Source organism: Furipterus horrens, unplaced genomic scaffold (genome assembly GCF_987537825.1).
Source record: "Furipterus horrens unplaced genomic scaffold, mFurHor1.1.pri manual_scaffold_3, whole genome shotgun sequence".
Classification (NCBI taxonomy): Eukaryota; Metazoa; Chordata; class Mammalia; order Chiroptera; family Furipteridae; genus Furipterus; species Furipterus horrens.
Genome location: NW_028327173.1, coordinates 200,486,506 through 200,630,684, shown reverse-complemented (window position 1 = coordinate 200,630,684; position 144,179 = coordinate 200,486,506). Strand labels below are relative to the sequence as shown.

Genomic DNA, 144,179 nt, shown 5'->3' with positions numbered 1-144,179 from the left:
TTCATTTCAATTTTCAACATTTGATTTGGAGACAGCTTTTAATATATGTATGTCATATGGACTAAAATGGACTGAAGGGATCATGGTATTTGATAGAGTCAATTTCTTGGTTCCTACCAAATCCAGAGTCACCATTGATCACCAGGTCTGCCCAGAGTCACCGAGTGGTACAGGTAATTTCTAAGTGCATACTCACTCTGAGAGTGAGTCCTGACACTGTTTTTGAAAAGACGTACTTTTAAAATCTATTGTTTTGACTCTTGATGGCTTTTACAGTCTGACAGGGAGGCAACTTGTCTGTAAATCACAGTGATAAAAAATGAAGTCTCTGTATGCTCCCTAGAGGAGCCAATTCTTGGAGTAGTTTATTAAGATGTTACTTTTAGGAGGGCCTTAATTCTTCATGCTCAGAGCTCAGTGACACTGGGTCATGTTTGTTCAGCCTGATCTCAGCCGCTTTGGAAGTTAAAGCTTTGGGTCCACATGGAAAGGGCACTGGCTGGGTGGATAATTCTTTCAAACTAAAATACACTGATTGATCATGAATTCGACTCTCAATACTCCCACATACCGTGTTTCCCCGAAAATAAGATAGTGTCTTATATAAATTTTTGCTCCTGAAGATGCGCTAGGTCTTATTTTCAGGAGATGTCTTATTTTTCCATGAACAAGAATTCCCATTTATTGTTGAACAAAAAAATCAACATTTATTAATATACTGTAATCATGTCATCACAAACATCAGCATAACCAGCCAAACTCTGAATTCCATCAAGAATTTTGGGGGAGCTGTAGCAATGACTGCAACTAGGTCTTATTTTCAGGGGAGGCCTTATATTTCTAAGCTTGAAAAAAATTGCACTAGGTCTTATTTTCGGGGGATACGTTATTTTCAGGGAAACAGGGTAGTAGTTGAGTGATATTGAGCAAGATTTGAACCTCTCTAATTTTCGAGTCCCTTTTCTGTAAAATGAGGATACTAATAGTACTTTCTTTTTAGGATTGTTGTATGAGTTAAATAATGTAATGTGAGGTTCTTAGCTTTGTTTCTGGCAAACAACAAGTCCTTGGAAAATATTAGCTGTTATAATGATCACGGATAATAATGGGGGAGGGAAAATTTATCAAAGTCAGTATCTTAGCTCAAAAGTTGGTAGAACGACCCTGTTTTCTTACCATAATTATATATATTAAAAATATTTTGGGATAGTGTAGAACCTTAACTTGGAAGGCTTCGGTGGATTATTCTGTAATATAACAACATAGAACATAAGAAAAGGTCAGATTTTAATTTTCTAAGAATGATTCCACTACTGGCATCACTAACTGATCAAGTATAACTTCTCTAAGTGTAGAATATGACAAGAATTTTTTAAACACATACACCTCTGTCTTTTAGGCACTCATTAGGAAATAGTCATTTTCATATATTTATGATATTTATTTTTCTCCAGACATTTCTCCTTACGGTGGATGTCTCCCTCCCACGTTCGGTGACTGACACTCAGCCCCTGCATTTGTTTTGGTTCAGGAAGAATCCCACGCCTTATTCTCGCTATTTTGGATTATGACTCATGTCTTGTTCCTTAAAATTACTGTCTCAGGGTTAGATTTCCTGCACACTTTGCTTGTTTGGGATGAGTGGTCATCTTTTTTCAGTTCCATATTTTAATACCCTGAAAACTATAAATCCTCCAGATGTGCAGTCTCATCTAGAGAAATTCCAGCAATGATGAGAAGACTGTGGTCTGGAGGGAAGAGGAAAGAGCAAGCTTTTTTGAGTCACCCAGATCTGGTTTCTGACCGTGTTCAGACTGTGGTCACGGGCAAGTCCCTTTTCCTCTCTGAATCTATTTCTTCACCTAAAAAATGGGAAGATACTACATTCCTACATACACGTGAAGCACTCAAAAGACTCCTCTGTTTATAATGCAAACTCAATATATGTTGTCTCTTATTCTTTGGATTGTAATTATGCCCCTGATTATTGTAATCTAGTAAGGCCTTCGAGAGAACATTGTGCTACAGCAATGCATGCAAAACAGCTAGCAGAATACCAGCTACCGAACACACTGGTTTATCACATGTTTCCTCATTCCACAGCTGGTTACATGGTTCTGATGGGTCAGTGGGCAGGACAGGCAGTGGAAGCAGGAAGGTTAGATGCCCGAGATATTTGTGTGAAAATAAATGGTGTTCCAAAGAAGGGCAAAGGTGCTCAAGTACCAACTTCAGGCTGAATTCTCCGTTAAGCACAGGGAGCAGTGTCTAGGGTGCCTGAGACATTCAGGGGCCCACAAAACCATCTTACAATCTTTTGAGATAAGAACAAAAATGATTATAATCATAATAAACATATAACGATGAGTCCATTCTGCATTACAGTCGTTATACAACAGTGTCATAAAGTTTAATTTCTAATATTATTTAATGGAGGAAAGGGGTCCCAAAGGCAAAAGTGCCCAGGCTCACAGAAGTTGTCATGCAGCCCTGAGCCACGTTGCTGACTTTACAACCTGTGACATTCACCTGTTGTGAATTAGGTCTCCACCTTTCTTCTCTCAGCCTCCGGCTCCTACCTGGGCCCTGGCTCTCCTATCCTTCCTGGGTTGACCTGGTGGAAGGCCACTATATCCACTGATAGTTGGGGGACTATGGTCCAGAAAGGTCTTATCAGAGGATCTTGACAAGGCCAAATGTAATACAGTTTTTCATGATTTTCACCAAGATATTGATTCAGCATTTGAGCATATCGGTTTGTTTCTGTTTCTGTTCAGAGTGCACGAAGTCTACACATAAAGATACCATCTTCCTGGAGCTGTTGAGAAAGAGAAGACCCAGTCTAACATTGCTAACACAGCACAGTATCTGGAAATAAGAAGTGCTGGATGTTTAATGAAGCAATTAACAACTGCCATAAATGAGTAGATGGGTGAAGTCACTGGGAAAATAAAAGGGGGCCCTGGGAAATGATTCCTTCCCTTCTGAGGATACTACAAGGAGCAAAAAGAGCTTATCAGAAAACCTTTGAACTTCCAGACTCCTTTCCCAGCATTGTAGCCTTTGTTCTAAGTAGAGGTCTAATTTGCTTTAGATTCACAAGAATCTCAACATTTTTGAGCAGGTGAAGTCTCTCTGAAGCCCTCAGTATATGGGGGTTGCAGGCAGAGTTCAAAACAAGGACTTTGTCTTCCAAGGCTTTTCTGTTTGGAAACTATCTTCAGTCAATACATAATAAAGCCCCTGTTTGTAGGAGATGGGACTAAAATCATGCACGCCCCCACCCCGCTTGATGGCTACAGAACAAATATTCTATCTGATGAGAGATTGTGCAGGTGGAGTTTACCATATTAAGTCATTAATCCATTCATTATCCTCTTACGTTCCCTTGAAGCACCAAATGCTGGTGATGTCAATGTGAATAAAACCCCATCCCTGCCTGCTTTGCCGACACCATTCTTCGTAGTCTGATGTCTTACATGTTTACTTGTTCACTGTCTCTGCCTCCCGCTTCCCCTTGCCCCAATAAGATTGCAGTTTCCATGAGATGATAGACTTTGTTCCTTAGTTCACTGCTCTGAATTTAGTGCCTAGAACAGGGAATGGCATTGCTAGAGAAATATTTGTTGCATGATTTCACTGAATGAATGAAATTATTTTATAATAATTCTTAATCCTGAACAAACTGCTAAGATAAAAAGTCCATGACATCCATTTAAAGCAGTTTTTATTACTATTTCCCAAGAATTTAATTTTTGAAAGCGTTTTAAAAGACATGATAAAATTAACATGGAAACACCAACACTTTAATAAAAACTTGATGTAAGTATATAACAGGGCACTACCATGCTCTACATAAACCTCTTCCAAGGTGTTCACTTTGAGGAGTCTGAACTTCACCTGAACTAACAATTGCCTTTCATGACTTCTAAATATAGCATTCGCCAACTCAATAGTGCAATTCACATTTTAGTTGTTTAAAATAGGTTTTCCTTTGCACAGACTAGATGCTTTCCCAGGAAAGATTAACCTGTTTGCAATAACCTCTGCCCATATTCAAACCCTGGTTGACCTGCACTAACCTTTAAAAAGAAAACAGACTTTGGTTCTGAACCAAATCAAACAACTCTCCAGGCATGAGCCGTATGGGCTTTGTAAAATAACCTGATAGATGGAATTCAGCCTTGAGAAGAGCAGGTATAGAAAGTTACTATGTGGAATGATTGCTTCGTGATGCCTAGAATTCCACAAAGTCATTTCTTTGGGTTTCTAAGAGCCTCTTAACCTTCTGTGTTTGCCTTTTAAATTTAGGAGAACTAAAGTATTCTAAGCTGTTATTTGCTAGCCATATGCCTTAAAGAACCAGGCAAAATTATGAAATAGTGAAATATGGAGACGTTTGAGAACAGGGAGTTGGAGCGACCATGAACTATAGATGCCTCTGCTGCCCAATAGCTAGCCAATAACAACTTTCTGCCTTCTCTTTAGAAGGATAACCAGGCAGCTGGGGAGAGAGGGCAGGATGGGGGTGACTGAAGCTAAGCCTGAACAGCAGTTTACAGAAAATGAACAAAGCCTCCACAGTTCATGTCAAAGAGTGGGAACAATGTACTGATGGAAATTATGTAAGAGGGATAACTCAAGCTCCCTTAAGCTGTATCTTCGTGCTGTCCTTGGCTCAGGTCCATTGTTGCCCTGTGAGAGTTGGACCCAACATTGTTAGAGCAATTACTTTTTCTAAAGAAGCTGAAATCCTAATTTGTATGGGCAATGTCTTGGTGGTGGTGATAATGATTTAGCTCAGGTAGTCAGAAAGGCCTGTTTGATAAGGTGACATCTGAATATAATCTGGAAAAAAAGTGAGAGAGTGAGCCACAGATAACAGGAGGTAGTTTTCCAGGAAGAGAAAAGAAGTGCCGTAAGAATGTGCCTGAGAGTCTGCAAGTGGTCGTTGTGTCTGGAGTGGAATAACTGTGGGGAATAATGAGTGGAGGCAAGGGCAGAGAGGCAGTGAGAGGGGCAAGGCGTGGAGAACAGCTGGGCCTGGGGCAAGGGGTGGAGTATGGCTGGGTCTGGGTCAGGGCTTGTGTGAGACTATCATGAGAGGAATATCGGGAGCCACTGGAGGGCTTTGATTGCAAGAGCAGCATAAGCCAAACTGGGGTTTAAAGGGATTATTCTAGCTGCTGCTGTGGGGAGAATAATTTGCAAAGGAGCAAGAGGAGAAGTAGGAGAAATAATCAGAAGGCATATTGGTTTGGATAAAGTTCAACAGTGCCAGTAAGAGTGGCTTTAAATAGAAGTTGGTTGCTCTCTCACTCATAAGTCCACAGGTCTGAACCTAGAGGTCCATAGAAGCTCTATTGGCCAAGTTCTGAGGGGCTCAAACACTTGCCAAGTCATTGCTCTAAGGTCTCACCTGGAGTGTAAATGCAGATATTAAAGAGTAAATATAACAGTGCCTCCTTGTGGACTAAGAAGTCATCTGTGGATGGAAGCAAAGTGAGGAAAGATAAATAGGAAGCTACAAAGGATACCTTGCAGCTATCCCTTAAAGGAGGTGCCAAGAAGTTGCACAGACATTTCTGTTTAAATCCCCTTGGTTTAGAAACAGAAATTTGGGATTTGTCCACATAGGTACGGTGTTAAAAGCTATGGAATAACAAAATTCTAGAGAAGAAATAGCTAGGAAAGCATAAACATAAGATACTAAGTCAGTCCAACATTTAGAGGTTGGGTAGGTGAAGGAATGCAGTAAGGAAGGCAAATAACCAAGGGAGGGGGTTCCCTGGTAGCCAAGAGAATATGTATTTCAAAAAGGGATGTTATCCTGTATCAAGTTCTGGTGGAGTAAGATGGCAATTGATACTGGCCATTGGGTCTGGCAATGTGAAGCTCATTGATGATCCTGATATGAGCTGTTTCAATGAGATTGTGAGGGAGAAAGCCAGCTCGAAGTGGTTTCAAGGGAGAATAAAATTAGGGAAGGGAAGAGGGTGAGTGCAGCTTTTTTCTGGAGCAGACCCGACAAAGAAATGAGGCAGTAGTTGAAGGTGGGCATGGAGTCAAGATTTTTATTTTTAAGATGAGCTGTATTGTAGCATGTTTTGTGTTTTGATGGAAAAGATCCAGTGTGGAGGGGGAATTTGATGGTGCAGGAGAAAGAAGGGAATTGGCATAAGATGCTTCAGAGGATGAGAGGAAATGGTGCCCAGTGCACATATGGTTGATTTGGCTTTAGAAAGGAGCACAGACAAGTCACCCAGGAGGGAAGGCAAAATTACACGGGAACAGATGCAGGTAGGCAGTAGATGTGGTGGGGGGAGCTAATGAAAATAAACCCCTGATTGCTTCTGTTTCCTTATTGAAATGGAATTCAAACTCATCAGCTAAGAGTGAGGAGGAAGGAGAGGGAAATGGAGATTTGTAGAGAGAAAAGAAAATATGAAATAACTCTGTAAGAAATTAGATGAATGCATGAACTATGAGAATGTGATGAGATTTCTGGACAGCACTTTGGACCTGTTTTAATTCAGGAGTCATGAATTTAGTTTGTGAGTGTGAAAGTAGGTTGAGAGTTGAATGTCAAGTTGGGGATTGATGGAGAGGGGGCGGGGCGGGGGTGGGGGAGAAAAGACATTAAGAGTGCATTTATTCAAGGGAGGAATAAGAAATAAGAAAAGACCATGCAATCTAATTTGCTCATAAAGGGATGGTGGTGAGAGACCGTGTCTGGATACAATGGATCAACTATAGCCTTTCTTGGAAAAGTTAGCAAATTGTGCAAAAATAGACATCGCTAATTTTTAACATGATGTATTCAAGTATGCTAAAATGCAGTTAAAATAAAATCCAAATTTCAGTGGTTTAAAACACAAAAGCCACAATGATAGGATTCGAGTTGAAGACGGCTCTCTTCCACACGGCCATTTAAGGACCCAGGTTGATGGTGGCCTGGCCAACTTCAACATGTGCATCTGAGGGTCATCCAAAACCTTGCCACTTTAGTCAGCCTGTCGTGCAAAAAGGCATAGAGGGAGAGCGTGAGAGGCTTTTATGGGCCATGCTTGGAAGTGGCAGGCATTGCTTCAATTCTTTTCCATTATAGAGAACTTAGTCATTTTTCTGCAGGGGAAGCTGAGAAACAAAATCTAGCTTTGTGCCCAGAAAGAAGAGGAGAGTAGCTTTTGGTAGACACATGGCACCCTCTCAAGATTAGCTCCTTTGGCCGGCATCATCATCCCCTTCATAAGACATACGTACTCCTTAGGGGAGAAAACCCAAAATACTCTTCAGTTATGGCATTTATCTCAAAGTCTAGGATCTCCAGAAGATGCTCAGACTTCTCCTTCAGGTCCAGGTTCTGGAAGGTCCAGTACCCTTTAAAGTAAAAGACAAGTCACCAGTGCTCCATCTTCCCACACAATATACAAACATGGACAGGATAACCACAGTAAAAACTCTGCATGCTGTCCTGGCTCCATAGCAACAATGGAACCCTACTAGGTAGGTATTGTAAAGACCTCCAACCCCTAGAATATAGTGTCTTGTTAGACTCTGGGTCTTTCCTCTGCAAGGAATTTTCTTGTCCATTGTTCTTTGTGGCCCTAATAGGCTCTGCCCACCTGGAGAACATTCTTGTCCATTCTCCTCATGGCTACATATAGGTGGATATTGCAGAGTATGTTATTAGGAGTGCTACACCTTTCATGGCCCACTTTCTGCTGGTGTATGAGAATAATTTTACAGACACAAGCATGTGGTTTCTGAGCAATAGTTTGCTCAAACACTTGATAGACTTCTGACCTACTTGTTTCCAGCCAGTTTCATGTAAGTAGTAAATGAACCCCCAATTCTTTTCAAGACCTGTCCTTAAGCTTGATTTTCTTGCTCAGCCCATCCCCCTTGCTCTCAAGAAATCCAGACTTGGGTGGCAAAACAACATCCTTGATAATATCTTTGCCACTGGGGTGTGTCTCCTTTTGTTTCTCCCTATTTTTGACCTACAAATTATACCTTCCAGCATTTGAGTACAGAAAAACCATCAGTTTTTTCAGCCCTAAGTAGCCCTGAATTTTAAAAGTCTTTATTCAATTTCACTTCAATTGGGAAACTAGTCAATTCTTGCCTGAGTTCATCTTTCTTGTAATAACTTTGCTAAAACCAGTAGATAGCAGACAACATGTGCTAATATTCTTGGTCTTTCCAACTCTTTTTGCTGCAACTATAGACTTAATAGGCACTTGGTCTGCCTTCCAAGTTATCATAGATGATAATTTTATTGTTTTTTTCCCCCATGGATAGCATGGGACTCTAGCTTTTCAACCATTGATATCCATTCTCTTCCTTCCTTCAGTCTAAATGCTAAGCTAAGTACCACTAATTTCCATATTGATTAGGGAAGATGGTAAACAAGTAGACCTTTAAAATTCAGTGGTGTAAATAAAAATGTGTCCCTCTCTCATGGAGGAAGTTTAGGTCAGCAGCAGTGACATAGTTTCTTATGGATTCAAGTGTGATGATGAGTCTGCCATTTTTTCACATGTGGCTGCCACAGTTTTCTTATGGTCAGATGCTCAGTCGATTAGAAAGAAGAAATGGCACAGGTAGCATGAGTGGGAGGTGGTAATGAGCTTGGCCTGGTGTGGAACATACTATTTCTGATCACATTCCATTGGTGAGAATTAGTCACATAAAACTAAGTGAAACAGGGAAATGAATTTCAGTCATGGGTCCAAGAAAAAGGAAATGATGGACTTTGGTGGCCAGCTTGTGGTTCCTATTAATCACCAAGTAAGGGGTGAGGAAAAATAAGGGGACTAATTCTTTCCATAGGAAGACTTAATATCTTTGAAGTGTCACCATGGCACCGGGAGAATGAGAGGAAGTTATGAGAATTATGTAAGGAGCCAAGTGCTAAATAAGACTTTTCTGGGGATTGATGACTAGAATTGGTTATAACAAGTGTCTGATAAAGATAAAAATTAATTCACTTTGTTCTGATTTGCAGCAATGGAAATACGTAGATGGGGAAATACGCCTTTTGAAGGTGGATTTATTTTTATTTTTAGAAGTTGGGATTTCCTTTTTTAATTTCACTCATATGTGGAATCTAATGAACAAATTGAACAAGCAAAACGGAGGCAGACTCATAGATAGAGAGCAGATAACAGCTAAGGCTGGGGCAGTTAGGGGGCGGAGGGACTGAGCCAAAAGGAAAAAGGACTCACGGACACGGACAGCAGGGTGGTGATTGCTGGGGGGAGGGGTGTATGGAAGAGGACTAAATAGTAATGGGGAAAAATACAGTAAAAATTAAATTTAAAAAGAAAAGGAAAACAAGATGGGTTTTGAGAAACAAGGGGAAGCTCTTTTATAGGAGAAAATAGTGTACCACACATCTCAATTTACATTTCAGAATAAAGTGATAACACCATGCTTATGACATGAATTAAGTAAGGTCTGCCTTAATCTGAGTATGCTTTTGAAGAGCCAAAGAAATAATTTTTCCCTAACTATACGAGGTCTGTCCAGAAAGTATCCAGCCACATACTATGAAAAAGAGCTATTTATTGAAGAAGATACAAGATACAAGAAACATTGTACACAGGACAATGATGCCCCAGTCCCCTTCAAAGTAGGCACCTTGGGACCTCACACAATTCTCCCGATTGCCATCAGCTGCCCCGCCATATTTTCCTGAATTTCATCGATGGTCTGAAATCTCTTCCTTTTCAAAGGTGATTTTAGTTTTGGGAAAAGCCAGAAGTCTCAGGGAGCCAAATCTGGGTTTTAGAGGGGCTGAGTCACCTGGGTGATATGATGTTTCACCAAGAAACTGCACCAGATGTGATACATGAGCTGGGTGTGTTGTCGTGATGAAGCTGCCAGTCACCAGGTGCCCGCCGCTGCAGCCTTCTGAATCATCCAAATAGTTTCTGTGGAGGAATGTTCAAGCTTAACTCAAAATTTGATGCAGATTCATTGATCTACTTGTTCAGTCTCATATAACTGATTCAGATGGTGCTATCCCCCATGTGGTTCTGTTTATATTAAACACCTGAGACTTTGGGAAATACACTAACAATCATGATTCCTTTGCTTCTCTGAGGTCAGATTACACCCTGAGAGGGGACATGAGAGTTTTCCTGAAAAGAAATGGATGTTCCCAGTGTCATTGATTCTGGGGCAAGGATAAGTGATTAGGCTTTATTCTGGGAATGGGGCAGACTTCCTCCTTTACAAACGAAAAAGGGTGGGAAGAGGAAATGTTAAAGAGGCTTAGATATTTGGCAGTGTGAGATTTGAATTAGGTTTTTTCCCTGGAACCCTGCAGGAGCTAGATGGGAAATCAAAGTTTAGACTTTGACTGTAATTCCCCCAAAGTAACCAGTTTTGGTAGCACTTATTCAAGTTTTGAATGGTAGTAAGCGACACAATCTAAAGCTTTACTAAAGGGCATAAAAGAAGATTTAGGTAAGGTGGAAACAGATGCTCACTTCCTGGGTGAAGTCATAAATATGTAAGGTTTCCCAAAATGTATCTGTAAAATTCAATGCAATGCCATTTAACATCTCAACAGGGTTTCCTCACAGAACTTGATAAATTGATTCTAAAAGTCCAATGAAGTGTTGTCATTTTACTGTTCACGGTGTTGATCTTCTTTTTCTTAAATAAGTCCCTTTAACATTTCATATAATAATGGCTTGGTGATGATGAACTCCTTTAGCTTTACCTTGTCTGGGAAGCACTTTATCTGCCCTTCCATTCTAAATGATAGCTTTGCTGGGTAGAGTAATCTTGGTTGTTGGTCCTTGCTTTTCATCACATTGAATACTTCTTGCCAATCCCTTCTTGTCTGCAAAGTGTCTTTTGAGAAATCATTTGATAGTCTTACAGGCATCCCTTTGTAGGCAACTCCCTGTTTCTCTCTTGCTGCTTTTAGGATTCTCTCTTCATCATTCACCTTTGACATTTTAATCATGATGTGTCTTGGTGTGGTCCCCTCTGGGTCCATCTCGCCCAGGACTCTCCATGCTTCCTGGATTCGTATGTCTATTTCCTTCACAAAGTTTGGGAAGTTTTCCTCCATTATTTTTTCACATAAGTTTTCAATTTCTTGCTCTTCCTTTTCTCCTTCTGGTACCCCCATGGTTCGGATATTGGCACATTTAAGTTGTCCCAGAGGTTCCCAAGCCTCTCCTCATTTTTTTCAATTCTTGTTTCCTCATTCTGTACTGGTTAACTGTTTTTTCTTCCTTACATTCCAAATCATTGATTTGAACCCAGGCTTTCTTCCCTTCACCATTGGTTTTGTGTGGATTTTCCTTCATTTCACTTAGCATAGGCTTTACTTCTTCTCTTATGCATTTGCTGTACTCAAGCATATCTGTCAAGCCTGTGAGCATCTTTATCACCAGTATTTTGAACTCTGCGTCTGTTAGGTTGGCTATCTCCTCGTCACTTAGTTCTCTAGTTCTCCCACTGGAACCTTGATCCGTTCCCCCTTTTGGGCCATATGTCTCTGTCTCCTCATCTTGACAGGCTCCTGTGTTTGTTTGCCACTGTTTCTTAGGTAGGGCTGTCACTCCTGTTATGTTGTAAGGGGTGGAGCCTTAGGGATTCATCAGTACAGTGCGATCTGTTTCACCACATTGTGGTGCTGTTTGTGGGGGAGGGGTCTGAGAGGGAACAATGCTGCTTGCTGAGCACTAGCTCCTTTTTCAGGCACTTTGCCCACTTCTGTATGGGACCGATGCCCCTCTAGCTGTTGCCCTGGCTGTTGTTCCCAGAGTGAGTGGGTCTGTGGATGTTCTGGGACCATGGGGGCCCTTCAAACAAGTGGATTCTGCTGAGTGACTGGCAGTTTCTGCCTCCGTCCCAACCCCCATTGGTTTGCACAGTCAGAAGCAATGAGGCTTGATTTTCCCCAGCGCTGGGACCATGAGCTGTGAGGTCTGGTAAGGAGCTGGGAGCACTCCCCAGGTGTCCCTCCCGACTTTTTAAAACACGTACCTCTGCTTTCCGCCAGCCTGCCACTACCGCTGCTCCCACCACCGTCTTGGATCCTCTCCGTCTTGGCTCCACCCCTTTTTACCTGTCTGGATGAGTATTTCTTCTTTATACCTTTGTTTGTTGGACTTTCATGCAGTTTGATTTTCTGAAACTTCTGGTTGTTTCTAGTTTCGAGATAGTTGTAATCCTTCCTAGTTGTGGAGGGAGATGCGGCGTGTCTGTCTAGGCCTCCATCTTGGCCAGAAGTCTCAGAAAATATAAAAATTTAAGTTGAATTACCACACATACTGCTCATCAGAATAAACTTCAGACAGTGTGCTAGGTATTAAATAGAGACTCCTCAGCCTAAGGAAGTGACATACTCTTGACCTACGTGTTAATTTATAATTGGTGACATGAAGAAGTGAGGCAAAGAGACGGAAGGACCAGCATTGGCCCCGGTGCAGAAAGCAGCAAAGCTTGGCAGGTTGGCCAAGGGATGGGGGGAAGAAGCCAGAGCTGAGATTTGTTATAATATTAGGATTATTTCAGACCATGAAGCTCTTGTGGGTTATGTTACAAGTTTTAGAATCTATCCTGAGAGCAGTAGAAACGAAGAGACTCTCCAGTGAAACAATTCCTGAGCAGACTTTTAAAAAGATGCCTTTAACTGCTGTGTGAAAACTGTGTAAGAGAGGGGAGGAGTGCACATGGGAAGGTCATGCTGGAGGTTATATCAGCTGTGCCAGGGCTAGAATTAGGGAGGTGGCTCTGGTGTTAAGAGACATTTTAGAAGGATCTTCCTAAAATGGCAAAAGGTCACATGAGCAAAACAGTATTGTGTTACAGTTTCCCCCATTGTTTCATGCAGGAAGGCTAAAGCCCTAAGTGAAATGAACCTCTCCAAAATTTCTAAGGCCAACGAAAATGGCCTGCTTCTTTATGTTTAGAGCTAAAGGCTCAAGGAAGGAGAGAGGCCTCATGTTTGGGTGGAAGAGAAGCGAGATGAAGGAGAGAAGGTTGAATCACTTGGGAGAACTTTGTTCAAATTACAGTTGACCCCTGAACAACACAAAGGTTAGGGGAGCCAACCTCCCTCACCCATGCAGTTGAGTGTTCATGTATAACTTCTGACTCCCCCAGGAACTTAACTATTGAGGTCCTGACTGGTATGGCTCAGTGGACTGAGCACCGACCTGCACACCAAAGGGTCGCTGGTTCAAGTCCCATTCAGAACACATGCTTGGATTGCAGGCCAGGTTTCCAGTTGTGGGTGTTCAAGAGGCAACCACGCATTAATGTTTCCCTCCTTCCCTCTCTTTCTCCCTCCCTTCTCCTCTCTCTAAAAATAAATAAATAAAATTAATAAAATGGAAAAAAAAAAAAAAAAAAACCAAAAACTTAACTACTGAATATAATTATCTCTTGGTATCTGTATTGTAAACAACATTTTCTAACTGCAGTTGGTTGAATCCATGGATGCAAAACTTGGGACCAACTGTACATTTAGTGAAAAAGATCCACATGTAAGTGAACCCATGCAGTTTAAACCTGTGATGACCAAGAGTCAACTGTATACACATTCTGGCCACTCCAACCTTCTGATTCAGACATCAGAAATTTTATCAGGGAGCAAAGTTAGGTGAATTATTGAAAATTTAATATGAAAACATATGAAAATCCAATAATCTTGTTGTCTTACTACTTCTAAGAAAAGTCCTGATGAACATTTTGGAGGGATGAGACAAAGAGTGTTGCACTTATAATGACTAAGCTCTTCACAATCCCCCCAAAATAACTGGCTCTATTGTGAGATCTCCCTGAGGAAGTCAGGGGCAGAGGGAAAGAAGGTGGTGAACTTTAAGCTGGAGACAGCTGCAATGGTGGTAGAGAGGAATGTGTGGCAGGGGGGAGCCCAGCCCTGGCCACCATGGCTAAGTGCAGGAGCATAGTGGGTGGACAGTCAAGAGCAGGACCAGAGAGAACTGGACAGCAACCTCAGGTAGAGACTCAGGGCCTGGACCTCTCACCATTCTGCCAGCATCGTGTGGCCTTCAATGGAATAAGGGAAGGAGCCCAAGTGACTGAAGCTTTCTCAAACTAAGTATCTGCTATCCCTATCCTCTCACCCAGAAGGAATCAAGCTTTAAAAATTTCAGAGCCTTTTTTTAAAGAAGGGATCTTTCCTAAGAAGGGCCCTTTTGCAGTTCTGAGTTCGCCAAGGTTTTCTGTAGAAACTTTGGAGTGGCTTACATTTACTGTCATGCAGTTATCCAGGTACACCTAGATTTAATCTGGAAGAGATTTACAGGATCATTTAACCCTCAGTTCACAGATGAGACTATTGGGCATCTGGCCAAGGTCACACAGCAAGAGTGCAGAATTCCTGGAATTGGAATTCAGGTCTCCTGCCTCTCCCCCGCCCCCCACCCATATCCATCACACACCTTTCACTTCAGGTAAGGGTCACTTGACCTGGAAGCACAATCTATTTCTAACTACCCACTGTTAAATGTTAACTGCTTCTTCCTTTGCATCCAATTTACGGAGACACATCATGAATGCACAATAGGAGAAATCCAGCAGGATGAATTCTGTACTTATGGGCTTCCTACTGTTCTCACATATATCACTCCAACTCTCAAAGGGAATTTGAGCTTCAAGGAGTCAGTGACAGAAACTGTGCAGAGCCGTTACATCATGTATGAATGCTGGGGGATAAACACCCACGGAATACACGACGCTTCTGGCTTGTTTTGAAAAAAGGCTGGTTGCTAGAAAAAGATATTAAAAGGGCAAACAACTTAGTTTTATTTATTTTTTATTTAAAAAGAAGACAAATTTAAACTGTATTAATGTGTGCTTATATATTTGTGTCTGTGGTCATTTGTTGGTCATGTGCTACCAGTCATTTGTACATAGGTCTGTACTATAGGAGTTCTCCCTTATCCACAGGGCCTAAGTTCTAAGACCCCCAGTGGATCCCTGGAACTGTGGATAGTACTGAACACTATATACCCCATGTTTTTTTGCTCTACATGCATACATACCTATGATAAGGTTTCATTTATAAATTAGGCACAGTAAGAGATTAACAACAACTAATAAAATAGAAAAATTATAGGGGTTCTGTTTGGCATATGAGAATTACCAGCATCACTGACCTTGTGCTTTGGGGCCATTATTTAGTAAAATACATGTTACTCGAACACAAGGACGGCAATACCACAAAGTCTGATAACTGAGAAAACTACTAAGTGACTGAGGGGTGTGCAGTGTGTACAGTGTGAAGACACTGGACAAAGGAATGATTCACATCTTGGGTGGAACGAAGCGGGAAAGCTTAAGATTTCAACATGGTACTCAGACTAGTGCAAAATTTAAAAGGTATGAAATGTTTATTTCTGAAATTTTTCATTCATTATTTTTGGCCCACAGTTGACTGAGTGTATGGAAACCTTGGAAAGTGAGATCACGGATGAGAACGATTACTGTAGTGTTTCCCAAAATGGCTCAGGGAATCTGGGTCTTTGTGATAGTCCATGAGAACATGCAGAGATCTGCATCTCTGTCCCCCTCTTGGAGTGTCACCATGCCTGTTCAGCATATTAAAACCTTTGGAAGTCCTTCCATTTAACCCATTTGCCAAACCTCTTTCACCATGGAACCCTGTTAATTTTTTCAGTTAACATTCTTAGGACTCATGTTCCACAAGATGCCCTTTGGGAAGTGCTCGTTCATGGTTACTCTCCAGGAGCTTAATACTGGGGTGAGAGGAGCACTTTCGGTCACAATTTTTCTCTGTGGAGCCTCATAAACGTAGCTCTGACTGTGATCCCGTCCCAAGGTGACCTCCTGACTTCAGCAGATTCTTTTGTTACAACGTGACAGTAAATTTCAACCTTTTCCAACTCCTGAATGTCTAAATTACTCCCGGGGAGTATTAGCTATCACCACAGTTGAGACCCAGACCTCAGCAAAATCAGACCTGAACTTCTTCTATCTCCTGCTTTCCTAATGACCACGTCACCTGGGCAGAAATCTTAGCGCTCACTCCGTGTCAACAAGGTGTCCTCCCTCCACGCACTGGGAGTCCAGACCCTGGAAGGTTTGGAGGCTCACAGAAGGCTGCTTTTCTCTTTTCCCTTTCCCCTCCCTCTTCTTTGCTCTTGTCTCCAGTCTCTCAAAGGCCACCTAATTCTTTTCCTTGTCACATGCATGTGATTTGGGAAGCTATTTGTTTTGAGCATGCTCTTGGAAGGACTTGCCCTTTACCCCAAGCATCAAATACTTACCAAAGTATTCCTACTAAACTAGTGGAATGTTCCTCCAAGGAGAATTCTGATTACATTTTCCCATATCATTGTTATCAAAACTATATACATACGAAGATGCCAGTATTACTGTTCGCTCAGTGAATACAAGTTCCCCTCCCCCTGCCTCTCTCTGTTGGTCTAAGTGGCGTAATCAACTGCAGATTTACATTGCAACCACCAGAGGAGCTTTTAAAATACAGATATGTGGGCTCTACTTTTAGAGACTGATTTAAATGGTGGAGTCCATGCATTAATCTTTTAAGCACCGAGGCAGTTCATTTGTACACATCAGTGTAGTTTTACTGGTTTACAACATGGACTCAATGAAAGTAAAAAATACTCTCAGTTACTAAGTCATCAGAAAGAAGAAATGTTGAAATATTTGATAGTGAACTAATGTACCTGATCACCCATAACGCACATTTGGTTACCTACCTGTTCACCCACAGCTCTTCAGATGCAGCTTTCCTTCAAGATGCTCAAAAAGTATGACAACATAGTAATGTGTCCCCACTCCTGCCCACTGAATTACAGGCTTGTGGGAATGGGAAAGCAAATCTAGAACACTTACACACTCTTTCTTTACAGCTGTCATTAGTATGATGTTACAGTGAAAACTTCCCAGGCTGGGATGAATATTCAATTAGTGCCTATGAACCCAATGCAGGACACCAGGAACTACCACTAGTAACATAGTTTGGAAATCCTATTCTGATGGTTTGATATCTAGGGCCATTCCTGATACCAACCATTTTAACCTGAGCTCCCTTGGAAGTATAGCTTAAAGCAAAGGCTTGAGCATAATCCCAGAGATCAGGAGTGAAAGAGAAAGTAGAGTGGATGGAAGGAGAGACAATATGAGCATTTGTAGTAATCAGGTTGCCACTAAGTGTGACTGATGATTCAATTTTGTGGGTCCATCCCTGAGAAAACAGCAACCACATCTCAGCACTATCCATTGGTCAAGGAGGAGGTAGGAGATGACCCAGCAGGAAATTCTGTGTGGATGACTGGTCTACAGTCTGGAAGCAACAGGATTGGAAAAGCAGGGACAAGAAAGTCTGGGGAAGAAGTAGGTAGACTGACCTACAGAAGACAGCATAAGTCTGTAGCTATGGTTGCCCACCGGAGAACATCCGTGGAAGGGGGGTCCCTCAACAACCAGTGGGAAAGGATGACTCATCCTGTGCACATCAGCCAGTCTTCCTCTGTGCTGGACAAGAGGCCCAAGAACAGAGTAATCATGCAGCAGAGACAGAGGCTTGCGTGGGATGTCTGATCCAGCTAACGCTACTCTTGAATGTCCAACCTGCCATCACCAGAGACCAAGGAGATCAGCCAGCCTTTCTGCAGCAGGTTGATTATAATAGACATCTTCTACTCTGTGGGGAACAGAAGATTGTCCTTACAGAAATTGGTACTTAACTGAATATGGGTTTGAAATAACTATGACCCAACAAAGGCAAGGCGAATAAAGACTCAGACCCTTCAGAGATAAAAGTCAATGTCACTCCAACAGGACACCAACCTAGACCAGTGTCCTCTTGAACACTGAGACAAGAGTAATCTTCCTAAAGCATAAATCTGATCATGTCATTCACCTGCTCAAATCTTTTAATGGTTACTTATTGACCTTGATATACAAGTCCAAATTATTTATCTTAGCTAGGAGAGTCTGAAATTTATCTTCTGCTTTCCATCTTTCATTTTTTGCCACTTCCTCCCTCAGCGTCAGCTCCAACAGCACTGAACTACTTTTATTTCCTTAAAGTGAAATCAGGCCTTGGTATGTGTTGCCTCTCAACTGGAAACACCCTCCCCCACTTGACTAATGCCTACTCAGCCTTTTGATCTCAGAGGAGCCAGTGAGTGCTGTTGGATGTTTTCCCGGACCCTCCAAGACTGAGCTAGTGGTGGTTGCACACACCCACCCTTCTTACTCAATTCTTACTGTAACACACACTATAGCGTAACACTCACTATTGCTTGTCCCTATTAGATCATAAGCTTCCCAATACTCCTAGCATCTAGCGAAAATGAGGCACTTGACAAAATTCATTGAAAGAATTAATAAAGAATGTGCCTTTCTTTTCTTCCTATTAAATTGTTCACTGTTACTTACAATATTTTTAAAAGATGAGTACACATTTTTTTTTCTCATACACTTCTCCTATATACTGAAGAAGTGAAATGAAATGGAATATGAATGGCATGAAACTGATTGGGAACTTTACCAGGGGCAAAGTGGTTTTTTTTTGTTATTGTTTGTTTCTAATCAATGGGATTAAACCTTATAGTCATCACTTAGGAAAGACTGATTGGATTCTATATATATATATATAGATTTTCAACCATTTAGCATTCTCTTATATTTTTATATTTAAAGAAATCCTGTGTTAAATTTTTTATCACAATAGCATATTGCAGAGCTGAACACACTGCCTCTTGACTGTTCATCTCACTGATGGCCTTGAGTTTTATGTGTCATTAGAATAGTTAGAAGTTAGACTTCATAGTGACTGGCAGAGAACAGCAATTTGATACTGCTGTTCCCTGCCTGGCTGTTCACATGGGGTCCCCAGTGAAGTGTCTACATAATATCTTCAATGTGTACATGTGTAGCTCCTGAAACCAGAGCAGCCCAACTCCCTCTGCATCTTTATCCAAGTAAGACTGTTTCTTAATGGAAATCAGTCAGACTACACTGTAAGGGGGACAGAAATAAAAGCTGCTAGAACACGGAAATGACAGCCTTCATAGATTGGTGGCTGTGGTCGCAGGCTTTGGACTCAGACATTTTCATTTCTTGCTCTGGTTTTAGCCTCTCTAAGCTTCAGTCTTTTCAGACAATCCCATTGACTTCAAAAGGTTGTTGCTGCAATTAGTAAAATACTGGATGTAGTGTTCTCAACACATAGTTCACCCTTGAAGTACTCATGGCAGCTATCTCTGATAAGCTCCCAAGGAACTGGGACAATACGAGAATCTGATCCAAAGAGTCTTGAGAAGCCAAGTGTTCAGAGAGGGCTGGGGGTAAGGAAGAGGAAGGAGATGTGAGGGGCTGAGGGGATGGTGGGTATTTCGGGTACACTTAAAAAAATTTTTTTTATCAGGCCATAGCTTCCAATCTGGAGTTTAGAAATCTAGGCAACCATCCTAGGCATCCGCAGTGCAGAACTAAATTGTGACAAGCCTCGTTGTATTATGGAAAACTGCAGGGGAGAGAGAGCAGGGAGACCCATAGTTAATGCAGTGCTTTTAAAGGACGTTCATGACTCCCTGGGACACACGGGGATGCTCTGTGCTTCTGCCGACTCGTAAACACACAGGAAGCACGGTGTCTCACTTGCCAGGGAGAAAACTTGATTAATTTTTTTTTTAGCAATAAGCAGAATCACAGAAAATCATTTCCTTAATGCAAGCCTGGAGTAAACTGGAGGTTAATTTATCATCAACTCATTTAAACTCAGACATAGCTAAAAATACTGTTGTCACATATGGAATGAGTCCAATGGGCCTTGGAACTTTTTCTGATAAAAAATTATTAAAAATTCTTACCCATAAATAAAGCGTCTTAATATATTTCTCATGCTCACATATGAAGGCTGACATGATCAATACAAAGGCAGTGTTTTATCACTCTTAAACACTTTTATATTCAATATTGCATTTGTACTGTATAAAAGATAGCATTACAAAGGCAGGGGAAATAGCTTTATATTAAAGATGAGAAAAATCATCCTCTAAAAGGTTATCTGATTTGTTCAAGGTCATACGGCTAGTAAACAAGTAACAAAAACTAGGACAAATCATATGACCCGAAGCCAAGAAGCCCCAAGAGACTGCACTGAAACTGTTGTCATGGACGCTCACAATGCCATGTGTCTCCACGGGCTTTCATTACAGATATTTAGCAGGCACTGTTGCAGTGTGGGGATTTTGACAAGGGCATATGACCAGACATCTCATGGATATTTTCCTGATTTGACCCACGACTAGAGAGTAACTATAACTGAGAAATTGAACATTTGTCTATTCCTCCTCTGGACACACTCTTCGACCTTCTCCATCTGGCTGAAGGCCCTAGAGGCTGACTTTATGAATCACAGTGATTGGATTCCTCACCTCTGGCCTCCCTGTGGTTCACCCAGGAGGAAGGCCCTACAGAAAATGGAGATCCATTTTTAGTTTTTTTGAGGAAATTCCATACTGCTTTCCACAGTGGCTGCACCAGTCTGCATTCCCACCAACAGTGCAAAAGTGTTCCCCTTTCTCCACATCTTCGCCAGCACTTGTTGTTTATTGATTTATTGATGATGGCCATTCTGACAGGTGTGAGATGGTATCTCATTCTGATTTTTATTTACATTTCTTTGATAATTAGTGACGTTGAGCATCTTTTCATATGTCTACTGGCCATCTGTATGTCCTCTTTAAAGAAGTGTCTGTTTAGGTCCTTTGCTCATTTTTTAATTGTTTTTTTTTTTTTTTTTTGGTGTTGAGTTTTGTAAGCACTTTATACATTTTGTATATTAACCTTTTATCAGATGCATCAGTGAATTTTGACCCAGCAATACAATTTCTGGGAATATATCCAAAAGAACCCAAAACACTAATTTGAAAGAACATAAGCACCCCTCTGTTCACTGCAGCATTATTTATAATCCCCAAGATAAGGAAGCAGCCCAAGTGCCCATCAGTAGATGGGTGGATAAAACAACTATGGGACATTGACACAGTGGAATTCTACTTGGCCGTAAAAAAGAAGAAACTTTTACCCTTTGCAACAGCATGGACGGACCTGGAGAACATTATGCTAAGTGAAATCAGCCAGTCAGAGAAAGACAAATACCATGTGATTTCCCTCATATGTGGAGTCTAATGAACAAACTGAACTGAAAAGCAAAACAGAGAGAGACTCATAGATAAAGAGCAGGCTGACAGCTAGTGGGGGGCAGTTGGGGGGTGGAGGGGTAGAGCAAAAAGGAAAAAGGACTCATGGACGTGGGCAACAGTGTGCGGATTGCTGGGGGGAGGGGGTATAAGAGGACTACATGGTAATGGAAAAAATACAATAAAGATTAAATTAAGAAAAAGAAAATTGGAGAGAGGGAAGTGAGGAAGTTTTGAGAGTTTTTCTTTCCCCAGCTCCTATTTTGAGGCTAGATCTAAAGGTCACAGCTTTAGTCCAGCTGCCCTCTCCAGACAGTCCTTTGTGACTCAAGGTCTGGGAACCACTCCATCCTCTTACCTCTCAGACTGGGGGTGTCAGGGAGCTCAGATGTTGCTACCTCCAGGTACTGCACCGTCCCTGTGGTGCCCCTACAAAGGCTTTTGCCTTTGTAAATATCTCTTTATTAAACCCTCCTCATTTTGTCTGAATTAGAGTGAGCTTTCTATTGCCTGCCACTATTCTTCTTGACATTCCTTTCCAGAATGAACATGTGGAAGGTGTCTATTTTCTATGCAAAGAAGTCTGATTTGTTCCTTTATGTAAAAGTAAGTAAACTAACATCGCTTTCAGTTAAGAGAAACACAAGGTGCGTGTCTGGTGTCACAGGCCTGGAAGGATGCAATCGGAGCAATAGGCTCTTTCCCTCCTTTGGTCACAACGTTCTGATGGTCCTTTGAGAAGCCACCTTCTCTCCCTTCAGTCTCAGGGCCAGGGCGTGATGTCCCCACCCTCCAGGGGCAAGCGTGCTCTGTGCCAGAACTGAGGCTGCACATCTCTGACCACAGCGGCTAGTTTAAAGTGGGGGAACAAGGGCAAGTGAAGCAGAATTACGACTTCTACCAGAAATATCAGCAAAGAAACCCCCCCTCTCCTACTGGGTTTTCTAAGTGGTGGAAGCTAAGCCTGGAGATGCTGGTAGCTGTCTTTGACATGCTAGCACAAATAAATAAATAAATAAATAAATAAATAAATAAATAAATAAATAACAATAAAAATAGCAAAGCCAAAATAACAAAAGGCGCAATAGGAAGATGGTGAAAACGTCTTCCTGGCAACAGGAGTTGAGCACTGAAATTCAGCGGTACCTGAGTTTTTCCCTCTGACAGTTTGATTAATCACTTGCATTTGGATGAGTCTGCAGCAAAAGAAAAACTCCTGATCCGGGAAACTTAAAACTTATTTCAGCCTCTGTCATTTAGAAGTTCGCGTGACCTTTGGTAAACTATTTTCCCTCTCTGGGCTTGGATTCCTTATCTATTACAGGAGGACTGTTTACTAGATGTTCTTCAAATGCCTTTCTAGAGCTGAATATGGAGACGGACACACAGTGGGCAACCTTCCTTCTCCACTAGAACTACGGGGACAGTGATGCCGTAGCGTGCACTCAGGGTGTGTTCCCAGCACACCGAGGATAGCCCTGCCCTCTTTCCAATAGAGGTCGCTGCAGAGAAAAGCTGTACCCCATCCTTATTCACCCCACTGACATTCCTAGGAGACCTCATCAAATCTTCCCCATTTCAACTCAATCAGCCAAGTATAGAGATATCAGTCATGATGTCTCTCTTCCAATCTAATCAGGACATCAAATGACCAAATAAATATTGAATGCCTACTATAAGTGAAATGTGGTGTTAGGCATCATGATTATTAACATTCTATCTTTATGGTTGTCCTCCTTGAAAGACTGATTGCATCTGATCAAATAAGTGCCTGAGAAACAAGTGAGTTTTGAGGAAGGGCCATTTTTGAAGAGTATTTAATCCACCCATTCTTTTAGCAGCCAGTGTTTTTGGCTCGCGCACAGCAGCTCTGTTTTCTGCTTTTGTTTTCCTGTAGGTGAAACTTCAGCTTAAATAAACAATGCTTATGGAGAATGAATGTAACAGCATAACCCTGTATAATTTGTCAAATATTTGTTGAGTTATGAGGTCCCATGTTTACCTACTATGTTAGCACGTGGGAAAGAAACTATTATCAGCTTGCCCTGTAAATCCCATTCCCACTCATGGTGAGAAAAATACCTTAAGTTTTTCATGTGAAAGGTATGTCAATCTCTGCTGGCTTAAACAGTCTTCTCTTATTTATTTATTTATTTAAGATTCTTTCAGTATCATTTGAATACTCAGTCAGATTCAAGATTCATAAGTTCTCTTGGGACAGATGTCTTAGATATGAACAAGATGGCTCCTGGGTGGAAAGGAGACTTCGTTCTCCTGTCTACATGCTGGTCTTGGTACAGTCCTCTGAGGAGGAGTTTCGTTTGCTGGAGTGTGTGTCCCTATGGAGTTAGGGTTTGTCACCCTCCTGGTGTGGATGTATTTGCCAATGCAGAAGCTCTCCAAACCTTATACTTTGGGAATTTTATGAAGACTTCCTCAGGTAGGCATGATCAGCCATCACTAACTATTTCCAGCCCCTTTCCCCTCTTTGGAGGATGGTGGGTGGGGCTGACAATTCTAATCTAATCATGGATTGTTCTAGAATTCTAGTGCTCCATCCAAAAGCCACCCAGGACCCCACCCAGTTATCTCATTAAAACTATTTTCCCTCTCTGGGCTTGGATTCCTGACCTATTACAGGAGGATTTTTCACTAGCTGTTCTTCAAATGCCATTCACCCAGGAAATTACATATAAGAGTTTCAGGAATTCTATGTCAGGGACAGAGTAACAGACCAAATATTAGACCAAGAGATGCCCCTAGTGCTCTTATCCCTTAGGAAGTAACAAGGGTTTTAGGATTTCTGTGTCAGAAATGGGAACGAAGACCAGATACATATTTCTTATTATAACTGACAATATCACAGGGGCCCCACACTCTGTTTTTTAAGCCTTCCAAGTGATTCTGTTGCATGTGAGAGTATGAGAATCACTGCTCTAGACTGAAAAGGTGACACTCAGCCCCTTGACCCAGGGCTGAGCAGCCTTGGCGTTACCTGGGAATTTGTGAGAAATGCGGTATGTCTGCATCCCCCTCAGATCTATTGAATAAGAATCTTTTAAACTAAAATTCTTATTAACATAAAAGTTCAAGAACCATTGCACTAGTGATTGGACCTATAGTCAACCTGGCCTATAGGCCACAGGTAGATAGGATTATTTTAAAGCCAGGAATGTTGTCTTCTCTCTATTCTGCCACGTCACCTCCAGTCAAAGCCTGGACATCTGAGAGACAATGATCACACTATGACTCAACCGTGCATGCATAAATGTAGCTTTATTTTCTGTTCCTGGTCCGTTCTTTCCCCTGAGTCACCCACCTGCTGGATCACAGGGTACAAAAATATTATCACTCATGAGTTAAAAATATCTCCATTTCTTTCTGCTTAAACTGCCCCATTGGGTTAGCTCAGCTTCTTTGGGGTATTAAATGCTTGGTCTTTCAGATATACTTCACCTACCATAGCTCCTCCCATGATGGCTCAGGGGCGGGAGAGGCTTACACGGCTTCGTGGTTGTAAGAGAGAGGCACGGTTAAGCTGCTTACATGGCATTCCTGTACAAATTAGATAAGGATGTGTCTTCCTGAAGACATTGTCCTTCCAGGGTTGGATAATTGCCACGCTGATTTGTTAGAACACTTAGCTGCCATGTACTCTAGAATTGCCATGAGATATGAACAAATCTATGTCATCTGTGAAGTGAATGGTGCCCTGTAGACATGGATGTTGTGTACAGTGTTCATCCTGCACAATTGTATTTCAGTCTCGATTTTTGTACCATATTAATGTGCATCAAGATGAACATTGGGTTTCTCCCAAAGGCTTGCAGCTGCTTACAGGAAAAGCAAATTACAAGCATTGACTATTCTCCCCCATCCATGCTGGAAGTTTCGACTGCTCCTTACTCCATGAGGTTCAACACCTGTCCCTCATGCTTTCATTCCTTGCCTGCTCTCCACAGTCCACTGGAGTCAGGAGGTCAGACTTTTCCATCCTCTTGCATAGCAGGAACATTGTTTACATCATAACTGCTTCTTCCCTTCCCTTGGGTTACAGAAAACTCCAAATTTAAGTCATCTAGGCCTCATTCTTCATAAAAAATGGGAGCCTAAGGGTTTTTAAGAATAGTTTTCTTTCTCCATACTGCCTGGCTTTTGAGACTCTGCTCATTAGTGACTCACAGTTAATAATGGCTTCCATTTTCTAGCTAAAATTCACTCTTTTCCTGAAGCATGAAAACACATGGCTTTAGTAGATGGGCCCCTTGGGGAGGCAGTATTTTCTAGATTTGAAAATATACCAGCAAAGCTCTCACAAAAATTGCGCATTACTTTACTTTTCTCTTGTAGGACCTGATGGAAGGTTGTAAAAAGAAGCCCAGGGATGCCAACGTTTTGAATTTTTCCTAACAATTCCCTGATGTGAGAGCCTTGGTAGGCATTTTCTGAGTCCCCGAATGTAGCAGGAAACATAACAAGGGCTGCTAACTTCACCTCTCCATCACCTATTCAACAATCTAGACTCTGCAACTTACATTACCCTCACTTCCGTGTTCTACATTCCATTAGGACCCTTTGGGGTTCAAGAAAAGAAAAAATCCTGACCCATTTGAAGAGCAAGAGGTTTATTTGGTCCGTGTAACTTCAATGTGTGAGGGCTGATCATGTCAATGGATCCGGCTGCAATGCTCTTTGATTCCAAAAACTGTCTTTCCTTCTCTGTGTTGGCTGTTTCATAATCACACAATGGCCACAGAGATTCCAGGCACCTCATCTGCACAGCGCATCATACAGGGCAAAAGAAAGAGCTTTTGTCCTAGCATTCTAAGCAGCTCAGGTCACATGCTCGCCACTGAACCAATTAGGAGACTGGACTGCTTTGACTGGCTTAACGTAGGTACATGCTCCACTCCTGAAGCTGGGAACCACATAGATTTTGAAGGGAATGTCTGCCTGATGCACAGGAGCCTGGGTCATTAGCTGGCCTCTACTCAGTCTTATCAGTGAGCCATGTATCCCCAAGACAGTCAGGGAGGCAGCCAAGAACCACTGAGGTTCAAAGAACCATTGAAAGGTTAGATAATGTCTCTCTCTCTGGTGATCATTAGAGGTTGGCAATGAAAAGCCCTGATTTTGGTGTGAACCTCACAGAGGAAAACCACCCAGTAACACCTGAGATGGAATTTCCTGTAGCTTGGTGGTATGTGAGCTGGGAGTCAAAATAAAGTTGACTTAAAGAAAAAAGGCAGAAATATATTTTTTTGTAGCACTGAATCAGTGAACAGAGAGATTCATGCCATTATATAGTCTGCAATAAAATAAAGGAAAGAACATCCTTAAAAATTTCCCGTGCATAAAGAATGATAGATAGAAATCGATATGACAATTTCTCTTTTTACCAATTTAAGATGAATAAATGCTCATTGTTAATATCTGTTTCTGTTTCACTTTGATCCATGGAAAAAATATGAATAACCTTTCTTAAAAGGAAACTCTTTCTTAACCTTAATTTCCCAGATAATCTTAAAATTTTTCAACTGGAAAGACAAATAGTTTCAAGGGTTTCAAAAACTGACCTCTAGGTTTAGGACAAAGTATAAATTTGTATCATCCTTTGTTCATTCCCTTAATTATTATTTATTCACTAAACAATTCTAATTACCATGGAGAACAGCCTTAACAATATTCCTTTTAAGGGTCAGAACAAGATTTATAGAGCAAGAAAGAGAATCTTTGCTTGTACCAGACCCTGCTTTGGCTTGGTGGTCCTTTCATCTGGAGAGGACTGGACAAGTCCTGAAAATGCACTAGGTCTTCCTGTCCCATAGTCCCTTTGAACACAGTGTATCACACTCTTCTTGGGTGAACTGCCAGAGAGGCAATGAAGGCATTACCCTGAAGATTCAAAGCAGCAAGTGTCATTTTCTTGAGGGGGTGAATGTCATGAGAGAGAATATTTCTCATGTTATATATATTTTAAAAAAACGAATAAAGTCTACTAGAGTCATGAATCATTATGTGCACACTTCTAAGGGTGAACAGTACATCTCTCTGTGGCATTTCTTAGTCTACTATTGCAATCCTTTCATGTGCTTCATTAAACTGCCAAAAGAATTGGGGTTTCCAAATTAATCCATTTGCCCTCGAACCAAGACCAGAAATATGAATGGGATTCTTTCAGAAGGATGTTCACAAATTCAATCAAATATCCAAGGAAGATCAATAAATGCTGGGACTGAAGTTAATATTTTTCATGACATTGGCAAGCCAATTCATCATAGGGAAAGATTTCTTGATTGTATTTCATTTCCTACATAACAAAATTTATATTTTTGTTCTAAAGCTTGCACTGAAGAACGATGAGAAGACTGCCATAGCTCATTCCTTTATATGGCTTGCTTTTTGAATACCAAATTGCAACATTATTTGAGGAATCATAACCTAGTTTTTTAAATGTGTAAAAAAATCTACTGATGCTTAATAAAGGGTTTAATACAATTACAGGCAGAAGGAACACACGATGGGCCATTATATGTTTCGTAATGTGCAAGTGCTGTTAAGTTAGAACATGGTTGCATTATTGTTCTTTGGAGAAGAACAGACTTAAACAATTCAAAATACGAGAGGTAATTTTTAGTGCTGAGATATAATAATAATAAATTCGAAATTAAAAATCATACAATTATTGAATTACATCTTGACTTTTATATATAGTTATCTCATCATAGTAGACAAAATTGCAAACAGCTTGTAGCTCAAATGTTTTATGTTTCTATTTATGTGAAAGGTAACTAAATAAAGGAGAAGTTACCAACGTTATATCCACAATCGTGCAGAAATTACACAACTTAGCCTATGTTCTCTTATATGTGGACTGACTTTAACAGGCTGAAAAAAATACTGAAATGACAGATGGAGTTTAAACCAAGTAAAATTATCTGATGATTGCAAAGCTTTCCAGAGAGCAGAGAAATAAGTGATGCAAACTGAATTTCAGTATTTCTCCTCATTCACTTCCAAGTCACAGGAAGTGAATTTATTTCTAAATTGTTTCTAGAAAAATATCATTCTAAACTACTCTCGTCTTGGGGAGTGGCAATTGGCCACGAACTTCGAAGTTCCAAATAGAACACGATCGCCACCTACTGGCCACAAACTGGGTCGCCGTGTGATTTTTCTTGGCCAGCAACAAATGATGTAGTAAGAAAAGGATCTTTGGAGGAGAGAAATCTGAACTCCGCAATCATTTCCCCCTCGGCCAGGTTTGACTGGATTTTGTCTTCGTCAGCTTAGTCCTTCAAATAAGGGAGACTCAGCTAATACCGCTAACAACACAAACTTAGACACGCTGTGCTCCATCTTTAAGCTGCATGAAATGCTAAAGAATAAAAAAATATATTATGGTCAACACATTTTTTTACTTGACTTGAATCAGATGTTTATCCTATGAAGAAAATAAAAGAAGACATTCCTGCTTTCTTTTAAATTGACCTTCTGTTATTTCCCCTCGAAGACATCTTCCCAGTAGGTGTAAATAAAACATCTCAGTCAGAACTGGATTTTTCTGGAATAGTACAGGACTGAAAACAATGTAGAGAGACGTTTTCTTTTTGGCCGGGGGAAGGAGGAGGGGGGAAAGGTAGGGAAGGAGGATCTTAACAATGTCCCCCTGGCTGCTGAGTTCGTAAGCTAGAAAATGGAAACCTGCACATGGTGCATTATTTCAGAAGTTAAGGAAGTAAGGTGTGTTCTGCCAGTTGGTGTTAGATACCTTACAAAACAGTGCAAGCAAGTGCCAAAGGAGACCAGGGCCGTTTTGCTTGTTTCTGTGAGATGGGGCAGGCTGTTTGTGTGTACGACCATGAATAGCATTTGTGTGTGGGTGTGCCTGTTGGAGGAGCAGACAAAGCATTCTGTTATCACAAAGACCTTCCTGGGACAGGGCGTTACAATAGCTGTTGTGTTTCCATAGCAACCTGTGCATGGGTTTAGCCAGAAAAAGATCAGGGGCTCTATGCATAAATGACAGAATGGTTGATGGTGACTGGCAATACAAGCCCAGGGCAAGATAAAAGTGTTGTAAAAAGAGATGCCTATATGCGATGTATCACAAATTATAAAGTTGGTACATCTGTTTAAAAGTAAACAAAGTTCACAAAGTCAACAGAGGCAATTGGTAAATAATTGTTTATTTTATTATGACATTAAAGAATAGAAATATAAGGTTGTTTGGATGTATTTCAAGTTCTTCCTTACTGATGAAGCTTCCCCAGATGAGATAGGGAAAATGGAAGTTTTAAATACATATACTCAGTCCCTTCACTGGCCTGTCCAGAGATGTAATTTAGCTTATTAAGTTAAAAATAACATTCTTAATAAGAAAATAAAAAGTCAAAAGTTTAAACAAATTAAAAGTGGATATTTAGCTATTGCATATGATAATATCCTGAGCGTGTCTCCTCGGAATTAAGAACTCCTATGAGAAGGCGTATTGAAGATGTTCTACAGAACCAGGAACAATAAAAGCCTTTAAGGTACCTTACTGGGTGTATTTAACCACCTGGAGGAAGTGACCATGACAGCGCCTCCTACCAGCCCACATTACTACTGACAGCGTTCCTCCAGGGGCTTTTCTAGGTCTTGGGGAGCTGTCTCCTATTCCTGATAAAGATGAGAACAATAACAACGAACATTGAGAAATCTCACCAAAATTTACCAAGTGTTTTCACATCTACTTGTTACAAGCAAGCGTTAGTATTGTGTCTGCATTTATAGAGACAGCCTGAGGGAGGGTACAGAGTGTTTTGAGGCCAAACATCTTGTATGTGAGTGGGTCCGTAGTGTTCCAATCTAGTTCTTCTGACAACAAAGTCACAGGTAATGAAAGCTACGAGGTCTTCTTCCTTCCTGAGGGACTTTCAGTTCAACGGAGAACTTGAATCAAGAGCCTAACCAGCCTTTCCAAACTCAAGGGTTAACTTTCCAATATTGGAATATAGCTAATGTTGGATCATGTGTCAAGGTTTGGCCCTAAATCATCTTAGCGTTCTCCCAACACAGACTGGCCTTGCTCTGATAGGAAGGTTTGGGCAGCTTGGTTTATTTTGGAACTTTTCTCACAACACCCTAACTCAATGGTTTTGCTGGTAATCATTGCGTTGAACATCCTCATTAAAGGTGCCACACATATGTATTTGCTATCTCTTCATATAGCCAACTGAGATAAATCTTAATCATATCTCTGTCACAATTTAATTACTGTCCATATGATTTATCCTGTTCCAAGAGGTACTCATTAATGAAACAACTCTTTTCTTCCCCCTCTTCCTGACCAAAATTCAATGACTATCCTGAAAAACTCTTCATGCATGTGTCTTTAGCCTGCCTAAAAAAAGAAATGGTAGAAATGTTAAGAAAGTAAATAAGTAAACAAAGGGGGCAAAGCCACTCTGGAGGGAAGGTGGGATTCTTGGGAAGTTTTGTGATCTTCGACAAGATACAAGACTTTTACAAGTATTCAACTTGCAATTATCAATAATTAATCAAACAGCCTAAATTATTTCAGTTACTCCTCATTTTAACAGTTTATCTTCAGTTTTTCAGCATATGTGTTTCTCTGAAAACTTTATAACCAGAAAAATGCAAAGAACACAGAATGCACATACGGCCTCAAAGCAAGGTGTTCGTTATGTACATGCCATCATGGAAAACATGCCGGGAGAGGTAATCAGTTTGTACACTCACTGAGTTTTCGGCGTGTGTCTAGCACTTCCTTATTGAAAGGAAATGAGTCTTTCTTATTATCTGGCTTTTTGTTTTCCAATGTGAGGGTAGTAAATGCAATCACAACATTTGCTGTCTGATCCTTTTTTGGCAGGGGGGCAGGGGAGTTGAAGAAACAGACAGGATAAAGGAGAAAAGAAGAGCAGGATAAAAATATTTAAAAGTACATTGCTTAGGGAAAATGTTTACCTAATACCTACTTTAAAAAAGGCAGAGTAATTTCTACAGTGAGAATTCGGAAGTATATTATATCAAGATTCTCTAAATATTCTAAGTCCCAAAAGAAGTCTCTGAATGTAACATTTAATATAATAAATGTCTTTTGGGTCTAGAATGTTTTTTTGTCTTAACATTAAAATTCTGATAATTTCAACTATTATGTACTTAACTGTGAATATTTAAAAGCTCAAAAATAAAGTAAAAACATGATTTAAGAGAAAGTAAAGAAGGTCTTCGAGTGGCTGAAAGAGCTTCCGCAACGCCCACGTGCTTTATAACATGGAAAAGACCTTCACATGGCCACACTGAGCCCATTTACTTTTCCTTTATATAGAAGTGACGAGGTTTCCGAACTGATGTCACTTTCACAAGGCTTCAGGAGACCATTTCTTTTGCAACCCCAGTACCAAACACAGACAGCACATAGAGTGGGCTGAACAAATATTTAGTAATGAGTAGGGAGATCTGAAGCAGTATTTTGTAGTTGGGGTTGTTGGAGGCAAGTACATGCAGTCGGAAGAAGTTATAGCTGACAGCCTGAAATCTACAGAAAGAGTGAGAAAAATCATAAAAACCAGACATAAAGCTCACCAAATTAAAGGCACACGGTCCTGTATATTTTACTAACTTCTAAGGGATTATAGCACAGATACAAAAATAAATGCCATCAACAATGATGATCCCGAGTCATTAGGAAAATATTGAAGTTTGTTTAATGTTCATTTAATAAAACTTAGGAGAGTGTACAGGGTACTTTTAAAATATTTCTGCCAGAGAGAGGATATTAAAATATTCACTCAGTTGGAAAACTTAGTTCCCTCCCATGTTAGGTGTCCTTTTCAAAATATAATCTTGATGATATAATATTGTGTACCTTAAAATAGATTCCTTGGTTCTATTCCAGGGTGTCTAACTCCATGACATCTTTTGTAGACATAGAAAGTACTTGTGATTTATTAAGCTTCCCAGTACAGAACTTGACTATATTCCACATATCGGATCTTCCTGTTTCAGTTACAAAACAGTACAGGATTGGATCAGCAACACAATTTAAACTTGTTAATGCAACCGTGATTCTATATATTTTATAAGTCTGCTTGCCATCCTTGTAGTCAAACGTAGGCTCTAAAATGCTGCGAAGGAACAACATCACATGAAAGGGGGTGAAACACAAGACAAAAGTCACTGTGATACTGATCAGTAATTTTATGATTCTTTTCTTTTCACTGTTCTCTGTGGCTTGATTGTGTTGCACTGCTTGGTAAACTTTCTGGTTGCAAATCATCATAATGACCAAAGGTATTGCAAAGCCTGTACATGTCCTAAACAAGTTGAACTTAATTTGCCATTTCTCTAAAGGATATTTGTCATAGCATAGAGTAAAATTAGACTTCTTGGCATTACAATATTCTGTAGATGTTTCCTCTTCCCACAGAATGATGGCATTGAAGATAGTTTCCACTGCCCAGATGAAAAGGCTGACCACGATCGCAAACCTCCTTGTTCTTAGGAAAAAAAACTTCAAAGGATAGACAACTGCGAAGCACCGATCAACAGCGATGCAGGTGAGGAAGGCCGTGCTGCTGTAGAAGTTCATGTACATGAAGAACGCGCATGCCTTGCACAAGAGACCAGAGAAATTCCAGTTGTCATTATTCCAAGTATAATCAATCCACAGAGGGAGAGTGAGTGTGTACAGCAGATCTGACAGCGATAAACTGAAGAGATAAATTCCTAATTCATTTCCTTTCTTCGCTTGCAGAAAAGACACACAGAGCGATCCAATATTGGCCGGAACGCTGACTATCACCACAACGATGTAGACTATTGGAAACAAATAGTGATCGAGGTCGTGCTGTTCATCAATACACGTGCTGTTCATTTTTTTCTTTTTAACGTGGCAGTTACATTCGTTCTTAGAAGCTAAACAGCAAAGTCAGTCTTGCCTTGTTTAGTTTGTTCTTAACATCTAATTCTCTCTAAATTTCTTCAACTTTTCTTTGCTTCCAAAAGTTCTGACTAACGCATCAATGCTTTTGAAAACATGGATGTAGATCACTTTTTGCACAGGTGTCTATGTGCAAAGTCAGAATCTAGGCACCTCCTACTTAGCTAGAGTGGCCAGTTGATTTTGATGAGCAGATGTCCATGCGTTTATCATCACAGAATGCTGATGGAGAAGCCTCCGGGATCTATCTTTCAGAGAGTGTTGTCCCCAGTTTGTTTTCCATTGCGAAACTCAGGAGATGGGTGCAAATATGAATACTTACGGCTTTAATCTTCATGGAGATTGACATCTCTTTTTAAAATGCCTATGTTTCTGTAATAAAAGATGAACTAGAATAGTTTAGATGTTTAAAAGATATATCATGATTTTGAAACAATCTTCTTTTATTTCATTTATTAGAGATACCAAAAATGCATTAAATTACAATAAAGGTGTTTATAAAGGAAAGATGATCTAATTGACTTCAGTAAATTAAATCAAGCTGAGATCTTTTATCTACTTCAAATAAGAATTATCCAAGGAACGTTATCTAAGAACACAAAACTAAAGTTGAAATGTCATTTTAAGGGTTAAAAAAAAAGATGGCAAATTCATTGATTTATCTGTAATTAGTAAATGCTTTCAGTGCATGATAAACTATGACTGTATAATTTCAAAAAAATTTAATGCATTTTTAGGCCCTTTCAAAATCAGCTTATTAGCCAAGAAAATATTGTCACAAGGAATTTGATAAAGTATTTTAGACTATTGCAGCTTCCTGAACCTTCATACAGAATTAGACAACATTGCTGCTTCTGTTTTCCCTGTGCTTCCTTTGTGGATTAACTTATTTTATCTTTCTGATACTCTTGTGAAATAGGGGGCAGAATGTTCTTTGTTCTGGTTAAAATCTTGTGATTGTCAGTTTCATACTTTATACCTGACTGTTTATTAGGTTAGTTAAGTTTTTTAAAGATAAAAGTTTGAAGTTACAGGTTCATATAGGAATAGAGAAGCCATCCTTTTCTCCATACTGGGGTAGAGAAATACTTCTATCTTCCTTTGCTAGTGAGGCCCTTTGGTGCTTCAGATGATTTATCTAACGTGGGTATTCACAGAAAGCTTTGTAGAGTCACTGGGCAGGAGAAGGAAGATTTACCTTCTTTCTGTGTGCTGTGGGGCCTGTATAACACCAAAACCACCACCTTCCAAGTGTCACTGAGCCCCAAGCACAAGAGATCTGTCACCACAAGGATTCTGATAGTAGAGTAACTAATATCCAGAGTACATATTATAAATATGTCACTCTTAAAACAAAATGGAGAACTGAAATCTTCTACTTTTACTGCACCTAAAAATATGACTAGAATGTGAAAAACAACCCTTTAAATCAAAATGTGTACCTTCCAGAGAGGAAAAAAAATTGCGACGGAAAAAAGGAAGTGGGAGCTGAGCTCAGGGAGGTAAGTGAGCAGTAAATCTCTGCGTATCTGGGAGGCTGATGTGGATCTGGAGGAACCAGAGCCTGTGAATGCAGAAAAACTAGGAACAGAACATGGCTCCATGCAGGTAAGAAGTCGTCGGCAGCCGTCCGTCTCGAGAGACGATGGTGTAGCTTCTTAAGAGTCTATCTGCACCGCCGAGAATGGCTGTGCAGTCCGACTCGGGAGTGACACGGTATCTGTCTCCTCCCGTGTTGAATCGACATCTTGCGATGACGCTGGAGTGTCCTCTCCAGTGAAGCTGAAGCTACAGAGCCTCGGCAGGGTGATATGGAGGGTCTGCTGTTGCCCAAGAAGTGGTCTTGGGCCATCCCACATATGTTGGGATCCAGGAGCCTCTGCTTTCAAGTAAACAACCTTTATAGATATTTGCAGACAGGTGGCCTAGTTTCCTGTCTCAGTTTTGGTTGTATGAGGGGCTGTAATTTATAAAAAAAAAGAAAAATCCTTGAGTATTCATGGCCTCTAGCTGGTCCTCAGTTGAGAATGTGTACAGGGTCTGAGTCTACACTATTCAAACTTCAGGTGAATAATAAATTAATCCTGGATCTCCGTTAGTCATTGGGGAAATACCAACTAAAACCACAGTGAGTTACAACTACATACTCACCAGAATAAATAAAATGAAAAAGACAGAAAATACCAAGTGTTGGTGAGGATATAAGGCACTGGAACATTTATATATCGTTGGTTGGGAAACTGGCACTTGTGTGTACCCTATCATTCAGCAACTCCACTTCTAGGTGTGCGCTCAACAGAAATACATGCATGTGATTGATTATTGAGAGATGTGGTGGAATTAGAATGTTCACAGCAGTACTATTTGAATGTCCCCCAACTTGAATAGTCTTTAGCAGTATAATAGATAACTTGCTGTATACCAACACAATTGAAATCTGTACATCCATGAAAATGAACAAATGATTGCTACATGCAGTAACATGGTTGAAGTTCAGAAACATCATGCAGAGTGATAGAAAAAGGCAGGCATGAAAGAGTATATAATGTCTGATTAAAAACCAGATAAAGTTAATCTGTGCTGCCAGAAGTCAGCATGGTGGTCCGTTTACTGAGGGCTAGATGTTCTGGGAACTACAGTACGTGGCATGCATACTTGTAATTTATGTTTCAGTAGAACTCTGTGCTATGTTCTATAATCCTGTATTACAAATAAAGAACTGAGCCACACATTAAGCAGCTGACCCCAAATGATATATCTAATCATGGGTAGAGCCAGCCACAAGCCTAGATTGTAATGCTAGAGCCTCTTAACTCTTAATTATTTTGTCTTTTGCCTTTTGTACAAAAATGCCTTAGAAATCTGAGGTATTTTTTCCAAAAATGCAGACTGGCTTTGTTGAGAAGGAAGAGACTATTTTCTATTTTTCCATTGAAATAGTAGCATCAAAAGAGTAGCATAAGTCCTCTAGTTATAACAGTTCTAATCAAAGAAAGTGACTTAGGAATAATCATTTCTACAAATCACATATAAAGTAATCCCACATTTTCTAGAAGACATCACTTTTATGTTCTTTATAAGACTACATAGGCTACAAATAAACTTGTAAAAATCACTACCTCACATCATGTCCTCACACTCAGTGAGAATGTGTTGTTATGTTTCTATATATCTGTCACCATGTTTTCTTTGAAAGGTTAAAAGTGTTTCCTTTCAACAAGTTATAATGGATAATGTAACAAATTTACTTAAACAAGCTTTTATTTTTCTCATACTAGCAAATATCCTGTTACCACACTAAGAGAAAACAATCTCCCAGTTCTCAGAGTCATGAGGCTGAATTTTAAAGTCTATTGTCTAGTTTAGAAATCCTCTGTGAACTGTTTTAAAGTTGACATTATGTTGCACTATCCATAATATGGTAATGGAAAAAATGTAAAGACCTATTGGAAGATCTATCAATTAATCATTTATCTGTTACAAGGGGGAAGAACCATTGTGCATTTCTCTTCCTTCTCAACAAAGCTGATCTGGATTATTGCAGACAACCATGTAAAGTGTCATATTAAACACTTGAGAGGGAGAGCAAGAGAGAGAGAAAGAGAGAGAGAGAGGTAAGCCACTGTGTGTGAAGTTCAGCAAAAACAAGAATGAAGAGTACCCAGAACCACAAAAACTTTAGAGAGAAAATTGATAGACATATAACACAGAAGAAGTGTGACCGACAGCTGTCTAGAACTGATGAAGGACATTGAATCCTCCAACTTACGAAGCCCACGAAGTCCCAACTAGGATTAAAAACAAACAAACGAAGATGGAAATCTACACTTAGACACATTGCACTCAAGCTGCAGGTCAACAAAAAAAACAAAGAAAAAGAGCCAGAAAGAAAAGATGGACTAGCTACAAAGGATGAAACTTAGACTGCTGAAGAACTTCTCCATGGCAATAATAATAGAAACCAGAAGACAGCAGACTGATATTTCCAAATTGCTAAGAAAATATGTCCTCCTAGATTTGTGTACTGAACAGAACTAAATTTCAAACACAGAGCAAAATAGAGAGATGTGTTTGGATAAACTATCATCAAGAAGATTTACCGCCCCCCCCCCAAATCCTTATTAAAGAAAGACTGTAAGCCAAGAAGGAAAATGACAGTAGACATAGTCTGGGATGTATGAAGGACTGAAGATGCTGTGGAGGACGGCACTCTGATGACTGCGCCACGTCACATCCCTTTCCAGGCCCCAGTGTCCAGGAGAACACCTGAGCCGCGCAAACATCCTAGGGCTGAGAGAGTTGGGGGATGGATGGTCCAGGGGGCCCCCTTCCTCCTTTATCCATGGCACTCAATAAATGCCATCTTTTCCCTCTAAAGAAAATATAAGATGAATAAAATGGAAAGAATGATTTTAGGAGGACTTCAAATGTTCTCAAAGAAAGAAATTTCTTTCTATGTGAAAACATTTCTCGTCTTGATGGAAACAACCACAAGACTGAATAGTGTGATGAAGCAGATACGGGGTGTCTTCTCTGTCGGGCAGCAGGGCCCGTGGCTGTGGAGGCCGACGGGTACCTGTGTGGGCGCCTCTGGAAACTGAAATGCTCCCAGCAGTCCTCGGGGGATTTGTGACCATGTGTGTTTCTTCACTTCCCTAAGTTTCCATTGTCACGGGTGTAAGAGAGTAGCCACTTCACAGAGTTGTGAGAATTAAATGACATAGCACATGAAGCAAAGTACCTAGCACGTGGTAAGCCTTTACTATACATTAGCTAATACTATTGTTTTAACGACAACACCAGTGGTCCAGAGGTGTCCAATGTGCTGTCCCTTACATTTCTTAAAAGGAGGTCATCTTTGGCCATCTACCCAGAGAAGAACAGAGAAGTCAGAGGCCCTCAGAGTGTAAGATGTACAGTAACAGTTCACGTATGATACGAGCTCTCCATATAGTAGTTGTTAAATTAACTTGTGTGAATCTGATATTTTAACGGAATACATAATTCTTATTATTTATACACCTTTTCAGATATTACTTTGATTAATCAAACTTGTAGAAAAACTGTTTTTAGAATCAGTACCAAGAAATGTGGATAAGTTTTTGATTTTTGTTTTGATGGCTACAAATTGCCAAAAGAAGATTATCCATAGGGTATTAAAATATATCTGCTCTTAACTGGCTCCTAAAATAGTACAAATTGTTGATGATAATGATTAAAAGATAAATATTTCCCCACATTGTTATAGAAAACATTTGCCTTCATTTATTATTTTAATAGCTACTTGCTGAGACTCTACTATGTGCCAGACACATTAATAATGAAAATATTATTTCCAAATTTCACATTATTTCTGATGGCATAAAGAGTATCACTAGAGCATTGTACTGATGAAGAAATGTTACCAACTAGCTCTACAGCCAGGGGCTTTCTTGGCTCTCAAGCTATTTTTCTTGTAATTCAGTTTGCCAATATACTGCTTCCTGAAGAGGAAACAGAGCATAAAGATTCTTCTTTTGTGTATGGATAGTTTTACCTAACTATTTGTAAGTGCCAATTTTGACATTGTTTTACTGCCGCTCAAAGTAGAGGAAACCATGTGTCTCGTCCTTGTTTCTTTCTCAAAAAGCTCTTCAATGCCACATCTATACAACCTAAACTAGGCAAAATGTTGCAAACGCCACTGACAATCATGCAAAAGTTCATTATTTACTTAAAAACTTCATCTTATTTAAAAATGTTATACTTACCCATGTTTCTTGGGGTGATGATTTTGTCAAATGAGGAGCTGGATAAATCTGCTTGCATCAGGAAGAGAAACCCACAATGTTGAGAAGACAGGAAATTGCACTTATATTTCACCACAAACCAATGAGGAAGCAGCACCTTAACAAGAAGGATGTACCTTGTCCAATTTTGAACAAAAAAGTCTCCTAAACACCTTAAAAGATGTTTTAGCTGTTATTTACTATAGTACGATTTTTATAACTCACTTTTCTCTTTGCATCTTAATTAAAATTGTATACCAATATTATATGGGAATTATTTAATAGAATATGTTAGAATTCCATTATTCATTGATTCATGAATTCATTTGTTCTGTCGACAAATATATCCATTATACACTGAGGGCACAGTGCTGGGAGATATTTAGGACCTGGGCCTAGCCCGTAGGAGCTTATGGCCTAGTGAAAGAGAAAGGCACGTGCCATAAACACCATGATGGCAAAAGTACATACGTGCTCCAAGATAGGTACAAAAGCATAGGATGAGTCATTGGATGTGTGAGATAGGAGAGGCTGTTGTAGATGGCTTCAGGGTGATCAACATCCTTGGGAAAAAACCAGCAGAGGAGGGGTGGGGACTTGGTGTATACTGAGCATGTGTCATCACTTAATGGCAACGTCAGCCAGGCTAACAGAGGTAAGGGAACCAACCTGGTAGCCTTCTGTTCTTTCAAGGATTAGCTATACAGTATTGTATTGTAGAACAATTTTCTCCTTTGGTTCTTGGACTAGAAGACAATGACCACTAAAACTACGATAAAACTAGTCGAACTGTTTTAGAAAAACCAACAACTTTATGAAACTTGAAAATTTATTTGAGAAAGACATGGATTATTATAATGAAAACTCATGTAGTACTTGAACAGGTTGACGGTGGCTGCCAAATCTGTAAGTGGTTTAATATGAAAAGAAATTAGCTCTTAGAACTTTTCAGATGTAAAAACATCAGACAGCACTTTTGAACTTTGCTATTGTAAACTTTTATTACAAACAAAGGGGAGCATATTACTTAATAAAGACTGAATTAATTTGAGATGGAAATAGTTAAAAAAACTGAATCAGGACAATTTGAATCTAGTATTATAAAAAAATATAAGAGGTTGTTTTTGGTACTTTTTAAAAATTATCTCCAGAGATAGAAAAGATGTCTTGTGATACAACAATGACTTTTAATCTTGTGGTTACTCATGATATGACAGGAATGTAAAGATTTTCTAGTCTTCCTCTGTAGGTCTTTCATTGATAATAATGAAAGTAATAACTTATAATGCATAAAGGACATGAGATTTTGTGAAGTAATTGAGCATGTAGTAATGTAAAAATTCATAATACTTTATATTTTTACTGAAATGAAAAATTTAAGTGTAATGTAAAAAATTAATAATAAAACCCTTAAGCCTTCACAAAAATAAAAATAAAAGGTTAATTTTCCCACCCCAATTCCCATTTTTGCTAGGTTTTACAGTTATCTGTTGCAGCTATTCATGGGTATTTCATGACTCAATATCTCCTGTTTTACCTAAATAGACTATACTTCTGCTGTTAGGAAAAGGGTATTTTTTCATATCAAATATTTATGTGTTTTGCTCTTCAAAAAAACAAAAAGGGATGTAGTTTAAAAAACAGAAGAGACACAAACTTTCACTTTCACTCGAATAGGAGAAAAACTGTGGCTGACCTGTGCTGAAACATTGCCAATTCTACACAGTAACATGTTGAATAACTTTCAATAAATTTGCTTTTCACTTAGTGCAGAATATTTGGCGATCCTGTATTTTCAACCACAGGGCTATCTAATGAAGAGCTGGAAATTTGAGAGCTGTTGAGTCTCTGTAACATTTTAAATACCAAGGTAAGAAAAAGCCAGTTAGTAATTATTCAAAACACTGTCTTCAGGGGGTTTGCATTTCTGGGGTGCCAGTTATCTGGTCTTCTGAGGCCACATAACAGGCCAGTGGCAAGGCATTTGGGCCACTGCTGTGAAAAAGGGGAAGGAATGTGGTTCTGCCCACTTCCAACTTCTCCAGGCGGCTGACGGTGCAACATCTGAATCTGCTGACAAAAGGTCCTTGGTGAGCTTGCAACTTCACTAGTTAAAGCAGCATTTATTGCTTCCTAGAAGGAATTCTTGGGAGAAAAGTAGTGTGGAGGGAGACATTCCTAGGTTTTGAGTTTCAAAAGATTTAGGCAACTCAGGAGACAACATGCTTGTGAGAATCTCTCTTGAGATAAGGCAAAGCTTCCTGCTCCCAAGCACAGAAAACAGTTTGTCCACGTGGAGGAAATGGGGTTTAGGGTTGAGAGACAGTCGTCATGAGAGCTCAGACGCAGTGGTCTGAGATGGGGACTTTGCATCCTGACTGCCTGCATCTGCTCCCCAGCAAGCCCTAAAGAGGGGTGTTGGGTGACAGTTACCCCAGTGAGTTGCATGGTCTGGGGAGGAGAGTGGATCTGGGCCTCATGTCCAGGGTGAAGTCTAGATGGGTGGCAAGACTCAAGAATAGGGTGTGAGAGGCCTGAAGCAGCCTCGCATGTCCCTGTGCCCGGCACAGCACTGGTGGGGTAGAATGACGTCTGGAAGGCCCTTGAAGGGCACAGAGAAGTGATGGCAGGCCTCAGCCCACTTGGTGGGTGCTTCCAGTGGTTCTGTGTGTCACTGAAGCAGCCTTGCAGCTGCTGATGAGGGACGACCCAAGTGAGCCCCGCAGGGGCTAACTACTGAAAGCCAGAATGAGGGCCTCTCAGGCCAGCATCGATAGATAGCAGCCTTGGGAACCAAGGTTTGAGCGATGGCCTTCTGGCCTTGGCAACATGCAGACTTCCTGGATCTTAGATGGTGGTACGGGCTGAATGACGTGCCCTTACCCCTCTGCCAAAATTCGTGTTTAAGCCCTAACCCCCACTGCCTCATAATGTTTGAAGGTAGGGCATTTAAAGGGATGATTATGTTAAAATGGACCTGCTAGCATGGGCTGTAATCCAATATGACTGGTGTCCTTATAAGAAGAGATTTGGACACACCCAGAGACACAGGGATTGAACAGCTCATAGGAACGTAGGAAAGACCACGTGAGGATGCAGAGGCAGGCAGCTGTCTGATACCCAAAAAGACAGAAGAAAGCACACTGACACCTTGATCTTGAACTTCCCAGCCTCCAGAACTGTGAGAAAACACATTTCTGTTGTTTAGGTCACCCAGCCAGTGGTGTTTTCTCATGACAGCCCAAGAACACTAATACAGGTGGAACCCAGAGGAAAGAGAGGTGGGACCCTGAATTGACTGTGATTAAGTTTCTACCACCTTGGCAGAATGGGGGATTGAAACAGAATTTTAGTTGAGTTACAGAAAGATTAAGAATGTTCTATCACTCACATCTGCGGTTATGTCCTGAGATTGGGGTCCACAGGGTTAAGAACACATATTTGATCCAAGGTGTGTAATTCAGCCGATATTTGCTAAGCCTCTGTCTAGGACTATTGAGCAAAACCGTTTTTCTCATTTCTTGTCAGGGGCCTAAAAGGTGACTACTAGAGAATCTTTCTTTTGGGTCTTGAAAGTTTTGTCTTCAGGCTCCCTTTTGAAAGACGCCAATCTTCCCAATCTTCCTGGGAGGGGTAAACTATTAAGTTGTCAGCTAAAACCTTCGCTGCCTGCTACGTCATGGCAGAGCTCCCCAGGACCCACCTGCATCAGTTTTCCAAGTGTGGTTCTTGGAGCAGCAACATTAACGTAGCCTGGGAAGGCGTGAGAACTGCAGTTCTCGGTCTCACCGGGGGCGCAGGGAGTCAGAAGCTCTGGGGTTGGAGTCCAGAAAACGTGTGTTGTAACAAGCCCTGCAAGTGATTCTGATGCCCCCAAGTTTGAGAATGACTGGCGTACAGGGTGGGTGCCTGGGTGAGAGACGGTGAGGGTTGGGGGAGAACAGAACCTCTGAAAAGGGAGGTGGGAGGAAACAGCTTGTGTTCAAGTTCTTGTCTGTTTTGGGTACTTGAACCCTGTTATCCTTTTATCAGTCATTAAATTCCCTTATGCATCATTATACCATCAGTTCATCTGGCTCTACTTTTTTTTTTTTTAATGATCTAATACAGCCTCTCATTTCAGACTTGTAAATGTCTTTGACTTCAAGGTTAAGTTAGAACGTGCTTAAACATAGTAATAGTTAAAATGGAGATATGTTATCAAACTAAAGACTACACTCTTTAATGTCCTAAACACCTTTGTAGAAAATATAATATTTATTTCTTGAGGTCCATAAATTATATAAATATCTTTAATGTTTTTATTATTCCCACTTATTAAAATAACAACCAAATGTTAAGAAGCCTATTAACTCCCAATAGCTTCCTCTGATGTGTTGTGGGTGTGCAGACTGCTGATTAGCTTAATTTTTGAGGTCGGGATAATAAGTATAAGTTCTTGTGAAAGTGTCTGTTCTATCAAGTTTGCGTCTGGTGGGGATAGCCAGCTGATAGTTTAAGATTTAAGATCTAAAAAGTGCTTCATGAATTCAGGTTAAACCAAGGCATACACTGATATTTATGGTGGTTTAATCCAAAGGATAGGACAGAGGAGAAATACAGATGCTTGGCCAAAAGTGAGTGAGCTGGGGCAGAGTGAGAGGGAACCGACAGGAGGGATGATCTGGAGCCGGCGTGACTGGCGTGGGTTTCTGTGGCATCAGGTGTCTGGGGAAGGTTCTGTTACCCAGAACTGTGGGAACATCAAAACCCAGGGAATGAACAGAGCAGAGATTTTCATGAAAATCCAAGAGTGATAGGAATACCTAACATTTGGTAAAAAATAATGGTAGTCTTTATTACGTGCTTTTAAAGAGGGTGCTAAAATATCGTTGCAAATGCACAGTAATTTAGTAACTCTTTATAGTATTTTATAATACCCATTTCTTTCAATAAGTTCAATATTAGTTACCGCAATGTTTAATGCTACATCATGTAAGTGGTTTGCTAAAATGCATCATGGGTATGCGTGGTGATTGTAAAATATGTTCACAAATTCTTTGACACGTTTTCTTTCAAAAGGTGAAGCCCAATTTCCCTTGCTTTGAGTGTGGGCTAGACTTAGTGCCTCGGTCCTAGTGAATAGAACAAAGCAGAAGCGGGGGTGTGCTATTTTGGAGAAAGGTCAGAAAAATGCCACGACATCCTCCTCTCTCGCTCTCTTTGATTTCTTTGTCTGCTGGAAGCCAACCACCAAATCATGAGAAAAGGCCCACACGTGATCACTTGTATAACTGCCATTTCCGTTTTTCTCACATCTTGAGCAAAGCTGAGTGCTATGTGGCTAGCAGCCCAAGGATTTCTTTTTCAGCTTGTATTTCCTGCTTTTTCATTAGAAATTTCATTGTCTAATGGTTTCCTGAGCACCGAATATAAACCCGAAACAAGAGATATTTTCTCTAGTAAAGAATGACTTTGGTGTATGAACTAATAGGAGTTGGTGATTTGTCCTGGAGGCAAGGGTACTTTTTCTGTTAAATGTTTTATTTTCCCTTCAGATTTTACACACTGCACGAACACTTGTGGCGTGCCTTCCAAGCACAAGGTGCAAGGATGCTCTGTAGGTTCACTAACGCTGGGGACAGTTTCCACTTCTTAATTTCATGTACATGGTATCTTCCTCTATTATCACCATGGTACTTCCCATCTAGCGACATCATTATACATATGCTATAAGCATATTATAAAAATAAAATCCCAGGGTTGGTCGGAAACTTAGCATTCGCTTGATTTATCATCCTTGGCTTTTCATCTACTGGTGCTCCAGCTCATGCTTAACATACTGTGTTAGAACAGATGGATGGAGTGGGTCCTGGGAAGATAAATCTATGGACGTTGGATAGTTACTGCCTTGTATCACAGCATGGGGGCAGTAGGGAAGGCAGAGAGTTCAGATATGTGTGGCACCGAGAAAACAAGAAATAGAAGAAAGGAGGTGGTCCAAATATAGGGGACCACATAACGTATCACCTAAGGATGGTAAGTTTATAATTATGTCGGGACAACACACACGGCTGGCACTGTCCTTGGGAACGGATTCGACCTACAGTAATGGAAGAAGACAGAGCAAGTACCGCTGGTCTCTCTGCAGCCCCGCAGACTCTTCAGTTTGCTCCACTCCCCAGGAAATCAGAAACCTCAGAACAATGCTGGATGTGGCGTAAATCCCAGGACAACTCACGACTTCCCTACCCAATTTAGGGTTATCTGCCTGGAACCATTTCAACTGGCAGTGGAAGGTCGTTTACGAATCTAAAAGCTAAATATACGTAGTTGCCAGAATGGAGAGCCTTGTCCCCTAACGGTTTCCAAGCGCGTAACACGTGCAGCTAAAACTGACCGAGCGCCAGTTACCTTGTATTTAATCATGTCCCCACGCACCTGCTTTTCCCAGTTCATCTTACATGAGAGCAAACAGGTTCAGAAAGCTACCTGGCTCGACCCAGGTGCCGGCTGAACTGGCGCCGGGTTAGGGGCTGCAAGCCCGTGCTCAGGCCACTTTCTGGCACTGACACCGACCAGCACGTGGTAAATGCGCCCTGAAATTGATGGTGGAGGACACGGTGGGGCCTTCCCTACCTAGTTGGCTTGTCAGGCCTTGGACATCCACGTCCCTTTCGCTAAAGCGCTCTAACGAGGGGAGGGGGGCGGAGAAGCAGCGAAATGAGCACACGTGAAGGCATGTGCCAGACCCCGACAAGGGCGCGGCCGCAAAAGGCTCGCGCTGCCCTCACACGGCGGCACCGCGGCACCAGCGGCTACCTGCTGCCCGCACCCAAGATGGCGGCGGCGGCGTCAGCGGCCTCTCGCCCTTTTCCATCATGGCGGCGGCCGGACCCGCCTCCCTGGGCGCCCGAGTCATGTGACCCACACAATGGCTGAGAGCCTACTCCAGGCTTCCCGGCAACGGCGGGTGAAAGTCATGACGGCCGCCGCGGGTTCGGCGGGCGGGACCGCCGTCCCTTTGCTGCTGTGCGCGCTGCTGGCGCCCGGCGGCGCGTACGTGCTCGACGACTCCGACGGGCTGGGCCGGGAGTTCGATGGCATCGGCGCCGTCAGCGGCGGCGGCGTGAGTGGAGGGGGGTGGGGTGCGCGGGGGGCGCGGGGGGCGCGGGGGGCGCGGGGGTCCGCCCCCGTCTCGTCCGGTCCTGTCCCCGTCCCGCCCCAGAAATCCCGCCTCGTGGCCCCGCTCCGGGCGGGCGCCCCTGGTTCGGCGGTACGTGCGCGCCCGCTGCGGGGCTGGGAAGCCCACTTGCTAGTTTAGGATGAACCGATAGACGTAGGTTTAACAGAGAAGCATCCCGAGGTCCACAGGGTGACAGGTGTGGACGGTGACAAGGCTGGGGCCTGAAATTTCCCCCTGGGCACTGGTGTTCTCCATGGAGGGGGCGCTGCGGGAGGGGCGTTGCAGAAACCTCGGGGGCCGGGGAGCCTCTCTCCGGCGAAGAGATGCCCCGGGGAGATTCTTCGGCTGTACCTTTTCCCTCTCAGGGAGGTGGGTCGCGGAGTCAGGAGCGGAGCGCTGGACCGTTAGTACAGGGCGCACCTGGGCACCTTCAGCGGGGCCAGTGCAGAAGGGTTAAAAAGATTTTATTTTGTTTTTCTATTGCAATTTGCATTCATCACTGTTTTGTATTAGTTTCAGCGGGTAGATATTCATATAGGTTACAAAGTGTTCCCTCCGATCATTCAGGTGCCCACCCGGCACCATACAGAGCTATGACAATGGTGTTGGCTATATTCCCTCTGCTTTACCTTACATCCCAAGGCTCTTTTGCAGCTATCAATTAGTGTGTCTTAATCCTATCATCCTTGTTTACCCTGCTCCGCAACACCCGGCTGCTGTGGCAACCATCATTCTGTTCTCTGTGTTTTCTGTATCTTTTAAGTCTCAATAGGTTTTTCCTGGAGGCAGGACAGGCGCCTCAAGGTCTCTTTAGTAAGGCAAGAGGCCTGGAACTATATGTTTTTTTTTTTTTTTAATGGCAGGCTATACTAGTATCAACTATAGTCTAGGATTGTTTATTGCTGGGGGGCTGTGTTGCCTACGGATGGGCAAGGCCCACTGGGGGTGACTTGCCCACTAAAAGTTTCAGTACCTCTGTAGATCATTTTTGTGCGTGAGGAGGGGGAAACATTCGTTCAACGGCAAAGACAGGGGCCAGCCACCATTAGGGTGCCTAAGAATCACCTGGGGTGCTTGTTGAACTGCAGATCCTGGCCACCCTCCAGCCCCCGTTCGGATTATAGTCTGGAGCGGGGCCTAAGAATCTGCATTTTAGCAAACACACCATTTGATTCTCATACAAAGTATTTTTTTTTTTTTTTTTTTTTTTTTTTTTTTTTATTTTTATTTTTATTTTTTTTTTTTTTTTTTAAGATTTAATGTGTTTTATTGATTAAAATATTACATTTGTGCCACTTTCCCTTCCCTCTGCTCCCCTCCACCCGGTGGCCCCCTCCCTCCAGTTGTCCCCCCCTTTTAGATTATGTCCATTAGTTGTGCTTACAGTTCCTCCCAACCTCTCTCCGTCTATTCCATTCCCTCCTACCATGATCTCCAATTCCTATATCATCTCCCTCCCTCTCCCCACTCCCCCTCCCTGTTGACCTCCCCCCACTATATTTCCCTTACCCACAGTTCCTTTTCCACTCTCGTTGCCTGTTTCGTTTGCCTTTGTTTCATCTCCCTAGCTTCTGTTTTTTAAACCAGTCCCTTTAACTTCTCATATAACAGTGGTTTGGATCTAATGAACTCTTTCAGTTTTATTTTGTCCTGGAAACACTTTCTCTGTCCTTCTATTCTGAATGACAATTTCGCTGGATAGAGTATTCGTGGTTGTAGGTTTTGGATTTTCATTACTTTGAATATTTCTTGCCAGTTCCTTCTTGTCTGTAGGGTTTCCCTTGAGAAGTCAGCTGATAGTCTAATTGGGACCCCTTTGTACATAATTCTTTTCTTCTCTCTTGCTGCTTTTAAGATTCTCTCTTTATCTTTAATTTTTGACATTTTGATTATAATGTGTCTTGGAGTGGTTCTCCCTGGGTCCAGTCTCTTGGGAACTCTCCTTGCTTCTTGGACCTGCAAGTCTATTCCCTTCCCCAAGTCTGGGAAGTTCTCCTTTATTATATTTTCACTCAATTTTTCAAGTTCTAGTTCATCTTCCTCATTCTCTGGCAAACCAATGATTCTTATGTTGGGCCTTTTATAGCTGTCCCAGAGGTTTCTGATCCTCTCATTGTTGCTTCCCATTTCCTCTCGCTGCATTGGTTGACTGCTAGTTTCTTCTCCATATTCCAGTTTGTTGAAATGGACTCTGGATTCCTCACCATCTGTCTCATATGTGTTTTTGTTCCTTTCGTTATGAAAGTTTTTCGCTTCTTTCATATCTTTTTCCTGCTCTTTTGTGAATTCTGTAAGCCACCTGATAACAATGGCCCAGAACTGAGCCTCTGACAGGTTTCTTATCTGTTCATCTGTCAGGTTCTCTATCTGCTGTCTGGTGAGTTGTGTTACCGGTATTTCTAAAGTTGCCTGCCTCATTTTGACAGATGCGTTTTGTTTTCCTGGGCTGGCTGTCGGGAGCAGGGGGCAGTGCCTGCGTACGCGTCACAAATCAGCGACAGGCAGGCGCGCGACCTATTTCGCAGCCCTGTGGTGCTTTCTGTGGGGGCGGGGGTCCAAGATGGATTCACACAGTTATTCAGCTAGGTGACCGGGATCCGTCCTCCCGCCCCCCTGGGCCTCACTGTTCAAGGCGATGCTGCGGCTGCTCCCCAGAGCCGGAGTCGCGCAGGAGTCGCGCAGGCCAGGGGCTTGATTGGAGTCGCGCACGCCAGAGGCTTGAATGCCTCCAGGATTTTTCGCCGCCCCGCCCCGCCGCTCCGCAAGCAGCTTTGCCTTCTTTAACTCTTACCTGCCCAAATGGCACCGCTGGTTTATAACTTCATATGTTGGGCTTCCGTGTAGCTTTATTTTCTGGAATTTCTAGTTATCCTTTGTTTTGAAGTAGTTGTATTCCACTATAGTTGTGGAGGGAGACCTAGCGTGTCCGTCTAAGCCTCCATCTTGGCCGGAAGTCTCATCATACAAAGTATTGAGTGACATTTTCTTTTTTTTTCTGATTCAGGGATCTCTCGAGTAAGGGATGAATTTTTTAAAATAGACTTAATTTTAGAACTGTTCCAGGTATACAGAAAAGTTGGCAAGCCAACACAGAATTCTCATGTACCCTGCAGCAGTTTTTCCTGTTACCAGCTCCCCACTTTAGGATGGTGCATTTGTCACGTACAACGTTGATAACATTAATGAGAGTTTGTATTTCCCTTCATATTGCCTTAGTTGTTACCAGATGTTCTTTTTTCTGTTCCAGGACCCCATCCAGGACACCAGTTACATTTAATTGGCCTGTCTCCTAAGTCCTCTTTTGGCTGGGACGAGGTAGCGTTATTTACGCGAGGGAGACAGGGGGGCCACTCCAGCTTCGTGCAGAATTGTGTGGGCACAGCGACCTTTTCCTCAGCTGTCAGCTGGCCTCCGCCCGGGAGAATGTGCTTCAGTAGCATGGTTGTTCTTGGCTTCAAACTAAATTTACTTGATTTTTGTCCCATGCTAGTTGTAACTGTTGTCTTTGTTTTATTCTTGGTAACCCTTAGGCCCGTAGGGTTTATGGTGGCGCACACGTGAGTGAGAGGGATTTTTTTTTTTTTTTGTACCCCAGATCACAGCTAAAGCTAATTTTATTTGAAAATATGAATGCTGAACTCTTGAATGGGTTGTTCTTTGGGTTGAGGCAGGTGGAATTTGCATCCTCAAATGCAATTCAGAGCTAACTTGCTGGGCGGATGTTTTACGCTGGTCTCAGCCTACAGATAACCAGTGTAGTGGCAGGACTGGTTCTTACTGCGATTGCAGTGCACTCAGCTTTAACCATCAGGAAACTTGGTGAGGGGGAGGGAAGGTTTATTACTCACAAGTCCTGGAAAACGGAAGTCGACTGCCCCGTATCTCATTGAACACTTGAGACCACTTGAGTTTGCAGGTGAGGAAAGGAGAGAGAGGGGGGATGGGCCTGGGGTGCCTGCTTTTATTGGGTTGAAGGTGGGGGCCTAGTGTTTTGCAGACTCCCTCTGTGGGTGAATTTAAACTTAAAAGCCCCATCCCAACCTGGCTTTTTATCTAGTTGTGTGGCTGGCAGTGTGTTTATCTGAGATAGCCATCTTTGAAATACATGCTTCTTTGAAGTGGTGCCACTGTAATCAAAGCTTAAGTCAGGCACTTGCATCACAAAAAAAGAAGAAACCAACTATCAGGCTTGCTATGTGATTCATTCTTGTTGCTGAGGCATCAGTCAATGATGAAGATATTAACTGCCTGGGTAACTAACCTAATATGCTAAAAGTCACGGGTAGGGCCCATTGCAACCTAAAAAGCACGCATCTAAATAGGATTATAGTAGCACTCCTATAATAATTATACAGGTAATGGTTTGAAATCCAGTCCATAGTCATTCGTCCCATGCTTGAAGGGTCCTGCCACCAAACCAGGCCAGTGATCTAGGGGCCCTAGGAATCTGTTCACTGGTTTTGGTGATGTTGTGAAATGTTTTAACATTTTGGGCCATCAAGTGTAAGTAGGTTTGAACCTGTCCTGAGTTGGTAGATTGCCCCATATCTCCTCAAACCAGTCTCTTAGTCCCGAGAGTAGGTCAGTTCAGTGTAAGGGTTGTGTCCCTTTTCAGGGGGTGGTGATGCAGATGGGCTCCCAAAGGTAGGCCTACACGGTGTAAGTATTTGTGATATTAAATCAAGTGTTTAAACTTGCTGAAAATGGCAGTCTTTGGTTATGTTTAACTTGGTTTAAAATTATTGCAATGAGAAGAATTGTTTCATAACCCAGGGTAGGCGGATCTTGTCTGTTTTGATAGTGTCCCTGTGTGTAGGGCATTATTCATCTTAGAAGCTCAAATACGGATTAAGTGAAAATAGTTGCAACACGTTATTTGCACATCATTTTTCAATTTCTTTTTGGAGTCCCTGGTACCTAGCACAGGTCGTGACAGTGTTTGGAATGTTCTTGTTTACTCTTCATATCCGATAAGGGAAGGCAGTGTGGTGTAGTAGTTAAAATGTAGACTTAAGAGCCAGTTGCCGGGGGTCTGTTCTGGGCCCTGCCACTCACTGTGGAGCCTTGGGAAGGTTACCTAACCTCTCTGTGTCTCAGTTTCTTTCCTGGGGACACAGTGATACCTGCCTGGTAGGAACGTTATGAGGAAATATGTGCAGTACCTGTGATGGTGTCAGGTACATGACTAATTTTAGTTAATACAATCCTATTTCATAGGTTAGGAAAGGAGGAAGTTATCCCAAGGACTCTTAAGTGAAACAGATGTTCCAATTTGAGTATACAATGCCTGCTCTTTCTGAGAGCTTATTATATGCCAGCTACTGTGCTAAGGCTTCCTCCTGTGCTGGCTGGAAAGAGCTCCAGGCCTCCCTCCTTCAGAGGATGGGGTTAGTAATTTGATAGCTTGTTATTGCTTGATGGGGATTTCCACATCTGGCTATACTACCCTTAACCGACTATTCTCATTGGCTGATCCTTTTGCAATAGGTGTGACTGTGGGCCTGCAATAGCATCATAATGTAGTGTGTTTGCTTAAAGTTGGCACTTGCGGTGTTAAGTACAGGAGTGCGGAGAGGGCTAAATAGCCCTCCCAAAACAGCAAAACACACCATTCCAAGGGCATAATGCAGGGCAGGAAGCATTGTTTACATTAGGTAAAAGATAGGTTTGGATGCTTTATATAACCGTCCATTCACTTAGTCGGCATCGTCGTCGTCGTCGTCGGCAGCCGTCCGTCTCGAGAGACGATGGTGTAGCTTCTTAAGAGTCTATCTGCACCGCCGAGAATGGCTGTGCAGTCCGACTCGGGAGTGACACGGTATCTGTCTCCTCCCGTGTTGAATCCACATCTTGCGATGACGCTGGAGTGTCCTCTCCAGTGAAGCTGAAGCTACAGAGCCTGGGCAGGGTGATATGGAGGGTCTGCTGTTGCCCATGCAGCAGACCCCCCCTCTCTTCTCAGCTGAAGGGTCCAAGGGAAAGACGGAGTCAATACAGCTTGGCTTCAGGTGCGCCGCAGGAGTTGCCGGTGTTGACTACAACGTCAAACCGCCTTAGGGACTCCGGCTCCGGATTTTCTGTCGGGGTTTACTCCCTTAGCCTTTCCCCTGAAGAGGTATGCTGCAAGGCAGCGGAGGTTTTTTGGAGTCAGAGTTTTCCTTCTCTGATGTGCCCTGACTGGAAGATCGAACCAGCAACACTTAGCTCGCAGGCCAACGCTCAATCCACTGAGCCAAACCAGCCAAGGGCCAATTCACTTAGTGCCTGCTTAAATATTTGAGCCTTTGCTGGTCTGTAAGCTATTTCAATACAGTGACTGTCTTATTAGAAACACTTTGTATACATAATGCCTGTCATGTCTTGAGAGCTTACTGTGTGCTAAGTCCTTTGCATGCATCTTATTTTAGTTTTGGAACAGCTGAAGGAGGCAGATAACCCACTTGACAATAACTTGCCTTTGGTCACACAGCTTGTCAATGATGGAATCAGGATGCAATTGGATGACCTGTCCCCGTGCAACAAACGATACTGTAAAAGATACTAAATAAATGTTTATTTAATAAGACAGTAAATGGGATATGAGCTTAAATAAGACATAATCCTGTCCTCTGGGAATTTTAAAAGGGAAAAGAGTAAAGCAGTGATTAGGACACAAGGTTCAAAGACTTATTCATGGTAGAGAAATGGGCCTGGTGACAGGGAAGTCCACAGGAGAGGCACCTACTTCAAACCAAGAGGGGAGAAGCGGGAGGAGGGGAGTGGCGGTAGGTATCCTTCCTTAAAGGGGTTTGAACCAAAGGCTGAAGGATGAATTGGAAGTGGCCAAACGAGGATGTGGAATGCATTCCAGAAAGAAGAAAGAGAAGAAGGCTGTTCGATTTGATTATTATCTAGATCAGCGGTCCCCAGCCTTTTTGGCACTAGGAACTGGTTTCGTGGAAGACAGTTTTTCCAGGACTGGGGTTGGGGGGGATGGTTTTAGGATGATTCAAGCGCATTACATTCAGACTCACCTCCTGTTGTGTGGCCTGATTCCTGCCCATCCGTGACCCAGGGGTTGGGGTCCCCTGATCTACATAGAAGATGTGAGAGTGCCAAGCGATAAAGTGTCAGGGTTAGGATCCAATTAAGGGATCTGGATATAAAATAGAGCAATTTGAACTTTATCCTGAAAGTTCACACTGAGTAGTTTCATGATTAGATTTGTGTTTGGGTAAATTAATCTGCCATGTAGTGTGGGGAATGGAGCATAGCGGGGCAGACGGGGGACTCTGAGACCATTTAGGCTACTCTCATAATTGAGAATCCTAGATGGAGGCAGTTGGGTAGAAGGAAAGGGATGGGTTTCTTGAGATAGTAAGGAGGCCTTGTTGACTGAAGATGGATGAGAAGTGTGGTGAAAGGGTGACCCTAAGTTTAGGGTTAAGGCAGATCGTTGTTCTTCCCTGCGGTAGCAAATGCAGGAGAAGGAGCAGATTAGGAAAAAGTGGCTGTGTTTGGCTGGGGATGTGTTGAGCTTGAGGTGGCTGGGTACAGGCTGGGGAGGTGCTAGGTGTGAGGGAGATAGAGACGGGCACCACCCAAGTGTCAGAGGGAGCGCACACGAGAGGGTACAACACAATGTTGAGTCCCATGAAAGCCAAGCATCTCGCCCTTGTCATATGCCCGGCAGGTGTCAGTGGCTTCAACCTAGGGTTCGTCTGGCTTCCAAGCCTAGGGGTGTGCCAGTGTTTCATGATCAGACCTATTTCCCTTCTTCCCCTTGGGATATGTTGTTGCTCAATTACTGGTTTTGTGATTTCCTTGCTCACGCAGTCATCGGCCATGGTTCAGGTGTGGTCAGGTGTTGGGCCCTGCACTTCCCACCTCTGTCTTTCCGTGCATTCTGATCCCAGTCTGGCGCGAGGTTTTCTTAGTACAGCTTGGTCTGGGGATCATCGTGTGGTCATTCTTAACAATAACAGCTCTTACAAATCTCTAATAAGGAAGAGAGGGTAGTGGTTCCTTTCAGCATCGCTGCTTGTCATAATTTCCTGCAAGATGTTGAGAGTGAAATTACCTGAGAGTCATCCTTCCCATCCTGGCCCCCAGATACCATAGTTGACAAAGGGTCTTGAGATAGAGAACCAAAGATTCATTTCTTATAGTAACCCGTCTGAGCCCAGGCCTCAAGATACATTTGTAAGCATGAGGTTCATCAATAGTCTTAACAACCTTTACCTCCCAGCCAGCCCCCATCTCAATAGAAGACAACTTGCTTGTTGCTTGGAACCTGTGCTTTAGCTATTGGACAAACAATAGCCCCATTTGCCCAGTGAGGGGCGAAACAGATTCAGGCAAAAAAACACAAACCAAAAAAACCCCCCAAAACACCTGGGAAATGACTTTACACAGCTCAGCTTTGCCTAAGAATTGGCTAAATATGGCAGGAGTGCATAAAGCAGTATGCAAAAGTGTTCATGAATGGATTTACTTTATTCATACTTCTGAAACTTTTTTTAATTTTTTTAGGCAACCTCCCGACTTTTAGTAAATTACCCAGAGCCCTATCGTTCTCAAATATTGGATTATCTCTTTAAGGTAATAAAAAAAATAATTGTTTAATGGTACTTGTGATATTTTAGAAACTATGGTGAATTTTACCCATTATTTTTTATCATCTTCACAATTCTAGTTTTTAAAAAAAATGGCAAATTACTTTTGGGATAAATTGCTATTTATCTGAAGTTTGGATTTGGTTTTCCCATCTGTAAAATCAAAGGCAGCAATTAGTAATTGTTTTGAAGTGTTTTGTCCATTGTACAATGAGTCACAGGTTAATACTGTTGTTCCCTCTTTCTCCAGCCAGACTTCGGTGCCTCTTTGCATATTCTAAAAGTCGAAATAGGTGGTGATGGGCAGACGACAGGTAGGAGTTTGGGAAATGGGATCCCCCCCCACCCCCCTGTTGTCCCAACGATTAAACTTATGGACTGTGATTTCAGACTATAAATAATACCTACATTTTTGATATTGATCATTGCATCATAAATTGTTTCTTAATGTTCTTTTTTCACTCTAGTTTTTAAAAAAATTGTATCAAAACATGCATTTTTTTTCCCCATTAAAAACATTTGGACTTTTGATTGTTTACTTAGTTGAAGTAATCGTTAATAGACAAATCCACAGTTTTCTCAAAGCTATATTCACTAGACAGAATATAGGGACAGTTTGGAATTGTATTAAAAAGTTAAAAAAGCTTTTATTATTATATAAACCATGTAAGGTGTTATTAGTTTTAAAAAATAGGTAGCAAAAATATAAGTAATCAGTAGTTCAGATACATAGCTCTTTTTTTCTTTCCAGAACAAAATTATTTTTAACCACCAAATCTTTAATCTTTAATGACTTTGAAGATTGGCTTTGTGTAGTATATGTAGTCCATTAAAAATTTCTGGGCCATAGTTTCCAGGAAGAAGAAAAAGGAAAGAAAAAGGAATTTAATTCTCTCAATTATATTATATAGCTTATTATTTATAGGTCAGATCTATTATAGTGAACTCTAGCCTATTTATGCACTCATGTTCTTGTTAAGTGAGTTGGAATTAATTTTTGTCAAACAGATACATCTATGTGGTGATGTTAGTGTTTAATTTATGTTGAAAGGAATGGAGTGTGAGAATTGGGTCTTAGGAGCCCAGGGATTCACATCCAGGGTTGAGAAGCTGGATGTGGAGGGGATATGAATTTAAAATTGGACGTGGGATTTGAGAACCCCAGAGAGACCAAAAGCCCAGCAGAATATAGTTCTAGGAATTTACAATTATATGAGGTAACGCCACTTAACACTGCTTATAATAGAAATGAAAGATGCTTACGATGCTTAGGATAATGAAAAGAGATGTAATGATGCGCTTTGATCATCCATCCAGTGGTTATATAAGATTTTTCTTCTCTGCCCCACCTCAGGATTGGGACTGGAACATTCCCTCTGACGTGTGCATGTGTGCCACATGAGTGGCCCCACAACGCACTGATGGCGGAACTGCTTCCTTTCTCTTTGCTGTCTCCCTTTCAGATGGCACTGAGCCCTCCCACATGCACTACATGTTAGATGAGAATTATTTCCGAGGATACGAGTGGTGGTTAATGAAGGAAGCTAAGAAGCGGAACCCTAATATCACACTCATGGGTAAGAAATGAGGTCTGCCATACTTTCGAAGTCTGTTTTCCTTTACCTTTAAAATTCTGAGTCATGTATGTGGAGGCTTTATTCATACTGAAGTTACTAGTAATGTTATTATTACTACCAATATGCTGCCAGTAGCAAAGCATGTGCCAGGCATGATCCTTTTTTTTGCCCTTATGTATAATCTCTGATCTTTGCAATCATTCTGGAGTAAGGCATTATTCTTCCCATTTTGCAGAAGAACAGTAGAGGCTTAAGAGAGGTTATGCCATTGACTTAAGACCAGATAATTAGTAAATGGCAAAATTAGATTTAGAAACTATTTCATTCTAGAGGTTTTTGTGTGTATGTGTGTGCTAAACTACTTTCTTCAACAAAATTTCTCATCAAAATTTATCAAAAGCAATGCCATTTATAAAATGGTACATTGCCTGCAGAAGTATATTCCAACTATTTGCAAAATTGTGTATTGCATAGAATAGTAGACCCCATTTCTAGAAGTGGTACGTACAAAAGATTTTTTGTTTGTTTTGAATCTCACTGATGTGGGATACCTGGTGATGCAGCCCCCAACCCCTGCCCTGTGGTGCTCAGGTTCTAGTGACGGGGTCATTGGATGGTTCTCAGATGGGACGAGATTCATGTCACAGTCCTCCTGGAGCGGTGTCCATCAACTTGTAAGATCCTTCAGACACACACAGGGGCGGCATACTTTCACCATTTGAGATGCATTTGACTTTTTCAAACAGGCTTGCCGAGTTCGACTAAGTCCAGTGCATTTAATGAGATTTCAACAATTACATCAAAGGACAAGTATAAGTTTTCCTAAATCAAATAATGAGGAGTCAGTGTGTTCTTTGTAAATGGACTTCTGTAAGAGATTCCAGAGATGTTTGGAGCAGTAAAGAGCACCATTGAACTTCGGTGCTTACTTGCCCTTCGGGTTGCCTTCAATGTCAGTTCTCATTTAAATATAGAAAATCTAGCCTGCGGGACCCTTTTTGAACAAAGACTTTCGTGTGGTGGACCTTCAGAATGTGTTTGGCATTTCATTGTTTTAAAATGTTCCATTATTTTAATCTTACATTTCTTATGTAAATACACTTAGACATTTATCCTGAGTTTAGAAAAATAAACATTTTGTCGTTTTGATTTTGAATTTTTTTAGTTGCGAAGTAGGTTGGTAACATAAAAACAAGGTACTTAACTGTTGAATTTATTTTACTATATTAGTAACAGAATTAGGATTTAGAATTGAAATTAGTGTTTCTCTACTAGTCTCATTTTTCACTTAAAATAATATTAAGGTATTGGAATAATGTGAATTATTTAATATACATCATTTAATAAGGGTGTATTTATTTTTCCTATTGAATCATTGGCATTTATATTGATATAAGGACAAACTAGTTTTGCTAAATTTCATTGCCTACTTTATATGTTAAGTAGCCTTAGTAGTGAATTTGTATTATTATACTTACCTTATAAGAGTAGTTAAGCATAAGCCTTTCAGAACTCTCTGATTTGACTTTGGAGAACAGAAATTGGACATTGAACATCCTTTATAGCAGGTGGCAGGGATTTTAAGTTAAATTGCACGTTTTCTCTGTATTGGTAAGTATCTTTGGGAGAAGTGTTTTTGTTGCTTGTTTTTATTTCTTTTTCTTGAAAGAGCATTTGGAGTTATGGAATCTGACTCCAGGGATCAGTGAGAAATTAGAGTGTTGAAGGGATTTTGAGAGTTTGTGCATAGCGTAGAATCTTCCCTCTCACCAGGTCTGCATTGGCCTTTCACTTTGCCTGTGTTCGGTCTGGTTTCTTTGCTTTGCTCTCACAAGCGCCCGCACTGGTATCCCCACTCTGCCTCTCTGCAGGGCTGCCGTGGTCCTTCCCCGGATGGCTGGGAAAAGGCTTTAACTGGCCTTACGTAAATCTGCCGCTGACTGCCTACTACGTCGTGACCTGGATTGTGGGCGCCAAGCGTCATCATGATTTGGATATTGATTATATTGGGGTGAGTAATATATTTAAGACATGCTTAACTTTGGAACATTTATTTGTAGTTTTTTAAAGTGGCACTTTGTTGACTAACCATTTTGTGGCATGAGACTGATTCATTCTAGTGGTGTCTGATAATAACATAAGTTAACTACATGAAACCCTTTAATTCCTCCTCTTTGCCCATCCATATTCTTTACACTTTTGAAAAATGTACTAAGTTGTTTACCGTTTTTGAACTGTTTTTTTAATGTTTGTTTTTGGTGTCATCCAAGCGCAAATTCTCCTTTTTGAAAGCTTTCCCAAGTTTCTCTAGCTCTTATAACAATACTATGTTTACTCTACTGTTTAATGGTTAATTTCATTTTGCTCTATGAGTCTTCTGTTGTTCTAAACCAGGGGTTGGCAAACTTCCTTAAAGGACCAGAGAGTAAATATTTTAGGTTTTGTAGGTCAAAAGGTATTGTTAAGGGTATTATGTAACCATTTAAAATGCAGCCATTTAAAACTGAAAAAAACATTTGTAGCTCTCAGGCTATAAAAATACAGATGGCGTGCCAGATTTGGCAGGCTGGCCGAAATCTGCCTACCCTTGTTATTTAATGATTAATGACCACACAGTGCCCTACAGAGCCTTATAACTGTACCACACATACAGTGGGTCTCCATACACTTTTGTTTATTAATATGCTCTATGTCAAATCTGACTTTAAAAGTTTTCACGCAATCAAGTGATTATTTGGTTCCTACTGTGTTGCAGGCACTGTGACTATTATGTTCCAGGCACCCCAGAAATAATAGCTCTTGAAGAGTTCAGTGAGAGGAGTGGATCCTGGAGCAGCTGAACTGCAGAATCATGGGATGATATATAGCGTAGGACCAGAGGCTGAGTTCTTACTCTCCTTCTCCAAATTGTAACTGGAAATTAGTTTGCATTTTATAAAACCTTAAGGTGTTTTTAACCCATAGGGAGACTAAATGTAAGTTTGAGTCTAATAGTATTCTATTATGGTAAAGTCACACTTAGAAGCTCTTTCTGGTGAATAATGGGTGGTTGACATCTTTTTTAGACTCTTGATAATTACATGCTGTGGTGAGGAGCTTCTTTGATAAGAACCTTTTTCCTGTATGCCTGGAGCACCTGGACTCTAGGCCCATCTCTGTTATTAATGGTTCTGAGCTGCAAAATGAAAAGTCATGGGGGTTCTCTTTCAACCCTAAATTCTCAGGCCTTGTGATCCTAAACCCAGGAGACTTGCGTTTGTTCCTTTTGTTCTTATTAAAAGTTCACTTGTGTGATGTAGCAGTCACTGTGATTCTCTGTGTGTGCTAAAAAATTGCTCCTTGTGGAGTACTTAGGAATACTTGGCTTTTAGGTGTGCCTGTAGGAACCTTCTAGGAATTGTCACAGCAGTCCCTCTGTCTGCTCTGTCTCCAGTGCCTGCGAAGTTTCTGGCACACGTCAGCTTGTCAATATCTGTTGAAAGATAGAATGTTCCATTTTTAGAAATCTCTGGAATAAACAATTTTTGAAAATACCCTGGGAATATTTTAAGTTTTTTAAAAATAGTATTTTAATTTTAAAAGTTATGTTGCCTTTTCAAAAAGAGTATTTTAATTTTAAAAGTTATGTTGTTTTATAAATATCAATACATTCTATAGCAGGTCATTGCGTAAGGTAAGAAAAATGGCTTTTCAGGTGATATGAAAGATGACGAGAGAAATGGCATTTAATGATGTCTATTTTCTGACACTTAAAAACTTCTAGTTCAGACTTTTTGACTTTTTATTTTGCAGATTTGGAATGAGAGGTCATTTAACGTCAATTATATCAAGGTCTGTATAACTTAAAAATCTTTTAATCTTTACATTATTCATGAATAATCCCTTTATGGTCCATGGGAATTAGTAGTAAAAACTGTATTTGTTTATAGCATAGTTATTTGTTTTGCTAGTTGTGACACAAAATTTAAGCAAAATCTTAATAATATTTATATTTCTAATTAAAGCAAATGTAATTTTCTATAAGCCCCACATTTTATTTTATATATATTTTTAATATGTGTATGTGTGTATGTGTGTGTATGTGTGCGTGTGTGTGTGTGTGTATTTACGAGTCTGTTCTAATTCCATTGCATTCCAATTTAATTTACCTGGTTTGATTTGAAAAACTGCTATTTTAAACAATTTAGACTATTTCTTTTCTCTTGACCTCTAGTTTACCTGCAGTAAAAGATCTCACGATATAAAAACTTTTAGTGTTTAATTGCCATTTTGTAGCAACATTTTATTGGAATCTGTATCCTGTTCATTCAAATGTCTATTTAAAGAGTTCAGTAATGGCAGATGAACGTGGCTGTTCAGGTTTATGAATATATAAGCTTTATGAATATATAAGCTTTATGAATATATATATGACTATATAGTATAGTCAGATGGCCCCTGGAAATGGTTATGAATTTTTTTTAAGAGTAGAAATTAATGTAATACAAACAAGTGATTTATATAAAAATGACAAGGCTATTGTTTGTTTTACTTTTGCTATTTACATTCTGTTGAAGATTTCCTTGGGTTTTCAGTGATGCAGTTTTTAAATTGTGTTTGGAGAATCCCATTTAGGGCCTGAGGGTGGTGGATGGAAGGGGTATGTGAATCTCTGGACACTACTGAGTACCAGGGTAGGCACTCTATGCTTTGCTGATGCATTTCCTGTTAGAATTTAGCTTGTTACTTTTAGTTTTCTTGGGGAGATAAAGGTAGATTTTTATTGCCTGTCCTGTCTATACATGTGAAAGACTTGAGCGCAACAATGGAGTATTTCTTATTCCTTCATGGTTCAAAATATTGAGAAGTAATTATCAGTAATGGCAGATATTTAAAGACACCGGAAAATACTCAAAATTATAGTTTAAAGCATTTTACCAAACGGAATGTTTAATATGACTCCAACTTTATTTTGTCTTTGTAAGAAAAATTTCCTTGAAAGAGTACATTCCAAAGTAACAGTGATTATTTCTGGGTAGTATTATTATGATTTTTTTTTTAAATTTAACTTTCCACCCTCCCACCCAAAGTTTTTATGGTTAAACATAATTTGAAGATAGAGAGAAATTTCCTCTAAAACATTTTAACCTCTTGGATTTGTTTATTCTCTTTTTACAGTTCCATGAAGTAGGTTATCTTGATGATAATGCTTTTTTTTTCCACAGGAAGCATGTTCCAACTGAGAAATAATTTTGACCCTATGGTCCAGGATGCTGATTTGAAGATACTAGAACTACCTTGGTTGTAATTCAACAGCTGGAAACTCACTGTAGCCTTTCTTGTGTTCTGTTTCTCTCTCCAAAAGGTTTTAAGAAGAATGCTGAACTACCACGGTCTCCAGCATGTGAAAATCATCGCGAGTGATAACCTCTGGGAGCCCATTTCTGCTTCTATGCTGCTGGACTCCGAGCTCTTGAAGGTGATTGATGTAATAGGGTAAGGAATGTTTTACTTTGAAAACTACATTTCTGGTTGCTTGCTCGGACTATTGACTGCGCCTTTCTTTTTGTGTTTTCCTCCCCATTTGATTACATGTTCAGAAAGTAGCTTTCTTGTGTTTGCTTAACTCCGTCGTCGTCGGCAGCCGTCCGTCTCGAGAGACGATGGTGTAGCTTCTTAAGAGTCTATCTGCACCGCCGAGAATGGCTGTGCAGTCCGACTCGGGAGTGACACGGTATCTGTCTCCTCCCATGTTGAATCGACATCTTGCGATGACGCTGGAGTGTCCTCTCCAGTGAAGCTGAAGCTACAGAGCCTGGGCAGGGTGATATGGAGGGTCTGCTGTTGCCCAAGCAGCAGACCCCCCCTCTCTTCGCAGCTGAAGGGTCCAAGGGAAAGACGGAGTCAATACAGCTTGGCTTCAGGTGCGCCGCAGGAGTTGCCGGTGTTGACTACAACGTCAAACCGCCTTAGGGACTCCGGCTCCGGATTTTCTGTCGGGGTTTACTCCCTTAGCCTTTCCCCTGAAGAGGTATGCCGCAAGGCAGCGGAGGTTTTTTGGAGTCAGAGTTTTCCTTCTCTGATGTGCCCTGACTGGAAGATCGAACCAGCGACACTTAGCTCGCAGGCCGACGCTCAATCCACTGAGCCAAACCAGCCAGGGGTGTTTGCTTAACTAAAGCCTGTATAACTGATATTTCATTCCTTTGAAATGTATGAATTTGGGATTTTTCTATGACCATGAAAGGTATTGGTAATTTAAAAATATTGTGTTAATGTTTGCAATAATAAAAGATGGCTTTGTTTAGATTAAGGGGCAGAAGAGTATTTAAAATTTAGAAGTTAGAAAAGGCCATGTTGTGAAATTAGTTCCTTTCAGACTTCCTGTGGTTGGGTGTTCTGTCACGAACACTTACAGCCTTCGGATGTGATCACTGACCATGACATTTGTCATGACTCCTTAGCAGTATGGCTTTGACCCTTCTACTTAGTTCAAACTGCCTTTCAGCCATCACTGTGTTTCAGCAGTATTTACTTTTCCTGTCCTATTTATTTTATATTTTCCAGTTTGATTGAGACGTCATTGTCTAAGCTCTACAGCACGGTGGTTTGATTTACATATATTGTGAGATAATTACCACAATAGGTTTAGTTAACATCTATCATCTTATATTCAGCCAGTGGGCTCTCCTATTATTGTATTAACTGTCAGTCTGTTTCCTAGTTTACATTTGAAATTTCTTAATTGTTTTATATTCAATCATCAGTAGTTTCCACAATCATCATTATGGCCGTATTTTACTCTTGGAATAATAAATAGGCATTTATACTTCTACTGACTCCTTTCAAATGCTAGGATAAGGGAAGTGTTCGTTTCTCTGGGGCAGTGTTTCTCAGCCTGTGCAGTTTTGATGTTTTACTGGGTAATTCTTTGTTGGGGAGGACCTGCCCTGTGCCTTGAGGATGTTTAGCAGCGTCTCAGGTCTCTACAGCCCAGATGCCCTCCCCAGAGACAGGCGCAAAACCTGCCTCCTCTGTCAGGCAACGTCACCCAGTGAGAGCCACCACTGCTCTGGGACTAAAACTTGTAGTTTTCCCAAGGTAGTTTCCTCAAGAAAGATCTCTATGTGTGTTTTTGTTGTTTTTTTTTTTTTTTTTTTTGTTATTGTTTGGGAGTAAATGCCAAGCTGTCTTTGTCTACTAGGGGTAGGTGCCAGGGAGGAAGTACTGCTTTATATAACAGACAGACTCATTAGTCTTATTTTCTGCTTCCCTCTTACTCCTTCCTTCCTAGGGTCCCAAACTCTTACTTCCCTGGTAAGTCTGAATCCTGTCTCCACCTGATTTATCTCGTGGAGGGTTCTAGGCTGTGGCCTTGCTCTGCTACCTCCATCTGTCAGCACGCTTCCATACATTTTATCGTTTCCAGAAACAAGCTTCTCCCATTCATCTTCCTTCCCGTTTTGTGTGTGGTTATAGGTTTATCTCATCTTTAAGTGCAGCTTGAGACATCAGGATGAGGAGCAGATGCTTACAATCAGTCTGACATCCACCGGAAACTGTCTGTTGTTTTAAAATAGAACACGTTGGAGAAGAAATATATTTGTATTTACTCAACAGGTGGATTTAAGTGCCACGTTTTGACCTTTTCCCATTTCCTCCCACGCGTTCTTTCCTAGAGCTCATTATCCTGGGACCCATACGGTAAAGGACGCAATGTTGACTAAGAAGAAGCTTTGGTCTTCTGAAGATTTTAGCACTTTGAATAATGATGTGGGCGCCGGCTGCTGGGGTCGCATATTGAATCAGAATTATATCAATGGCTACATGACTTCGTAAGTTATTAACAACTTTTAAAGGTTTTTACCTTGAAAATTTTCTAAAACACAGAAAAAAGAAAAATAGGCAATGGATTTCCATATTCTCACAACCTAGATTCAATGACTGTAAACATTTTGCCTTATATTAGCTTCATTTATACCTATATCTATACCTAGGTTACATCTATTATTTTTCTATGTTTGAATATAGTCTGTATTAAATAAATTCAGAACTATTGAGATATAATTTATACATAGTAAAATTTGCACACTTCTATGATTTTTAACATATATAATGTGTTAAAATATATTTACATATATTTATAAAGTAAAATTTCAGATGTCATGACACTTTACTCCTAAATATTTTAGCATGTGGCTTCAAAAATAAGGATATTTTCCTACATGATCACAATATCATTTTGATCCATAACTGCATAAGAACACTTAAAAAATATTTCTAATACCCAGTCTATATTAAAGTTTTCCTAATTGTCTCCAAAAATGTCATTCATAGTTTTTTTTAAAGTAAGAGCCAATCAAGCACCAAGTATTGCATTTAGATGTTATGACCCTAAAATCTCTTTTAGTCTGGAAGAGTTTTCTTCCTTCCTTATTTTTTATGACAGCGACCTTTTGAAAAGACTAAGCAAGTTGTCTTAGGGACTATCCACTTCACAATCCACCTTATTGATTCCTTGTCGCTTCACTTACTTTGTGTAACTGTCTATTCCCAAAACAGAGGCTCTGAAGAGAGAACACAGCTCTTTTTTTTTTATTTCTCAGGGAAGCATCTCTTAAATGCTTTGAGAAGCTTTAATTGTAATTAGATTCAACATAGCTTCCTAAAACAAAAATAAATAGAACAAAAGCAAGTCAATACATACTTTTGTGATGTTGATGTGAGCTGACATATTATTCTGACAGCTTCTTTGTTATTTTTTTTTCTTTTTGGAAGAAAAGATGCTTATTATGGAGCCTGTGGTTCTAATAACGTAGCTGGTATTAGGAGTCGTGCCTGCTCATTGCAGAGACTTTAGTAACTGCATATCAGTACAAAGCAGGAAACAAAATCACTTGTATTTTTACGATCTAGAAGTAACTGTTCTTAAAAGTTTTGCTATAAGTCTTCTCATTTATATTATATATGCAAATTTTTAATACAGAATGGACACCATACTATATAATGTTCAGTAACTAAGCTGCTTTTCACTTAACAAGGCATTATGAACTTTTTCTCATATTTAATTATACTTCGACTTCATCACTGTTAATGTTTATATGTGTTCTTTTACATAAGGCAGAATATCCCAGATTTGCCTTGTCTCAAGAAGCACCTAGACACTTGCTTGTACTGATTCCTTGGCAACTGCCCAGACCTGCTGAGCCTGAGTCTCCAGGGAAGGCTCCTGGGACTCTGGTGGGCTAGTCAGTGCCCAGGTGATTCTGATGCACGCAAATTTGGGAAACTGATGTAGAAAATATATTATACGTCACTGAGTATTCTCTTCCCAGGAATGGATGTTGTCTCTATTTTAGTTAACAACCCAGTACGCACTGAAATGATCAGTTGTATACAGATATCTTTGTAGACATCTATGATAAGTTCCTCAGGGTGTGTGGAATCAGTGCCTGGGGTCAGAGGTCTATAGGTTTTCAAGGCATCTGTATATATTACAAAGTGCTCATCAGATAGTTTAATTTATATTTCTAGTACTGGCCAGAGAAGATACCATGCATCTTGCAATCCATGGGGAGAATCATGAGAGCTCTTAAAATTTTCACAGGTAGTAAGGCTTCTTGAAAACTGGGGCTATTATTTCTACTTTGTGTTGACAGAATGAGAAGGGTTTGATTTTCTAAGAATGTCAGTCTGTCATTTTATTATGGATGAGGACTTGATAAGAAAAATAAAATCCTGTGGGTAAGCTCTGTGTTTTTATTTTTTTAAGTAGCTCCGAGGAGTCCAGCAGTAGCAGGGTCCAGGGGCCAGAGCTTCCCTTTTGCCCTTGGAGTTCCCTGAGAACCAGGGGCCAGCACCTGCTGTGGACCTCTGAAAGAATGGACCAGAATACAGAGCAGAAAGCTGGCCCCGTTAGTCCGTGTAGATGAAGCAGAATCATGGCAGTGCTACAGCCCAGACCTTGTTCTGTACTCTTCATATGCATCAGTGCATTTAATTTGCACAGCAATCACCTGAACTCGCTACAGTTCTTTTCTGCATTTTACGGGTGAGGAAACCGAGGAAACCGAGGTCCAGAGAGGTTGAGTGGCAGAACCATGATTCGAACCCAGGCAGTCAGTCTCAATTTTAAAACTTTGCAGTCACTCGGAACTGCATAAAATTACATCATGAAACTGGGGCCTCAAGAAGGCTGACTAAGTAGGTGTGGATAAAGCCTTTATTTGTGTTTGACTAACATTGGTGACATGTCTGGTACTGGTAGGACACGGTCCATCTTCTGGTCACACCATTACTCAGTAAAAATGTACACCTTATATACATTTGTATTTTTTTATTATACAATTTACCATTAACAATATTTAGAGGCATCCAACACTGGATTTTCCAAAATGTGAATGAACTTAGTCAATTTACATTTTTTTTGTTTTGAGTGCTCATTTTCTAGTTATTTACATATTTTTATATAAATTATGTTTAGGTCTTTTTGCTATGTAGGCTTCTAGACATGTACATTTTATCCAAGGCTGTTTTGGTGTTTCTCTTTTACGGAACAAATCTTTTAGAACAATTGCTTGGAATTTGGTGGCTAGTTACTATGAACAGCTGCCATATGGGCGCAGCGGACTGATGACTGCGCAGGAGCCGTGGAGTGGGCACTATGAAGTGGACTCTCCTATCTGGGTAACAGGTATGGTTCACATACCATCTCTCACTCCTTAAATTCCTGAGATAAAACAGAAGACACTTAGAAAGGATTGTTGGGAAGGGCAGAAATTTTCCCCCAGTTTTCTTTCTTTCTTTCTTTCTTTTTTTTTTTTTGACTGTCTAATAATTAAATAGACACAAATCAGATTAACAGGAGGAAAAAAAAAAACCCACAGATTTAAGTTTGTACATATGGAGGTCTCATAGATATGGGACCTAAGCAGTGATCAAAGTAAACTGTTGATATAACTTTTAGACAAAGAAATGATAAATTTGTGAAGAACGGACAAGACAACAAAGTAGGCTTGGCTGCTAAGTAGTGAAGAAACTAAGCAGTTCGCTCACACAGCTTTCTCTGCTCCAAATTTCCTATTTCTGGCAATAAGGGCTTCTCTCTACCTCCTGGTCCAGGGAAGGTACCTTTGACCTGGCAGATTTATTTCCTGCTTTCAGGGGGAGAGAGAGGAGAGTCAGATTGTCCTTCTTGCACTGCTGTTTCTCAAGTAACTTTAATTAAAAATAATCATTATGTGTTCTGATTGCCAATGTTGAAATTGCTGTGTTTTGGTGTAGGACTGGGATGTAGAGTACTGCTCAGTACATTTTCAGAGCCAGTTTGGGAGGTGCCCAATAAATATATACTGTGGAAAATAAACTTGTTTGAAAACAGAGCTTATTTTTTGAAATGCATTATTGATTATTTTTAACCTTATTTTTATAATTATTAGGATGGGTTGAATAGAGATGAACAAAGGTTGGGCAGGGATAACTTTATTTTATTTTTAGTAAAATACAATCAATATTCTTGAACTGACAGAGTGTGCTTCATTTATTTTTACTAGTCATTATAACAATCTTCCCACACTTGTACCATTTAACTGGACTAATTATTTCAGAGTTGGAACATGGGATTGGCCAGTAGTTTCTTCCAAAATAAAAATAGCTTGTTAGAGTTACTTAGATGCAAATCAGTAGATGATTATTTTGTTTGTTTGTTTAAAAGAAACCCTGTTATTACCATTTTTTATCTCATTTGGGTCTTTCTCTGCTTTTCTGTAGCTCATACTACTCAGTTTACTAAACCAGGTTGGTATTACCTGAAGACAGTTGGCCATTTAGAGAAAGGAGGGAGCTACGTAGCTCTGACTGATGGCCTCGGTAACCTTACCATCATCATTGAAACTATGGTAATTCTTTGTTGTTTATTTGGGGGGGGGGTGGGATTAAATCACTCTTTTAAAACCAGCTTTTGAAGATTATACACATAATAGGTTTACAGTAGTACAACTATAAACCTACTTTTGCCCACCTCTGTATATAATTCCTAGAAATAGGTAGTCTTATTCTTCCCACTTTATTCTTTTTCAAAGTTGTTTCGGCTAGTGTAGGTAATTTGCATTTCCATGTGCATTTCAGAACAGCTCCTCAATATCTGTTTAAAAAAACCTGCTCAGATTTTGATTGGAATTGCCTTGTATCTATAGATCAGTTTGGGAGAATTGATGTCTGAACAACATCATCTTTCAGCTCATTAACTAGGTGTATCCTCAAATTAATTTAGGTTTTCTTTAAAATTTTCAACAATATCGTGTAGCTTTTGGTGTACAGGTCTTTCATATCTTTTGTCAAAATTTTGGCTATTTTACATTTTCTGTTGTAAGTAGTATTTTTAAAAAGTTCAATTCTATTAGTTGATAGTATATAGTAATATACGTTTTTGTATAATGATCTTGTTTTTTGCAACCTTGCTAAACTCACATGTCGTTCTAGTAGCTTTTTTGTAGATGCCATTTAATTTCTTATTCTTGCCTGATTGGACTGGCTAGAATCTCCAGTACAATGTTGAATGGAAGTAGTGACAGCAGATATTCATGTCTTGTCCTTGATCTTAGGAGAAAAGCATTTAGTCTTTTGCCATTAAGTGTGATGTTTTCCATGCATGCCCTTTATGAGATTGAAGTTCCCTTCTATGCCTAGCACTTAAAAAAAATTCTGGAATGGATGTTGGATTTCGTCAATGTTTCTCTGCATTTATCGAAAACATTGTATCATTGTTTTCTTTGCTGTTTACTAAAATAATGAGTCATATTGAATTTTAAATTGAAATCTAATTTACATACTACAAAATTTACCCTTTAAAGTATACAATTCAGTGGTTTTTAGTTTTTTCACAGAGTTGGACAATTGTCTAGTTCCAGAACATTTTCATCACTCCAAAAAAGTAACCCACAGGCATTTCTACTCATTTGCAGTCTCTTACTGTTCTAGCTCCCTTTTCCCATGGCAATGACTACTGTACTTTTTATCTCTCTGGATTTGCCTCTGCTTGACATTTCAAAGAAATTAAATAATATAATATGTGTATTTTTGTGTCTGGCTTCCTTTACGTAATGTTTTCATGGTTCTGTGTTTGTACTTAACTATTACTATGTCTGTATAATATTTCATTGTATGGATATAGTACATTTTGTTTATTCACTTTTAGATGATGTATGTTTGGGTTGTTTCTGATTTGTGTACATTTTGAACAATGTTGAGATAATATTTGTGTATAATGTTTTCTTGGACGTGTATTTTCATTTCTCTTGGGTCGTCGTCGGCAGCCGTCCGTCTCGAGAGACGATGGTGTAGCTTCTTAAGAGTCTATCTGCACCGCCGAGAATGGCTGTGCAGTCCGACTCGGGAGTGACACGGTATCTGTCTCCTCCCGTGTTAAATCGACATCTTGCGATGATGCTGGAGTGTCCTCTCCAGTAAAGCTGAAGCTACAGAGCCTGGGCAGGGTGATATGGAGGGTCTGCTGTTGCCCATGCAGCAGACCCCCCCTCTCTTCGCAGCTGAAGGGTCCAAGGGAAAGACGGAGTCAATACAGCTTGGCTTCAGGTGCGCCGCAGGAGTTGCCGGTGTTGACTACAACGTCAAACCGCCTTAGGGACTCCGGCTCCGGATTTTCTGTCGGGGTTTACTCCCTTAGCCTTTCCCCTGAAGAGGTATGCCGCAAGGCAGCGGAGGTTTTTTGGAGTCAGAGTTTTCCTTCTCTGATGTGCCCTGACTGGAAGATCGAACCAGCGACACTTAGCTCGCAGGCCGACGCTCAATCCACTGAGCCAAACCAGCCAGGGTCATTTCTCTTGGGTAAGAGTGAAATTACTGTGTCAATTGGTAACTCTGTATGTAACATTTTGAAGAAGTTTATCAATTTTATTGATCTCCTCAAAGAATGAGCTTTTGGTTCCTTGAGTAGTCTTTCTTGTTTTTCTGGGTTTTGTGTAATTGATTTCTCCTTTGATTTTTATTTCTTTCTTCTCCTTACTTTGTTCCTCTTTTCCTCGTGTCTTAAGGTAGAAGCTGAAGTCTCAAATCCTTTCTTCTTTTCTAATCTAGGTGTTTAGTGCTATAAAATTTCTCCTAAGTACTACTTTAATGCAGCCCCAAAACTTTGATATGTTGTTTTTATTTTTGTAGAGCTCATTTTTCTAATTTCCCTTTTACTTTTTATTTTCTTTTAAGCCATGGATTATTTGGAAATTTGCTATTTGGTTTTTAAATACTTTAGAATTTTTCCAGAGGTTTTTCTGTTATTTTCTGATTTAACTCTATTGTAGAGAATATACTTTGTGTGACTTTAACATGTCTGAATTTATTAAGACTTCTTCTATTGCCCTGAATATACTCTGGTAAATGTGTACTTGAAAAGAATGTACATTCTGCTATTGCTGGATGAAGTGATGTATAGATGCCAATCCAGGCAAGTTACTTGGTAATGTTCAAATCACCCGTAGCCTTGCTGATTTTCTGTCTAGCTCTGTATCAGTTACTGAGGATGGGGTATTGAAATCTTTAATAATAACTGTAGTTTTTTTATTGTCCACAAAGCCTGGCCCAGAATCTTATACTACAAATGCTCTGTGATTGTTGAGTAGCCCTTCAGTAGGGATTAGATCTCATACTTTGTTCGATTTAAGCCAATAGCAGTGATTGTTTAGTAAAAGAGGATGTTGCCCATGGGAGAATTGTTTGTTATATGTATTTAGCTGACCCTAGTTGTATATTTGAAGGTTATATTTAGATGAGATGCCTTTTCAGTAAAAGCATCCCAAGCATTTGCTTTTATTTGATGTATTTTACTTGGAAAATAGTAATAACATAAAAACTAACATTTGTGCTATAAAATGACTGGAATTTAGCTATGAATGCAAAGTTTTATTCAGTCAAAATGCCCGTGAGCTTTCTCTTTGACTAGTCATAGGCAGTGGACATTCAATAAAAGGAATATTCGAAAAGGTCTTTAAAAATTTGAAATAAACTCATAACTGTCATGTAATTTGTACAATTTGTGTCAATATTGGGGCATTAAATGCTTAATCCTTTTTCCTAAGATGGTTTGTACATCACTTGCATGATCTATGTGATTTTTTTTCCTCCTCAGACGCATAAACATTCTAAGTGTATCCGGCCACTGCTTCCTTACTTCAGCGTGTCGCACCAGTTTGCTACCTTCGTTCTTCGGGGTTCTTTTGTGAGTAAATATGTGGGATTTCTATTTTGGTTTTGATTTTGAGAATTTATATATTTTATCACAGGTTAGCAGTTCTTAAGTGAAGTTGTATATTACAGTGATTAAGAGTTTGCATATGAATGGAATTAATGTGGTGGTTTCTTCTATCTGTTGACTGGTTTTAGTCAAACACTATAGGAGCCACCAGAAGGTCAAACTCTCTGTGGCTTTGAAGAACTCTTAACAAAAGCCACTTGCAAGAAAGTTGTTCTTATTAGTAGAAGCATCAATTATGCAGTCTAGGGAACTTTCAGCATTGATCTTTAGAATACTCTGTCCAAAAAAAAAAAAAAAAAAAAAAAGACACCAGATACTAGCTATTTCTACTTATTGTTAGATTTGAATACAGAAAATACAGTGCCCTTTCTGACTTCTAATCCCATAAGAATTGTTTTTTAATACCAGAAAATTATTTAAAAGCTTTCTATACAGGTACAGTAATGAGTATATTTGAAGCCAAGGTACTAAAATCGTTAAACATTTGCCAAAAGTCTGTAGATTTATGGGAAATAAAATATTTGTTCGAATCATGCCTTTCTACTTTCAAAATGTTACTATTTAAAATTTGAGGCTGGTCTTTTGGGAAACAGAATAAGGCTGCACATTGTCCCTGCTTCATTCTTGGTGGTACTGACTTTGTAGATCCTGCAAAAGGGTATGATGAACCACTCAGCTGGGCTCTTTGTGTGTTTTCTCCTCAGAGTGAAATACCAGAGCTGCAGGTGTGGTACACCAGACTTGGAAAATCATCTGCGAGGTTTCTTTTTAAACAACTGGATTCTCTATGGGTAGTTTTAAAATAAATTCCTACATTTTGAGCATTGCAACAGTGAAAGGGAACAGAAATTTGATGGATGAATTAAGAATTTTTCATTTTATTATTGATTTTATGGCTGAAATTAATAGATAAACTAGTCCCCAATCATTTTTTTTTTTAAAATAGAATATTCTTCACAGCAGTTTGTACTTTACAGGTGTGTTTGTTTGCTTGGGTATTTATTTAGTTTGTCGTGGTGAATGGTAACCGCCATCACTTGGCTGCCCCAGTCAGAAATGCAGGTCTCATTCGAAACTGTCTTTCCCACTCACCCTTGACATACCACCAGCGATCAAGGACAGCCAGTTCTGTCGTCCGCATGTGTCTCGTACCCAGTCCTCATCCCATTCCCACTGCTCTGGCTTCTTTCAGTTCCCCATCCTCTCCAGGGTTTTGAAAACGGATGCCAGTTTTCCCAGCTACCAGCCTGACTCTCTCCAGGCCTCCCGCATCCCCTCCACCGCTACCGGAGTGATGTGTCTAAAAGGCGGTCCTGATTTTTGTTCCTCTCTTGCTCAAAGTGCCTCAGTGATTTTTCCTCTAAGTTCACGTCCCTTAGTGGAGCCCGGGACCTTCGTTATCACGTCACGAGGGAAAAGACTGCCCTCCTTTCTAGATGCACGTCTCACAAAGCGGGCATCGCAGATGAAATTGCTTGCATTTTTTTCCGAGCATGACATGCTAATGTTATCACTGTTGTGAGTTTGCACATGCTTTTTCTTCCTTCTAGAATGCCCCTCCACCTAGCTCTGTCATCCTTCAAGACTCAGCCAAGTGTCACTTCCCCTGGGGTTTTTCCCACCAGCCTTAGCTCATAGCCACCTGGGAATGTGCGCTCATCTAGGGAATTGCTTTTCCACCATGCGGGGCCGTGCCTTATTTAGCCATTTATCCCGGGTGCCTACTGCTGTGCTCAGTACATGGTAGCTTCTCAAGAAAAATTTCAGAGAATGGATTGGCCTAAGCAAACACAATGCTTTAGCCAACTGACACACATCTGCTACTTCTGCTGGTAATTAGTAATATCCTGTGACCCCACTAGTCACTCTCAGTGATTGAACACTCATTAAATATTAAATTTCAGAAGAAGAACACTCGACTTTTTTGTACTTATTGCTAGAAATAGCACAATGACATTGATTTTCCCTGTAGGAAAAAAAATATCTTTTGGGGTTATTTCTGAGCCAGAATATGGTGTTAGATATTTTATAGAGCTGACCAATAATTTATTATTAAAGCAAAACTATGATATGAACCTCTTTAGTTCAAAGTAGAAAAAAAAAAGCTGCTCAAATTTCATAAAACAGGCATACATTGAATGCCTACATTAATTATGCAGAAGATTGCAATGTCTGCAGAAGTCTGTATTTAGCCCAGAACAGGTATGACAGAGGAAGTGTTTCTCCTAGGTCACACTCTGGGCTAAGAGCATTTTAGAAATATTATCTCAGTTAATCATTACAACAGCCCTATAAAGTTTGTATGTTTCTTTTTTCTTTCTGATTTTGTAGATGAGGAGATTGTGGCTTAAAGGGATTAAGCCACAATTGCTAAGATCATAAATGTGATATAAACCTAACTTACTAGTTGAAATATATATTGAATATATAATGAGTAGGACCTTTCTTTTCTTAATAGCAAAAGGTTTTCTGTGACTAACACCTGCATCAACAGTGAGATTTTATGGGTTTTTCTCCGTTAGTAAAAAATTAGTAAAGCCCTAAAAAGTAAATAAGCAGATCTTTTAGTTATGGGCATTGAATATATACAAACTTTAAGGAGCTTACAGTCTAATGGAAAAGAATAGACTAATAGAAGTGATTTGGGGATCATCTAGTCTTCTCTCCGTGTAGTGAAGTTCTTTTAAAAGTGCTTTCTATAAAGTATCATCTTCACAAAGTCTTCAAACTAACTTAAACATTTTCCCGAGGGCTTTGATATGGGGTGTGTCCTTTTCAAGTGGTTAGGAAGTTCTAACAGAAATGAGTGTGGCTTATCTTGAACTTATTTAAAAAAAGCTATTTTGCCAAGATGAGATGAGCCAAAGCCCCTGGCCTTGACTGTGCTGTTTCCCATTTCAGCTCCTCGATAGCAACGGCAATTTCACGCTGGAGCTGCAAGAGGATGAGCTGTTCACCCTCACCACTCTCACCACAGGTGGCAAAGGCAGCTACCCACCACCTCCCAAGTCCCAGCCCTTCCCAAGTACCTATAAGGATGACTTCAATGTTGGTAAGTTTCCTTCACTACAACTTAACTTGGTTTCCACGTGTAGCAGTCGTGGAGAGATTCTACCTGTCAATCCAGGGCACGGCAGAGTGGCTGTGAAAGGTATGTTCATTTAGCTCTAAATCTCTATGTGGTCAACGAGACCTACTTTTTGTGGGACTTCAACGTGACTCTCTACTGGAGGACCCTGTATTTTTCAGTGCCAGCAAAAACATCGAGGTCATTGTCAGGGTGAAGGTTAGAATTCTCACTTGTTCTGGGTGAAACTTAAGATTTATAACATTGCTACTGTTATTCATGTCTCTTGAAAGCCACTGTCCTTGTGTCCTTTTGAGTGGAATTTAAGACGCTAATATCCGTCTCCCCAGTGTCACTGGGCCCGTGCTTATGGGCAGTCGTACTGTCCTCGGTAATCCAACTGGCTACCCGCCTTCCGGTGTGCCTGGGAGTTTTGGGTGTGTATTCTGGTTTTCTGGGAAGATCTGTGCTAAAGCTGTTAGAAAAGCTTTAGGGAATTTAGGAAACTTTAAATAGCATTGTGGACCTCACGGACAGGGTCAGGTAGCTCTGTCCTCTGCTCCTACAATCCACAGCTGTAGGGGAGGAGAGGTGCGGAGCCCAGCATTGGGAGTGAGACTCGGACCTTCTGTTGCTGTGAGGCCAGTGCCACCAGGGACAGAGACTCCTCCCACCCCTGCCCGGTCGTCACTGCCACTGGGTCTCAGCTCCTTTCCCAGGAAGTCATCCCTGGTTGACTGGAGTCCTGGGCCCTTTGGACTGTGTCCTGGAGTCCTTTCAATGATCTGGATAACACAGACAACAGGACCCTCCCTCAGCATGAGATCTTGGTGCTCTGTTTTTCTGCAGCTCTCTGAAATGGCCTCAAGTTTCTTCTCAAGCTGTGGCTCAGTCCTCTGTGGGCAGCAGTCAGCGAGGAGCCTGTGGGAGATGGCCTAGTCAATGAGACTGAAGAACCATCGACACAGCGCCATTTATTCTGGGATGTGAAGACTGAGAAGCAAATCCAAGCCTTCAAATATAAAATGCAATGCTTTATTGGCTACAAAATAAACTAAAAACTGAAATTAAAAACTATAGGCCAGGCTTCAGAACTCTCTATAGGGTTCTTAACATCTCAAATGACGTGAATGTGAGAACACTTGGAAAATCACGAAGTGAGAAGCAGCTTTAGGATATTATGATTAAAATTATTCTCTAGAGCCTTCATTATTGTAAGGCTATAGTTTACTAAAACTAAGGAGAGATTAATAGATAGCTTTGGCTCAAACTGATTTTTGTTCCATTTTAGAAATAGAAGAAATTTTCTGATTTCTAAATACTGTGTTTGGCATATAGCAAACTTTTTCTAATGTTCTCTCAGCTGAAGGCTGTGACCAGTGACTTAGAACCTTGTCTGACAAACATTAGAAATGACAAAAATATTGGGTTGGCCAAAGTTTGCTTGGTTTTAAAGTAAAACTAAAAGACACTTTTTCATTTACACCAACAACTTTATTGAACAACATAGTCACCATTTTGTTTCACTACCTTCGGCCATCCTTCAGGCAACTTGATAACTCCATCTTCCCCAAACTTCTTATCTTTTTGAGGAAAGAACTGTTCCAGAAGCCTTTTGCAGTCTTCCAGGGAATAGAAATTTTTTTTCATTAAGAGAATTTTGTAAAGACCAAAAAAAAAAAAGGAAATCCTCAGGTGCAATGTTTGCTGAATATGGCGGACGAATGAGAACTTCACAGCCAGCTGTTAAGAGTTTTTGCTTGGTCATCAAAGAAACATTAGGTCTAGCGTTATCCTAATGGAAGATTATGCGTTTTCTGTTGACTAATTCCAGATGCTTTTGGTCGAGTGCTGCTTTCAGTTGGTCTAAGTGGGAGCGGTACTTGTTGGAGTCAATCATTTGGTTTTCTGGAAGGAGCTCCTAATAGAGGACTCCCTCCCAATCCCACCATATACACAATATTGCCTTCTCTGGATAAAGACCGGCCTTTGGTGTGGTTGGCGGTGGTTCATTTCTCTTGCTCCACGATCTCTTCCATTCCACGTTATTGTAAAGTATTTGCTTTTCGTGACCCAATCACGATTTGTTTTAAAAACAGTGTTTTCATTACGTTTAAGTAGAGAATCGCATGTGGAAATACAGTCAAGAAGGTTTTTTTCACTTATGTGGAAGCCAGACATCAAAGGATTTAACATAACCAGGCTGGTGCAAATGATTTTCAGTTCTTCATTTGGATATTTTGAGTATGTCGGCTATTTCCCATGTGGTATAACATTGATTGCTCTCAATGAATGTCTCGATCGCTATCAACTCCAACTGGTCTAACCGACCGTGGAGCATCGTCCAGTGAGAGATCTCCAGCATGAAACCTCACAAAGCACTTCTGATGCATCCGTCAGTCACAGCACCTTCTCCATACACTGCATAAATCTTTTCTTTGCGTTTCAGTTGTGTTTTTACTTTTCTTAAAATAATAAAGCATAGTATACCAAAAATGTTACTTATTCCATCTTCAATATCAAAATAGTGATACAAACATTCACCAATTTTGATAAGTTTTTACAAAATTCACGCTGACCTGACAGCTGTCACCACAATGTAACAAAATTGTTTTGAATGAAGTTAAAGACTACTAAGCATCACTGGAGCCATTGTATGGAAAAAAAAAAGACTGTTTGACCAACCCAATATCTCTTGATGAGTCCTTGCCAGAGGCAGGCTTATGCGCATACTTTATTTACATTCTTTTATTTATTCTCGGGTCTTCTTCCCCACTTTGAATTGAGGAAACTTGGGAAACAGGGCAGATAAGCAACTTGCCCAGGGGTACAGGCAGCTAGAATTTTAGTCCGGGTCTGCCTTACTCCAGAATTCATGATATTTGCTCTTGAGCAGTTGCATGGATTAAATATATAAAGTCTGTATGTCAAACCGATCATATTGACATTAAATAATGATATAAATATCAATATCTCTTTATTAACCTAACCCCTAAACTTTGGTGATAAGTTTCATTTCCTTGCTTAAAAATTTTCAACAGTGTCTTCAAGTGTACCATAAAATCTCAGAGAGAACATATTCTGTAAGGATCTGATATTAAACAGAATTTATTATGTTCTGAACAGATTACCCGTTTTTCAGTGAACCTCCGAATTTTGCTGATCAGACTGGAGTGTTTGAATACTTTACGAATATGGAAGACCCCGGAGAGCACCGTTACACACTCCGCCAGGTCCTCAACCAGCGGCCCATTACTTGGGCTGCCGATGCATCAAACACAATCAGCATTATCGGAGATTACAAATGGTGTGTAGAACGGGTGTTCTCAATGTAGATCGGAGTGAAATAACCTTGGAATGTTGTTGGGTACGTTCTGGATCAGGACTTTTTCACAGTCCTCCTTGTCCAAGAACCAAACAGCTGGGGGATAATTGTTGCCTAGGACGGCCGCCACAAAGAGCAGATGATTTTAATACAAAAACTGAGGCGTTTTGGACCCAGTCAAATTTTACATTTATTTACAGACTTCATAATTTGAGGTTTTTTTTTTTTTTCTTTTGGGTTGCTTGAGAGTTGATTTGTTATATGGTGTTGCCACCTGCTGGATCCATACTAGAATTACATGGTTTTAGCCTTTGAGAAAATCTACTTAGCAGGTGACAGCAGATGGCAATAGTAGTGAAAAGTGAAATTAGCTTTTAGTTGGATAGTGAATTCAACTCTTTTCTTTAGGCATCTGGGGGTAAAGAGACAAGTTGTATTTATTCTTCACTTAACGTGTAATAACCAAACCAAAGCTTCCTCTTCCCCTTTAAGGCAAGTTATGGAATTCCAATGTACTGGCTATTATACTTGTTTTAGGTGTTTTTTTTTCCTATATTTTCTTTGAGCTAGTATAATTCCACTGTGAAACATAAAACTCAAGCATTCTAGGTTTAGTGATACTATTCTATTAATGCCAAGGCACCAAACAGTCATATCTGTAGTTTAGAAATTGGACAAGGAAGGGCATATGATCCTGAAAAGAACCTTGAAGTGTTTATATCTGTGGACTCGTGCAGAAAATCTGCATCCCTTCTGTATTTCCTGTGCTCTATTATAAATCACAATTCTAGTGCCAAGCTCTGATATAAGTCTTGAGAACCTTCCAGCTATCCAGAGCACCTGGCACCCTCACAGGTGGTTGATAGTAGACCCTTGTGGGACTCTCCCACAACCGCCTTATGCCAGAGGTGTCACCCTCCCCGGCTTACAGACGGGGACACCGAGGCTTCGGGGTAGGATTTGCCCACAATCCCACACTTGTAAATTTCAGAACCAGGGTGAGAGGCCATGTGGCTCTGGCTCTGTAGCCCATGATCTTTGGACCACACCTCACTAGGACCTCGTTTTAATCAGCCTGCTTGCTAAGAGTGGGGGAAGGGAACATTAGCAAGCTTTCTTCATCGTCCTGTTTCAGTGAGTGTGCAAAGGACCATCTGTTCTCAGAACCACATTTGCGGTAGGGCTTCCTCTCTCACACTTTCACGCCGTTAAGGACCAGCACAGCAGTTCAAGCAGACTTTCCCAAAGCTGCTTCAGATTTTCCATTTTGTTATTAAGCTTGGACTGGGATCTGAAGACAATCCTGAAGTTACCGTTTGCTGCACACGTGTGGACTTGGCACCCCTATGATCGAATTTGCTTAATATGCTGGCTGGGTTTTTTCTCTCAGCACTGCTGGTAGGTTTTGGCTGTGCAAGGCGGTACCCCACTGTCACTCCACTTCATTCATCATCTGGAAAACCGCCTGCAGGCTCTGATGCAGGAATCACTTATTCTGGAACGTGCGGTGGAGGAAAGGCGAAAGTTCAATCTTCTCTCCCTCTGACCCTGAGCAGAATAATTTTATGGTGCTGACAGTGTGCAGCACTTTCAAACTTCTGATGAACCAGAGAAGAGGTAGGACTGTCAGGAATGCGTGGATCCTTAGAGGTTTCATGCTGGTGACAATCTGAAGAGAGAAAAGGTCCCTCTACCGTGCCAGGACCTGCAGGAGAGACCTGGCTCTCGTGACTTAGCCTCTGAGTTTCCTGTAGTGTGCCCAGCTCTGGGTAGAGGATTAGCTGAAAATTTCCCTATTGTTGCGTACCTGTTGTGGGTGCTTATTTTTTTATATGTTCATTTACATAGTTAAAATTCCACTGTGCAGATTTTACTGGTAAGAAGAAACTCCTAGAAATGTAAAAGCCACATAATTCCAGATCCAGTCCCCCGCTCCTCCCATTTCCAATATATTTTGTGTTTATTTCAGATGAATTGCTTCCTTTATTACTTGGCTGCATTCAGGCTTTCTTTCTCTTTCACAGTTACATTTTGTGTGGGCGGTGAGTTATTTTCAGAGATCATGCTGGGCGAAGGTGTGGTTCTGTTATTGAGTCAAGTATCTGTGGTTTATAAAAGGACGCCTAGGGGAGAGCTCACTGTTCAAGCCCTGGCGGTTCCTGGTGGGCTGAGTCTTCCCTCTGATGTACTCCTGTCCCTCTGTGATCCCAGAACCAGGGTCGCACTGCCTCTGTATAAACAGAGGTGCCCTCCAGGGGAAGATGGCTCTAAGCTGGAATTCCCAGACCAGCAGCATCAGCATGGCCTGGGAATCTGTTAGACAGCAGATTCAAGGGGCCCTCCCTCGACCTGCTGGATTTAACAAGCCTTCCAGGTGACTTCAGAGCTTCTCAAGTTTGAAAAACCCTGCTGTAGAGTCAACATAGAGTTGGCCCTGTCTCTGCAGAGAAATAATTTCCATCTGGAGTTTTTAGGTCTTATTAGGGTTCAGTGCAAAGCTTAGCCCTGCAATCGTTTATGTTCTCCCAGAGACTCCTGCCATTGCCTTCACTGCTTGTCTTTGCTGATGGAAACATGAGAAACCCTTTTATTCAGAATTGCGTGGAAACTTACCTTTTATGTATTCCTGGAAAAAAATAGCTTTTTAAAAATATTATGTCTTCTTAGGATGAGAAGTTGTATTATTATAGAGAGACAAGAAATACACATATATTAAGAAAATTAAAAACAGGAAATACTGCTTTCCAGTAAGTCATGAAAAGTGGCAATAAAATGACTTGACTTTAGTCACATGAAACTTAAAACCATCATCAATGAAGATTCTTGAAACCCCTTCCTGCTGCAAGCACAGACTTAGCAAATCACGTACTCACCTCACTTAGAAGTTTGGGAGCATGTGGCTGTGAAATGACACGTTTGTGCTGTGCTCGGCATGGCATGACTGAAAGCACTGACCAGCAGTGTCATCCCACAGGTCCAACCTGACTGTCAAGTGTGATGTGTACTTGGAGACCCCTTACAAGGGGGGTGCGTTCATTGCCGGAAGAGTAAATAAAGGCGGTGTCTTCATTAGGAGTGCCAGAGGAGTTTTCTTCTGGATCTTTGCAGATGGAACCTTCAGAGTTACAGGGGACCTGGGTAAGTGACTTCTTCTATCGCACATGAGCAGGAGGCAACCGAGTAAAAGAAAATTGCGCAGAGCTTTTTCCGGTATTATGGAGTTGAGCTGGCTGTCAGGGTAGGATTTGTGTAGGCTCGGGTGAGGGAAGTAGGAGGGAGAGAATGCTCTGGAAACATTGTAAATAAAAGCAAGACTATAAGAGTGTTGCCACTGTGCTTTTAGAAATATAAGGAGAGGGATTGATATACTTCTAGTGGAGTAATCCTGTTTCCTAATTTAGTTAATACTTTGAAATCAGATGGACTTTTCTCATTCACCTTAATAGCCCTTGTTCTATGTAGAATAGTGTTTCTTCCAGAATAAGTGCTTAGACACTATGTTCAAGTTGAATTCCATGCAATTCCCTATAGCTTTGGGATACACACAGCTCTGTTGTATCTAGACCTTCTTGGTGGACTCTTCTTGAGGCTCAGTCTCTTGACTTTCCTCTTGCATTAATTAAAAAAAGTCTTTCTCCTATAGTTTTCTGCTCTTTGCCTCTTCCGAAGGTGAAAAGAGCTCCGTAACTAAAATAAAAAAAAAAGAGGAAGTGGGTAGTAAGGACGTTAGAGTAGAAATTGTATAGTCACAGTGTGACTGATCTAGAAGGTACCTCACATATTTTCAGTCCAAAACAGAGGGCCAGAAAGGTTAATTGATCTGCCCAGGGTCTCAAAATGAGTTAGTGACAGAAGTGGAACTAAGAATTTAAAGCCGTGTCTTCAGTACCCACTGCTCTGTGTCGAAACTGCCCCCTCTCAGCATCTCATCCTGGGTTTTTCTCAGGCACTCAAATATAATACATCCCCAAGTTAACTCATTATTTCCTTTCTCCAATTCTCAGTGAAGGCTCTTACCATGTAACCAATTACACCAGCTAGAACTTTTAATACTCCTTACCATCCATATTCAGTTCAATCAGGTAAAAGTATATACTAGAACTATAGGAGCTAGGGCATCACACTGTAGTTGGTTTGTAAGTTTATTTCACTGGCTCTCTGGTGAGCTCACAAATATGGCTCAGAGTAGGGTCTCAGTATGTTGAATGCATGTCTGAATGAAGGCTGTTTTCTTTTAAATCAATTATGTGATTCTGTGGTTTGGATAACCTCCTTGTGTTACAGCTGGATGGATGTTATATGCTTTTGGACAAGTTGAAGTCACAGCGCAAGAGTGGTATACACTCACTTTAACTATTAAGGTAAGGATTGCTGATCAGAATGACTGGAGGTAAGATGTTCTTTTCTTGTCCCTTTCTAGCATTTTCTGCTAACAAATGAGAGGGAGAAACTGGGTAAATAATGAAAATAGGCAGAGAATCTGCCACGATACCAGCCAACCACTGCTCCCTAGAAGGATAGCATGTGCCAGGGTCAACCCACAGGAGAACCGTCCACGGCTGACTTTGTCACCCCAGCAATTGAACTGTTTTTTCAAGTTTGCTTGAGCAAAGATTATAATTGGACCTTATAGGTATAAGCAAAGTCTCAAATATATTTTTGATGGTTGAATTTAATTTGGTTTTCAGCTGCAAGCACAATATTTTAGAAGCTGGTTTCCATGAATGTGTTTGTCAGAGAAGATTCTAGATTAATGGTAGTACCAAGGAATCTAAAAATATTTGTCAGAATAACTGGTTGATCATGAGTTATTGATCGACATGCTTGTAAGGAATCCTATGTGGCGAAGTTCTTCTGTATAATATACTGCCCTCTGTCAAGATAGTCATGGCATAATTTTGTTCAGGTTATACTAGAGCTTGAAAATGGAATTCAGATAACTTTTTGAACTTGTTCTCTTCCCTTACCCAACCACCAAAAAAGACGATACTAATTTTTCAGGCAGCATCAGTATGTATTGACCATGTAGTTTGGGTGTAGCATAGTTTATTTAACTATACCACACTTGATGGGCATAACTTTGTTCCCAGTTCTTTCCTTTATGATAAGCTGAGGCAACAGGGATGCCTTTGCTTGCAGACAGAGGGGAGGGATCTCTTACGTGCCTCCTGGGGTGCACATGTTCTGTTCTTTGTTTAGGCAGGTATTTAGAAATGGGATTGTGTTTTAAATTTTAACAGATACTGCCCTCTTGCGAGCCAAACTGTATCAGTTTTTGTAGCAGTTATAATAATATTTGATACTATTAAATTTTAAAATTATTTTCAAACTAACAAGACATGATTTGTATTTCCTTGATAATTAGGGAGGTTGTACATTTTATGTTTATTGACCATTTGTATTTTCTCTTCTTTGAAGTTATTCATTGAATTCCTTCTTTCCTATTCTGTTAACCTCTTTCTGGTGGATCTGTGTGAATTTATTATATATTCTGGGTAGTAGCTAACCCGTTGTCTATTATATGGCTTACAAATATTTTCTTCTGTTCTCTCATGATTTGTATTTTAATTTTCTCAGGATATATTTCATGAATAGAAGTGTAAAGTTTTGGTATTATCAAATACTTCACTTTTCTGCCATTGCTTTTATATTTTGTTTAGTTGAAGAAGGCCTTCCCTTTTCTTTAGGTTAGGAACACCGCCCCCCCATACTAAACAAAGTTTAGGGTGTTTTTTATTTTAAGTTTCTAATCCACCTGGAATTTATTTGTGAATTGTAAGGGGAAGAGCTTGATATAATTAAAAAAAACACAACAAATTGATAGCTATCATCATTTACTACATAGATTGTCCTTTTGCTTGTGATTTAAGGCTACTTTTTTGATGTAATAAATCATCACACGTGCTAGGCTTGTTTCTGAACATTCCTTTGTTCTTTATGTTGCTCTGTTTGTCTATTGTTATCCAGGATCACACTTTAAATTGTGTAAACTTTTAAAACCGTTGATCATATGGTTTACTCCCTTACTTCCTTCCGAGCTCTTTCCCGACCACCTTCTGTAAAATAACATTCCCTCTCCCCTTGCTCTGTTTTCTCCAAAGCTCTTATGACCTCCTGGCAGCCTACATATTCTGTGGACAGTTTATGTGTGTGAGTCCCACTCCCTCCACTAGGACATAGCTCCGGCCTCTTTCTGTCGGAGTCACTGCTGGCTCTCCAGCACCTTGGAGAGCGCCTGGTTTACAAGGTCAGAGTGAATGAGGGGGCTATCTGGCAGGGCAAATCCTGCATTACTTTTTTTTCAAAATTATCTGCTGTCCTAGTATATATCCTCTTCTATTTGAATTTTAAATAATCTTTTGAATCCCATGAAAAGTACTGCCGGATTATACTGAATTTATATGTCAATTTGGGCAAAAATAACTTACAAAAAAAAGGAATAATGTATTTACCTATCAAGAACATGCTATGTCTCACCATTTATTAAGATCTCCCACTATGTCTTTCAGTTTTGTTTTTTTTTGTAGTTCTCACATTTCTTGTTAGGCTTATTTTTCATAGTTTTATGAACTTTTGAATTTATGAGGGGACTTGAATAAATTTTATTCATTTTTTAGGTACTTTGCATACATGGTTTAAAAAAGTCAAAAGGGCTTATGCAAAGAGCTCCCTCCTGCCTCACTCCCCTAGCTCTTCCTCCTCACCCCATTCTGTGTTCTGCTCCTCGAATCCAGCCACTCTGAACGATTGCAGCTGTTTCTTCTGGTATCTCTTTAATGCAATGTGATTATTACTTGTAGAAATTAGCTCTGCTCTTGGTGTTGGATGCATAGGGATTTTGCTGACTTAGCCCACCCCCCTCCACCAGCCCCACTGTTTCGTGTTCCATCAGCTGTGGGCATTCTGTTCCTCCCTCACATCTCCGCTCTGCCCACATTCGCTGACAGTTCTCCAGCTCTCTAGAGACTCAAATAGTCTCTTGGGTACCCCCATCACATAGTCCTGTTTTAATTCTTCACATGCCACTCACGGCTTAACTCTGTGTGTGTGTGTGTGTCCATCCTCGACTATAAGAGTGGGGACCATGTCTTTCTTGTGCATCCTAAATCCCAAGGGCATTGAACAGCATTTGGCTTGGAAATATCTGCTGCGTAAATGAAGACAATAAAGCGAAACATTTTCAATGATGTTTATTTTCCAAGTTACAGCTAACATGAGCATTTTCTCATTTTAATGTTGGCTGTTCTTGATTTCTTCTGAGCACATATCTGGTGCTTTACCCTCAGCATTGTTGTGCAGTGTTTAGAACAAGGGACTTGGAGGTCTAGCATGTCCATTTTCAAGTATTTTATGTTGCTCATCTTCTGTTTTCCAATCCATAATATCATGAACACACCATCCTCCTTGTGAAGATGGAATGGAATGATATATATGAAAATTTGGTACAGTCCCTGATATGTGCAAAGCACTTAATGAATCAAGTTAGTATTCTTAGGAGGAGGTGTGTGTGGAACAAGGTAGACCAGTATTCCTAATACGTTGCTGATACGTACCAAGACTTCCAGAGAGTTATTTCAGCTTTTTGAGCTTCTATTTTTTAATATGTAAAATAGAGATAACTTCTATAAGGTTGCTTTAGGATTAAATGTTTTTTTCTTTTTTTCAACACATTTTCATTAAGCATTTACTGTCTGCACTTTTCTAGGGCAATAGCAGTGGACAGGACAGACAGGGTCCTGCTCTCCGAGAGCCTGCGTTCTTCTAGGACGGGGCGTGGCAAACTTTTCTGTGCAGGGCCGGACAGGAAATACTTTCCACTTTGTCATCAATGTGGCCTGTGTTGCAACGACTCAGCTCTGTTTTCGTAATGAGCCATAGACAATTGGTAAATGGATGGGTGTCGCTGTGTTCCAGTAAAGTTTTATTTATAAAAATAGGTGACTGACCTGCAGGCCATTGTTGACTGACTCTTGTGCTTAAGACAATAAATTTGTAGATAAATCAATAGATAAAATTATTAAGAAAAAAAAGGATAAGGAGATATAGTAGCTTCCCTGCTGGATTTTCTGGATAGAGAGGTCAGGCAAGACTTCCTGGAGTGGGTGATGTGTGAGCTGAGGGTGCCTCTGGGTCTGGCCTTGTGTGAGGAGCAGCCAGGAGGCCAGGGTGGCTGACACCTGGGTGGTGAGGGGCGGGGGTGGTGGTAAGAGGAGATGAGGTTCCATTAGGTTTTGTGCTTTAATGTGACTTGTGTATGTGAGCCCCTTGGCTCGGTGTTAATATTCACTATCCCCTACAGGCAGATGTTCAATAAGCACTTTTAGAGCTGAGCATAGCTATGCATGTGTGTAGTAATAGGGATATGTGTGATGACTAGTGTTCAATTTCTAGCCCTACTGGTAAGTCTGTGACTTTGATTTTTAATCTTAAGTCCCAGTATTTCCATCTGTGAGGTGAAATAACTAAATTAAAGTCCATTGCACTATATGACTTAAAAACAGATTTTACTTTGGTTCTTGGCCTCATGCTTTGGATCTTCAGCTCTCCATCTGTTGAAATGAGCTAGTTTGAAATGTTTGGTTGTAATTGCATGCTGTGAATATGTGCTTATAAATGTGCTATAATAATGATAATGAGAGCAAGCTAGCTAGCATTTATTCAATGTGCGCCAGGCACTTAGCTAAGTAGAAATGGCAGCCATAAAATGGGGACAAACTATCTTTCTCTGTCAGTGAGCAGTAGGTCATTTCCGTGGAGACTTTCCTTCTTTGCTCCTCCTTATCCCCCTCATGACTGATGGTTACTATTTTTCTAATGTAAGGTTGGGCTCTACATTTGACTTTGAAGTGATATTCTGTACATGGGGATAAAAAGGACTTAAATAATTGGATGTTTTGGCTCCAGCTGCCATGTTTGAAGAACTTGTTGATGGCTGTTAGTCATGACCTGTGCACACGCAATCACTTGTAAATAAAAAATGTTTTTTATTTTAGTGTGCTCTTGTCTAAAATTTTATGATGATGTTACGAAGGGTTTCATATGTCAGTTGGTTTTACATTTTGGTGCAGTCTAAGGAAATATTGACACAGGCCTGTGCCTTGGAGACGTATTTATGTAGGTAGATAAGAATTTCCTCTGGGAAAATCGTTCCTGTATTTCAAACTTTGGTTCCAACCCATGGAATTGTTTTCCTGTGGTGAGTCTTAAGTGAGAAGGATCTTTGCTCCACTAAGTCGGTGGGCCACACGTTATTAAGAAACAGATTTTGGATAATCATTTTCATATGTCTCCAAGGGATGCGTTTCTCTCTCCCCCAGGGTCGTTTCGCCTCTGGCACGTTGAACGGCAAGCCTCTCTGGACAGACATCCAGGTGAATTTCCCGAAGAACGGCTGGGCCGCGATTGGAACTCACTCCTTTGAATTCGCACAGTTTGACAACTTCCACGTGGAAGCCGCACCCTGATGCTCACCGAGCACCATGGACCGCTCTTCCGAATCATTTTCTTTCCTTCTGGTTTTGGTTCAGAACCACTTCTTGTTCTGATGGATCGACAGATGAGCCTCTGAAGGCTGAAAGTAGCGAAGAGTCACTGAGAAAAGATATTTTTGCTTGATCCTGTGGAAAGTTTTTTTTTTTTAAACGAATTCCAAGAGGGAAGCAAATGAGTCTTTACCGTCACCTGGAATGTGCTCTACTCTTCAGACAGTACATCGGCCTCATCCGTAGGGGTGGTTTGGTGGCCCAGACCTGGAAGCCTTGGCTTAAGCTGAGGCTGCCCTCGCCCTCTTATTCGCAAAGTGATCGTGCAAGGTGGCAATGACTCGATTGTCGCAGGGACGTACTTATTAACGTTGATGTGTGCCTCAGTGCACGATGTCCTTGTCTTAAGGTAATGCTGCCATACGAAGCAGCTGAAGAACACTGGAAATGCTGCTTTTTGAAAACCACTCGAACTTGTTCTTCTAAAAAGTATTTTTTCTTTTCCTTTTTATGATGATGCTTTTGAATTAATTATAGATATAATGAATGGGATAATTTGAAAAATGCGTCATTAATAAACTACCTCTAACACTATTTCTGCAATAATAAATACTAGCAGATTAATTGGGTTATCTGTGTCTTCTTTTTTTATTCTTTCGGATCCAACTTTTGGTCCTATAACCCTTATAACTCACTGTTGTAATGTTTTCCCAGGTGGTTAGAAGGAGGAAGAAAAATCCCAGACAGCCGATGCTGTAAGTGGGTCTGACGATGAAATTGAAGCAACTTGTTCTCATTTCATTGTCTTTTCCTGGTCTGTCTTCTCATGTGTCACTGGTAACGGACTAAACGAGCTAATGAATTCTTTTATCTGCTTGCATGCAGAAGAAAGGGAACATTTAGCTATTTGCTAGGTCATAGACTTGAATCATCTTCTCATATTTTGTATGGTTAGATGCATTTATTTCATTAAACTACCATTGTATTTATGTTTAAGTATGGGTGAGCATATTTGTCATGCAGTATGATTCATATTTAAGAATTAGTGTACCTCCTAAAAACAACTCAGTTGCTCATATGGATAAAGTAACTTCTGGAATTCTTAATATGAAAGTTTAGACTTCAATGAACTAATTCTTTGATTTCGGAATTTGTAATTGTTTAATATAGGCTCAACTGACAAGAAATTTTGTATTACTGTTAAACACAAGAAACTAAATATTAGAATAAATCAGATTACAGAGACAATTTTTAAATTATAACCAGATTTAAGTGATTTCCAGTTTAGCCCCTACATATTTAAAAAAAATAAACTATACTTAGGTATAATTTACATACAATAAAGCGTTCTCATTTTTAAGTATACAGTTTGGTGAGTCTTGATAAAAGGATACATCCATGTAACCACCACCCCAAACAGAATATCAGATATTTTCATCACCCTGGAAAGTCCTGTACACCTGTGCTCTCCTGTACCCCTCACTCCCCGTCTCAGGCAACCACTGATCTCACTTCTTTCACTACTGATAAGTTTTCTTTGTTCCCTCTTTGAAAGTGGTATTAAATGCTATGTACTCTATTGTGCATGGTATATTTCATTCAGCATAATCCTTTCTAGGCTTGATTACATTGCTGTGTATATCAATGTGTTGCTCCTTATTTCAAAGAACGTTCTGTGATACAACTGTATCACAGTTTGTCCGCCCTCACCCCCGTTTTTGGTATTAAAGATAAAACTGTTTTGAACATTTGTGTACAAGTCTTTGTGTGGACATGTGTTCGTATTTTTTTTTTTTTTTCTGGGTAAATTCTAAGGAGTAAAATTGCTGGATCTTTTGGGAAGTGTATGCTTAACTTCATAAGAAATTGGCAAAACTGTTTTTCAAAATGATCGTATAATTTTACACTCCCATCAGCAATGTTTGAGAGTTTCAGTTGCTCCACATTCTTGTCAATGCTTCATATTGTTCTTTATAATTTAACCCTTTCTTGTGGCTATGTAGCAGGTATATTAGATGGTTTAGTGGGCTTATTTGTCATTGATATATTTTCTTTTGTGAAATCTCTTTAAATATTTTGCTCATTTAAAAAATTGTGTTGTCTGCCTTATTGAGTTGCAAGAGAGGTCTTTATATATTCCAGAAGCAAGTTTCTTTTCTTTTTTTAAATATCAGGTATATGTTTTATAAATTGTTTTTTCAAAGTCCGTATCTTTATAAGAGTGTAAAACTTTAACTTGGAAGTGCAATTTATCACTTTTTCCTTTTATGGTGGTGTTTTTTTTGTGTGTGTCCTAAAAAATCCTTGTCGATCCCAAGTTTACAAGGATTTTTTTCCCTATGCTTTCTTTCAGAAGTGTTATATTTTTAGCTTTTACATTCAGGTCTGTGATCCATTTTGCATTAATTTTTGTATATAATGAGAGGTTTAGGTTCCTTTTCCCCTTTATTGGATATTCAATTTTCCAGCATCTTTTATTGAAAAGACCATTCTTTGTCAGATGTGCATATCCAGAAATAAACTCTTTATTCTGTTCTATTGATCTATATATCCTTAGGCAAATACCACACTGTCTTCATTATTGTAGCTCTATAATAAAAGTTGAACTCAGTCTAAGTCCTCCAACTCTGATCTTCAAAATTGTTTAGGCTAACCTAGGCCCTTTTACGTTTTCATATAATTTTTTGTCTCACCTTATGTACTTCTGCAAAGAGCTTTCTGGAATTTTGATTGTATTACAATGAAATTACAGGTCATTTTAGGGAGAATAGGTATATTAATTATATTAACCCTTTAATCTATGAGCCTGTTACATTTCCACAATTTTTGTCTTTCTGTAATTTCTCTCTGCAATTTCTGTAGCTTTTTGTATACAGATTCTGTATATATGTTATTAAGTTTATCCTTAAATATTTTATGTTTTTTAATGCTATTGTAAATGGTGTTTTTTAAATGTCCTTTTTCAGTTTCTTTTCTGTGTGCATACATCAAAATACAGTTGCTTCTCTTATGTCGACCTGCAATCCTACTGCATTGCTAAATTGACTTAGGTTTACTAGCCCCACCCTAGTTTTGTAAACTTTTGTATTTCTCTGTACAAAATAATGTCATCTATAGATACAGATGGTTTTACTCTTTCCTTTCCTACATGTTTGCTTTATTTTTGATGTCTCTTTATTGCACTAGTTAGGACCCAGTGCAGTGTAGGGAAGAAGTGGTTAGAGCAGACATCCTCGCCTTGTTCTTGATCTTAGGGGCAAAGTGTCTTTCATCGTAAGGGTGATGTTAGCTATAAGGGTGTGTGTGTTTTTTTTAAAAAGTTTCCCTTTATCTAGGGAAAGTTAACTTCTATTCCCAGTTTGTTGGCAATTTTTGTTATGAATAGAGATTGAATTTGTTAAGTGCTTTTCCACATCTAATGAGATAGTTACATGATCTTACTGATTTATTAAGGTGGTATATCATATTGTTTGATTTTTTAAATAGTAAAACAACTTTGCATTATTGACATAGATTATGACCAAGTGGAGTTTATTGCCCTGTTTATTTATTAGTGGTTTTGATTTGCCAATATTTGGTTAAGGATGTTTGTGTCAATGCTTATGTGGAATATTGGTTTAGTTTTTTTCTTGTAATGTTTTTGTCTAGTTTACGTGACAGGGTGATGCCTCATAAAATTAGTTGGGAAATGTTCCCTCTCCTCCTCCTTTATTTTCTGAGAGTTTTTGAGGTTCTTAAATTATAGAATTCATCAGTGGTATTGGCCTGGCTCCAGTCAGGAGATAGAAACCACACCAGGAAAAAACTTAGAGAGTTATTAATTAGCAATGGGATTAACTACTAAGTGGTAACAAGACAGCTAAAAGATACAGAAATAGCGGATCTAGAGATCAGTCACTTCCTGAGAGTATAAGGAACAAATTTGAAAGAGGGCTTCCTTGAAAAGCTGAGATTCTATGTGGTTGGAGGTGGTGTGGCTGTGGCACTGTGGCTGGCAAAGAATTTTGCTGTGATCCTGTGTACTGGGTCTGGTGTTCAAGAAACTGCCCTCTGGGGTGTGTTGGAGACATATTGGGAAACTGCTTTGTGGGGTGGCACTGAAACTCCCTAGAACGTTACCCTTTGTGGTTCTGGTTAAACTTTCTGGGGAACCATTTGGGATTTGGTGAACATCAATTTAGGGTAATTTCCACTGGTTGTCCCAACCCTCATGAGCAGGGGTACATCACTAGGTGTGGTAAATGCTGCTAGCAGCTACATGCCATGGGAGCAAGGAGAAAAAAAGCACACTGAAACAAAGCTCCTTTCTCCTTCAGAGTCCCTACAGTACCCTCTGTGCTATCTGCCAGAAGAGAAATTGAAACCGGGAAAATGTCCCCGCAGGCTTGACTGCCTGACACTATGAAAACCAAACTCATGGACAGGTGCTGGTGAGAAGGAAAGTAGTTTATTCAAAGTTGCCAGCTATCTGAGAAGATGGGGGACTCACTTCTCAAAGCCCGTCTTAAAATGTTAGTGCAGGCAGAGGTTTTTATAAGGAGGGAGAGGGAGAGCAGAACAAAGATCAAGAGGACAGGATTGAAAAGTTTTCTACATGCAGACCAGTACAGTCCATTCCAATAAGGACCTTGAAACTGATCAAGCAATGGTCTTGTGTGTGTCATCCTGGTTTTATGTCATCCTGGTTTTACAGTTGAAAGATAGTAAATCTCCCAGAGCTGGGATGACTGAGGGTCAGAGTCTATATCTTTTGAAGTTAGTTTCTAGAATTATACAAACATGCTGTTTATCTACAAGCTACTATTAGAGTCAGCATTTACAGGAACAGTGTCAAGAGAATGGTGGGTAGGTTACAATTCCCACTGTTAACAATTTCCACTATTACAAAATATTTACAGGACCCACATTCAATATCACAAAGAAGTTCAAAGAAGAGGGATTGGGGGCTGATATGGCCAATTTATGCTTTTAATCTTTATTACTTATTAGAGTTTTGTGAATTTTATTTCTCTTTCAAAGAGCCAGCTTCGGTTTTCTAGATTGTTTTCTATTGCTTCTTCGTTTTCTGTTTCATCAATTGCTGCTTGTACCTTTATTTTTCTTCTACTTCAGGTTTAATTTGCTCCTCCTCCTCCTCACCCCCTTCAGCCTCATCCATCTCCATCTCCTCCTCATAGCTCCTTTACTACTTTTCCCTCCTTCTTCCTTCTCCTCCTCTCCCCTCCCTTTTTTACCTTCTTCCTTCTTTCTCCCCTTCTCCTTCCTTCTCCAATAAAATTGAGCTTGATGCGCCATAGAACTGATGATTGTTACTCAACTAAGAAAAATGCAGACACCTTGAGGGATTACGGGGGACTGTTGATCAAGACATTTGAAGTGGTTTTGTTCCAACAGGGTATTTATAGTTTTTACATTCACTGGGAGAGGGACACGTTACAGAATTAAGTGATTTGAAGATTACACTGAAAATACAGTTTCCTACTTTCTGCATCTGTTCAACAGATCACACGGATGATTGTTTTTGAATTCTGTGGTACGTATTTTAACAAAACATGGGGAGTGTTTTTAAGCCCTTATTGAAGATTTTATATGCAAGGTGGTGCCGTGTGCTTTGGGAATCATTGTGGATGGTGGCATCTGTGATTTTGCTGCAGTGGATTTGCTGCTTTGGTAACAAACAGGCTGCCAGCCCCTCAACTGGAAGACCCTGATAGACACAGGCAGAGGATACAATTTCCTGTAAGTAAGTGATACTAAAATTTACCTGTGTGTTGATGGCTCTTCAGTATGGGGGACACAGTCATATGCTCCCAGGTGGGCTTGCACAACTTCTGGCCCTGGAGGTTCACAGGATTTCTCAGCTGCTCATAACACTGTATGATGGGGCTGGGAAGAGGGTCAGGTTGTTTACAAATAGGAGGATTCAGGGTGTCTCCACCTTCTTGTTCTTTCCAGTTGCTTTGGAGACTCTAGATATGTACCTGGCTACTTGCTAGGTGTAACTGGTAACAATCCCAGACAATCTGAGAATTTATTACAGGACTGAGTGAGTTGGAGTTCAGTTTTTCAGGTAACCTCCCTCTGTTGGTCCAAGCACGGAGCCTCTGCTGTCTCTTCCCACACATCCTCTACGACAGATTTACATGACTTCGGTTATTTATGCAAGTAATTAAGGTTCTGCAGATAAAACAATCGAAGACACTGTAACGGTTAATTTTATGTGTTAACTAGGCCATGGTACCCAGATATTTGGTTAAACGTTATTCTAAGTATGTGAAGGTATTTTTTTTTTTTTTAGAAGAGATTAACATTTAAATCAGGAAACTTTGTATCACAAAGCCAAGTACCCTCCATAGTGTGGGTGGGCCTCATACAATCATTTAAAGGCCTTAACTGGAAAAAATAAAATAAAAAGACTTTCCTGGAAGAAGAGGGGATTCGGCCAGCAGACTGCCTTTGGGCTCAAATGGCAACTCTCGTCTGGGTCTCCAGCTGCCAGCCTGCCCTACGGATTTGAACTTGCTAAGCCTCCATGATTGCATGAGCCAATCCCTTGAAATAAATCTCTGGTGTGCGTGTGTGCACCCTGGTGGTCCTGTTTCTCTGGAGAAGCCCGACTAACACAGATGCCTTTATCCGAGAAGCACATTTTGGAATTCCTATATCGCATTACATTTTCTAATAAAAATGTAACTTAGAACACGGGATTTTGAACTGTTGTTCATAGAGGATAAAAGAGTGCATGAGAAATTTTCAGTGATCATAAACACTTGTGATGTAGTGTTTATGACGTGGCGGACACCGTGTTAAGACTGTTGAATGCAAAACTTACAATTAGTCTAACTGTGGTGACTCCCCCCTCGCCGCCCCCTGTAGTATAAATGGTATACGGACCATTAATTTAATCCTCTAAAGAGAGTGCGTTTGGCTTGTTGGGTTGTGGTGATGTGTGCATAAAAAGATTGTTTAAAAAATTGACTTTTGAAAACCCCTCTTTTGCATAGTTCAGTAGCACTTAACTTACCACATATTCCATTTTTTATTGCTGTTCATGAGGGGAAAGGGGCCTGACCTTTCTCATTTAAAAAGATATGCGGGAAAGACCAATATATGTGTCATTAACTGAAATTTAGTAAAATTCTAACCAGAGCCACAGGAGAAGCTGGGAAATAAGGTTTCAGAGCTGGGCTCCTGGACGCTTGAAATGAAATTGGGGTTAAGTTACTAAGGAGGAAAGGGCCGGTGAATGTTGGCATAAGCAGCAACCTCTGCCACAGGGTGCCCGCTTTTAAATGGTTTAAAATCTCAATCTGTGGAAAGGCATTTTGCTTAGCTATTCAGTGATACTCTATTAAAGTTGGCAGACCTGGATCAGCATGGCTTTTAGGGAAAGAGACAAATAACAGAAAAACTCCCACACATTTAACATGACTGGAAAATGTTGGAGCTGGAGCGTTCCTAGACACAATCTGGCAGGGGAAGAAACTAAACCCCACAGAGGTGACAGTGACTTCAGTAGACATTACAACGCCCTGGGAAGACTTCTTGGGAGCAGGGAGCCAGCCATTCTCAGCCTGTGTCTGCACACCCCACATCTCTGGCATTTCCAGCTTATTCAACGTCAGAAAGTTATTCAACCCTTTGGTGCTGTGTTGTTTCGTTCCGTGAGACTTTAACTGTACACGTGCCTGCCATCTGGGAATCAGCAAGCCCACGGAAAAGGTTGCAAAGTCTTGCTGTGTCCCTCACACTATTTATTTTTAGCAGCGAAAGGCTCATTCTCGTTCCTAGCATCTTGAAATAATAACAGCTGGCATCTATTGAGAGTTGGTTTGTAAGCTCCGTGGAAGCTAGGATCAAGTCTGATTTGACGCCCCTCTGTGTCCTCAGTGCCTAGCACAGTCCTTGATGCATAATATATAACAACAAATAAATGGCTGTTGGAGGAGTGGATGTAGTGTTTACGAGGTGACAGACACTGCATTAAGCGCTTTTCATGAGTTATCTCATTCCGTCCTCGTAACAATCCCATGAGGTGGGTAATAGTTGAAACTAAAACATGAAAACGTGCCCAAGGATACAAATATAATGAGTGTCGGGACATGGACTAGTCTGTCTGACTCCGTCCTGAATTACTGGGGAAGCTGGAGGTTTTAGGGTTGCCATTGATTATCGTATGAAATGTGTAAAACTAAGATTCAGTTTTAAGAGCCTGACTAGCTGACACGTTATCCAGCACTAAAGATAAGTTACTTAGCCCTACAAAGAAAATGGAAGAATGAAGCAGGAAAAAGCGGACCTGTTGGGTTGGCCAAAGATAATTGGGTATTGTAGGGGGGTGGGGTGAGGTTGAGTGGAGAATAGTTATTCCACAAAGTTTCTACCCTATCTTGTTTGAGATGTCAAGAGACTTTTTTCTGAGCCGCACATTCAATTCAAAAATGCCTCCCTGTGGTGTTATTGCATCTTGATCATGAATGAGAGACCTTGAAATCATCCCCCCAGGATTTATTTCCATGATGCTAAATCGTTTTCAGAGGAAATGATAAATTTGTGCAGGAACAGAGGAGAACACTGAGCTACAGGAACTGACTCCTGCGTTCTCTGTGCCTCAGGCACTGTTCTTCCACCTTGAGGGGAGAGAAGTTTTGTATTTACTTATTTTTGGTGTGTGTGTGTGTGTGTGTGTGTGTGTGTGTGTGTGTTTGCTGGAGGCATTTTTAATGCCAGAAGCCTGTCTTAGGTGGTGAGGATGTGATCCTGTTTCTCATACCCCTGCAGAGCCATCTAAGTCACTGTGTCTGGAACAGAATCCCTAAAGCTACCCTGGGACTAACCTGGGCCAGGGCTTAAGACTTTGAGTGTTGGATGTGGGTCAGAGACTAGGTTGCCACATTCTTTTCAAGGGTTTTTTCTCCCTCCGTCAATATTTCTGGAGCCTCGTTCTCAACTGTGGAAGCGCATTAGAATCATCCGAGGAGACCTACAACGTCGATGCCCTGGTTCTATCCTAAAGGATCTGATTGAATTGGGTTGGAGAGGGGTCCAGGCGCTGGCATTTAGTTGAGAAGCGTGGCAGGTGATTCGTGGTGTAATCAGGGTTGAGAGTCATTCTTGTAGCCTCACAAGGCTCTTGCCCCAGCAGCCTTTGATTACCTTCACTTCTCCCTCCTGTGCCCTGGCACATGCAGTATGGACGCCTCTGCTTATATTAAATGGCATCACTGGGCATTTGGGGTAAGTGAGGGCAGGGAGGGGAAGGCCTCTTTGAGAAGTGGAATGAGGTGTATATAACGATGGACTATTTTTATTTTTTAATTAAAAAATTAATGAATAAACGTTAATGAAGAAATAATAAAAAGCAAACATGTATGAATTAGAAAAGTTCTATGGTTTTTCTATAACCAGTAAATCTGAGTGCAGATTATCTTCTAACAAATCAAACATTAGGCTAAATGAATGCTTTTCTAAGAAAAAGACTTTAATAAAATGACTCAAGAGGAACTGAAAAAAGAAAATGAGCCATTCTCATTGAAGAAATTGAGCCATTTGTTATAAAACATCAGACGCAAATAGTTCCAGTTGGATAATTTTAAATTATTGCAGATCAGATGTTTTTTGGGGGGCTGTTTAAAAGTGTTCTAGAACAGAGAAAAAGGAGTCGAGCTTCTGAATTATCTTTATGAAGCAAGTACAACATTGCCATAAAATAATCGGTGAGGATAGCATTTAAAAACAATCAGCTAAGCACTCTAACCTTTCCTGCGAACACTGTTATGAAAGTCCTATCTAAAGTAGGAACAAACAGAATCTAGCAATGCAGAAAAGGATAGCACCACGGCCAAGTGAGGTTTATTTTAAGAAATCAAAGAGGGATCAATAGTGCAAATCTGCTCATGTAATTCTCTGTTTTCATGGGGAAAGGAGGGAGGGGAAAACTATGCTGATTTCAATGGATGTGGTAAAACCCTGGCTGGTTTGGCTCAGTGGATTGAGCGTCGGCCTGCGAGCTGTGTCGCTGGTTCGATCTTCCAGTCAGGGCACATCAGAGAAGGAAAACTCTGATTCCAAAAAACCTCCGCTGCCTTGCGGCATACCTCTTCAGGGGAAAGGCTAAGGGAGTAAACCCCGACAGAAAATCCAGAGCCGGAGTCCCTAAGGCGGTTTGACGTTGTAGTCAACACCGGCAACTCCTGCGGCGCACCTGAAGCCAAGCTGTATTGACTCTGTCTTTCCCTTGGATCCTTCAACTGCAAAGAGAGGGGGGGTCTGCTGCATGGGCAACAGCAGACCCTCCATATCACCCTGCCCAGGCTCTGTAGCTTCAGCTTCACTGGAGAGGACACTCCAGCGTCATCGCAAGATGTCGATTCAACATGGGAGGAGACAGATACCGTGTCACTCCCGAGTCGGACTGCACAGCCATTCTCGGCGGTGCAGATAGACTCTTTAAGAAGCTACGCCATCGTCTCTCGAGATGGACGGCTGCCGACGAGGCACGACTAGAGCCAGGTTTTCACATTAGAAATGGTTGGGAGTCCCACCGCAATGAGCACTGTGATTTGAGAGACAGAACGAGAAGTGTAGAGTACCAACTGAACAGTGCTTTCTATATTCCAGGAAACTCATTCAATTCTCCCAAAACTCTCCAAAAGAGATACTGTTATTCCAGCTTTACTGATGAGAAAATACAAGCACAGGGAAGTGACTTACCCAAAGTCACATTGTCAGCAAGTGACAGAGCTGGAATAAGAGTCTGTGCCTATATTGCCCCTCTAGGAAGAAAATTCTTGATATTAGGAGACTTGAATAAATGGAGATTGGAAGATAATTTTGCAAAGATGGCATTTCTACGAAATGTATTAAACTATTAAGTTATATTCCAATTATAATTCCAATAAGATTTTCTTAACTTGAAAAATATTCTTCTAAAGTTCCTCCAGATGCTTAGATGTTCAAGAATAGACTAGAAGAAGTTTGTAAGGAAATATAGTGAGAAAGGATGAAAGTTGTAGAAAAGCAGTGAGCATGGTAATGGACCAGGAATAAACAAACAGAGGACGTAGAATGGGATCAGCAAACTAAGGCCAGTTAAAGCTCTGTTCATCCATTCACATATTATTTATGGCAACCCATGATGCACCAGCTGAGCTGAGTAGTTGTAACAGAGACTGGATGGCCAGGGAAGCCAAAAATATTTACTGTCTGTTCCTTTACAGAAAAAGTATGCTAACCCCTGCATGGGATAAAGTCACATTCAGGTGTCTATAGATGCCATTTCAAAACCAGTGGGCAGTTGTCTTCTCCCCCCACCTCCATATACACATATGCATTGTAAATAGTAAGTAATAATTATATTGAAAGAAAAGGTAGCTTTACCGAGGATGGTATAGACAAGAAAAAGTAGTTTTAAAATGTGACTATAAAAATTAAAGTGACAGAGGAACAGCAGAAACAACATTGAAAGTTAAGTGGCTAACTTGGAACAATAGTCATAAGAAATGTTTTGCGTGGTTCACATTTAGTGGTCAGGGTTCAGTTACAGATTACAGAACCTACTCTGGCTTATTAAACAGGAAGGGACTGAATACAAGGGATTAATTAGTTACTGAATCCTTGGAAGGGCTGAAGGAGGAGATCCCAGAGCTGGTCTGCCAGGGCAATTGCTGCTGGAATTCACCCAGGAAGCTGCCAAGAAAGGAGGAAGCTGCTGTCTCTTCTGCTGATCATTGGGCCCCAGGGTCACTGCTGTGAACCAAGAACAGGTAGCTGCAGCCAGAACCATTGGCTCATGAATCCCACTGATCCCAGTGACCCTCCTGCAGCAAATGCGAATTCCATATGTGCCCGGGGTGTTGACTCATTATCTCACTCAAATCCCTGCCAGCGTGTCGCAGTGGTAGAATTACATCCATATGAAATCTTAGCTGCGAGAGAGTCTCCAGGTGTGGTTTTTAGCTCTCCTGGAACACGAGGAGATCAGGGCAGGTGCTAAAGGAGCCAATCTACTCTGCTATCCACACTGATGCACCCATGGAGTGTACGTAAAGAGCTGTGAGATGCTAACCAGGAAAAAAGGAAGTGCCTGAATTTTAGAAACAGGCAATGGAGGAGACACGTCACTGAAAAGAAGAAAATCAAGACGTCATTAAAAATGAGGAACTGCAACTGAAATAATCAATGGTGATATTGTCAAGGACATGCGGTGAAGAGGCACCCTCATGCCACTAAAAAGTCAGAATGCCTTTGCGAAGGGCAGATGAGATACCCTCATTCAGTGATCCCGCTGCTGGTAGTATCTGCCAAAAAAGGAGATGAGCTCATGAAGTTAACAAGATGCATACCCAAGCACCAGAGTATTGCTCTTCATGGCGAAGTATTGCAAACAATCTAAATGCCCATCTAAAGGGGACTGAGGGATGAATGGTGGTCTGTTTACACACTACCACCTTTGCAAAACAGAGGCATTGCTCAGGGATGGCACCGTGCAGCAAGGAACTGCGCAGGCTTTGAAACTACAGTGCCTGAGTTTGAACCGTAATTCTACCACTTACTAGCTGCGTGATCTTGGGACATAATCCATTTTGCCATTAGTAAGCTAGAGATAATAACAGCAAAGTAGGCATAATAACAGATAATAACCTTCTTGGCTGGGGTTTTATGAGAATTATATGAGCTAATATGATGCCTCCTTTTTAGCTCTCAATAAATACTAGATGCTATTATGTTTCTTGCTCAAGATCAATGACCATGGCATGACATTTCAAGTGCTAAACGAAGGTTTCAAAAGATCAAGTACATTATAATCTATTTTGTGTAAAAGGCTGTGGACTTATGAGCACATACACATAAATGACAGAGGCAGCAATCGACTTTTCCAGAGTGTGTTCAAGATATTAAATGATGTCTCTTTGAATGGGATTTCAGGTGATTTTATTTAATTGGCACTGTTTTACATTTGTGTGTGTATGTATGGATGTCTGTTTATAATATGCCATGTAACCTTTTTAAAAAGTTATTAAGCAATAGAAGGAGGCTTTAAACTCTCTTTTATTTTGAATAAAATGAGACGGAACTCACTACTGGAGACGCGGCCCCAAGGCCCCTGAAGAGACGCTGTGTCAGCCATGCTTGGAAACCCTGGACCACAGCAGGGGCTGGGTCTCCAAGCAGGAGTCAGGCACCAGCTCAGATCACCATGGCAACCGCAGTGGAAAGTTTAAAAAAGTGCTTCGGAGGGAAGAAAGTGCCCCTCTTTATCATTTGGAGCATAAAAATAAGAAGCTTATAATTTTTATGTTTTTGACAGAAACGCTCTTCCCTCCATCCCCAAATTCCCAGAGCAAGAATTCCAGTCCTTTCGCTGTAGGTTCAGACAACTCATGAAGGATTTGGCATATAAGCTCTTTTCATAAACAGCAGATGTTTCCTGTTCTCATGACTTGTGGACTCTGGAGATGATTGTTGAATAAACACATGGGAAATGAGGCATCCACAGGAGTGGTGACCTCTTCCATATGGGATTAGCAAATTCCTGAGTTCTTTGGAATGTACTCGAAAGGCTGGATGAGCGGGGAGCCCCCATTTCTGCTGCTTCTTCTGCCTGACCCCTATAGTGACAGCTGTCCCTGTCATCTAGAGAGATGTCTTCATTGAGCTCCAAATCTGTCTTTCTACCACTTCTGCCGTTTATTTTAATTCTAGATCAGAATCAACTTTAAGAAAGTCTTAACTCTTACGTAATTCAAAGCCCTTCAAATAGATAAAGATCACTGTCATGGGCTTTTTTTAGAAAGTGGTGTTAATTTATCATCTATAATAGGGATTTCAGGAATTTTTGGGTATCAGAGGTGAAAAGATAGAACAGACACACCCATTATAATCTTGTTTGAAAAGCTGATGATGTTTCTCTTTTCCTCTAACATTTTCCTTTGGATCTAGTTATTCTTTAAAAATCAGGACAAATGTTCTGTCTCTGAGAAGGTTTCCTGGTTCTCTTGGGGGTTGGGGGTCATCTGCCTCTGTGACTGCTCCTGTCCCTTGTGTGAGGGTTTGTTTTTAGATCCATCCCTTCCCTGAGACTGTCACTCAACAGTTGGGTAGTGAGGGTGGGGGAGGTGCTGTCCACGTGTGATTCCCAAGCACCTGTCCTACTCTGGGACTCCAAAAATGTCAAATGCACAGTGTGGCCAAGTACTGAGGACAGGGAATAGGTCCCCCATGTCATGTGTCCCTGTTTGTGCTGCCTAAGATGACATTCGTTCCCTGCTCTGTTAGTTGTTAGGGACCACGTGGTTCAGCTGCTGACAGACGGATTGTCCTCTTTCACCAACTGAGACATCACAGAGCTCAGAGCTCCAACCACGGAGAGTGTGCCCTTGGACTTCACCCATCCTTTCAGTGAGACATTGTGGAATTTTTATGTGCTCACCCAGTCTGGTCTTGAGCGGTTACAATGGGGGAACAGGCTTAGCCTGCTGGTGGCTGGTGTGGCGCATGATCATCTCTCCTGCGAAGCCCCACAGCTGAGACCCAAAGTTGCTAAGGACCCCATGTCCCAAGTTCTGCCAACAGTGGGGGGTCTAACCTCTCTCTGCAGGGCTTTTTGAGAGACATTGGCCCCATTCCTGTCGCCCCAACTCTCCTTGGATGGAAGAGGGGCCAGGGACAAGGGAGAGAAGTAGCCTCTTGGGGTGTGTCTGTTTGTGGGCATTGTTGGTGCAGACAGACTATTCCTTTGCTGTCCTCCCCAAAATAAGAGACAGGAGGCTCCCAAACCTACTGAGGGGGCCTGAACCAGCTCTCCTTCCACTAGCTTGGGAACCAGTGGTCACAGTGTCTCCTCCACCCGAGCTCCCTTGCTGCTGGGGTGTGGAGACAGGGACTGAAGAGGGAAGGCGGGGCCCAGAGGCAGCCCCAGTGCAGTGCCAGTACTGCCTCCGTGGGCATGGCAGGGACACGTGAGCATCCTGTGGTTCTTGGGTTGGTCCCAGCATGGACGCCTGGCTGCCTTCCAGGTCTCCCTCCTGGGAGAGGTTCCCTGCATCTTTCTTTGTAGATACCGAGGGAGGCAGGTGCAAGATAGATAGGCACAGTGGCACTTCCCACAGGAGAGGGCCTTGGTGACCATTCATCCTCACAAAAATCCACAAACGTGTTCCTGAGCATCCATTTTGAACCCTAACCCCATGGAGGTGACCGCTGTCCAATCAGAGCCACCAACAGGAAGTCTTTGACTCATATATGAGTTTGAAGAATTAAAAAAAAGAATGGGTCTTTAAGAACTGAAGTTATACTGTTCTAGTAATTGAGTTGAGATATTATTAAAATCCCCTTCTCTAACCAGGGAGGCAGAGCAGGTTCTTTTGGACAGGGTGGTTACTGGGAAAAATAAGTCCATTCCATATTTATAGCACCAATAAGTGAGACCACCAGTGAATCAGCTTCTTTGAGTACTTTTGTAAACAAGTAATGATTCCCTGGTGGTCAGCGACTGAGAGAAGCATTGATTGGTTGCCGTCCTGTATGTGCCCAGACCAGGTATCATATGTGCCTGGAGCAGGAATTGAACCCTCAACCTAGGTATGTGCCGTAACTTGGAATTGAACCCATAACCTCTCAGTTTCGGGACAGCACTCCAGCCAACTGAGCCGCATGGATCAGGGCTCAATCAATATTTATTAAAGGAATGATTTCATGAACACTCAATGGTGGTTATTAAAATGATGTTCTTTAAATTGCTGATATTATTGTCAGCTGAATGTTTTGGTCTCACTAGGCTCTGATCCAAAATAAGATCATGTTTTCTTTTTAAAAATTCATGTTGTAATGTTCTACACTGTCTTGACTGCGGGAGTCCTCTCCTCAGGGGAATTCTGGGAGTTGTCGGAGGGGCTGTCTCTCAACGGTGCTAAGGAGAACTGTACCCAGTTCTCTCTCTTGTTCTCCAGCCCCCTGTGATGTGCCCACACTGCTGCTCTAGCTTCTGGTGACCCTTACAGGGTGGCTCTCCTGTGGGCACGACTCCCTGTGCTGGTGTGCCTCTCTAGCATCCCATTCTGGCTTCAGGGGAGCAAGGACTGGCCTCTCCCCTTTGCTCTTCTATGTTAGCTCGGGCCATCCTCTTCCTCTCTCTCATTCCCAGGAGCACACGAGAGACCCAGACACCACAGAGGATAGCTTAAAACCACCACTACTTGTCAGTACTCATCAACAGCCAGGCTGAGACCTGTTCATAGACAGTCTCTCTCAGGGCCACAACCCTGCCTACCTTCTGGCCAGCCACCATGCCATGGGACAGCTCTTCATCCAGCACTGGGAAGGCTCCAAACATCTCCCTCCCTCAGGGCCCAGGACAGACTTCCCTTAGCATCTGAACAGAAGAAGAGCTGTTTGTTTGTCTTGCCTTAATGTAAAGCCCACACCTCTGCTGAAAGACACACCCTGTTTGCATTAATAAACGAAACATTCTGGAACAGCAACATTCATGTGACTTCACTGCACACAGGCTTTCCACAGGGGTGACAGGTGGGAATATGCTAATAAATATTTTCCTAAAAAAAAAAAATAAATAAATAATAAAAAAAGAAAATATATTTTCCTAAACCAAAACATAGTCTTCCCTGAAAGTAAATTCAAGACTCCTCTCTTAGGAGGCAGAAACCATTTGCAGCTTCAAAATTTTTCAGATCTATTTCCAGTGACCCAATTATTACAATTATTGTCTCTTGCAGGACACTTGTTTGGATGTCATATTATGTTACCTTTGTTAGAAGCCTAGTCACTACTTCATACTTATCCTTGTTTATTATTTATTTAACAAATAGTTGTTAAAGATTTACAAAAGTCCCCATTTCCATGGAATTTACATTCTTAGAGGAGGAATCAGCAAACTTTCTCTTCCTGTAAATTGTCAGTCAGTAAATGTTCTAGGCTTGTGGTCTGCAGGTCTCTTGGACTCCACTGGACTCTGCCATTTTTGCACTAATGCAGTTCATAAACAAGATATAGATGAAAGGACATGGATGTTTTCAGTAGAACTTTATTTACAAGACAGGTAGCTGGGCTATACATTGTCCTTTGATGACTCCTGTTCTAGGCAATAGAATAGGCATATAAAATGGCAGGTATGACTGAGGATATAAATAGGACATGGGGAACAGCAGGGGACTGATCACGCAGGAACTCATGATGAATCAGATTGGAAATCCTTGGCAGATTTGAATAGAGAAATGGTCTGATCTGACTTCCAGCTTCAGGTGAGCATGCTGGGTGGAAACTTGGAGACCAGTTGGGAGGTTATTGCAAAGAGGCGGTGACCCGTACCAGTGATGGGGAAGGGAGCGGTTGCAGTCTAGATAGGTTCAGATGGTCTAAGCGGTAGGCTTTGCTGATGATCTATATAGAAGAGGGAAGTTCAAGGATGATTTTAAGATTTTAGTCTGAGCAGTTGGAAGAATGGCTTTTCCATCTACTGAGATGAACGAGCGAGGAGGAGCAGCAGCAGGTTTGGGCAGAAGCCCGAAAGTCCTGCTCAGGACATGTTAGACTTGTCGTGCTTGACAGACATCCAGGTAAAGATGTTGACTAGATATTTGGATACAGGAGTCTGAGATTAAGGGGAGATATCTATTGTTACAAATTTGAGAGTCGTGGGCATGTGGACAGTCCTTCCAATAGGAATGAGATCCGTTAGGGAGTGAGAATTGACGTTGAAGGAGGCCCAAGGATTGAGCCCTGGGATATTCTGGTGTTTGGAGATGAGGGTGCAGGGACCAGGGAGAGAAGAATTCAGCCAAAAAGAAAAAAAAAAGCAGAAACAAAAACCAGAATGAGTGGCCAGCGTGGCTGGAGAGACGCCAGGAAGGGTGGACGCAGGGCCTAGAATAGGGTGGACGAGCCCAAGGCTACTGGTGAGGCCACTCTGAGGTCACTGAGGACGTCCACTCCTCAAACCCGGCACTCACCTCCTGTGATTAGATGCTAGGACTCAGCAGGCAGGCCCTTTGCCTTCCGTCTTGCACCCTGCGTTTTATTTCTCTGAGGTTCCCTCTGTGGCTGTTGGGGAGCTCCCAGGCCATCACTCTTGATCCCTTGATCCCCAGACAAGTTTCATTTTCTTTGTGACTTGGCAACTTGGCAGGGAAATCATACCACCCAAATTGCTCATAATCCTTGGCTAAACTGTTTCTTCTCTACTGGAAAAAAAAAAAAAAAAAAAAAAAAAAAAGGAGAAGAACAAGAAGAAGGAGAACGAGAAGAGAAGGAGAAGAAGAAGCCAGCAGAGAAGAGCACATGATTTTTGGAACAAAGAGGAAAATCTTCTGACAAAAATACAGGCATATAACATACCACTCCCGCCCCCTTTCCCTGTTCCCTGGGGCAGAATGAACTCTCCTGGCCAAGATGGTTTTCCTGTCCCCGGTGAGAACGTGGCTGCCCCTGAAAGGTGTGGCAGCAGCATGCTGGCTTTCACGTGGAGGCAAAAGCAGCAGGCATGGTCTCCCACGAGTGGTGCGTGCGTGTATCTGGGCACATGTAGGATGAGGGGGAGGGTGGGCAGGGAGGCGAGAGGCCAGCCCGGGGGCTGGAGAGGTCTGGCAGCAGGAGAAAGACCAGTGCAGAAGTGCTGGTAATGGAGCGGGCAGGCTTTTTTTTGTGCTTTTTTGGAGTGTCTTCGACCTAGAATTGGCCTGGTGTTTAAGGTTATGGATCCAGGAAATCACTCCCTTCCTTCCTCCCTCCTTTTTCTGTCACAACAAAGACGACACCTGGCACTCTGAGCTCGCATCTGTTCGTGTCTTTGTTCTATTTTTCCTGCTCTATTCAATTTGGGTATTTGGCATGACAGACCGAGGCTTGGAAGCGGCACTCCAGCTATCCTGTCCACGCGTGGCTCTCTTCCCACGAAGCAGTCTTGGGCAGGCCTCTGTTTTGACATAGAATCACGTGCTTGGCACCTCCTCCAACAGTCTTGGATTATTGAATATCTGTCTTCTAGGCTTCAAATCTTGTGGTTGATGGATGACTGGCTGTCGCCGAATAATGCTGAGGGCTGTGGAACTGATGGGATCTCTGCATGATTTGGGTCTGGAGCCAGGGCCTGTACAGGTATGCCCTGTCCTTAAAAGAGGTCAGGCCAGCTGCATCCTTTAGATTAGTGATATACCCATAAAGATGAGCTCATTCTAGACTGACTTAATGATTCTTATTGTTACTGGGCTTTATCGAATCTGTACTACTGCATATGTGTGGTATCCCAGGTATCAGGTAGCAAATCACACACAAACACACACACACACACACAGAGAGAGAGAGAGAGAGAGAGAGAGAGAGAGGCAAAAGAAAGGAAAAGAAAAATTAGGCAGAGAAGAAAGAAGCATGTAGGTGGTAGAAGGATGTCTTATTTTAACATCTGCTACCACAAATATTCTCAGGAAGGGAGCTATTTTAGTAAAGTATCTTGACGAGTCAAGACAACACAAGGAATTTTGAAAGCACTGTGCACAGATATTAAGACCTGGGGAGAAGGAGAAGAACTTGCTGGAGAGAGCACCCGAGGCAGGGCCAGGGTGAAATGCCTCTTTTCTATTAGTCAGGGTCCTCCAGAGACACAGAACTGACGGGATATGGATGTGCATGCATCTGTATATGCAGAAAGAGAGTTATTCTAAGGAATTTGTTCACGTAATTACGGAAGCAGAGAAATCTCATGATCTGCTGTCTGCAAGCTGGATATTCCAGTCCAGATCTGAAGAACCAGTAACACTGAAGGCAAAAAATCAACATCCCAGCTCAGACAGTCAGGCCGAATGAATTCAAACTTCCTCCACCTTTCATTTTGTTGTTGTTCTATTCAGGCCCTCAACAGACTGGATGATGCCCACCACACTGGGGAGGCCCATCTGCTGTACTCTGTTCACCAACTCAAATGCCCATCTCTTTGGGAAACCCACTCACAGATGCATTTTCAAATAATGTGTCACTAGCTATCTGGGCATCTGTGGCCCTGTCAGGTGGACGCACAAAAGTAACCATCCCAGTGCCCATCTTGGTAAGGATCTCAAAGGCATTATATGCTCAGAGGTGACAGGTGCTCAGCATGAAGGGGCTGCATGTTGGTAAAGTAACTCCCCTGCCTCTCCCAGTTTGCTGAAATCTTTAGTCAAATGTGTTGCGCACACAAGTGCGTGCCTTTTCTAAGTAGTGTGCTTGTGTGCATGCATGTGCATGTGTGCATGGGTGTGTATGGGTGTATTATGTAAGTAAGCGTGTGTGTGTGTGTGTGTGTGGAGAGAGAGAGAGAGAGAGAGAGAGAGAGAGAGAGAGAGAGAGAGAGAGAGAGAGAGAAAGAGAGAGAGAGACAGAGAGATTTGTGTAGATGGAAGGAACAGAGATTTTCCCATGAGGATTGCTTCAGCGCAGAGCAGTGGTTGATTGAATGAAGGAATAATCCAGAAATTTAGCAAATTCAGGAGAAGCAGGACCCTGAATTAGAGGTGGTGAGAAGGCACAGATGCCCAGAAATCTTATGGGTGGTTGAAGTCAAATAGGAGTTAAAGTCAATCTTGTCTGGATTAGAGGGGGTACGGTGATGCCGGTGTTATGTTCTCAATCTGTTATGGGGTTCCATTAACTCTTGGTAAAATAATTCCCGAAGCTAATCAGCTCACAATCTGACCATAACTGCCCTCTCCTTTCAACAAAGCAAATATTCTGTATTGTGCCTTTACCTTTATATTTCTCTCCGGTTAACATCTTTTGACAGCTTTCCATCTCCTCAACGAAGGCCCTTTCACCGAATTTTAGCAGACGAGAATTGTAAGGGGGGAAGGGGTGATTTCCTACAGGGGCTTGGGATGTAGGGCCCTGTCAATTTTTATTCAAGGCCTTAAAAGTTCAATTCACTAATAGCAACTCAGTTTACATAGAACGTTAGGACATCAGTTGTGTGAGATGAACTAGATTTTGTGCAGAAGCTACTGAATGTCCCAGTGTGAGTCCGGCCTTTTTCTGAAGTCTTGACTGACTTGGCAGAATGAATATGTAGCCTGCAAGTCCTCTTTGGGGTGGGGCCACCATCCCTCTTCCCTGTGCCCCTGAAGCATCACTCCCATGAGCTCCGGACATTAAATGCTAATCAGATAAGAAACAAATTAGCCAGGAATCACATAAATTTAATTCCAGAGTGAAAATAGAGGCAGTGCCAATTTAAAATTCACAGTGAAGCCATCACAGCTTTTTAAGATGCTATAAAAGTTCATATTAATAAATATCACATAGTTTACCTGTAGCCCATTAAGTGCATTTTAGAGATGGGCCAAGTGAAAAGAGTAATCTTCTTTGAAGCACTTTCCACGAGTATAAATTACCCAAATGACATAGCTGGGCCTGCTTGCACTGTGAAGGGAGGTGAAAACTTGACCCAACTTTTATGTTGCTAATACTCCTTAGGAGCGTGGCTGTGTTAGCAGTGAATAAGGCCATGCAAGAGAAAAGCACTCATGTGGGGCTTTCAGCACCAAACAGACCTCTGCCTCTTGTCCTCTGATTTTGGGCACAGCACATCCCTTCTTTGGGTTGCAGACTCCTTCCATGTAAAACTTGGCCAATCAGTCCCTTGAATGCTGTGATTCAGGTTAAATGAGCTAATTAATGCTTGCACAAGTATTTGGCTCCGGCCTGGCATATACAAAATGCTTTGTAAGTGATTGCTATTATTTGATGACCCAACACTGTTACTTCTACAGTCAGAAGTTCTATTTATTTCAACCATTTAAGATGGAAATTTAGATTAACTTCTGCGCATCCTGCCTGTTAAGCTCAATTTTATTTGTGATAAGTATACATTATCCCAATGAAAAGGATATTTTATTTAAAAAAATTTTTTTCCCATCATCAATATTTATTGAGCATTTACAGTGTACTAGGCACAACAGAACATACAAGAAAACATTGTCCCTGCTCTTGAAGAGCTTACATTCTAAAAGAAAAAAATACACCTCTTTTCAAATGATATTTTTGCTTGGTGTTTCTGCAAGATACTGAGGAAATAGTAGGGTGAGCTTTGGGTATAATTTAGCCCCATTATTTAAAGAAGAGGAAGAAGGAGGATTTTAAAAGCAGCCAATGGCAGACCTTTCAAGATAGGTAAGAGTTTTACAGGGAGGTAACACAATCTCATCAACTAAGGAGAGACCTACTGCAGTAAATAGGGCGAGGGAAATAGTCTGTTGGGATACAAGCAAAGGAAGCAGGGTATCCTTACATATTGAGTGGAGCCAGAGAGATCATGTGGCCTTTTTTTCCAAGTACATGGCCACCAAGTAGGAATGGTTGGCGACAAGACAAGAAGGCTAAAAAAAGGTAATCCTGTGCACCTGACAAATAGAAAGGCAGGCTATAAGAGCATCAAGAAATTCTTAAAAACAAAATGATTTGGAAGCACAAAACTTACAATTAATTCTACCCAATGTCATGATGGGCCAATAATATTGTGACTCTCGAAGTTAGAAAAAGCCATATACTAAAATTTTAAATGGAATGCATTACTTTTTTTTCCAATCCCACACCAAAAAAAAAAAAAAAGAAAATTACCTTTATTTCAGGGGGTTGGGAGTAGGAGCATGGGATGTGGTTGGGAACAGTAGTTCTATTAGTAGTATTTTGTTTATGATAAACTTTGTATTTAAACTTGCTAAAAGCCCATTAGCTGCCAAGAGGGAATAAGGAATAAATTTCCAAAAATGTACAATTTCCTTTAGAGAAGTTTCAGAACCAAAAGACTAATTTACATGAAAAGCTGTAGAGAAGTAGTTGAAAAGTCCATTCATAAAACTTTTATTCCACTTACATGAACTAATACACGTGTTCTTAACAATTATGCTTAGATTGTTCATGAAAATTTCATAAGACATTAACAAAGCTAGCCATCATCTCAAGTTATTTCCCTGTTAACTATTTTTACAGCACATGCATGTTAGGCAAGTATCAAAAAAGGAAATCACAAAGGAAAAAAAAAAACCAAGAAAAACAAAACAAAAACACCTAAAAAAAGTTAAGTACATGGGGTTTTCTTGTTTTACTGCTGTGCTTGATATACATTAAGTAATGACTATCAAGCAATTCATTTTACTGCATCTTTACTTGTACATTTGTTCTTCGGTTGCCTAAAACATTTAAATACAAATAAAATGAGTGTAGCAAAAATAATGAAAGCGAACAGCAGGTAACTTTACAAATAATGGAATGTAAAAAGGATATTTTAAAGATAATTCATTCATAATTCTTATAGCCTATAAAACAATGGTTTCCCTCTCTCTGGATTCCTTTGCCACGTGTAGGCACATCCTGACAGCATTGTAATCAGTGTTTATGACATTATTCCATGGTCATGAAATGAACGGCCAATATTTTTACATGGTCTCCATGACTGGAATTTTTAGTGGCCATAGACCATTTGGCTGAGGTTGTGGATTTAACTGTCCCTGTTTTCAGTCATCTTGATGGCTTCTGTTTTTTACATACATTGCGGAGATGAATATCTTTTGTCGAAGGAGCGAAAGGATTCTAGATTTTAGAACTGGAAGAGTTGGATCCTTTTGCTTGGGGCCAGGAGGGACGCCTTGTAGCTGAAGCATTTGGGGTGGAGGGTCAGGCCCCCGCGTGCTTCCAGAGAACCAGCGGTGTGGTGGGGGAGGGCGAGCCTTTGCAAATAAGAGAACACCGACGGCCTGGCCTCAAAGGCTGGCTCGGGCTGTCTGGAGGAAGGCAGAGGGGACCTTGCGGTGCCTTCCGGATTAACCTGCTCAGCTCAGCAGGGAAGGGAGGGACCGGGACAGCAGGGGGGTCTGGGAGTCAGCATCTTGGAGTCAACCCAGGCTTCTGCTGCTTCCTGACTGTGAGCCCATTCAATCCTGTAAAGTGTTACTTACTCCGTAAAGTCTGTAATATCCCAGATAAACGGGTGGAGGCATAGAGAGGTGGCCTACGTTGCCCAGGTCCCTGACCTGGGACCTATGGGACCTGAAGGGGCAGCACCCATCTGGGTGCCTCTGGAAGCCGTATTCACAGCCAGTTCTGCACTGGGTCAAAAGCAAAACTGTTGTGGAATAAATCGGGATACCGCAGAGCCGACAGGTAGAATGGCTGCCAGCAACTCAGTGGCAGCTGATTGTGTTCTCAGGAGCATGTGTCCCTTTGAGCGTGACACCTGTGGGAACAGGGCACCCTGCCATGTGCACGTGAATCTGTCCTCCGCTTGAGGACCTCTGGAAACCCCGGAGGTCCATAGAGAACGGGCTTTTCAGCAGTGGTGGCGAGGAAAGCCACCTCAGCTGTCATTTCCAAGCAACGACCAGGTCTACCAAATCGTTTTCATGGCTGCCGTTCCAGGCTTGAATCACTCAGTTCACATGTGATGTTATGAAAATGTATAAGTTACTTAAAATAATAAAAAGAGTATTTTTGGCTTACCGCATTGGCAAATACATATATATTATAGTATATTGTTACTGTATGTATGTGTATATGTATACATACAAATATATCTGCATACATTTATATATTGTTATTTTATGTATAATAGGTAATATAGAAAACAATATATTATGGTGTTATATGTTTATGAATACTATATATTTATATATGTTTACACACAGAGCTATAGGTACAAATATGTGTGTCTAAGGATGTTATTACATGGGTCTTTATACCCATGAAAAATTGGAAATTATTTAAATGATCAATGATAATAGAATGGATAAAGCAACTATCCACACCCCTCCTGTGGAATTGAAGTCTTAAAAAAGAAAACCATGCTTGCAGGGATATTTAGTGACAGGGAAAACTGCTCATGATGTAATGTTGAGTTTTTAAAAGACAGTATCTAAAAGAGTATTTGTATTATGCTCCAGGTTTGCAAAAAAAATAAAAAAGTATTCCTAAAAGCAACTGACAATTAAGAACAAAAATATCAAAAGGAAAATGGAGATAGTTTCTGGGAGGTCAGAAGAGGGGGTTTTAGTTTCTTCCATGTCCTTTCAAGTTTATATGTTGTGTTCAATGAGCCTGACATACACACGTAGAAACCACTGTGCATGTGAAGCCACTAGGGAAAACCATCCCGTCTACATTTTCCCAACTTAGTCCAATTTTCCAAAATCTGTCTTGTTGTCAGATTATGTGATTTCATTTTGGTTTGGGAAATCTGATGCTGTAGGGATTTGGAGATGAGAAAAGGGAAGGATTTTCTAAAGCAGATTTCTAAGCAAAGCGGCAGATGAACTGCTTTATAGAAAACAGTCTGGGTCCATCAGATGGACAGGGGCGGGTGGCCGAGCCATAGTGGAGGGAGGATTGTGTGGCTTCAGGTCTGATGCGGCCATCCTGAGCTTGAAGACCAGGACTTTACATGGTAGAGGAACTGGATAAGCCTGGGTTGAAGTCTCGGTCCAAAGTTACTTTTGTTGGCTTAGTTTCATGCAATCTCAACATAGGTGTAAAATGACCACCTTGCTGGGTCGCATGAAGAGTTATAAAATAGCCTACTTAAAAGTGGGAGCAAGGAGTCTGGTCTGCACTGAGGGCTTATAACCCATAACTGGCTCTTGATCTTTCCTGGTTTACATCTTTTCCTGTCAAATCAAGGAATTGGAATAGATGGTTTCTAAATTCCTGTTTCTCTTTAAACCATCTATAGTACTCAAAAAGCCTGGAGCAAGGAGAATTTAATATTCCCTTAGCTTTTATTTATCCTCCTTTGGCAAAGAATGAGTTACCACAGTGCGTGCAAATACATTAAGGAAGCAGGTAACAGGGTTTGAATAGTGGGGTTTACAGGAAGCCGGAGTGGCCATAGTTCTCAAGGTGAGAAATGACAGGGAGTGAGGTGACCAGAACAGGTGCCCTGGCCTCCTGCCCTTTCCTGGAAAGACTCATTTCATTATCCAGTGGCTCTGTGTTTTGTTTTCTCTAGCACACTGGTTCACAAGCTTTATTGCAAATTACAATTACCAGGAAAACTTTTAAGAGCATCCCAAGTCCCAGAAGCACCCCAGACCAACTCAATCTGGGCTAAGGCTTCGCAGAAGGTTCCAATGTGCACCCGAAGTTAAGATCCATGAGCCACAGGGAATGAGGGCTCAGATACAGCTGTGCATCCACCTGGCAGTTCTACCTACTGAGGGGATGGAAGTGACTCTTCTCTCCGAGTCTTCCCAGGTCGCAGTGAGGGCTGGATGTCACCTGAGGAGGTGAGACGGGGAAAATCCCTGTTGTGTTACGTTTGTAATCCTGACATAGTACCGGCCTGGCCCATAGTTTGGTTCACTCCCCGAAATAGATGCATCTGAATGCGCCTTGGAGGGAGGAGGTATTTCAAATATCATCTAATGCCCATTGCTCAGGTGGCAGGGGCGGAAACTGGCACCAGGATAGGAACTGACTCATTCAGGCCCTGCAGCTGAGCAAGTAGCCCAGGCTGGGCTCTCATTCACCTCCTTTATCTCCCAGGAATGGCCTCAGCTCTGCAGCGATGCACGTCAAAGGGCTGAAGTAAATTTTCCCCTTCCAAATAGCCTGTTTGTCACACAGCGGGGTTCAGGGGTGTCTTAGGACAACAGAAACAACAGCAATAAAGGGAAGTGGTATTGGTGTTTCAGTTTAAGGTCTACTTTCTCAAAGACGCACCATGGAGCTAAACAAAAGGCAGGCAATTGCTAGTCTGATGGTGCATCTTTCCAGGAGGACGCATTTTCTCCTGTGAGAAGCTTTTTGTTTTTAGGCAAAGAGAGAGAAATTCTATTCAGGCTCACCGAATGTGACTGGCATAGTTGAAAATATTTTTCTACTAAAGCAAGAGAAAGGGATAGTGTAAAAATATTCCATTATACACACAGGGAAGCCTATAGAGGAATTCCAAAAATTAATCTCCTAAAAAAAAAAAAATACATGAACCTTAAAATTTGTAATCCTTTCTAGACAATTTCCAGAAGAACTCCAGTTCCTAGTGATTTCCACTAGATGGCAGCATGACTATGGGTAAAGTATCATATTGGCTAGCTTTGGCATAAAAAGGGGATTTTGGAATACTGAACTGAGGTTGAAACTCAAAAGGTTTTGTGAATATAAATAAGCTGTTAAAGCATTATAAATTATAGAATGCATACCTAATATTTAATTCTTACTATTATTATGTGAAGTATCATATAGGCATTGTTACTCTAAACCTTATTGTCATTACTTACACCATGTGTGATTTAAGCAGGTTTAATGTTATGGCTAAAAGTCCTTTGCTGGCTACTGCCACCTTTCTTGGCTAATTTCAGCTTTGCCTGACTAACACTACGTTCTTCAAAGGGCAGGGATGTTTATTTACTAAATGGCTGTAGTCTACAGCATTAGCCGTGCAGCTGTGGTCCTGCTAATTCCTGGTCTGTCCCAGGGTTTTCACGCATTTACTCCTTCTACTGCCATGCTTTAATCTGAACTGCAGCCTGATTTTTGATATTTCGTGGGTGCAATATGTTATATCATTATGTTTGTGCTGAGTGCCAGGCTGTGTGTGAGCTGTTGGCAACGCAGAGCGAGCCTTTCACGGAGGTGTGCGTGCTGGCGGAACAGACCATGACACACATGTAAAGCACGCACTTCAGTACCAAATAAATCCTTGCATGCTAGTCCTTTTAAGATTTAGGTCTTTGTTCTGTTGATTATTGGAAAGGTCTTTTGGAACTAGCTGGGTGATCAGGAAAAGGGTTTGAACCCGAAACCATCAGAGGTGACTTTCCAGATTTAAGGATTATCAGGAGCAGACCCTGCCAGATATGTTCGATGGGGATCGAGGTCCTATGGCAGCTGTCCGCTGTCGTCACCATCTGTCACCTTCAGGACACATCCACAGGGCCAAGACAAAGTCAGTTAGAAGTGTGCGGGCAGCCGGGCTAATTCAGTTACCTAAATAAACAAATGCACACACACACAGATTGGTCAATGAGGAGAATAAGTCATTGTGTTAGGCCAAATACTTCTTTCCTCTTCAAAGAACTTGATGGTGGATAAAGTGTATTAAATGTATTTCATGTGCATTTAATAATGCTCTGCCTGAAAATGCGGCAAGCTGCCCCAGCTCCCATAGCTAGCCGGTGACGAGAGAATGCAGAAGTAAAATGAGAAAACATGTCAAGTCTGCATTGGAGGTACCCAGGAAATTTACTATGGCTGCAATTTACTAGAAACCCTGACATTGGTACCCAGGCTTTTTCTAGTTCAATGATTTTATGACTTTGAAGGTCTTCAGATGGTTCTCTCAGCAACTGCTTTGACTCTGTGTGTGCCTGATCTTCAAATTCTGCTCCTGGGGCCTGTGTGCACCTGCCCCACCTGCATTTTAGGGAGCGGTAGCAGGGGAGGGCATGTTCTGTTGGTATGTAACCAAGCAAACCAGAGCTCAGCCATGTGGCGCCTTGAGACATGACCCAACAATTAGTGTTGAAGGAAACAGGTTTTTATTTACAGGATTCCAACCATGGGGGGAGGCTGGGAGCATTCCTGCTCGGAACCCTGTTCTCCCACGAGACCTAGCACTTCCCTTGCTCCCCAAAAGGCTATAAGCCAAAACCATGCCCAGAAGTTGCCCGTATCATTATTTGTTCTTAAGCCGGCTGTGCAAACAGATCTCCATCCTCCCTGGAACCTGTGCTAGCGGGTTTCAGAGTTGCCATCCTCTTGCAGCAGCTCTCTCCTTCAGGATTTGGGGGACGTTGTTCTCAGCCTCCATGTAGTGGTTCATGGAAACATGTGCCGTGTTACACTGGATCATGGTGGAGTCCTGGGAGGCACATGTCCCGAGGGAGTGGCTTCTCCATACACCCATCAGAGAAGCAGAAGTCTGCACTCAGCAGTCCCAGTCCCAGCTCAGCTCGAAGCATCTCCCCCGGATCCAGGCTTGGTCAGGCAGGTCCCGGCACAGCTCCAGCAGCTCTGCTGCCGTCTCCTCCTTCTTACTGCAGACCTCAGAGCCCTCTCCTGTCTACACACTTTCAGACCATGTGGCTACTTCTCATGCCCTTTCACCGGGGGCAACAGTCCCCTCCCTTCAAGAAAGGTATGGCCATTAACTTGCCATTGCTATGCAAAGTATCTTAACCGCCATATCATCCACTTCCCCCTGCCCCCAGCCAAGTGTTGTGGGGTTTTCTCTGATTTTCAGGGGACCCCTGCTCTGCACCCTTTTACGGGTATGTAGTTGGCAGGACCATAAACCGAACCAGCTCTGTTACTAGACAGAGTGTAAAGCAAGCGACAGGCCTTCCCACAGATGAAATGTGGAAAGACAATGTAGCTGGTGCCATGCATGGACCTGCAGAGGGCCCTCCCTGCTGTGAGTGGGGCTTGAGAGTGACGTCCATTCAGGGCCTGGGCAACAGGAGGCCTCACAGGCTCAGCGGCTGGCAAAGAACATCACAATGTCAACGGGAGGAGCTGTTGCCCATAACCTCATAAAATGGGCTTTCAGTTTCCAACAACAACAAAAACAGAGAGAAAAATAGGGAAAGAAAACTGCACAAAGTGAGAACAGCAGAATGATGGCAGGGTGTGAGTCAGGATGGAGGAAAAATGCCAGGGTTTCCAGGGCCTTGAATTTTCCATAAAGAAACAAATATATTTAGAAAGCAGCAGCACCTTTTGACATTTGCTAAGTGATTTTCATGATTGACTCTACAACGGAGTTTCTGTAGTTCGCAAAGGAGGGGTGTGAGGAAAAAGCAATTTTCCCAATGGGAGTGTAAAATCCTTCAGCCTAATGAAATGTTTTCTCTGGTTTAGAGATAACAACCCACTTTTGGGTTTTATGCCTAATATTGATTCTTTGGGTATTTTTTTATAGAAGCCTTGATGAAATTCAGTTAGTTGTGTTTTATAGGACTGAGAGATTGTCTTTTTAAATATTCGCCAGTCCTCCTCACTCATGGCTCTTCAATCCTTTTCCCATCTCCCTGTCAATAGTTTAACTTTGATGGATGGTTTGTGGCAGTTAAAAAAAGAAAATCAAACCTGTGCTCTACCTTTTTGATCCGCTTCCAGTTTGCACAATTGCAAAAGTGCTGAAAAAGCCAAGCTCCTTTAAGCGGTAAGATGCTGAAATATGGTCATTAAATCCTGATGGGTTTTTCATTCTGCATCCCGTAATTTTAAGGAGAACCACTTTCTGAGATAGTTGGATAAATGCAGAAAATGCAGTAAGGTGGAAGGGAGGTCCCAAGGCAGCTTTTCAGTCTGCAGGGCCCTGAGTTTATTTACAAACACTGGAAAGAACTCGTAAGTTCTGTTTCACTAAGCAAAGGTGAACCAGAAACCAACAGGGCAGGTTCAGGGGGGTCAGCAGATTGGTGACTGGTGGCGGGAGTTGCTGTTGTCTTCAGTTTTCTTTTTTTTTTTCTTAAGTGTCCTTGGTGTTTCATCTGGGTACAGCATTGTCTTGAGAGAACTCCTTTGCTGTCGGGCAATAAGATAACTTCTTGGGCTAAGGGGTCTCATAAAAGAATTTGGACAAGAAGACTTAGTGGTTTATAGAAACTGTGATCTTTATTGACTGAGTGGGGTGGACGTGAGAAAAGGAATTAAATTTGGAGTCGTTTAAAGGACAGAAAGGTTCAGATTGATTTAAACCCAACGAATAATGAGAAAGAAAGGCAACAGAAAGGCAAGATATTATAGTGAAAATTGTTCTGCCTTAGTGTTTAGAAGACTGAGTATTTGGTCCTGGTTTTGCGCCTTAGGAGCCAGAGGTGCTTGGATAAATCACTTCTGCTCTCTGAGCTTGAGTTTTCCTATCTGTAATAGGGTTTTGTGGCGGTTTGTCATTGAGTGGGTGAAGAATGTCACATGTCTCATCTAATTTAACCTACGTAAGAACCTTATGAGGCAGAAACTATGATTATTATTCCTATTATGCAGATGAGGAAACTGAGGCCCACAGCAGGTTGGTAAGTTTCCTGAGTGAGTGGCGGGGACTAGATTTGGCTGCAGGCTGGCTAAGGCTGGTGTTGGAAACCACTGCATCCATGCTCCTACTGTGGATCCGCCTGGAGACACAATCCTTGCCTAGCTTACTCGTGATCGTGGTATGATCAAATGGGTTAATATTTATTTTTGATGAAAAATGTTCTATAAAATAAAAACCCATGTGAAAATGCAAGGTTATGTTGGTCAGTAGCCTTCTTCGTGTTAGAGATGGAGAAGGTGTCTACCTGAGACGGTAGACTCAAGGGCCATGGGGCTGCTGCTCACCATGGGTGCATAGTCTCCCAGGGCTTCCAAAACAAGCGCCACAAACTGGCAGGCTTAGAACACTCCAGTGTTACTGTCTCACAGTTCTGGAGGCCAGAAGTTCAAAATCAAGATATTGGCAGGCCTGTGCATCCTCTGAAGGCATGAGGATCTGTTCCAGGCATCTCTCCTGGCTTCTGGTAGCCTCATGCTTCCTTGGCTTGTAGATGGCTATCTTCTCTTCTCCCCATGTCTCTTCACACCATCTTCTGTCTGTGCCTGTCTACGTCCAAATTTCCCCTTTATAAGGACACCAGTCATATTGGATTAGGGCCCACCCTAATGACTTCATCTTAACACGATCATCTGCAGAGCCCTTATTTCCGATTAGGATCATGTTTACAGATACTGGGGATTACAACTTCAACATTTCTTTTTGGGTTGGCGGGGTACAATTCATCCCATAACAGTGAGAAAGTACAGGGATGAGATTTGGAGGCAGGCACACCGAAGTTCAAATCCAGCCTTCACCATTTACAATTCTGAGGTGCGTGTATTAGTTTCCTTTGGCAGCTATAACAAAATACACCCATTTGGTGACTTAAAACAATACCAATTTACTATTTTCTAGATAGTTCTAGAGGTCCAAAATCCAAAACGGGTCATGGTGGGCTGAAATCCAGGTGTCAGCAGGGCTATGCTCTTGGTGGAGGCGCCTGGGGAGAATTAGTTCTTGCCTTTTTCAGCTTGTAGAAGCTCTCTTCCTTCCTCTGCCCCTGCCCCTTCTTCCATTTTCAAAGTCAGCAATGTAATATCTTCAAACCTCCCTTTGAATTTGCCTTTGAGCTCCTGCCTCCCTCTTCTATCTTTCAAGTACCCCAGTGACTCCATTGTGATTTTAAGGATCCTTGTGATTATCACCTGGATAATTTAGTATCATTTCTCCATGTCAAGAGCCTGAACTCCATCTCATCTGCAAAGTCTTTTTGCCATGAAAGGTCATGTACTTACAGGTTCCAGGGTTTAGGAGGTGGGCATCTTTGGGGTGAGAGCTAGACGGTGGACTATTCTGCCCACCACAGTGACTATCCTACACCCCTGCTGTATCTCAAGAAATCTTGTGGATTTACTCAGAGATTTGCTGAGAACGTTGAAGGTAGCCATTCTTGTGAAGTGCTCTGGCCAGTGCCTGGCATGGAGTGGCAACTCATCCATTGCTGGCTAGCTGCTAATATTATTATCCTTTCCATCCATGTAATGTTTCAATGGAAAGGTTTCTTTTTAACTCCTTTGAAGTAGTGGGGAAACCTTTGCAAGGATTTCTGGTATTTATTGAAATCCCAAGCAGAGCCTAGGTATTCTATTTTCTGAGCAATCAGTAAAGCTACATGTACTTGCTAGGGGAGGAGGGGCTTGATCATCATTTGTGTTGCCGACATTTCAGTCCCTTTGGTTCACTGTTCAGTCAAGTGGCAATTACTGGAGACCATGTTTGGGAAAACGGCCAATTTAATTTGGTGATCTTAACACGGTTAAATATTCCATTTTTAGGCACCTTAGTGTTGAAGACATTTTAATGGCCACTGTAACACTCTATCACCTCCCAGTCCCCAGCCTTGGTTTAAGTCATTTTGGAGTGTTTAATGTATCTCATAGAAGCAGCCTAAAACCTTACCAATAGAATGGAATAATAAAAATTATTATTTTTTATAACAATAATAACGCTATGAATAAGTGTTCTAGAGTGAGCACTGGTCTCTGAATCAGACCACCGGCTTCCCCTCCAACCCCCCCGCCATTGCCACTTATGAACTGTGATCCCAGCCAAGTCATAGACCCTCAGTGAGCCTCAGTTTCTTCATTTGTCAGCAAGACAAGCATCGCAGTTTCCACACAGGGTTGTAGTGATGATTCAATAAGAAATTACCACAAAGCACTCAGTACAGTGCCCGGCACATCACAGTGACCGATCCTTAAGGGCTGCCACTATTACCATTGTTACCATTATTGTGACGAGGTATTCAAAGGAAGGTCTACCAGTCCCAGTTTCAGCTGTGTGTTAAGTTAGTAGAAGCTACTGTCTAAGATGAGGTGCAAAACCACACGCAAGACTTGCAAAAGGAGGTGAAAAATACTTGGGTCCTGACCAACTCCTGACCACTTGCTTCCATCCTCGAAGGTGGTGGAAAGATGGACAAAGGGTGGGAGGCAGGAAGGGGACTCATGGACAGAGTGGTTGGTGGGATGAGTTGCTTCCATAAGGGAGAATGGTGGGGCGTTTCAGGTCCAGAGAGGGGGGCTGTAAGGAATCTCTGCAGGCAGCATGCGTAATGAGTGTCTTCAGCAACTTGGTGGACGCCATGACCTGGGGCTTGACTCACCTCCAGATTCCCGAGTGCGAGAGACTGATGGCTGTTGCTGAGAGAATGGAGTGAAGGAGAGATGACTGTTGCCTTGGGGTCGCTGTGCTCAGAGCTTTTCTTCTGGCAAAGGAAGTGGGTTCTGGGGAGCACAGGAGGCCGTGCCTGTGAGTGGGCGGGGGGCTGCTTTAGATCCTGGCCGCCATCGGGGAGGGGCAGGGCTCCGCATTGTCAGGGGCTGAAGAAGGACCCATCAGTGTCAGCTGGAAGACAGGCATTTTCCCCAGATGCCAAGACTGCAGGGGAGAAACCCTCAGCTGCGGGGAGAGGGCGGACATGTCTCAGTGGCTCAGCAAAGAGCCCCAGGAGAGAAGCCGAGGGCCTCATGCTAGGTCACCCCAAGACAAGGCCCCTTTTCTTCTCTCCCTTCCTCACACTCTGGTCCAGAAGGGTCAGAAACCATGATTAACAAGTCTGAGGAGAAGGGATGAGTGTGCAAGGTGGGGAAAGAGAAGCCAAACACCACCTTCTTCCAGGCAGGCAGCCAGACTGCATGGCAGGCTGTGAATATGGAGAGGCTGTGATTGAGGACAAAGAAGTTAATGATTTTATTATTCCTTTGGATCAGAACATATGAATTACCCAGTCGAGACTTTTGCAGTTATTTTAAAGTGTCCAGAAGAATCATGAAACTTTCCCTAAATCTGATACGGGGCAAGAAAAACAAAACAAAACAAAAACAACAGTCCATGGAGTTAATTAGGAAAGAGCCAGTGACAGGAGACTGAGCTGTGCCTTGGTCACAACTCACAAGTAATGCTTGTGCAGTGTAGCGGCTTCCTCACCATTTCTCACGATAACCGTGGAGGTAAGTGTTGTAGAGACAATAATGATGTCACAGCTGAGGTAACTAAAGCTCAGAAGGGTAAGGGTTTTGTGAAAATAAGCGGAGGCAGGACTTGAACCCTGGATTCCTGATTCTGCTTGTTCCATCAGACCACAGAACTCCCACATCCTGGTCAGGAACGGTAGTGGAACCAAAGTCACAAGGTCGCAGAGCCCAGAGCCAACTGTCACAAAGTCCGAGAGTTCTCATCAGGAGCTGTGTACATCGCTGGCAATGTGATGCTTTTCATCCTGGGTCAGTGTGTGCATAAATAGGTTGCTTTTTGGTAAAATCCAGATCAAGCCTAGGCTCTGTTGGCACAAATGTGTTGTAGGCGATTTGGGCGGGGGAAGGTAGCGAGGTCTTTCTCCTGCGCCATCTTCCTTAGAGAAGAATGTGCCACGTGTCATTTATTTTCTGAAAATGCCATTTTGTTGCTTAGTGAATTAACTCATCCTAAATGGAATTATCTAGAGGAGAACCAAGGTGGTAAAACTGGAAATCACTACAGAAGTTCAAAGGTCAGTTTTTTGGGGGGTCTGAAGACCCCACTGGGGCTCATCTGAAAGGAATAACTCTTTCCTTTTCCTGAGAACAAATTAGGTTAACTAAGTGTGGCCATTGTCTGTGTGCTCAGGGTCCTTTCCCAGAGGCTATTTATAGCATTTTGGGGACAAGAAGGTCCTTGCCCAGATATTATGCCTTCTTGCTTCTCTTTGGGTACAGAGGACCTCCCCGCAATGCCTTAGATGAGGTGGGAATGTTTCTACCAGGGGAGGAAATAAAGGGTCCCTCCCCCATCCCATCGAAGCAGTTTCCTGGTCGTGCCCACGGGGTTGGTGATGGGGTGTTGGCCACCACTGTGCGTCAGGAGCAGTGTTCCCCTGGGGACCACAAATGCCCTTTATTCAAGTTGTCACTCCCTTGACCAAGAGCGGGAAGCTGTGAAGAACTAAATATTACATTGCACTGTCTTGAATAGCAACTAAGGGGAAAAAGAAGAAACAAAACAAGACAAAAATCTCTAACCAGGCTCTCCATGACCCAAGGCATTCATCCTGTGGAGATGGTGGGACTAGATCCAGTTAGGGAGTTGCCTCTGACTTTGGCAGATCCTAACACAGAAACTTTGCTTCATCAAGGGTGGCTGGAGAAGAGGATTATGTTTAGCTCAGCAACAAATAAAAACTTAGAGGGGCATCGAAGGTCCAGTGGTTGGAGAGGAAGTAGGCTTGTCCTCTGAGACCCCAGAAGTGAGATCCACGAAACGGGTTGAGGTCACCTGCAAGCAGCTTTGGGCTCAATGAAACGAAACATTCTCGCTCGGGATGTCTCACACCCAGAAGCCCCTACATTCTCTGCAGGACCCCCCAAACAGCGCATTGGTGAATTAAGCCGTTCTTCTCACTTCGCCTCTGGCCTTTCCTCCACATCTCTCCCAGAGATGGTGTTACGCTTCCCCTGAAAGGAGTCATAAGGGACTGAGGATGGGATGGAACATCCTACTGGCTGGCACTTTTTGGGAGGAAGGAGGATGAAGTTTGAAAGTTTTCTTCGCTTTCAGCAGGGTTACAGAAAAGAGTGGGAATTTGGGAACCAGTTAGTCATCGATTCCCGCTGTGGCTCTGCTGCTCATGCATTGGGTGACTTCAGGCAAGTTCTTTAAATTCTCCAAGGCTTAGTGTCCCGTTTGTAAAATGGGAAAAATAAAAGTCACCAGTGTCATAGTGTAGTTGTAAGAATAACATGCTTCCAGGGCCTGATAGTAATGGCAGGTGCTTACATACAAATGGAGAACTCAAATGTAACTTTGTATTTGATTTTAGGTTATAATGCTTAGAAATATTGCATATAACTAAATGGTACATTCTGTAAAACAAGATTACATTACAAGTCCAAACACCTAGTGTTTTCAAGTGAGCGATTTGATACAAGTAGGCACCGATGATTCTGAGTTTGCTCTTGACATTGATTTTTTTTCTAGTTCTTTGGTGTGGACTGCCGCTGGCACATGCCAACACACAAATTACAGAGGACCTCATTTAAGTGTAAGAACTTCACTGAGAGAAACTTAAGTTTTACATATTTTTATATGTTATATTCAGTGTGCTTCTTTTTGGGTACAAACTGGGTTTGAATTCTCATTTGGCTACTTAATTAGCTTTATGACTTTGGACAAATTACTTAACTGCTTTAAACCTGTTTGTTCATCTATAAAAAGGGAGTTATTATGAGGCTTATATTTATTGAAATTATATAGGGAAAAGCTTGATGGTTGCTATGGTTTGAAGGTGTCCCCTCAAAATCCATATGGTGATAGCTCAACCCCAAAAGGGTGTCATTAGTAGGGAGGACCTTTGGCAGGTGCTTAAATCATGAAGGCGGAACCCTTATGAATGGGGTTAGTGCCTAACAAAAGATGTCCCAGAGAGATTCCTATTTGCTTCCACCATGTGAGGACACAGTGAGAAGGAGTCAGCCATGATCCAGAAAGGAGGCCCTCATCAGAAGCTGACCATGCTGGCACCTTGACTTTGAGCTTTCCAGCCTCCAAAGCCATGAGAAAACATTTCTGTTTTTTATAAGCATGCAGTCTGTGGTATTTTGTTATAGCAGCCTGAATGGACTAAGACAATGTTACTATGTTTTAAAAAAAACTGGTACCTATTATTAGTATTTTTTTCCAGAATAAGTTCCTTCATTCTAATTTTAGCTATTGAATATCTGGGTTGCAAGCTATCGCATGTCGCAGGTGCAAAGCTGGAGAACCACTGTGTCAGCTGAAACAGTAGAAACCACAATGGTGTTCTGGTCTGTGTTTGTTTTCTTTTACTCCTCTAACAAATTACTACACACTTGATGGCTTCACGCAGATGTATTCTTTTAAGGTCCTGAAAGCCAGAATTCTGGAATCAGTCTCATTGGGTTAAAGTCAAGGTATTGGCAGGACTAGTTCCTTCTGAGGAATCAGGGGAAACCCATTTTCTTGCTTTTGTAGCTCTGGAGGCCATGGGCATTTCGTCCCCCCATCACTCCAACCTCTTGCTTCTAGTCGCAAATCTTCCATTTCCATAGTCAAATCTTCCTTGTATAAGGATGCTTGTGATTACTGTGAGCCCACCTGCAAAATCTGGATCACCCCCCCTCCCAAAACCTTTAATCGCACCTGCAAAGTCCTTCGTGCCATATGAAATAACTCTCATAGGTTCTGGGGAGTAGATAACTTGGTGGGGGTGAAGGGGGGTTCTTGTACTGGCTGGAAGCTTATTTTGAAGTGACCAATGGACATTTAGAATCTGTGATTTAATCTTCAAAATATTCAAAGATGAACGGACTCTCCTTTTTTCAGATGAGAGAACTGAGGCCCTGAGACCTGTAAGCTGCTCCACGTCTCGAGTGTGCAAAGCATTTCTGGCCGCAGAGCCCACGCTTTAACCACTATGCTCCAATGCCTCTCTGCAAGAAGTTCTCAGTAAACGGTCACTATCATTGGTTTTTATAGAGCCCAGAAATAAATGTATGAGGGACTGACTCCTCCAGTTCCGGGCTGCTTTCTCTCAGGGGAAAAACAAACACAAAGAGGACAGAGCAAAAAGAAAAGGAAAGAGGAGAGAGTGAGAGAAGTTCTTATTGACTCGATCGAGACGTCCCACCTGTCCCCGGGGTGAGCAACAGGCACCGATGCACAAGGGGTGACGCCACAAGTAAGCAAGGAACAGGTTTTGTAATTTTGTGGTCTGGCATTTAAGCTAGTGCCAAGCTGATATTAGAACGATTTCAGAGAAACATCATAAAATGATGATTAAGCTAAAAAGAATTTGAATGGTAAAAACCTATACCTTTAAGACCATTCTGTGCCTTGGCATTAAATTTGGTCTTAAATCTGTAGCCATGCTTGGAATTTGGAAAGGCGGAGGGAGGGGGGAGTGCTGAGAGGTGGTCCCGCCCATCTCCCCTTGGCAGACCTCCACTCCGCTCGCAGAAACGGTGGGAAGCACAAGATATTGGACAATTCGTGGATGGCAGCTCAGTTTCTGAGGCCAGATGGTCTGTGTTCAAATTCTGACTGCACCATTTACTAGCTATGTAACCGTGATCGAGTTCATTTAAGCTTTGTGCGCCTTAGTTTCCTCAGGAGAAAATGAGCCTAATAACGCTACCTACCATATAAGGTTTTGTTAAATAGGTTAACACCCATAAGGACATTTGCCTTTCATGTACGTGCTCAATACAGGTTGCTGTTATTATCCTCTTATCATCTCTAAGGGGCTTGGGAGATCACCACACATTTGGGAAGAGGGAGATGTTTTCCTGTAGATGGAAATTAGAAGGGAGTCACTCATTTTCTGAGGGAGGAAGGAGAGAGAATAAGCTGTCTTAATCAGCTTGAATGACTGTAACAAAATACTGTAATGGGTGGGTGAAACAGCAGACATCCATTTCTCATGGTTCTGGAGGCTGGAAGTCTGAGATCAGGGGTCAGCATGTTGGGTTCTGGTGAGGACCCTCTTGCTGGTTTGTGGATGGATGCCCTCTCACTGTGTCCTTAGTGGCAGAGAGAGAGAGCTGGTCTTTCTTACTCTTTTGTAAGGTTACTGATCCCATTATAGGGGCCCCACCCTGAAGTGCTCAACTAAATCTAATTCCTTCCCAAAGGACCTGGCTTCAAATACCATCACATTTGGGGGCTGGGGCTCAAACATATACGTTTTGGAGAAACACTAACATTCAGTCCATACTATTAGAAAACAGCAAAGTTAGGAAGATGGTTTCAGATTGTAGTAAAAGTAATGAAGAAAATATGTGTATTTCTCATAAGAATGGGCTCATTTGTGTCTGGGATTGGGCTGAGACAGAGAAATCTCCAGCTGGGTGGCCAGGGTGGGCTTCTTTGGGCTGAGATCTGAGTGAGAACAGAGATCTTGGAGGATTTTTCAGGCAGTTGGGAGCAGGAGGCAAAGGCCCTGAGGCGGGAAGGAGCCTGGGGTGTTTCAGAGACAATGGCTTACAAAGCCCAGTGTGGCTGGAGGAAATGCAGGAGATGACATTTGGGAGATGGGCAGGGGCTCGAGGGTGAGTGACTGGGAGAGGTTTCTATCCTAATGGAGTGAGAAGCCACTGGAAGATCTTAGTCAGGTGGAGACATGCCCTGATCAATGTTTCAAACCTGATGTGCTTTCTAAGCACTGTAATTTATGATCCATGTTATTACTATGGATAGATGCATTTACTAACTACTTACTGGGTGCCAGGGATGTGCCAACCACTCTGCACACATGTGGTAGGAAGTAACCTGGAAATTTCAGGAGAGGCACTAGGATACTATAGCTATAAATTCCAAAGTGAGAGGCCAGACCAAGTGCAGATTTTCAAAGAGCAGAAAGAGTGCATTTGTGAAGAGGATTTCTTTGAAGGCAACCGCTACCAAATTCCTCCCTCTTCTCCCCTGCAATGAGGGGCTTCAGTAAGACCACTTGGAGAGTGGATTATGTTGCTGGCATTTTGGGGGCACAGTGAGATGGAGTCTGACATGGGAGAATAGGTGGGAAGGAGGAGAAGGACAGGTGAGGGAGGCGGAAGTAGGGAAGTAGGTCAAAGGTACCTGACTGTGGACTAGAGACCTAGACTGGTCAGAATGTTGGGTTGGGGGTCATTTAAGAGGAGGATGCCCAAGAGGAGCATCTAGAGGACTGAATTCTCTGTGGAATGGACACTGGGTTGGAGGGAGGAGAAAATTCGAAGGGAAATCAAATGTGATTATTTTCTCAAACTGTACCTTCCAATTTCTGAATCCAGACTGTGTCCGAGATGCAATTGGAGGACTCTTTTTTATCTCAGGCCCATATGCTGTGGGTCAGGCTTCAGACAGTCTTCCACCAAATGCAAAGAAAGCAAATCCCCCCATGAACACATTTTAAAAGGAAGTGTTGCTTTGCTTATGACCCCTGAATCACACTTATTCTAATATTACTGGTTAGATGTGGTATTCTGCTTACCCATCTCTGAGGTGGGCCATCTCAACCCCATTGGAAAGATGAAGAGGTTCCACTGATCAGCATGAGGTCACAAAACTAGGAGTCAAACAGCGTTTGAGCCCAGAGCCTGCCTTAGCCACTGTGCCAGGCTGCTGGGCAGCCGTGATGGACCCGGCCACTGGACAGTTTGACAGTGAACAGTTGAAAATAGCTCATGAGTGTGGCTTTTGATTTTTTTGAGAAAGAAAGATATCAGCCAATGTACCAAACCCACTTCTCCCAATTGAGAACAACTTGAAAACCACACTGGGATGAAGGGACACTTTGGCTTGTGGCACTGTCTCTGGCATATTCCAATCGGACAGAGCCGGGCTTTCAGGCAGATGAGGAACATGGGGTGCTGCTTTCTCTCTGCCTCCCTGTAGTCCTCTGTCCTTACTGGCTTCAGGGAGGACCCAGCACTGGAAGTTCAGGGTCAGACCTCCGGGCTCTGATGGTTCACCAGGGTCTTCATCTCATGTCCAAGATGCTGAGCTTTGTGGGGCTGAAAGAGCTTCTTAAGGCTGCAGAGCCATGCTGGACGGTGAGGAATTATATTTTCAGAGGGGCCCTCGGTACCTGTGAAACCAGCTTCATTTGTCTCTGCCACCATCTCCAGTATAAAGCCGTTGTTAAACACCCATTGTTAGGCTCACGACTATGAGATAAATAAAATACTGCTCTATATTCAAGCATGGCCTTTCCAGCATTATATTAAAACAATAAATCAAGTATCACAAACTCAAGCGTTTGAGCCAGCTTTTATTGCATTATTCTGTGCTCTCCATTATCCAGCTTTAAAATCCCTCCCCCTGCATTTATGATTTTGAAACATTACATCAGTGATGTCCCCGTGGCACTTTAATCTAATCCAACACTTTAAGGGGGTAGGTAAGTGTTTAGAACACTGGGCCAGGCTCTGATCATTTTATGAAACCGTTGTTTTATAGAAGAACATTACCTTTATTACCAGATTCCATGGTGTGGTGGTGGGGGGCAATCTGGTTATAATTATAAAGAGCATTTCTGACGAGCTGCAGGAGAAAGCTCAGCCATTTGAAGATTAGATACGGCTTCCTTGATGGGTCGTAGTGTATTTGTTCAAGATGTCGAGGGAAGCATGTTGACGATCAGCATGGCACTTCTCCTTGGGGGTTTTATGTTATCTGTTGGATCAGGTGGTTCCAGTGAAAAACCTTGGCTCTGTGCCCTGAAGTAGGGTTAGTCATTCGCAGCACAGTCATCGCCTGTATCAGAGGAGAGGCTTTATATACTGGCTAATGCAGTTTCTTCAAGGCACTCCCATCGGAACTGGATACCGTTAAACCTTTAGCGCAATGGGTTCCTTCTTACAAGATGGGAGATCAGACTCCTGAGGAGGAATCAGTTCCTGTAGCTCTGCTGCTTGATCTCTTGGGGACGAAATGGTTGTGTGTCTCCATCAACCTTCAAGCAGCTGCCAATGTCCATGTGTGTAGTTCCTCAATACCCATTTTTATAGATTTTACTTGTATTGGGATCAGGGGTGGATAGTGCATAGATGAATGTATTTTTAAACAATGACTCAAACTGTGTCAGTAGGATACTGTTTAAAATTCAGGTGGCCTATCTTTCATATACCATGAGCCCCTGGGAAGCCAATAAATGTCAAAGAAATGTCAAACCAGCTATGTATTTATTGGGTCCACAGTGCATGTCTGAAGAAACCTTGTGGCATTTGATCATTGCATTCTTTGAAAGTATCAGACAGAGTAGGTGCCGTAAATACATCACAAGGATTTCAGACCCACCTCTGTGCAACCAATAGTCCAGCATTAGCAGGTGTGCAAGGCATTTTCCTCCTGGGGGTTGCTTTGCCTGAAGATTCTTTTATAGTAGGGTGGGTACATGTGTTCAAACAATGAGTGGAGGCCCACATTTGGGTGGTCTTTGATGTTCCTAGCCCTTCTGGTGGAAACCCTTTAACGTTACATGGCAATAAGCTGCTCAGGGATTTTGGGCGGTCTGTGGGGTGAAGGATAGTAAGCAGGAAGGTGGGTGCCATGGAAGGAAGGTGGAGAGAGCATTGGCATTGGTAGCCTGTGTCAGCAAAGACTCTCCAAGACCACTCTGGCCCCTACCTAGGAGGACATGCGCATCTTCTTCTCTGCTCCTTGTATGGAAAGACCCTGGTGGAGCCCAGGCCTTCCTGAGTCAGCATGGTCTTCAGGGTCTGCGCTGAGCTGAGCTGAGCTGAGCAAACCTCACCAGTAGTCAGTTTGAATATCTGTCTTTCTTTTCTTCATTAACACCGAAAGTAAGTGCGTCAAACTTCTTATCAAAAAAGTGGCATCAGTATGAGAGAAATAAATGATGTATCTTCCTTTTGATATCTCTTCCAGTCGCCATTCTCTCAAACTACCTGAATTCTACAGCCCCGATTTTTCCTTCTCTGATATCAAAGAGGCGCCATTTATGGAGTGCCTACAACGTGACAGGCACTGTGCCCAGCCAATTATCTCTAGATATGGCTGCAAGGCGTGTGGGTTTGTCCCCATTTTTGCTAGCAGTAACACTGAGGCTCCAACTGCCTAAGCAACTGAATCTGCTCAGTGTCAAAGCACCCAGCCCTCTTTCTGCTCATCACTTAAGAGGGGTGCCCAGGAAATGCCTGCCTCTGAATTTGGGGAGCTTTTCTAAACTAATATAAATGTCTATGCAATATATTCAAAGCTGTTTAGCTTTTTTTTTTTTTTTTTTCCTGGCCAGGCCCTTGTCTTCACGGAGCTCAGCTCCTGCTGCGGAAGCTGTCAGGGCGCAGATGGTGGAAGAGCAGTGTAATGAGCTAAATCTCTCTTTTTTAAATTTCTTTTTATTTTATTATTTCTTTTTATGTTTTTTAAAAGACTTTTATTTATATGTAGAGAGAGGGCAAGTGAAGAAGAATGATGGAGAGAATCATCCCTGTGTGGTTGCCTCTCACACGCCGCCAACTGAGGATCCAGCGCCCATCCCAGGCATGTACCCTGGCTTGGATTCAAACAGGCAACCCTTTAGTTGCAGGCTGGCCCTCAGTCTGCTGAGCCACACCAGCCAGGTCAAAGTTTCTTCTTCATGGTTGCAAAACATACATAATATAACATTAATGGTTTAACTATTTTTGAACCGTTAAAGTATTTTTACGTGCACAGGTCTGTATCATGAAGGACAGTCACATTATTGTTCAACCATCACCGCCATCCATCTCCAGATTTCTTAATTGTCCCCAACTGACAATCTGTCACCCCTAGATAAAAGCTACCATCTCCCTTCCCCAATTACTGGCACCCAGGTCCTACTTTCATTCTCTATCTATTTGAAGAATCTAGTTGCCTCCTATGAGTGGAATTATATTATGTCAGTCATTGTATGTGTGACTTAGTTTCCTAAGTCTGTTTAATGGGTCTTTTTTTCTTCATATCATTTGGGGCTGGAGGTTCTAAAGTCACAATTTTTCCATCCAATGTGTTAGGTTGCATTTCCAGAGAGGGGCTCCCAGTAGACCTTGGATTATTTCTCAGCAGACTTCAGAGAGAGGGAGTCTGGGGGTGAGGGGCGTCCATTTAAGAGGTGTCAGGGTAGAAAAGAGACACCAGCTCTTAGGACGCAGGGGAGGGGTCTCAAACTCAAACGTTGTGTGGCCGCTGGAGGCTTAAATGTGAGATGGGGACGGCTGCTTACCATTCCTGCTTTCTTTGTTGCCTCCTAGGAAGGAGGACTCTGTGTGGCTGGATCTTAACTTTTTTTAAAAGTATATTTTATTGATTATGTTCTTACAGTAGTCCTGATTTTTTCCCCCTTTGCTCCCCCCTTCCCAGTACCCCCCTACTCTTCAGCAATCCCACCTCCCTTAGTTCATGTCCATGGGTCGTGCATATAAGCTCTTTGACTTCACCCTTTCCTATGTTATTCTTAGCTTCCCCCTATTTTGTATCAACAAATTATGCTTCTTAATCCCTGTACCATTTCCCCATTTCTCCCCCTTCCCTTCCCAGATGATAATCCTCTGAATGATCCCCATACCTATGATTCTGTTCTTATTCTGGTTTGCTTAGTTGGATTCTGTTTTTATTTTTTAGATTTAGTTGTTGATAGTTGTGAGTTGGTTGTCATTTTTATGTTCATAATTTTGATCTTCTTTTTCTTAAGTAAGTCTCTTCGACATTTCATATAATAATAGCTTGGTGATGATGAACTCCTTTGGCTTTACCTTGTCTGGGAAGCACTTTATCTGCCCTTCCATTCTAAATGATAGCTTTGCTGGGTAGAGTAATCTTGGTTGTAGGTTCTTGCTTTTCATCACTTTGAATACTTCTTGCCAGTCCCATCTTGTCTGCAAAGTGTCTTTTGAGAAATCATTTGATAGTCTTACAGGCATCCCCTTGTATGTAACTCTCTGCTTTTCTCTTGCTGCTTTTAAGATTCTTTCTTTATATTTAACCTTTGGCATTTTAATTATGATGTATCTTGGTGTGGTCCTTTTTGGGTCTAGCTTTTTTGGGACTTTCTGTGCTTCCTGGACTTGTATGTCTATTTCCTTCACCAAATTCGGGGAGTTTTCCTTCATTATTTTCTCACATAAGCTTTCAATTTCTTGCTCTTCCTCTTCTCCTTCTGGTACCCCTATAGTTCAGATATTGGCACGTTTAAAGTTGTCTCAGAGGTTCCTAAACCTCTCCTCATTTTTTTCAATTCTTGTTTCCCCATTCTGTATGTTCCAAATCATTGATTTGAATCCCAGTTTCCTTCCCTTCACCATTGGTTTTGTGTGGATTTTCCTTCGTTTCTTTTAGCATAGCCTTCACTTCTTCCCTTATGCGTTTGCCATACTGGAGCATATCTGTCAAGCCTGTGAGCATCTTTATCACCAGTATTTTGAACTCTGCATCTGTTAGGTTGACTATGTCCTAGTCACTAAGTTCTCCCACTGGAACCTTGATCCATTCCCTCTTTTGGGCCATACTTCTCTATCTCCTCATCTTGACAGGCTCCTGTGTTTGTTTGCCTCTGTGTCTTAGGTAGAGCTGTCACTCCAGTTATGTTGTAAGGGGCGAAGCCTTAGGAATTCATCAGTACAGGGCAACCTGTTTCACCACGTTGTGGCGCTGTGTGTGTGGTAGGGATTAGAGAGTGAACAATGCCACTTGCTCAGCACTCGCCCCTTTTCCAGGCACTTCTCCCACTTCCGTATTGGAATGGTGCCTCTGTACCTGTTGCCCTGGCTCTTGTTCCCTGAGTGGGTGGGTCTGTGTATGTTCTAGGACCGTGGGGGCCCTTAAACAAGTGGACCTTGCTGAGAGACTGGCAGTTTCTTCCTCTGCCCCAACCCCCATTGGTTCGCACAGTCAGAAGCAATGAGGCTTATTTTCCCCAGTGCTGCGACTGTGAGCTGGATGGTCTGGTCTGGTGCTGGGAGCGCTCCCCAGGTGTCACTCCCTACTTTTTAAAACATGTGACTGCTTTCTGCTGGCCTGCCGCTGCCACTGCTGCCACCACCACACCGACTCTGCCCCGCCTACCTGTCTGGATGAGTATTTACTCTTTTATCTTTGTTTGTTGGACTTCCATGCACTTGATTTTCTAGAACTTCTGGTTGTCTCTGGTTTTGAGGTAGCTATATTCCTTCTCAGTTGTGGAGGGAGATGCAGTATGTCTTTCTAGGCCTCCATCATGGCCGGAAAGCTGTTTAGCTTTGAGGTCCATTCAGATGCAGATTTTCTGTAGAGGGCTTCAGACCACACCCCTTGTATACGCATCAGTAACAAATGAAATCCCAATCTTTTTGCAACGTGTTCTAGGTTAATCATTATTTAATGTAGTTCAAGGCAAAAAAGATAAAGAACTGGATTAGCTGAAATTGAGAAGAGTGATTATCTTATATGTTATCTCTTAGAAGTATTTTTAAAAAAGTCTTGACTGGACAATGATTGGCTATCATGGAAAAACATTAAGCATGGTGATGCAGAGAGGGAAGACTGGACACGTATGTAAAATGTATTACGAGGTTTAGAAAATATTTTTGTTTAACTATCTCTCTGGTAATAAAATGGGGGTATGTCAAACTACATATAAACAAAGTTATATTTTTGCAAGAGCTTTGGAATTTTATCAAGAAAACTTCTTTGGAAGGAGACTCCATCCATCTAGTTTTGTTAGAATAACTTTACTCTCCATTTAATAAACCATCTTAACTTGTTTTGTTTCTCTCAAGCCTATTACAAAAATCTTGCACTTGAATCAACTGGCAAATTGTTTCTCAGCTGAGACTCTGATAGAACAAGCATTTATTCAGGTCCTACACTAGACTTTTGCTTATATGTCCTTCTGAAATATTCCTGCCCTCAAGAATTCTATTGACCACACTAAAAGGAGCATCCCTCATCGTGGAACACAAAGGGAGATATTTTGGCCTATTTTCTGGAATCTCACTAATGGGAATATTGTGTCTTAAAAGAGAAAAGAAGTCTAGACACCCAGTGAAATTGTTAGACAAACCTGCCTTTCTTGTTCTCAGAAGAATATTAATAATTTGGACCTCACTCATGTAGAATCTATTCTAAGTCACACATATGCTTGAAAAATTATATTCATTAATAACAAAAACTAGGCTGCATGACATTAGCTCAACCTCCCCTGAGAACACAATATTTGAAAGTCAATTTGATACCTATTTTTATATCAATAATCAATGTGCTATGTACTTATCATTTAAATGAGATTATCAAAGCAGATCTGGAAGGAAATAGACTTGGTAATTTTTAGTGATTCTATTTTGGCTAAAATATATAGCTGTACCTAATAAGCTTGCATATCTTTGGATATCCAATAATTCAGAACTTTTTTTTCTTTCTCTGACTGATCTTGGGTAGAGTCCATCTATTAATGAGATTTCAGTGTTGACAGCTTTCTTTTCATATGTTTAAATTTTACATTTGACAGTTTTTATTCCTAGAAATAAAAACAGATTACTCAGAGGTTTTGAAAATATTAATAAATAGCAACTATATAAGAGTTCAGTAAGTGGAGTTGGAAATGTGTTAAGGCTCATTTATTAACCTTGGCTGGCATCACAGGTTGGTGATAGTTGATTTCATGAGACAACTTGGCTGGGCCATGGTGCCTAGATATTTGGTCAAATATTATTCTGGGTGTTTATATGAAGGAAATTTTTGGATGAGGGATTAATATTTAAATCAGTGGATTTTTGATTAAAACATATTACCTTCCCTTACTTGGGTGGTCCTTGTTCAATCAGTTGAAGATCTTAATAGAACAAAGACAAATCTCTGCTGAGCAAGAAAGACTTCTGCCAGAAAATGACCTTTGATCTGGACTGCGCTCTTCCTTGGGTCTCCAGCCTGCTGATCTACCCTGTAGATTTTGGACTTGTACCTACCTCCATAAATGCACGAGCCAATTCCTTAAAATATCTGTCTATCTATTTCCTATTGGTTCTGTTGATTCTAATACAACAGGATTTTCAGAATATTAACTGTCCAGGAAAGTACCTAACACCAAGCTTGGCACATTTTAGAAAATGATTGTTCAAAGCTTTCTAACTGCTATGAGTTGGCCAGTTTTTAGGTCTGATGCAGAATGACACTTAATAAACTTTATTTGTCCCTATTTTCAGTTTGATGATTGTATAGTTTTTAGCACAATTGTCATGGTTAGTAAACATATGCAAGAATTTTGTAGGACACCTGCACAGGAGAGGGCAAAGCACGCCAATGGCATAAGACTAAAGGGAAAATAAACTTTTTTTTATTTTTTGGCAAGATTCCATTTACTCAAATGATTTTAGGCCCTTTCTAAATGTCAGGCTAAAACTAGCACGTATGAAAAGTGGAAGAGAATAGGTTGTTGAATTTAAATAGGAAAAATGTGAACTTTTTATGTGTTTAAGGGAACTTTGAAATATTTAAACAAGCACAATTGGCCTCCACTATAGTTCAGATAATAAGAGAAATACTGGTTTTGGTGCAATCAACTGATAAAATGTATATAATATTCATTTTATGAAATACTTTTTCCTTCATAAAAGTGATGCATAGGAAAATATAGACAATTTAAAAAATATAGGAAGATAGAAGGGAGGGTGGGAGTCACTTTTAAAAGATGATTATTATCAACATTTTAAAGTATTTTCTTGCAGTCTTTTTTTCTTTGTTTTTTTTTTCTTAGTGTTTGTATTTTACATAGTTATATTACACTGTAATACACAAAATAATTTGTATTCTTTTTTTCTGTTTACAAAAAAGTGAATACTTACTGAAAATTTATGGAAGTATGGCCGAGTTGTCTAAGGAGAAGATCTAACTTCCCTGGAACTCGGAGCCAAAGGTTGTAAAAATAAAGAAAGAAAATATCCTGATAAACTGTCAGAACATTTTTTTCCTTCCCCATTGGTTGCTAGTGTCTCCGTAAGTCTCTCTGGACTGTCAAACCACAGCACTATTTCAGAGGTGATCAGGCCAGACTAGTGGTCAAGTGCTCCAGTTTCAACACTGCTGCTCACCCGTGAAGCAAGTGAAGTAAGGTTGGGCATGTGTCCTCATCTGTAAAGTGAGGATTATAAACTTCCTCTCTTATCACTGTTTCAAGGATAACATGAAAACACGGAGAAAACAGAACAATGCCTAGAACATCACGAGCTCTTAATCAATGATAGCCACTAGTAAATGACATGAGACTGCTTATACACTATTCATACATTCTGCAAAGACAATAATAAGCCCCCAGTTGGTAAATGCAACGTATTAAGCCTTTACATAGATGTTTGATTAGCACATCTATCTATTCATGTAGGCATTGCCATGTTCATTCTGTGGATGCGAAAACAGGCTTGGGGAAGTTACTTAGCTTCCCCAAAGTCTCCCAGCTGGGAAGTGGGAAGACAAGCCACCTACATTGTTCAGGATCTCCTGTGGCCTTTACAACAAGTAAAACCCAGGTATCTCAGGTCTCACCTATGCAGGAGTGGGAGCAGCTGCCACTGGAGAAGGAAGTAGGAGGGAGAAGGAAAAGGGGAATTTTAAGCAAGTTTGCTGTGATTCACAAGGGGCCTGGAATGAGAGTTTCTTTGAAATCTCTTTTAGTGGCTGCACAAATTCTTTCAGCCTCGATGCCATGAGACTAGACCCTCTGACTAACAACTTCTGATTGTGTTCAAAACCATTTTTGTTAAAAATTAAAAACAAAAAAATAAATAAATAAAAAGGAGAATGTCTGTCCTCCACAAGGAATTGCATAAAAGGAATACTGTGCTTTCCTTTTCCAATTTTCCCCAGGAAATAAGTCGTATCTGAGAACGGTAGCTGAATGTGAGTCTCTTTGTATGCATGGGTATATCATCAGCAAACAGCTTTTGAAGGAAACACCCAGGGTAATTTATCAAGGAAACTGCTTTTGACTCTATTCTTTTCCCTGGGGTTTATGAAACTTCAGCAGGTGGCAATTTGGTGTTTAGCATGACAAGCTTGTGAAATTGCAACAGCTAGTAAGAAAGGGGCCAAGTTGATTTGTCTTCTTTCATATATGAAATGGAAGGGGGAATGAAAGTAACATGAATTGAGCTTTTTGAATGTACTGGGTCCTGGGCTAGGGGCTTTAACAGACATGTAATTTACAACAAATTTCACACACATCTAATTTAATTGTCACAGAAATCTTTTACTCATTCATCTAATAGATATTGAGTGCCTACTCCTGAGCAGGTGCCAGGTAAGGAGCTGGGTTTATAAATTGAGCAGGTAGAACTAGTGAGGAAGATAGACACTTGGATCTGAAGGTACCATGCTGTGGAGGTAGAGGGTGATATGAGAATGAGCAGCAGGATCCTCTCGTCTAATAGTTTGCAGTTGAGAAAATTGGGTTGTTAAAATGATGTTGCTGACTAGTAAGTACAGTAATGAATTCAGCATTCCTCACTGTCTGTGTGATTCCTTCAAAGCCACCATTGCGCATCGTCTCTCAGAGAGGCTCCAAGGAACCCATTTAAAACGTTGTATTTCCTAACTTTCTTCTTTATTCTTATAAGTGCTTTGCTGCATCCGCCCCCATTTCTGAAGTGTGGCTTTGTCTCCTCTTACCTGGTGCACTTTCCTCCCTAGCTCTCTGCTCCTCTTTCTCTACCTTCTCCCAACCCGCCCTGTAGGGCTGAAGATGTGGCAATAGCCATTGAAGTGGGATCAGTGATCCTAACAATGCCACAGACATGTCAGCGCTGGCCACAGGTCTTCGGCTGCTCCCGCCTGCCTGTGAGCTTCGGCAGTGGAAAAGCCTGGCTCCCGTATCTTCTTCCGTCGGTTTTTATGGTGGGAGCCACAGTGGTTCCCTGTTACAGATCTTTTCTCCTCATTTACATGGTGTGATAAGAGGCTGCAGAGCGTGTCTGCAAACTTTCTGGAAAAGGCTGAATAGTAAATTCTTTGGCTTTGTGGATCTTATCATCTTTGCCACAACTATGCCACTCAGATTTTGTAGTGCAAAAGCAGCTATTGACTGGTCAGCAGGAGAATTAATGAGGAACTGTTACAGGACAGGAGGAGGCCATCCCCAAAGTCCCCACAGCCCCTGGTTTTGGGGACGGGGGAAGGAAATAATACAGCTTTTGAGGAACTTTGCATATCTATGGCTGGTAGCTAGTTTCTTAGTTATGCAGATAGTTGTGGCCACTGCCTGGCATTAGAGAGATGGGAAGAACTTTGACCATAGAGTGGTAGAGAGCTCACAGGGCCTGTGGGAGATCTCTGGGGGTGGTCATGGTTGGTCACCCTATGCACTATGTCACAGGCCGCGATTAGGATTTAAATGAAAGGTGGCAGCCATTTGGCATGCTGGACTACGTGGTTTGAAAGACTGAAGAGGGACCTCACCAGCCCACCATGAGGTCCGGGGTGGAGAAAGGATCCATGTGGTTTTGAAAGATGAAGAGAAGCCATGTGGTCTGAAAGGGTGAAGGCAGGAGTTGGCAATGAGGTCTGGTGTGTAAGAAAGAGAGTCATGATATAGCAGCTAGGGAGCTTTGTAGGAGAGCTGGTCTGCCGTGGGAGAGGGCCATGTGGCCTGGGCTAATAAGAAAGCAGGCAGACTGTTGCTCTGTTTGTGCCCGCTCCAGCTGACTCGAAAGCCACCAGGACTCCGCCTTGCAGACTCGACTCTCTCTGGTCTCTCGGAACTCCAGGCATGTGGACAGGACTCTAAGGACTTGTGCCTTTTCTGTTACACTGGATCACCATGATCCATTGTAACACAGCACACGCTTTTCTGGACTATGATACAGACGCTGATGACATCACACCTCGGATCCTGAAGGAGAGAGTTGACAGATAAGGGATGGGGAACTATTGGGCATGTTTTTGGCTTATAGCCTTTTGGGGAGCAAGGGAAGCCTTGTGTCCCATGGGAGAACAGGGACTGAAGTAGTTCCAGCCTCCCCCCATCCCTGCAGATTGGAATATTTTAAATAAGGACCTATTTTTCTCAACACTAATTGTTGGTTCTTACACCAGGGTGTCATGTAAATGAGCCTCTCTTTGCTTAGTAACAGAACTATTTTGGGTTAAGACTTCCTGTCGAGTTGGTGGGAACTTTTTACATTGCAGTCTGTGACTTTCTTTTTGACCTCCTTATTCCCTCTCTCTTTCACAGAGCCCAGACTTGCATGGGAGTCTGATGGTTCTCCCCACCTTTTCTAATTCACCCTCCATTTCCTCTCACTGGCAGTTTCCCCAATAAATCTCTTGCATGTCTTATCCCATTTTGGCATCTCTTCCTTGGAGAACCCAGACTAACACAACAGGAGTAGTAGGCAGGGCCTTGTTCATGCACATGGCTGATCATGCTGTTCAGTTGGAATCTTGTTTTGGTAGCAGGTAGGTCAAATTGCTTGTTCCTTCAGTTAACACAGAACAGCAGAGTGAAATGCATTCAGTTGCTGGCAGGGCTGCGGTCACTTCCAAAGGGGATAAAATGCCACATTGTCTCAAATATTTCTTGATGGCAGCTAACTCAAGGGTTTGAACCATTCTTCAGCTATGTGAGATTTGCAAAGGAAGGCTTCTTAATATCTTGGAATGTCATCTCATTATGCTTTGTGTGTGTGTGTGTGTGTGTGTTTGTGTGTGTGTGTTAAGATGCGACAAGTCAAACACTTTTCCCAGGGACTCAGCAATGATCTGTTTTCTTCCCAAGCAATTTGCGATCCTTCTCTGTCTTCCTGACAACGTAACTCCAAGTGCAGAATTAGTAAACTAGTTTACAAACAGCCTGGCTCCATCTCTTGCCCAAAGTGATTTCTCTAATTTCAGAACACAGCTGTTATTTCCTTGGCCACTAGCTCAGCTCCCACCACCAACTATTCTGTTTAGCGAAGCTATTGTACTATATTTTTTGGTAGTTTTTCTTCAATGTATAAAAGAAATCACAAAGAAAAGATTTCAGAGAGATAAGGTCCTACAGAGTTACAGTGGTGTTCTGGTATTTTGGGAAGATACAAGTTCAATCCCAGCTCAGATATTCATTAACCGTAATCCCTCTAGTGAGTTCTATAAGATTTATGCACCTTAGCTTTCTCATCTGGAAAAGAGAATGATACTGCCGCATGGTTCTGGGGAAAGCAATTGATATAGGGGCTCCATGCATGAAGGGGCCCTGAAGTAATAGAGGTCAGGGAGCAGGGCTTAACCCCCGGACACCAGAGGCCGAAACGATCATGATGGCTGGCAAGGCTAGAGGGACGGCTGATGGAGCCCAATGTGCTGGGTGTTAGTAGCACGTGTTAAATAAATGGGAGCTCATATTTAAGCTCTATGAGAATGATAAGCCATAAGTTTACAATTACATTATAGACTCCTAAAGGGCAGGGCAATTGGGAATCGCCACACCAAGGAGAGGCCTTTTCCAGTATGTACATCACATACCGAATGGATAAATAACAGAAAGGTGTTAAAATGAACTCAACCTAGCAGCTCAGAAAGGGTAGGAGACCACCAGTGTAAGAATATGTCTTAGCTCTTGTCTCCCCAAATCTTTTTTTCTTTTCCCCAAAACATGAATGGAAGGAAGAAAGAGGTGGCTTTGAGAGGAAACTGGATGGATGCTCAATTGCTCCCTCATTCAGCAAGCATTTATTGAGCACCCTCTACCTGCTAGGCTCTGGGATTGGTGGACAGATAGGAAAGTGAAAGGAGACTTGATCCACATCTTCAAGGAGTTGTCAGTTCAGTAATAGAAGGAGGTTATGACAGGTCACGATGGAGCCCTACATAGTGTAAGGAAGGGCTGGCATAGAAGTCACCTGAGTCCAACTGCCACTGCAGTTTAGTCCATGAGTCAGCGAGGTGAAAACAGGGAGCGTCACCCCAGAGGCTAGAGTTTGCAAGAGAGCCTGGGTCAGGGAATGTTTCATAAGCTACATGTCAGCAGAAGAAGAGAAAGTAAGGTGTCTCTCCTGCAAAGGAGATACATGTCACAGGGACTGCTGCTGGTGCATGACTATGATTACTTTCACCAACCAAACCTGAGATAAAACGTTTAGCTTGGGGATATATCGTGTGGAGTGTGTGTGCACACCCATATGTCTGAAGCAACAAGCACTTGGCAGAGTGGAGCCAGTGACTTTGATGTGACTTTTAGGGACAGACACGTTGATCTCCAGATAGTCTCTCCTGGAATAGGAGGGGAGATATATGGCAGACACAAAAATGTGCAAGCCCTCAGCTCTTACAACACACCAACAGGTAGTTGGATCTATGGGGTTTATTTCTCTACTGGTTGTGGGTTACATCTCCCCTTCCCACAGCGGGCAGGTATGTGAGAAATTGCTCGAAGGAGTCATTTAGTTCCTCTAAATTGGCTTCGTGCCCTTTTCCAGCCCTCAAGTAGATTCTTTTCCATTAAGACACCCATCCCCGCATGTGCCTCTTCTGGGTCACGCCAGGACTCCGATGTCTGCATTTCCCGACAATGTGTGCCTGAGTGAGCTCCGTTTCATTTCCCGTCTTGCTTGCATTTGCATTAAGAAAACCCTGAATGAGTTTTCACTTTGCTTACGGAGCCGGTCTATCCTCTCTGCTTCATCATCCACAGCCTGCCCTTTCCCCACCTCATTCTACAGACCCTCTTTGGCTGAAATCTCTCTTTCTACCTTAATACACGCTCATCTCCATTTCCTCGAATCGTTTTCATTTAGCCTGGAATCATTTTCTCCACCGTTAACAAAGTCTGTGCTCTTTATTTTTTTCCCCCCTATTCAGTGGGTAATGTGGTTTCAATGCATTTTCTATCATTCGCCTAAAAACCATTATTAAGCGGTGTCTACTGGCGCGATTTCTCTGAGGATGCGCGCTTGGTCCTGCTCAGAGAGCCTGGCTGGGTTCCAGAGGGTCTCCCTGTCGCCCCTCTTTCCCACAGAGTGGGTGGCGCAACTCGAGCTCTCTTAAAATTCAGCAACAAAACCCTGCTGCCTGCACGCGTGACTGGACCCTGCCGCCGGTGGCCTGTCCTCACGTTCTCATCTTTATTTGATTCCCAAATAATAACTTGAAGCCAGGGAGGCTGCTGGCTCTGGCAGCTGTGAGCTTCATTTTCCAGGCCATCTTTGGGGCGCCCAGGATGAAACGGCCAAGCCGGCCCATTGAGAATCGGAATGCATTTCTTTTCACTGCTGCACTTCGGCCTCAAGTTGAATTAAGTCAGACATCAACCTGTGGCTCCCACAGACCCGGGAGGGGGGCCCATTGCTGGGGCTCTTAGGTTTGTTTAATCTATTAATATCCCCTGAGATTGTGCTTCTTAACATTAAAAAAAAAAGTAGACTTTTCCCTAATATTCAAGGTGGTATGTGTGTCATATAAAAATGATAAAATGCAGATAATAAAAAATGCACCCTTAATCTCACCATCCAGAGATCGCCTTATCTACAATTATAGATATATACACAAGGACCCATAACAGTGTGTGTGTGTGTGTGTGTTATACGTACATTTTATGTTACAAAGTTAGAATCATATCCTACCCAACATTTTGTAGCATGCTTAATATCTCATGAACATCTTTTCATGCCAATGCATATTTATCCGTTTTAGTTTTAATAGCTAAATTGTACCATATCATATCAATGTAGTGTACTTTTCTCAACTGATTTCTGTTCTGGGTCATTTAAGTTGCTTCAAACCTTTCATGTTATGTACAAACAGAGACATAGGCTAAATCTTCATACACAGCCTTATTTTTTCCTGAGCATAAATTCCTCCAAGCAGTGCAGTGCAGGGTTTGGGAGCTCCCACACTGTGGCTGGACCCTCTCCAGTAGAACACTATGCATTCTTCTAGGTCTTTGCCCGGCCCGTGATGCCTTTCCTGTTGCCTCCTCCTGCCCTGACCATGTTTATTTCTACTCTTTATCACTCTGTGTGAACTCCAGTACTGGGTTCTGTGTTCATCTGTTTTGGTCTCTGCTTTTAGGGGTGTAGGGGCTGCTTCTGTACCCTGACTTAGCTTATTGAGGGAGAAGAATAAGTGTCTTCCATAAGTTCAGCCTTGCCTGGCAACTGACAGTGCATGCAGGCGGTGATAAATCCCACTGACCCAGCTGATTTTCAGACTAGATAGCCTTATCCTGGAGCTATTGCTTAGTGGGCATTTCTAGGAAGTTATATAAGTCATAGTAAAGTAGTGGTTTGGATGGAAGGAGTGTTTTCTTTACAATTTCTAGAAAATAAAACCATATACTGTGCCAGGGGAACTTTTTTCTAAGCCTTCAGAGAAATGCATCACGTTCTTTATTATCCCCTGGAGGAGTCATATAACTTGCTATTTTCAAGCTGTGTTACATGGAAAATCGAAGCTTAAATCAAGTTTGCCTCTTGTTGTCCCTCAGTTCCACTCCCTTGGTTTTATTTCCTGAGCCAGAATCTGTAGGAGGCAGGGCCTGTGCATAGACTGAGTGGAGACAACAGGTCGCTGATGCCCAAGGAGGGCTTGCTTCCTTCCCAACACCCTCTTTCCCTTCCCAAATTAGTGTTTTCTCCCACAACTTGGTAGCCAACTACAGCAGAGGCAGTTTCCCTTTACTTGAATGGTAATTGCCAGATCACTTGGAATTCTGTTCAAACTGCTTCCCCTAACCGCTCTAACAGTGACTTGCCTGTCCGTTTACTTGAGTCTTGATGTTACTGGGTTGGGTTGAGAAGATGGAATTCTGGGTGATACTAAGAAACATTGTTAAATTGGGATGGTGGTTATCATTTGGTAG

General features: G+C 41.6%; 2 protein-coding genes across 2 annotated transcripts; one reads left to right on the top strand and one right to left on the bottom strand.

The window, feature by feature from the left end:
* Positions 1 to 31,892: 31,892 nt before the first annotated feature.
* On the bottom strand, positions 31,893 to 38,966 carry GPR65 (G protein-coupled receptor 65). The gene is made up of 2 exons (XM_090272107.1): positions 38,904 to 38,966; positions 31,893 to 33,525 (listed from the first exon to the last, which is right to left on the bottom strand). The coding sequence occupies exon 2, from the start codon at positions 33,085 to 33,087 to the stop codon at positions 32,101 to 32,103; it is 987 nt and encodes a 328-aa protein (XP_090128233.1). The 5' UTR covers positions 33,088 to 33,525; positions 38,904 to 38,966; the 3' UTR covers positions 31,893 to 32,100.
* Positions 38,967 to 45,834: 6,868 nt separating this feature from the next.
* GALC (galactosylceramidase) lies at positions 45,835 to 87,422 on the top strand. The gene is made up of 17 exons (XM_090271272.1): positions 45,835 to 46,029; positions 54,598 to 54,666; positions 54,931 to 54,994; positions 56,144 to 56,257; positions 58,129 to 58,268; positions 60,050 to 60,088; positions 61,602 to 61,732; positions 63,916 to 64,071; positions 66,805 to 66,929; positions 68,006 to 68,133; positions 71,376 to 71,465; positions 72,206 to 72,292; positions 74,403 to 74,553; positions 77,695 to 77,875; positions 80,868 to 81,031; positions 82,178 to 82,254; positions 87,211 to 87,422. Exons 1-17 carry the CDS (start codon positions 45,835 to 45,837, stop codon positions 87,355 to 87,357), a joined length of 2,058 nt encoding a protein of 685 aa, XP_090127398.1. The 3' UTR covers positions 87,358 to 87,422.
* Positions 87,423 to 144,179: the final 56,757 nt, after the last annotated feature.

Excerpts from the sequence above, each read along its gene's own strand:
- GPR65 (XM_090272107.1), bottom strand. The coding sequence starts at position 33,087 with ATGAACAGCACGTGTATTGATGAACAGCACGACCTCGATCACTATTTG.
- GALC (XM_090271272.1), top strand. The coding sequence starts at position 45,835 with ATGGCTGAGAGCCTACTCCAGGCTTCCCGGCAACGGCGGGTGAAAGTC. Across the intron at positions 54,995-56,143 it reads TGGTGATGGGCAGACGACAG|ATGGCACTGAGCCCTCCCAC; the intron begins GTAGGAGTTTGG and ends TCTCCCTTTCAG. Across the intron at positions 66,930-68,005 it reads CTCTCCTATCTGGGTAACAG|CTCATACTACTCAGTTTACT; the intron begins GTATGGTTCACA and ends GCTTTTCTGTAG.